This window comes from Quercus robur, chromosome 5, assembly GCF_932294415.1.
Source record: "Quercus robur chromosome 5, dhQueRobu3.1, whole genome shotgun sequence".
Lineage (NCBI taxonomy): Eukaryota > Viridiplantae > Streptophyta > Magnoliopsida > Fagales > Fagaceae > Quercus > Quercus robur.
Window position 1 is genome coordinate 84,038,453 of NC_065538.1, and position 144,179 is coordinate 84,182,631.

The 144,179-nt window shown below is 37.8% G+C and overlaps 2 protein-coding genes, 1 non-coding gene and 4 pseudogenes across 7 annotated transcripts; all 7 read right to left on the bottom strand.

Annotated features, from left to right (window-relative positions):
- Window positions 1–14,436: 14,436 nt before the first annotated feature.
- Window positions 14,437–17,734, bottom strand: LOC126728857 (cytochrome P450 76T24-like; annotated as a pseudogene).
- A 737-nt stretch (window positions 17,735–18,471) lies between these two features.
- On the bottom strand, window positions 18,472–92,656 carry LOC126727460 (cytochrome P450 76T24-like). 5 transcript variants are annotated; one of them, XM_050433139.1, is made up of 2 exons: window positions 91,705–92,656; window positions 18,472–19,197 (listed from the first exon to the last, which is right to left on the bottom strand). In XM_050433139.1, exons 1-2 carry the CDS (start codon window positions 92,590–92,592, stop codon window positions 18,589–18,591), a joined length of 1,497 nt encoding a protein of 498 aa, XP_050289096.1. In that variant the 5' UTR covers window positions 92,593–92,656; the 3' UTR covers window positions 18,472–18,588. The 5 variants fall into 5 exon arrangements, with proteins under 5 accessions (XP_050289096.1, XP_050289097.1, XP_050289095.1 ...); XM_050433140.1 differs by lacking the exon at window positions 91,705–92,656 and adding an exon at window positions 31,554–32,545; XM_050433138.1 differs by lacking the exons at window positions 18,472–19,197; window positions 91,705–92,656 and adding exons at window positions 35,009–35,750; window positions 39,440–40,380.
- On the bottom strand, window positions 83,422–84,026 carry LOC126727463 (cytochrome P450 76T24-like; annotated as a pseudogene).
- Window positions 92,657–99,293: 6,637 nt separating the features above from the next.
- LOC126732023 (small nucleolar RNA Z247) lies at window positions 99,294–99,433 on the bottom strand. Its single transcript, XR_007659214.1, has one exon. It is a non-coding gene; the product is annotated as a small nucleolar RNA Z247 (small nucleolar RNA).
- Window positions 99,434–104,348: 4,915 nt separating this feature from the next.
- LOC126728859 (cytochrome P450 76T24-like) lies at window positions 104,349–106,862 on the bottom strand. The gene is made up of 3 exons (XM_050434617.1): window positions 106,475–106,862; window positions 106,281–106,432; window positions 104,349–104,738 (listed from the first exon to the last, which is right to left on the bottom strand). Exons 1-3 carry the CDS (start codon window positions 106,860–106,862, stop codon window positions 104,349–104,351), a joined length of 930 nt encoding a protein of 309 aa, XP_050290574.1.
- Window positions 106,863–126,221: 19,359 nt separating this feature from the next.
- Window positions 126,222–128,906, bottom strand: LOC126727462 (cytochrome P450 76T24-like; annotated as a pseudogene).
- Window positions 128,907–134,474: 5,568 nt separating this feature from the next.
- LOC126727459 (cytochrome P450 76T24-like) lies at window positions 134,475–137,474 on the bottom strand (annotated as a pseudogene).
- Window positions 137,475–144,179: the final 6,705 nt, after the last annotated feature.

Below are 144,179 nucleotides of genomic sequence, written 5' to 3' on the forward strand. Positions count from 1 at the left end.
TTCAGATTTTCTCCCACATCACAGCTTCCATATCCGGAGCTCTCCTCCCTTAGCATAACATATTTAAGGCAAGAGTTGGGAAGAAAGAACTTTCTCCGCCGCAGATGCACCCTGCCTTCATGAGACTCAAAGTAGTACGGTATGGGCACAGGAAGCTTAAGTCCAGGAGAATACTTCATTTCGACCGAGGGCGAAGGGAATCTTTCCCTCTTTCAGTCAAAATCCGAAGCAGGTTCTGTCCATGCCAGAATTTTGGTGTGGCAGAAGAAAGATTTTCCGCCATCAGCGCCTCTGCTTTGCGGCAGGCGTATATTTAGAGAAAGCCCCTCAGCCTCCAACTCCCTGCACTTTTCCTTCAACGGTGTCAGGCTCAAGTTGGATCTCTTTTGCTGTTTTGAGTTGTGGGCATGTGAAAGTGAAGAACAAGGTCCTGGGGTTGTAGCCAACCTCTCCTCTGACCTACTTCCTCAGCTTCATTTTTCTCTTGTATCTTCATTTCTTTTCGGTTATGTAATGAACTTTGACGCAAACTGATTCCAGCTTTTCATTGTACGTTGTACTATTTCTTTGTTTTAATGATAATGGAAATTTCCTTACTTGTTTTGGATACTGTTCCTTTGACTACACTACTTTGTGAGTGAGTGTGCCCCATGCGTGCGTTTCTTTCAGAATATTTAGAGCACAATAGCTTGAAACGTAATCTAACTAACTCCAGTTTATCAATACTACTAGGCATTATGTCGCTAATTTATAATAAATCAAACTTAGGAAACTAACCAGGATAACAGTTGAATATTCTGTGATAAGCGTGCGAACACCGTCTAAGGCTGATAATCTCTAAATAATCCATCTGAGCAATCGACTGGGAAGTAGGGAACTCCAATGGTGCTTTGGTGTATTTGGTTTCCCCATAGGCTTGGGTCCGAGGACCATGCAAGGCCTTGGTTCTGTCCAATACTTTTAAGATGTCTTCTTTGTACTTGGTTTCCCCATAGGCTTGGGTCCGAGGACCATGCAAGGCCTTGGTTCTGTCCAATACTTGTGAGGTTTCTTGTTTGTACTTGGTTTCCCCATAGGCTTGGGTCCGAGGACCATGCAAGGCCTTGGTTCTGTCCAATACTTTTAAGATGTCTTCTTTGTACTTGGTTTCCCCATAGGCTTGGGTCCGAGGACCATGCAAGGCCTTGGTTTTGTCCAATACTTGGGAGATTTCTTCTTTGTACTTGGTTTCCCCATAGGCTTGGGTCCGAGGACCATGCAAGGCCTTGGTTCTGTCCAATACTTTTAAGATGTCTTCTTTGTACTTGGTTTCCCCATAGGCTTGGGTCCGAGGACCATGCAAGGCCTTGGTTCTGTCCAATACTTTTAAGATGTCTTCTTTGTACTTGGTTTCCCCATAGGCTTGGGTCCGAGGACCATGCAAGGCCTTGGTTCTGTCCAATACTTTTAAGATGTCTTCTTTGTACTTGGTTTCCCCATAGGCTTGGGTCCGAGGACCATGCAAGGCCTTGGTTCTGTCCAATACTTGGGAGATTTCTTCTTTGTACTTGGTTTTCCCATAGGCTTGGGTCCGAGGACCATGCAAGGCCTTGGTTCTGTCCAATACTTTTAAGATGTCTTCTTTGTACTTGGTTTCCCCATAGGCTTGGGTCCGAGGACCATGCAAGGCCTTGGTTCTGTCCAATACTTTTAAGATGTCTTCTTTGTACTTGGTTTCCCCATAGGCTTGGGTCCGAGGACCATGCAAGGCCTTGGTTCTGTCCAATACTTTTAAGATGTCTTCTTTGTACTTGGTTTCCCTATAGACTTGGGTCCGAGGACCATGCAAGGCCTTGGTTCTGTCCAATACTTGGGAGATTTCTTCTTTGTACTTGGTTTCCCCATAGGCTTGGGTTCGAGGACCATGCAAGGCCTTGGTTCTGTCCAATACTTTTAAGATGTCTTCTTTGTTAAATAGTCTTTTCTCTATACTGATTTATTTTTCGAAGGCCGGCCCCTAGGCCAGGGAGGGAGGAGTTGGCTTCGAGGCCGGAAGCCCCTGGAGCTGCCCGCTCCGTTAGCAGTGCAAGGCGTAGCCCCTAGCAGAGGCTTATGGCGGAGCAACAACTGTACGTCGCCGGAGATGGGAAAAACTCGTGAATCTCTGCTTGCTGGAGAGCTGACTCATGCGCCACCCGTGCCAACGCGCAAGCATTCCCACAGACGGCGCCAATTGTAGGGACACGAATCTCTGGCGTCCCAACAACGATGGCGTTGGGCTCGCGCGTGATGGATCCCTCACAATAAAATTTGTAGAGAGTGGGCTTGAAAGGCTAGGGTTGGGTCACGGGGCGTTAGTTCAAGCCGGGCTTCAGACGAACCAAAACCAGAAAAGGTTTTAGTTTGGATATTCAGGCCTTGCACCTTTGTAGCTTGAGAGATTTGGCTCCTCGGATAATGTCCGAGGAGCACTAATGTTTTCTCCGATTACCCGTCGATGGGTTATCCCTGGTGGAGCGTATATACTATCCGGGCATTCTCATTCCTGGAGTCTTTTTTTTATGAAGTGAGATGGGGATCCCCACTTTGTTACCTTGCGTTTTCTTTTATACTAGCCTACGTTCATTATCCCCCGTCCACGTGTAGGGTCGACTTTTCCAGGACAGAGGTTTGTCCCATCAGTCTCATCCCGAAATTATTGGAGATGGTCCATAAAGCCTAAGAATCCGGTTCTGTTAGATGTGATGTCATGTCAATGAAGGGTATTAAGGACTATTTCCCTGAGATATTTTCTGATATTTTAAGTTTGCCTGTACTCCACTTTCATCAATGGGATTCTGGGTCCTCCGAGGACTGAGCGGTCCTCGGACGTATCTTTGGGCCACATCGGGCTCACTATTTTTGGGCGTGGGCCTTGGCCTCCTTTAGTTTGGAGCCTGTGGACTCCCTATAAGCGAGCGAGTCGGGCCCATAAACTATTGGGCCCCACAATAGTAAATAACAAATTATCCAAGCTATGCTACGCAATAGAATAACATTATGTCAATATATATAATCATTGGAAAACATTTAACAATAAAATAAAATAAAATAAAAAGATAGCAAATTAAAATATAACCAAATGCATCAACCCAAAGTAGAGTTCAACAAAAAAAATTCATCAACCTAAATTAGATGTGTAACAAAGAATTAAAAATTCACCGATAGAGAGAGAGAGAGAGAGAGTATTCACCTGTTTGTGTCGGCAAAATATAGATAGTATGGAAGAGAGAAAAATAAATATTTATAGTAAAAAAAAAGGGGAGACGAAGAGTCAAAATAAAAAGAATATGAAGGGATGGAGGAATTGAAAGGTTAAAGTATAGAGTAATGAGGAGATAAAAAGGTAAAAGTGGGGGGAAATGTTGACGGAAAAGTAATTGTAAGGTGATAAATTAATAAGGAGAAAGATAATTAAAAAAGAAAGAAAAAATGTTAGAAATAAGTAGATGATGTGGCCGCTAATGTGGCTCAACAAGAACGTAACAACAATAAATATTATGCTTCAACTTTTGAATATATAAAGATATAGATATAGATATAGATATATTTTTTTTTTGAAAGAGATATAAATATAAATTATAAAAAGGCGATACTAGCCTGTTTATATTTTCGTTGGTAACAAGAATAGTATATAAAGAAGAAAATCCTAAAAGGAAAAACATGGAACATGCTTCGGTGTCCTAATTAAACTATGATAATTCTTGAAGACTTATCAGACCTATCTAGTATCTACTTGGTGCGAAGTTTGGAAGAAAACAAAATAAGGATATATGGACTTAAATGCCCTGTTAATGGAACGTACATGTGTCGTCTATCTATATAAGGTAGCTGGGGGTGTCCCTGAAATTGATTCAGAAGCAAAAGCCAAGCGGTGCGGCCGAAGATAATATCAACCATTCATTTAAAGATATTTTCGTATCAGCTTTATGAGATTTAGAGCATTCTCATCAGTTCTCTCATAAAAAATGCCATTTTGACACACCAAAAACCTACTTTATTATTTTACCACATCATTTTATAATTCACCATTTATTAGATGTTCTATTCTTTCATTCTAAACATTAAAATAATATATACAATACATTAAAATAATATATAAAACACATTAAAATAATATATTTGTAACACAAAACTCTACCAATATACCAAACACAAACAGTGGCAGTGGCCACCACCCAACGACCAACAACCACCACCACAACTAGTAGCCACCAACCAACAACCACCGCATCCTCCATGACCCAAAACACAACTCAAAACAAACCAAATAAATTCCAATCAAATACCCACAACAAATCCACAGCCACAACCACCACAAATCAGATTAAAAACAAAAAACAAATAGGTAAGAAAGGTAGAGAGATCTGGCAATGGTGGCTTTCTTTGTCGGCGGTGGTGGCTTTAGATTGGTGGTAATGGCTAAGACCGGCTTCGCGCTGTGGCTGAGATGCGCATCAGACGAGCAGTGTTGTAGCTTTAAGTAGTGGCTGAGATGGGTTCAGATCGAGGCGGCATGGCAGCTTTAGACCGAGGTGGCAATGGCGGCTTTAGATTGGCGATGATGGCGTCTTCAGATCGGCGGCGATGGAGAAGCGATGGTGGCGGCTTGATCAGTGAGGGTGGCGGCTTGATCGGTGATCGACGGCTTGATCGGTGAGGCTGCCGTACTGTTGATTTGAGGGTGAGGGAGGGTGATCTGAAGAAGAAAGAGAGAGAACATGGGTTGGAGAGAGACAAATCAGTGAGAAGAGAGAGAAAACGTTGAATTAATATTGAGAGGAGAGAGAAAAGGTTGAATAAAAAATTAATATTTTAGTTTGGCATTTGTGTCCGTACCGTCTCATATTTGAGACGATACTGTAGCATGTTTCATAATTTTAGAACCTTTAGAACACCTAATGAAGCTTGAATAGTAGTGTTTGGTGTGCCAAATGCCTAACATTTGGCATTTGGCACACTTGATGAGAATGCTCTAATATGTTTAATGCTTCGAGTGGTTCAATTATATTGTAAAATCATTTTCGTATTCGCTTCATTGATTTAGTATGTCTAATGCTCCAGTTCAGTTATATTGTAAAATCATTTTCATATTCTCTTTATTGATTTAGTATGTCTAATGCTTTGAGCGGTCCAATTATATTGTAAAATCTATCTATGGTTAAACTTATTGTCATAGGTCTCTGTATATACCTACTTAGATATCATTGTAAATACAATTGAGAATTTAAACGATGCAGTCACTTAGGACATTATCTGTGGATGCATACTATCATGCAAAATCACATAATTTTTGTGTGTTCTTTCTCTCTTTTATTGGTCAAGTGTAGGTGGGATTTGAACCTCATTTGACTACAAAGGACTTCATTAATTGACCTAATTAAAACTCACTATAAAACTACAAAATAATGGTGTATGATATATATATATATATATATATATATATATAATTGTTTTCCACTACTATACTTATGGAAAATCCTAATATTGAAGGCATCATATTAAACATAGACAAATTCACATCCACAGTGGGCCAAAAATAAACAATCAAAGTTACAAGGATTTGATCGGAATAGCTCGGAAGGGCGCTACCCTATGTAAGGTAAGCCCAAACGTCTCAGCCATATCCATGTCTTCTGGCCTTATCTCATTTGGGAGCTTCCAAGCAAAGCAGTGAATAAGAGAAGCCAACATCAAGTGCACCATTCGGTTAGCTAATGGTAATCCAGGCATATCCTTCTTCTAGCTCCAAATGGAATGAGCTGAAAATTTTGGCCTTTGTAATCAATGTTGTTAAGTTATGATTTTTCTCATTAGTGTTGGCTTATTCCATGATAAATAGTGTTGTAACTGCACAAATTTATTTTCTTGTATTTTTGTGAGATTTATTTGTAATGAGTTTTGTATTAAGTGGTGAAGATTTGACCAAGACAGCTGAAGGTCACATGAGAAGCACATGCAAAAAGGTGAATAGTCAGGCTAGGTGTCCAGCTTAGTACAGCCTGTCCAGGAGGTTAACTTGCGACTTGGATTCGCGACTTGCACCAATCGCAAGTGACTCGTAAAGTTCCCCTGTTTTACTAAAAATAGTGACTTTTCATATTCCCATCACTCATACTATATATACCCTCATTACCCACAAAAATTGTAAGGAGCCTATTGAGAGAAAAACACTAAGAGAGGTTTCTACAACACACCCACCTTGTTAGAGAGAGAGCTACTCATTCTTAGAGAGAAATCTTTGTAGTCTCTTCTCCTTCCCTCTCCCATTGTTATACCCATTGAGAGGAGATTTGTACCTGAACACAACCCACACCCATTTAGAGTGTTGAGAGTGTTTTTGGAGATTTGGGAAGCATTGGAACATGCCAAGGATGGCGGGAGTAATATGGAGCTTATTGCGGGATTCAGAAAGCTAGAGAAAACACGGTTAGGCTTAACCTTGTTGGAGTAAGAAGCTTGGAGGGCATAGGTGCATTGAGTAGATTAGACTTGGAGGGTCTATTGCTATTCATGTATCCCAACTTATTTTCTAATGAATCATTTTACTGCTTGGAGAGCGGCGGAGAGGTTTTTTGTTGAGTTATTCAGTTTCCTCTTCAATAACAGGTGCCAGTGTTATCTTGCGTTTGTTTCTCTCTATCCTTTACTCTTTGCTTTTAATTACTGCTGTGTTGTGATTAAATTATGGCTTAAAGTAGTTTGCATGTTTGGGTATAGCTTATATTTATCATTCCGCATATATATTGTTTGAATATAAGCTTATGTTAGTTATTTTGAAATTAGGGGTTTGAACATTCACTAGTGTTTTACACACTAAGTGAGCTTTCAAATGTCTTGTACTAAAAACCTTTCAAGCATAAATAAATTTGGGCTTTGCCATATGCTTGAGTCTTGTCCCATTGCCCACACATTTGTTAGTATTTGTGCATTTTTTGGCACGATATAACCACATATTTCTATATTTGTCTCAGCCTTACATGGAATTAGAAAAGGCACTGATGGGCGCAATCGTAAGGTTTCTTTCACTATAGCTTGAAGATAATTGAACTTTGAGAAGTTTGATTCTTGAATGTGCCCGTCCTTACGTAGGACTTCTTCAAGCTCATCTTAGGCTTTTGTCATTTTTTTTGGGTTGTGTAACAACTCTGCCATTGCCCATTCCTCTGTGCTTAACGTTGTGTCAGTTCCTGCAAGAAATAAGTCCTGCAATAAAGGTGTTTGAGAACTAAGTTGCTTAAGTTTACGGCCAATGTTACTTTAATAACAACAAATCATATTGACAATTATAAAAAACTAGTTGCAAACCAAACACACACAATGCATGAGAAAATGTAATATTTAAAAGTGCATTTATTATTTAAAAGTATTTTATGTAATAGAACATATAATGTATTTTACATTCACCGTACACCCTTGGTATGATGGTCACTCGACAAGTATATGTGCTTGTGGGGTGTTGGGGGTAAGAGCTGGGGTTCAAGTCTCCAAGAAGGAGCTTTACACACATATACACTTAAATTAGGCTAGAATAAAATTTTTATCTTGTATAAAAAAAAAATGTATTTTACATTCAACAATAATAATAATATATAGTGATATATATATATATATATATGTGTGTGTGTGTGTGTAAAATGTAATTAAATTAAAATATTTAAATTACATAATTATAATATTTTTTATGTAAATTGAAAAGATATTATTAAAATGACTTTTAAAATATATATATATATATATATATACACCTAATCGGTATCGGTTGACTAATTTAAACATATTAAATAATATTGAAAAAAAATGTACACTTATTCTATAGAACACATGTAAATGTTACATTAACTTTAAATTATTATATAGGTTTAGAACAACATATTTTTTTTTTCCTTTTCAAATATAAGTATATTGCCTATATTATTGAATCTTGAATTTTAAGGTAATATTTTGAATTTTTATAATATTTATAGCTTTTTTAGGGCTCATATCTCTAATTTATAATGCCTATTAAGTTTGTATTTTTTAGCCTTAAACTAAAGAGTATGACCCAAATAGAATAAAGTTTCATACTTGTAATCCCAAAATTAAGAAAAATAAATAAATTTTGAGCCAAAAACTGAAAAAGACAACTACAAAAAGAATCAATTTGAGTCCAAAAATATTTTGAGAAATCAATTTTTTGTTTTTTGTTTTAATTTAGATGCTAACGTGGCATTTTAATTATTATTTTAGTAGCCATGCCAGCATCAACTTTGCCCGTTGTCCAAGTCATTTGCCTTGTAGACATTTTCCATTAGTGAATTAACGGTAGAGATCAAATTGACCGCAAGTTGAAAATAACAAGTATCAAATTGATTGCTATCAAAATGTAGGGACCAAATTGAATGTGACACCAAAATGTATGGACCAAAATGGTGTTTTTACCATTAATTAATTGATTGTCTAATTAATTAATTTTTGCCTATTTTGTCAGGAATCAATAAATGTTTTGACCTTTATTATTAATTTTTTTGAAAAGACACATTGGATTAAATTGGATGCATGTAGCCTTACCATAAATCATATTCAGCCAATAGAATATGTTACTTCATTAATTCAAATTGGAGTAAAAATAGACCAATTAGAATCAAAAGATCATAATCACCTATGGTCGAGACAGGTTTCATGCAAGTGCACTTTACTATTAAAACTTGTTTCTTTGATATCTTTTAATCCAATGTCTGATTAATGCTTAAGAACTCTCGTTTTGATTGTTATGATCTCAATATTTGTTTTATGAAAAGTGTTTGGAGATTGAAAGGTCAAAATCATAGTCTTGCCTTGGAGACATGAGATGGTGATGATATGCAATGCAATGCAAGTAAAGTTAAACGAGAGACGCAAAATGGGGTGTCTATAGTTTCATGTGATTAAGAAAATGGTAGTGATCCCGAAATTGTTAACTCTTCAATAAAAATGCTTAACAAAAACAATGTTTTGGTTTATGTTTTTAGAATGGCCAAGGTTCCCTTTGTAGAATCAAATACAACAAATGTGAGATTGCGTCACATCTGTGGTTGTACATGTCATTCTTCACAAAAAATGAAGTCACATTTAACATAAAAATATTAACATTATTTTTTTCACTATTGTTCAATTTTTCCGTGCGTAAGCATGAGTTTCAAATTAGTTTTGTAATTATATTTTTATGATTTACTCTAAATTATATTATTGAAGTATTTTCTTTAAATTAAGATATGATTATTGTCTAAATAACGCATAATACTATTTGAAATATAATTAGAAATCATTGTTAGTGCTAGCGGCCAAGTCAAAAAATCATTAATTATTCTATACAATAAAGTATGGGTTAGACCATGTTGCTCTGTTTATTTGGATTGATATGATAAGATCTAAACTTACAATGCATATTACATGATGATTACTTTTTATCATCAAGTCAAAATACTAATTAGTTTTTGGTGTAGATAAAATTTGAACCTTATTTGACAACAAGGACTTAACCATAGATCTACGTGCTGTAAGATCCTAATATTGATGACGTTAGATTAAACACACATACAAATTCACATATATATTGGGCTGAAAACATACCATCAAAGTAAGACGTCAAATAATTTTAGATAATGCTTCTCTCTGAGAGCCCAGTCTCTCCTTTCTCTTTCGGCGTACGATAAGCTTCAGTCGCTATCGTGCGTGCGAGCTTTTTGCTGCCATTCTCATGAGTTTTGCTTCTGGAAGTGGCTGTTTCTTGCCTCTTTGTGGCTCCTTGCTGTGGTGTGGGTCAGATTGCCTCTTGTGTGCTCTCCTTTCTCTCTCGACGTACGATAAGCTTCAGTCGCTATCGTGCGCGCGAGCTTTTCTCTGCCATTCTCATGAGCTTTGCTTCGGGAATTGGCTTTTCTTGCTTCTTTGTGGTTCCTTGTTGCTGTGTGGGTTGGATTGCCTTCTGTGTGAGGTAGTTTTTTCCGGCTGTTGATGGGCTCGTTGAGACCGTGCATCAAGGACGCTGTTTGAATTTGAGAAAGGCCAATGTGTAAGTTCTATATTTGCTTCTTATCTATATATTCTGTTACTAGTAATTTGTTGGTTGAGTTAATGTTGTGAAGAATGTGGTGTGGAATAGTGCGATTTAAGTGAAGGGGGGGGGGGGGTTATTTCATCTTGTAGAGCTTCGATTTGATTGGGGTTTTATATCATCCTGGGTCTGGTATTTAGCTGAAAGCTGCTAACCATGAGAGCCCTCGCTTGGAATTGTCGGGGTGCTTGTAGAGGCCCGACTATCTGAGCTATAAGCGAGCTAATCTGTGAGTCATGCCCGGATCTAATCTTCCTATCTGAAATAAAATTAAAGTCAGCTGGTATAGATAAGATAAAATCTAAGCTGAATTTTTTTGATTCATACTGTGTGGATGCGATGGGCAAAGCAGGGGGTTTAGCCCTATTTTGGAGGATGGGAGTTGATTTAGAGGTGGTGTTCTCTGATGGTAATGTTATAGTTGCATTAATTTACTTAGACCCGGTTAGATCTCCTTGGCTATTATTTTGCATTTATGGTCCTCTTCGAAGAGGCAAAAGGAAAAGATTTTGGGTCAAACTTGAAGAGATGGTGAAAGCATTTTCAGGGCCATGGGTTGTGTTTGGAGACTTCAACAACATTAAAGAGTCAGGGGAAAAAAAAGGAGGATCCAATGTCTCTGAGAGTTCAGTAAACGGTCTTAGAAGCTTCATGAACAACATTGGGGCTATTGATCTGGGATTTTCTGGGCCAGCATTCACATGGACAAAAAGAAGAGAGGGGATAGCTAATATCAAGGATAGACTAGACCAATGTTTTTGTGATCATGAATGGCAAACAATCTTCCCAAAAGCTGGAATTAGACACTTAAGTAATTCAAATTCAGATCACAACCCTATTCTTATGGATACATACATGGAAGATACAGCTCTAGATTGACCTTTTCGATTTGAAGCAATGTGGACCAAGGAGGAATCAAGTAAAGAGGTAGTGGAGAACGCTTGGCTAACATCTGTAGAGGGTTCACAAGGTTACAGACTTGCTAGAAAGCTGGATGCCACTAGAAGGGACTTGAAAAGGTGGAATAAAAATTGCTTTGGGAATTCAAGAGAAAGAATTAAGGAGCTGGAGGCAAAAATTGCTAGGCTACAAGTCTCAAACCCTTCAAGGGAAAATCTTGAGCTAGAGGTATCACTGAATTTGGAACTTGATGATTGGCTGGAAAGAGAGGATCTAAAGTGGAAGCAGAAATCAAGAGAGTTATGGACTAAGGAGGGTGATAGTAACACAAGATTCTTCCATCTTTCCACATTGGTGTGGAGAAGAAGGAATCGTATCAATGAAATCAAGTTGGAGGATGGAACATGGATAAACATAAGGGAGGATATCCAAAACTATTTCAATGAAAATTTTAAATCCTTGTATCAATCTGAGTTCAATGAGGTTCCTGAAGATTTAGAGAATTCAATTGAGCCATGTATTTCGGTGGAAGAGAATGAGGAGTTATGCAAAGTTCCTTCTAGAGAAGAAATTCGAAAAGTAGTTTTTGAAATGAAGTCTCTTAAGGCACCCGGACCTGACGGTTTCCCGGCTTTGTTCTATAAACATTATTGGGAAACTGTGGGTGACTAGATTATTTTAGCTACACAACGTTTCTTTCGAAGTGGAAGGATTTTGAGTGAGCTAAATGAAACATTCATTGCTTTTATTCCCAAGAAAAATGGCTCGTGCAATTTCAATCAGTTTCGCCCTATCAGCCTTTGTAATGTTTGCTATAAGGTGATATCTAAAATCATTGTGAGCAGATTAAGGCCTCTCTTATCACACATGATTGACCCAGCTCAAGTGGCATTTGTCCCTAATAGATGGATCGCTGAGAATGTAGTAATCGCCCAAGAAGTTGTGCATAGCTTCAAGAAAACAAAGAAGAGGAAAGGTTTTTTGGGCATTAAAATTGACTTTCAAAAGGCTTACGACTGAATGGAATGGAAGTTCTTATCTCTTACTCTCAAAGCATTTGGGTTTAGCAACAAGTTTACTGATTTGATCCATCAATGTTTGTCCACTGTGCAATACTCGGTGCTGCTTAATGATGGTAAATGCCCAAGCTTCACCCCATCTAGGGGCCTTAGATAGGGAGATCCACTGTCACCATATTTGTTTATTTTGGGAAGCGAAGTGCTAATGAGGCTTATTAGTAGAGAAGTGGATCGTGGGCAACTTACTACAATTAAAGTGTCTAGTAATGCTCCTTCCATCTCAAAATTGTGCTATTTAGATGATGTTATTTTATTTTCCAAGGCCAAGATGTCTGAATTATCTACACTCAAGATTTACCTAGAGAAATATTGCTCATGGTCAGGGCAGAAAGTTAATGTAGAGAAATCTGGAATTTTTCCCTCTAAAGGGGTAAGTCAGCAATTCTTAAATCAAATAAAAGCTTGTTGGGGTCTCAATAGGCTTCCACCCAATTTAAAATACATAGGGGTTCCACTTTTCTTCACTTCTAGTAGATGCAAGGATCTCCAACCAGTGAAGGAAAGATTGGAAAATAAATTGAGTGGTTGGAAAAGTAAGAACCTATCATGGTCAGGAAGAGCCACCCTTATCAAGTCTGTTGCTTAGACCATTCCAGCCTATCATATGTCAACCATCCAATTCCCAAAAGCTCTGTGTGAGAAATTGGATGTGGTGATAAGACAGTTCTGGTGGAACCCAAAATCAAGAGAAGGACAATATTTGACCCCAATGGCGTGGTCGTCCTTATGTTGGCCTCAGAAGAAAGGAGGTTTGGGCTTCAGGAAGGCATGGGATTTCAACCAAGCTCTTCTCTCCAAATTGGCTTAGTGGACACTATCAGAAAAAAAAATGTCTTTGTGTTATGCTGTTAAGAGCAAAGTATAAGGTTAGATCCAACTGGTTGAACCACCAAACAGCGAGTAGCTCATCTCCCACTTGGAGAAGCATTGAAGGTACAAAACATCTTATGGCTCAAAGTGCTTGCTTTCAAGTTGGCAATGGGAATTCTATTATAATCTGGTTGGATTCGTGGATTCCTGATTTACCTTCTTTCATCCCTCGCCCAAAGGAAGGCTCTAATCCAGACAGTGCACTGATTGTATCTCAACTCATTAATCCAAGTCATAAAGGGTGGGACTGTCATAAGCTCAAAAACTTATTTGATGAACAAACTGTCAAAGCTATTCAGAGAATTCCTATTTCCTTCCACTCACAAGCAGACAAATGGATATAGACTGCCACTTCTTATGGGCAAATATCAGTGAAATCAGCTTATTGGCTTGGCCGGAGAGAGAACCTGTCTACTAGTCAAGATATGTCAAGGGGAGAAATTTGGAAAACCAAGATTCGTGAGAGACTAAAAATGCATTTATGGAGGATTGTAGCAAATTGTCTCCCTACTAAATCCTTGTTGGCTAGATATATTAATATTGGAGACACGACCTGCTCATTATATGGCATGGAAGAAGAGACTTGTCTCCATTTATTTGTTATGTGCCCATTGACTAAATCTATTTGGTTCAACAACCATTGGGGGTTCAAGTTTGAGGGTTTGGGTCTCTCTTCCTTCTCCCAATTCATTCAAACCTTAATCTCTCCTCCGGATACAGTTGGGTTGAATTCAACTAATAAGACAAAGTTTTTACTACATGGTGCTGTGATATGTGATGTGGTACGGAAGTTAAGAAACCAAGTTCAATTTGAGGGAGTTTCTCCCAATTTGGATGGGATTTTGTTAAAGATATCCAGAGCTGTTGCAGAGTTTAGGAAGGTTCTTGATATCCTGATGGGGTCATCAAGCAATAGGATCCAATCAGCTTGGTCTAAACCAGATAGGGACACTATTAAGATCAATGTCGATGCTGCTTGCAACATTGAGAGTTCATCCATTGCAGCTATAGCTAGAGATTGGAGAGGGGAAGTGGTGTTTTCTTGTTCTAAAAGAGTAAACACCACAATCCCTCTCCAAGCAGAGGTTGAAGCTATAATCTGGGCACTCAATTTGGCAGCAAACTTGTATGTTGACTTCATTTCCATCGAGAGTGACTCAAAGTCCTGCATTGATGTGCTGAGGTGTCATAACCGGGATGTTCCTTGGAGAATAAAAACCATCTGCTCTAATGTTTTAGCCTTAAAATTGAATTTCTCTAATTGTAGATTCAGTTGGGTGGCTAGAGAAGCAAATGTTGCTGCTCATGTATTAGCCAAGTGGTCTTTGTTAAACAACTACTTTGGCTCTTTTGATGTGGGGTTGGGGCCTCCTTGCTTTGTTTCTATTATTAGAGCTGAGGCTCTTTCCTTGTCTGCGTAGTTTTGTTGCTGGTTTAATAAAATTGCTGGTTCATCAAAAAAAGAAAAAAAGAAAAGAAAACATACCGTCAAAGTTAGAATGATTTGATGGGAATAGCTTGGAGGGACTTTGCCCTATGTAAGGTAAGCCCAAAAAACTCACCTATATCCATGTCTTCTGGCCTCATCTCATCAGGGAGCTTCCAAGCAAAGTAGTGAATAAGAGAAGCCAACATCAAGTGCACCATTCTGTTAGCTAATGTCAATCCTGGACATATCCTTCTTCCAGCTCCAAAGGGAATCAACTCAAAATCTCGGCCTTTAAAATCAATGTCTTGTTCTAAAAACCTTTCAGGCATAAATAAATTTGGATTTTGCCATATGCTTGAGTCTCGTCCTGTTGCCCACACATTTATTAGTATTTGTGCATTTTTGGGCACGAGGAAGCCACATATTTTTATGTTTGTCTCAGCCTTACGCTGAATTAGAAAAGGCAGTGGTGGGTGCAAACGTAAGGTTTCTTTCACTATAGCTTGAAGATAATGAAACTTTGAGATGTTTGATTCTTGAATGTGCCCACCCTTGCCTAGGACTTCTTCAAGCTCATCTCGGGCTTTTGTCATTTTTTCTGGGTTGTGTAATAACAATGTCATTGCCCATTCCACTGTGCTTGAAGTTGTGTCAATTTCGGCAAGAAATAAATCCAGCAATAAAGGAGTGTGAGAACTATGTTGCCTATGTTTATGGCTTATTCTTTTCTCACATATATTAGAACCACAAGTAAAATTTTTTACCTATTCACAAATCTATGGATTTTTACGAATAGGTTGTTCATATTATCAAAATTACAAATAATAATTTGATATTATATGAACCTATTTACAAATATACAATCCAATCTCAAGTTTATATAGGTATATTTTAAAACATGAATACATATAAATATATAATATCATATATAATTAAATTGAGTCCTCATATTCACAAGTTTGTTTATGAGCCTAAACTTGAGTTTGAGTTTGGCTTGTTTGTAAAACAAACATATTGTAAGGCTGAATTTATTCAATCATTAGTTGGTTTTATTTCGTGCCAAATTTGCTTGTAATTCAACATTTAGAAACCTTGTATTTAGGTGGGAATCATGTAAAGGTAGTGTATGAAAGAGTGTGAAGAAAAACTCAAGAGTGTGCACCCAAGAAGGGCCTCACGACTGGATCTCGCGACTAGTGAGTCACCAGAAGTGGCACACGTGTGAAGCATGTAGGGGAGTTGAAGGGTCACGTCAACTGTTGCACTACAAGACAAAACCTCTAGCTTGACCAGGCAGTTAGCTTGCGACTCAAACTCGCGACTCGTTCTAGTCGCAAGCTCGAGTCGTCAGAACACTCTGTTTGGTTGAAACTGACTCTTCACATTCCATACACATCCTACTATAAATACCCTTATACCCACGAAATGTAGAGAGCTTCTAGAGAGAATTTTGAAAGAAAAACCCTAGAGAAAAACAAGATTGACTCATCCACAATCTTCATCTTTTGATTCTCCAAATTCCTCTACTCTTACCCTCTCTATTGTTACATCCTTGATAGGTACATTAGCCAAATCCTTATCTCATCATACCCATATCTATAAGAAGGCTTTTTAGTGCTTAAGAAGTAGTTAAGAAGGGACCAATTCATTTTGGTTGATGCAATAGGCTTTTGCGGGGTTTGGTAAGTTAGAGAAGACAAGGTTCGGCGAAACCCTGTTGGAGCAAGAAGCTTGGAGGGCTTAGGTGCACTGGGTAGATTAGGTTTAGAGGGTTTTCTGCTATTCATGTATCCCTACTATATTTTCTAGTGGATTATTGACCGCTTGGAGGGCGGTGGAGAGGTTTTATGCCAAGAACTTCGATTTCTTCTTCGATAACACGTCGCTGTGTTGTCTTTGTGTTTGCATCTCTCCTCCCTTAATCTTTGCCATTTAATTACTGCTGTGGTTGTGATTATTTTTGGTTTAGATTGTTTTATCAATTCTGTGTTAGGTTGTTTTCATATTCCGCACATACATTGTTTGATAATAAGCTTAAATTGGTATTTTGTAAATTGGGGGTCTAAACGTTCATAGGTGTTTTACACACTATTTAAACATTCACATATAAATAAGTTCTTTCTCAAGTCGAGTTCAAGTTGTTCATAAACAACTTGATTTATTTACAAATCTAGAAGTTGTTGATCTATTACCATGAGTTAAAATAATATTCAACTAAGAACGAAGTTTTTATTCACAAAACCCAAAATTATTTTCCAGAAAAATAATTTTTGAGCCTACTATTAAATCTTTTATTCGTTTTTTAATTGGTAAATAATAGGGAAGAGAGAAGGGGAGGTGGGGTTAGAACAACAACCATGAGTCATTATAGAGCACTTACTTTGAACTACAGTTAAAGAGGTAGTCAATTACCAGAAGCAAGTGTTTGATATTGATGAGGCCTATCTCTGAATTATCTTCTTCAATGAGATTGAGGAGTGAATCCAGAACATTGTTGCTTTCTTTAGAATCCTTTGATGAAACTCTTAATTGTCGTCATTGATTGATGATACCATCAAGAATCCCAAATATTTTTGTGTAATAAATCCTGGTCCTTTTGCGTACACCTTGGGGGTCAAGCAAACGAAGTGCTGGAAAATACTCTGCAATATTTGGCGTTCCAGCTTCTTTGGCTATACCACACAAAAGATCCTGGAGCTCATGGGAGAGACTTGAGTCATATTGAGCCAAGTCAATAGAGAAAAAAGTGTTTGATATGGCATTAAGGACTGTTGCGAGCACTGCTAGACCAATATCAATGGGTGCACCACTTTTGCAACTTTGGTTAATACGGTCAAGTAGTTCTTGTACCTTTGTTTGTCGAAGGGCTTGTCTGGCATCAAGAGATTTTGTAGCAAATATTTGAGTGGCGGAAGCTTTCCTAAGGTTCTTCCATTTAGAATTTGTGGGGATCCAAGCCATTGAAACTTTGTGGTGGTTGAATACATGGGCCATATTTGGGATGGTTCGGCTAGAGAAAGCTTGGTCCCTTTTTTGAAGTGCTTCTTTAGCTAAGTTTGGAGGGGAAATGACTATGGTGGTTATGCTCCCAAACTTGAGAGTCATTAAGGGTCCATAAGTTTTGGAGAGCTTTGCAAGAGCTTGGTGTGGTAATTTGCCAAGCTCCAAGATGTTACCAATGATTGGAAAAGGGTGAGGCCCTGGGGAGAGAGTCTGGCTTGCTAGATTGAAGGTGAGCACACGAATTGATGCCCACACAAAGGGAAGTATCAGCAACAATACTAGGTAGTAGTCCATTAATTCTTGAAGTTGGTTAACGTTTCTTGTGAGTCATATTTTCGTTTGGTAGAAGAATAGATTATAGAGAAGACAATCAAAAAGGAAACACATGGAAAATGCTTCGGTGTCCTGTCTATTTTGTAGGATGTTAGGAAGAAAACAAAGTAAGGATATGGACAGCCGAAGATATTGTCTACTTTGTACGATGTTTAGAACATGGTTCAGATGCAAAATTCAAGTGGGGCAGCCGAGGATAATATCAACCATTCATTTAATATTTTATTTAGTGCTGGTTAGAAGTTTTTGTTGTTGATGGGATCCAAATTGTCCTGTTAAAGATTTTTTTGAATTCGCTTCATGTGACTCTGTATGTCTAATTCTCCGAGGGGTCCAATTATATTGTAAAATCCTATATCGTAAAATCCACCTCTGTTTATATTTTGCTCAGAGTTCATTGTAAACACAATTAAGAATATAAAAGATGTTGCCACCTAGGATTTTATTCTGTGGACTAAGGCTGTTTAGCTTAATCACGTAATCCCTTTGTGTTCTCTCTTCCGCTTTTACTTTTTTTAATGTTTTCTTGTAATCTTTAATTTCATCACCTACAATAAGAGTCAACCATATGAGGCAGTCTCTTGTCTATAAGTTTGGACAGACAAGAAAGACAAATACAAAGGCCAAGATAAATGCCAAACGATTATCTCTATTTTGAAAGAAAAATTACTGGGCTGTAGGTGGAATTCGAACCTTATTTGACAATAAAGTACTTTACTAATTGTGGTAACTAGAACTCATTATAGAACTACAAAATAATGATGTATGGTATATAATTGTCTTCCTCTATTATGCTTATGGAAAATCCTAATATTGAAGACATTTTATATTAAACACAAATAGAGTCACATCAATATTGGGCTAAGAACAAACAATGAAAGTTACAAGGATTTGATGGGAATAGCTCGGAGGGGCACTTCTCTGTGTAAGGTTAGCCCAAATGTCTCACCCATGTCCATGTGTTCTGGCCTCATCTCATCTGGGAGCTTCCAAGCAGAGTAGTAAACAAGAGATGCTAACATCAAGTGCACCATTCTGTTAGCTAATGGCAATCCAGGACATATTCTTCTTCCAGCTCCAAAGGGAATTAGCTCAAAATCTCTGCCTTTAAAGTCAATGTCTTGCTCTAAAAACCTTTCGGGCATAAATAAATTGGGGTTTTGCCATATGCTTGAGTCTCGTCCCATTGCCCACACATTTATTAGTGTTTGTGCATTTTTGGGCACGATGAAGCCACATATTTCTATGTTTGTTTCAGCCTTATGGGGAATTAGAAAAGGCACTGGAGGGTGCAATCGAAAAGTTTCTTTCACTATAGCTTGAAGATAATGGAACTTTGAGATGTCTGATTCTTGAACATGCCCACCCTTGCCTAGGACTTCATCAAGCTCATCTCGGGCTTTTGCCATTTTTATCGGGTTGTGTAATAACACTGCCATTGCCCATTCTACTGTGCTTGATGTTGTGTCGATACCTGCAAGAAATAAGTCCTACAATAAAGGAGATGAGAACTGATTGCCTAAATTTATGGCCTATTATAATCGGTGAATAAAAAAAAATAGTGTATCACAACAAATCATGTTGGTAATTGTTAGTCCAGTCCCTAACATTACTACTGGTGCTGAAGGTTATCACCCACAAAGTAACAAAGACCCTAAGGAAGTGAATCAGTAGTTATCTCAATGCTTCATTATAATAATTACACATATAAAATAAATAAACATATATAAGTATACGGTATACCAATATTTATCCAAAAAAAAAAAAAATAACAAATAACAATGCACTGTTATCAAAACTAAATATAATATAAAATATAGTAAAACATTAGAAGTGTATTACTGAAAAAAACAAGAAAAAAAGAAGAAGTTGTAGTTGTAGACCACGCACATTTACCCTGTTACAAACATTTACACGGTTTTGTCCACAGAATAGATAGGTAGTAGAGTAAGTTTAGTGCTACAAACTTTTTCACAACTTTGCTATATGACGACTTGTGAGTAGTGAAATTATAAACCCACATGGATCTACTATTTTATTTCCACCACTTACAACTTTGTCACGTAGTAAAGTTGTGGCAAAATTGTGAAAAAGTTTGTAGCACTAGACTCTATTACGGAACCTAAATATAAAATAATAAAATAATTCTATATGTTCAACCTGTAAACCACAAAAAATATCTGCTCAACTGTCAAAAGTCTATAGACTCTATTTTTTTTATATGAGATAGAAATCTTTTTTTTGTTTAATCAAATTTACCATTTTCCTTTGAAAGTTCAAAAACGTGTATAAAAACACTTTTGAACGTTTAGACCCCCAAAAACCAACTTAACCAACACAAGCAATATGTTAAACAACTAGTGTGCGGAAACTTAACATATGCTACAATATGAAATTGGTTAAACAACTATCTAAGCCATAACAAAATAAACCACAGCAGATAATGTAAAGGCAGAGATAGAGAGGAAGGAAGATGCAAACACAGAGATAACACCCGGATGTGTTATCGAAGAGGAAACCGAAGTCCTCGGCGAAAAACCTCTCCGCCGCCCTCCAAGCGGTAATCAATCCACTAGAAAATACAGTTGGGATACAAGGACAGCAATAGACCCTCCAAGCCTAATCTACCCAATGCACCTAAGCCCTCCAAGCTTCTTGCTCCAACGAGGTTGCGCCGAACCTTTTTCTTTTCTAGCTTTCCGGATTCCGCTACTACACCGTAGCATCAACCAATGAATATTGGCTCCTTCCTAACTGCTTCCCAGAACTCCAAACAACTGTCTCACAGAGATGATAATGGTGAGAACCAGGTTTGGTATAATGGCCTCTCAAGGATTTGACAATGGAGAGGAAGAGAGTGAGGGATTTTGATGAGATTCTAAGGTAGAGATTGTGGATAAAACAATCTGGTTTTTCTTTAGGGTTTCTCTCTCAAAATTCTCTCTGGAAGCTCTCTTTCAATCGTGGGTTAAAAGGGTATTTATACTGGAGTGAAGAGGAATGCGAAACGTCAGGTTTTTCCAAAACAGGGGTGGCTCGCGGCTTGACCTCGCGGCTTGACTAAGTCGCGAGTTCCAGTCGTGAGTTAACCGTATGGCCAGTTGTCCTGTTTTGTCCTGTAGCGCTCCAGCTAGCATGACTGTTCATCTTCCAGCATGCTTGGCACGTGTGCATCTTCTGGCGGGTTGAAGCCGCGAGTCCACCCGCGAGTCCTAGCCGCGATACTCTTTTTTCTTGCACACTCTTGAGCAATCTTCACACTATCTCACTCACTACCCTTACAACAATCCCACTTAAATACAGGGTTACTAAATGCTGAATTACAAGCAAATTTGGCACGGAATAAAGCCAATTAGATGGTTGAATAAATTCAACCTTACAATCTCCCCCTTTGGCTATTCCGTGACAAAACCCTAAAACAGACTCTAGACTTAACATGTGAGTTGGGAACAGTTGATCAAAACTCACTCACACCTAACTCTAGAAGCTGTGAAGCACTTGAATCATATGAACATAAACTCCTGAAACACAACAATACACCATGATCATTGTAAGCAGAAAATTATAAATGCATATGAAACAGGCAAAATGAGATCAAGCATAAGATGGAGTTAATAAACAAACCATGGCTTGATCAACCAAGTGAACACCACAAGGTAGTGATCACAGTGCTCATTCACACTTGGAATGAACACACGGACATACAAGTTAACAAGCACAAGGCAAGATACTTGTATGTTCAACACTCAACCAATGCATAGCACACAAGGCATATGCATCTAGGAACAATCCTACAAGGGCACAAGAGTGACAGTACAACAATTACAATGCAGAACATTTAGATTAAGGTACTGATTTCAACATCGCATAAAGGCTGCACTTAAGCATGGTACATACCATAAAGCCTACAAACAATGCATAAAGCAAAAACCCTAAAAGCTTACAAAAGCATATGGGTACAAACCAACACAAATACCTGAATAACAGTTTTACAAAACATAATATATCAATTTAAAGAAAAGAAGGAAACAAAAAATAAAGACACTTTCCCTTAGATAGTGACACTCCCCCTTAGGGTAATATCCTCCCCCTCTGATTATGCCTATCACTCCCCCTTTTTGTCATGGAATAGGCTAGTCATCCTCTTCTAGTTTTCTCTGAATTTGATCCAACTGAGTCTGAAGAGAAGTAAACTTCATATCCCATCGGTTGCTTTGATGGTGTAGAGAAGCAGTGAGTCCAGACATCTTTGTATTCAACTCGTGGACAGAGGAAACAATGCGATCAAGTTTCTCATCGAGGGAGAGACTGCTGAACTGAGAGTCACTGTGAGATGCATAAGTTTCTGGTTTGGCTCTCTTCCGACTATGTCCAACACTAGCATTGTATGTACGCATGTTGATCGGACTCGGTTTGGGGATAGGAGACTCATCATTCGTTGGATAAATTCCCTTGAGCTTCAAGATCCGTGAAATGAGACTGCAGAAAGGAATGCAGATCCGAGACTCACTGCGAAGAACCGTTTTGCGCAGAACATGAAAGATGTGAGCACAAATGTCGATTTCTTCATCAGAGATTAGATCATGAAGAAACAAAGCACGTCCGAGATTCATATACCCAGTACTTGATAAAGGGTACAAATTGTGAAACATCACAATTGTAAGCACTCGCAGTTTCGGAGAAAGGGAGGAAACACTGATGGATTTGCCATTGGGTGAGAACTCCAAGTCTTGACCAAGACTTTGTTTGAGAAGCTCCTCATCAGGACATAGATCATCATAGACCGGTGAATGACGAAAAATGGGTCTGTTGATGTGAAGAATTTCTGCCAGGTATGTAGGAGAGACAGAAAAGCTGTTTTGCCGAACCCAGCACTTAAGTTCATCTCCTTCCACAATTGCATTAGCATAAAATTCTTTAACCAACTCTTCATACACGATATCCGGATCCGAGAGAAGATAATTCGAATCCTTGTGAGCAAAACATATCGGAATGTCAGTGTTATGAAGTGAAGGCAGATCCACAGCTCTCTCTAGTAGTGGTGTGGCATGAAGAAAGAAATTCTCATATGACTGATATGCTGAATAGGATCTGAACTTATTGGGATCGAATCGCTGTGATGAAGAGCGAGTCACTTTCGGGAGAGGTGTGTCTTCATCAACATCAATTACGGGTTCCTTCCCTTTGGAAGAACCTCCTTTCACAGCAGCCTTTTTGAATGGAGACATGACCAGTCTGTATTATAAACAAGGGAAAGGACAGAACACAATCCAACAGACTATATCAGCAGTGGGTTAGTGAAAATGTAGGAACAATGAAGAAACCCTAACAGCTGGATGAGTATGGTCAGAAAGTAACAAAGAGGGACACCAAAGGCCCAAATTAGAACTACACAGTAGAGAGATCAAATATAACCACATAATCAGCTGTAAAAGGACCAAAATCAACACCACATCAACAAGATACCACACAAGATCAAAGTGAAACATGATAGCAACATCAGATCAGACAAAAATTAGCTAACCCTAGCTAAGCACATGATGAAGAACACAACCAACAAAATAAATTAGCTCAAAACCAGAAGCACAAGTTACCATAAGCTAAGAAAGGACAACGATGACAACAAAACCCATCACAAAACCCACACTCAAACGTGAAGAATCCAGAGGGCAAACCATGACAACAGGAAAAAAAAGATTGCAAGACAGAGAACCATACCTGTTAGTCGACGATTTTTAGCTGAGAAGAAGCAAACAATGGAGATCGACAATGGAGGCACAGTGTGAAAGGGAAAGTGCAGAAGAAAAAGACAATGAACAGTCACAAAAAGATCGAGGGAAAACAGAAAATTTTAAAAACTGCCCCTGTATGTCCAAAACACGCGATTTTCGCGACTGGAGTAAGTCGCCACATAGTCGCCAGATCAAGCCGCCAAAACACTCAAGAACAAAATTTTGAAAAATTTTTCTAAGTGTTTTTCGCGACTGGAAGGTCTACCCGCGAGTGAGTCGCGAGCTGAGCCGCGAAAATCTCTGAGTGAATCTCGCGACTGGACCTTCCACTCGCGAACAAGTCGCCAAAACTGACCAGCGAAGATGCGACTGAGTCTCGCGACTTGACATACCCGCGACTGAGCCGCCAAAACAGGGCAAAAACTGGATTTTTGAAATTTTCAGATTTTTCAACAAAATACTTTCCAAAAACACCTAAAATACTCAAAAATCTTTTTGTGCTTGAATTAACAAAGATTGAGCATGTGAAAACACATTTTATCAAGTACAATCACACAAATGAATATGGCATTTATTGAACATAAACTTGTGTGTTGTGTGTGGATATCAACAATGAGATAGTCCTTTGTCTAATGTGAAGCTTCAATGATCAATTCAACCAAGACATACACAATTAGCACTAGATCATGTGACCAATCTCAATTATAGAAATATGAATATATGACCTCCCACACAACTTGATAATATAACTTGGAGCTTTTTATTTGACTCCACTTTCAGCCTTAACATTTGATCTTTTGAGGCAAACATCTCTCATTGTGAGAGGGATATATAACATTTCTCTTTGAAGAACAGGCCTTTGGCCTTTTTGAATGAAATTTCACTTTTAATATAAAGTCGCTTACCCTTTTTCCTAGTCAAATACTAGAATGTGCGACAGGCTTTTGCAGCTCAATATCTCTTTTCATTTGGAGATTTACATTTGGTGAGCTCTTTTTAGCAAAAAAATAAAAAGTGGGAAGAGATATAGACACAAGTCTATGCATGTTTCAAGATCAACATAACCATTCACTAATCATTCATGACAAGTTTGAAGATCTATTTACAACAATCACATAGATTTCAAGATTTTTCCCATAGAGATATGAGTGCATGAAAACAAGCAATGCTCGAAAATGCACAAGGCCATTAGCACAAAGGTACAAGGCAAAACGAGTTTTAAGACAAAACTCAACAAAGTCAATCAAGCGTTTTGATTTTCAAATTCTTTATGTAATTTTTGGATTTTTGACTCAAGAAACAAAAAGAATGAATCAAACACAAACATAACCAGTAGCAAACATAAAGGAACAAGCAAACAAGAAACAAGTTGCAAACAGAAATGTGTGCTCCAACACAGACAGATATATAAAAAATGAAGCACACAACACACAAGAGAGTCAAGGAATTGTACCGACACCAATGGTCTTACGGAGTGATTCAAACCGTGGACCATCGAGAGGCTTGGTGAAGATATCCGCCTTTTGATTGTCGGTGTGTATGAACTCAAGACACACAACTCTTTCCTCTACCAAATCCCGAATGAAATGGTAACGTATCTCTATGTGTTTGGATTTTGAATGCTGAACAGGATTTTTGGAAAGATTGATGGCACTGGTGTTGTCACAGAAGACACACATCGTTTCTTGAGGAATTCCATAGTCATGAAGTAATTTCTTCATCCAAAGAAGCTGAGTGCAGCAACTTCCAGCAGCTATGTACTCTGCTTCTGCAGTAGATAGAGACACTGAATTCTGCTTCTTGCTCATCCACGAAACAAGATTGTTACCAAGATAAAAACAGCCGCCTGAAGTGCTTTTCCGATCGTCTACACTGCCAGCCCAGTCAGCATCCGAATACCCAGCAAGACACGCATTTGAGTCTTTTGAATACCACAGACCATAGTTTGCAGTACCATTCACATATCGAATGATTCGTTTAGCAGCAGTCAGATGTGATTCTTTCGGATTAGCTTGGTACCTGGCACAAACGCCCACACTGAAAGCAATGTCCGGTCTACTTGCTGTAAGGTAGAGCAAACTTCCAATGATGCTCCTATACAATGTAGGACTTACTTCAACTCCTGATGAATCCACATTCAGTTTAGTGGAAGAGCTCATGGGAGTGGAGGCATGTTTTTTGGAGTCTAGGCCAAACTTCTTGACAATATTTCTGGCATACTTCTCTTGAGATACAAATATACCCTCCTTCTGTTGTTTGACTTGAAGACCCAAAAAGAATGTGAGCTCCCCCACCATGCTCATCTCAAACTCCTTCTTCATCTCCTCAGAAAATTCAGTAGCACGATCTTCGATAGTTGCTCCAAACACTATGTCATCAACATAGACTTGTGCTACAAGGAGATAATCTTCATCATTTTTGACAAATAGAGTTCGATCGGCGTACCCTCTCTTGAAACCTCTATCTAGAAGATAATGTGTAAGACGATCGTACCAGGCTCTAGGCGCTTGTTTTAAACCATATAGTGCTTTCTTCAATCTTAATACATGATCTGGAAAATGAGGATCCTCAAATCCTTTTGGTTGCTCAACAAAAACCTCTTCATTCAGATATCCATTCAGAAAAGCACACTTAACATCCATTTGATAAAGTTTGAACTTCAAAGTGCACGCAATGGACATGAGGATTCGAATGGATTCGAGTCTTGCCACCGGAGCAAATGATTCATCAAAATCCACCCCTTCTACTTGTGTGTATCCTTGAGCCACCAACCGAGACTTGTTTCGAATTATCTCTCCATCTTCATCAGTTTTGTTTTTAAAAATCCACTTTGTGCCTATAACATGAACGTTCTCAGGCCGTGGAGCAAGTTCCCACACGTCATTCCTCACAAACTGATTCAGTTCTTCATGCATTGACTCAACCCAATTCTCATCTTGGAGAGCCTCTTCAACCCTTTTTGGTTCAAACTGTGCAAGATAACAGTGATATGTTACATGATTGGCTAGCAGAATATTTCCTTTCCTAAGGCGAAGACCGTCATCAAGTGATCCTATGATATTACTTTCCGGATGATTCTTGATAATTCTTGAGGATGGCCTTTTTGAAGTGGAAACTTCATCACTACGAGAGATAGGAGGATGAACTTCTGGAGGAGTAAGGGGGCTTGAAGTTCTAGACATCGATCTCGTTTCCCTTCTTGGGTCGATGGGAGTCGATTCTACTTCTGGTATAGGTTCTTCACCTTCTATATCCAAAGCTTCTATCTCAACATCAGGCTCTTCGGTGCTCGGCCCTTCTTCATCATCAATCATTTCCACCTTAGGTAAGGCATCATCAATCTTGACATTTATGGATTCCATCACAGTCTTTGTTCTCTTGTTAAACACTCTATATGCTCGACTTGTAGTAGAGTAGCCAAGAAAAATACCCTCATCACTTCTTGCATCAAACTTCCCAAGATTCTCTCGATCATTTAAGATATAACATTTACTTCCAAATACCCGGAAATACTTCACTTTCGGCTTCTTCTCATTCCATATCTCATATGCAGTCTTCTTTGTACCAGCTCGAAAGAAAATCCTATTTCCAATGTGACACGAGGTGTTGACAGCTTCTCCCCAAAATTTTTGAGGTATTTGCTTGTTAAGCAACATGACTCTTGCCATCTCCTGAATCACACGATTTTTTCTCTCTACCACTCCATTTTGTTGTGGAGTTTTGGGAGCTGAAAACTCTCTTTTAATGCCATTCTTCTCACAGAAGGACTCGAATCTTGCATTCTCAAATTCTCTCCCATGATCACTTCTAACTTTGGCTATTGGAGTCCCCTTTTCATTTTGTAATTTCTTGCACAGAATCTCCAGCCTCTCACAAGCTTCTGATTTTTCTCTAAGGAATTCAACCCAAGTGTATCTTGAGTAGTCGTCCACAATGACCATGATATATCTTTTTCCCCCTAGGCTTTCAGTTCTGGTGGGCCCCATCAGATCAACATGAAGTAGCTCCAAGCAACGAGAAGTGGCTATCACATTTACCTTGTGATGACTTGCCTTAGTTTGCTTCCCCATTTGACATGCACCACAAATGGTCTTCTCTACTTTTCCAAACTTAGGAAGTCCCTCGACTGCTTCAAGTTTGGAGACTTTTGCTACTTGTTTGAAGTTGGCATGCCCAAATCTGTGATGCCACAGCTCCAACATATCTACCCGAGCACTTCTACATGATATTGGTGCCGTGGGAACTATTCCATAACAATTATCCGTAGTCCGATTTCCTTCCAAAACCTGAATCCCCTCTTTATTGATGATCAAACATCCTTTCTTGGAGAATTGTACCAGAAAGTCGTCATCACAAATTTGAGTGATGCTCAGCAAATTTGCCTTCAGCCCTTTTATGAACAGCACATCTTTCAACAGAGGCAAACCGGGTATCTCAATGGTTCCTTTGCCTAGGACTTGAGCATGGCTTCCATCCCCAAAGGTCACATAGTCACCCACCTTTTCTTTGAGTGACTTAAACAGTGACTTATCCCCTGTCATATGGCGAGAACACCCACTATCAAGATACCACAAACAAGCATTAAACACCTTTAATGAGGTATGCACAAATAGGTTCACATGTGACAGACACTCTTGACCTTCAAACGCAAACTCATCATCAGGTTTCATGCTACTTTTAGATTGATTTTTCATTTTCAGATTCTCAATCATCTCACACAACATTCTATTCTTTCTTTTATATTTCTTAATCAATGATTTTGATTCAGATATGCTACTGTGTAAGACAAGATTCTGATTCTCAAGATATTTCAGCATGTGAACAAAAACTCTAGCATGTTTCTTAGTTATTAATAACTCTGCAAGATCATCAGTACGACACCTTTCAGTCATATGCATAGAGACATTTTCACAAACACTTGAGCTACAATTCGGCATGGTATAAACAAAAACAACAACCACAACTCAGGGGTCTAGGATCACACAAATGGTAGTGAAACCAAACAGCTGTGTACCCGCTCTGATACCAATTGAAAGTTCAAAAACGTGTATAAAAACACTTTTGAACGTTTAGACCCCCAAAAACCAACTTAACCAACACAAGCAATATGTTAAACAACTAGTGTGCGGAAACTTAACATATGCTACAATATGAAATTGGTTAAACAACTATCTAAGCCATAACAAAATAAACCACAGCAGATAATGTAAAGGCAGAGATAGAGAGGAAGGAAGATGCAAACACAGAGATAACACCCGGATGTGTTATCGAAGAGGAAATCGAAGACCTCGGCGAAAAACCTCTCCGCCGCCCTCCAAGCGGTAATCAATCCACTAGAAAATACAGTTGGGATACAAGGACAGCAATAGACCCTCCAAGCCTAATCTACCCAATGCACCTAAGCCCTCCAAGCTTCTTGCTCCAACGAGGTTGCGCCGAACCTTTTTCTTTTCTAGCTTTCCGGATTCCGCTACTACACCGTAGCATCAACCAATGAATATTGGCTCCTTCCTAACTGCTTCCCAGAACTCCAAACAACTGTCTCACAGAGATGATAATGGTGAGAACCAGGTTTGGTATAATGGCCTCTCAAGGATTTGACAATGGAGAGGAAGAGAGTGAGGGATTTTGATGAGACTCTAAGGTAGAGATTGTGGATAAAACAATCTGGTTTTTCTTTAGGGTTTCTCTCTCAAAATTCTCTCTGGAAGCTCTCTTTCAATCGTGGGTTAAAAGGGTATTTATACTGGAGTGAAGAGGAATGCGAAACGTCAGGTTTTTCCAAAACAGGGATGGCTCGCGGCTTGACCTCGCGGCTTGACTAAGTCGCGAGTTCTAGTCGCGAGTTAACCGTATGGCCAGTTGTCCTGTTTTGTCCTGTAGCGCTCCAGCTAGCATGACTGTTCATCTTCCAGCATGCTTGGCACGTGTGCATCTTCTGGCGGGTTGAAGCCGCGAGTCCACCCGCGAGTCCCAGCCGCGACACTCTGTTTTCTTGCACACTCTTGAGCAATCTTCACACTATCTCACTCACTACCCTTACAACAATCCCACCTAAATACAGGGTTACTAAATGCTGAATTACAAGCAAATTTGGCACGGAATAAAGCCAATTAGATGGTTGAATAAATTCAACCTTACATCCTTCACTTCACATAAACTTATTCCTATGGGGTGATTATTTATTACACCAACAAAGTTTAGTCTCCACAAGAACTTATATTTGTGGAATGATTAATTATTACCCAGCATCACCAACAAAGTTTAGTCTCAGTTATTACATCTCAAACATAAACAGAGGGAGTGATACCAATGCATACAGTAGACTGATGAATAGGTCTGCAGGAATCCGGCACAGGTCTTCGAGTAGGGCTGGAGTGAGGTCTGGCTATGGCTCCGGTGGCAACTAAAGTTGGGTTTTATTACTATTCAGATTTGGGTTTTTTACTAAACCGTAGATTTATAAATTTTTTTTTTTTTTTTTTGAATTTATAGGAGTCCTTATTTACAAAGGTTTTGTTTGATATGCTACTAATTTGGGTATAGTTAAAGTTATTTTGTTGTTTGTATCTATTTGGAGGGATGACCAGATATGGGTCAATGAATGGGCTCGATTTTTTTTTTTTTTTTTTTTTGGGTTTCCTATATAATTTTTTCTTTAGTTTATTTTTTTTAAACCAATTTTAAAATTCGATGGAGGCCTAAATCAATTTCCTGAGAAGATTCTAAACCAGTACTATTTTTTTTTCCCCTGATATGCCAGAGGTGCCAGTGGGTGTATTTGCAAATTTAAGATAATTTTCAAATTTAGTAGCACTGTAAGTAGAATTTATGAAAAGCTAGGATGAGTGGATGACCATTTAAACCTGCACCTGCAGGTTCTCACCTCACCCTCCCTTAATGGTCCGGTTTTACTTGACCCACATAACAAATGGGGCACGGATGAGGGTTAATATTTTCCCTCGCACCCTCTTTGTTTATATTTTAACAATTAAATTCTTTTCTTTTTAGGTTTTTTTTTTTAAGAAATACATATGTGTTTTAGTCTTTTAACTTTAAATTTATGATGTTTTCATATATTGTATTATTGAATTATACTTTTATGTTTTAATATTTACATTGTTTATATTTTTTTATTGTTTTTTTGCTATGTTTGAATTGTTTTTGTATTTATGGTGTCTTGGTCTAATGATAAAGAGTTATTATCAGGAACGGACGTCATAAATTGTGAAACTTTCAATAAAAAAAAGAAAAAAAAAAAAAGGAGTACTAGCCATCAAGTTGTTGAAGCTATTTGAGGGATGGAAACTGGTCGTACAGAGTGATTACCATTAATTCTTGCTTTAAATGTTCTATCATCTATGATTAGCACTAAACACCTTTATGGCCAGCACAAAAAAGGAGAAAGATGGTCACCCTACCTATGTTTTCTTGCTTTAAACACTTTTCTTTTTCAAGACAGTTACTTGCACTTATTAATAGTAAAAAATGGTAACCATATACATGTGCATTACAAATCAATATATGGTCTGATTGTCAAAATGGGGTTCGTAAAGTCTTTCCCTAATTGCCAAAATGATGATGATATATGTTGACTTCAAACTATCGATAACGATGATCAGCTAGTACATTGTAAGCAGCCAAGAAAATTTTTACTCATTTCCTGAAAGTAAGAAAATTCTAACTTACTAAAAAAAAAAAAAAAAAAAAAAAAAATTGATAAAGGTCTCCTATGAATTTTTTTTTTTGTATACAGGTCCCATGAAATTAGTTCCCCTTATGAAAAAACCTATTTTTCAAGTGATTCCTTTTCTCAATTTATACATCTTTTTGTATATCTCAAAATCAAGATATATATATATATATATATATATATATATATATATATATAGATATCATCTATCAAAGAAGAAGTTATTGATCAATTACCATGAATTAAAACAGTATTCGACTTAGAACATGGTTTATACATATTCACAAAAATCAACATTTTTCACCTAATATTAAACATAATTATTTGTTTTATAGATAAATAACGAGGGAGGAGGAGATGGGTTCGAACCCAAACAAACATGATATACCACAAAATATTAAAGAGGTAGCTAGTCAATTACCAGAAGTAAATGTTTGATATCGATGAGGCTTATCTCTGAATTATCTTCTTCAATAAGACTGAGGAATGAATCTAGTACATCGTTATTTGCTTTAAAACTCTCTGATGAAGCTCTTAATTGAAGTCGTTGATTGAAGATACCATCAAATATCCCAAATAATTTTGTGAAATAAATGCTTGTCCTTTTTCGTACACCTTGGGGGTCAATCAAACGAAGTGCTGGGAAATAATCAGCAATATTTGGCCTCCCAGCTTCATCGGCTAAACCACACACAAGGTCCCGGAACTCTTGGGACAAATTGGAGTCATATTGGGCTAAGTCCATAGAGAAAAAAGTGTTTGATATTGAATTAAGAACTGTTGTGAACACTAATCGACCAATATCAATGGGAGCACCACTTTTGCAACTTTTATTAACATGGTTAAGTAGTTCTTGTACCTTTGTTTGTCGAAGGGCTTGTGTGGCATCAAGACGTTGTGTAGCAAATATTTGGGTAGCACAAGCTTTCCTAAGGTTCTTCCATTTCGAATTTGTGGGCAACCACGCCATTGAAAATTTATGGTTGTCAAATACATGTGCCATATCCGGGATGCTTCGGCTAGAGAAAGCTTGGTCATGTCTTTGAAGTGCTTCTTTAGCTAAGTTTGGAGAGGAAATGACTATTGTTGCTATGCTCCCAAGCTTGAGAGTCATTAAGGGTCCATAAGTTTTGGAGAGCTTTGCAAGTGCTTGGTGGGGTAAGTTGCTAAGTTGCAGGATGTTTCCAATGATTGGAAAAGGTTTGGGGCCTGGGGGGAGAGTCTGGCTTGCTAGTTTGAAGTTCAGCACACGAATTGATGCCCACACAAAGGGAAGTATCAGCAAAAATACTAGGTAGCAGTCCATCGTTAACTCAAAGTTGGTTTGTATTTCTTGTGTTGGGCACTAGAAAGTGGTGGATGTTCATCCAGATTCCAGAAGAAGAAAGCTAGGGGTGTGCCTCAAATTGATTGGGGATTTAGGTGCTATTCCTTATGTTTTTTTTTTTTTTTTTAAGATCCTGCCATGTGGATTTTTTCTCATGGGATAAAAGTGTTTTTTTTAGTTAAATAGCCAGATGACTAAATTTTAAGAGGGGAACTTTAAGGTACTATACTTAAGTTTTGTCTATATATTTATATGAGTTGAGTTCAAGTTATACCTGGTGTAACTCTAAGCAATGTTACACCACCTAATAACTTGTTATTGAATTAATATTTTGAAAATCCAATCGTTAAATTACATGTTTTATATGTTTTTAACATGCATGCCAATTTTCATTCAATCGGATGTTATTTATCATTTGATCCATAAACTCATATTTTATGCATTATTTTAAACTACAAAAATTTGAATTTTAACAATTGATTGATGATACGGATATTAATTTTTGATCACCTTGAAATTTTGCAAGCATAAAGAATATACAAAGATAATGTAATCTAACGATGGATTTGTTAATATTCGCATCCAATTAAAAAATATTGAGTAGTTACACCAAGTGTAACGTTGCTTATAGTTACACCAGGTGTAACTTGAATTCAACCCTATATATATATATATATATATATATATAGTAGTCCATTAACTCAAAAAGATGGTTTATGCCCACGTGCTTAGGTGTCCCAAGACTTATTAGACCTATCATCCTTGTTTTATATGCCTATTCATCTTCACCCGGGTGGCTTATCAACCACCACCCTATTGATTGACGATTAGAACATGATTCAGATTTCAAATGCAAAACTCAAGTGGGGCGGCGGAAGATAATAGCAACCACTCATTTAAGAGCCTATTTTGTAATGATTAGAAATTTGGACTTTACCGATGAACTTTAGCTGCTGATGGGATCCAAATGGTCCTGTTAAAGATATATTTCCTATTAGCTTTATGTGATTAGTAGAGGTCCAATTATATTATAAACACAATTGAGAATATAAAATATGTAGTCATTTAGGACCTCATCCTTTAGATGTTGGTGTTAAGCCAAATCACGTAATTTCATAGGTGTGCTTTTTTTTTTTTTTTTTAAATGGTTTGTTTGGTTGAGGTAAAAACGAAGGAGAATATAAAATGAGTGTGAGAAAATGGTTTTTTGGATTGTTTGGTTAGGGTGGAAAATTGGAGATATTTTAGAGGGGCTCAAGTAATTTCTCTTTGGGTCCACCAAAATATTTTCTTTATAATTTGGATAGAAAACTCGGGTGAATCCATTGCTGAACATATCTCTAGTAGTTGAGTAACTTACTGTTCTGCCCCTTCTATGCCCTGTTGTAACGCTGAATGACATCTATATCTATGATTTATTTTTCCTTGTTTTATTCCTCCTTTTTGTCATTTTTTTTTTTTTTTTTGGATTAAGCTTGTGTTCAGTGTATTGGACATGTTAGGATGCGAATATGTGTTTGAATCCCAATGTGTCCAATGCATTACTGCACTGGGCACAAGCCATGTCCTTTTTTTTTTGGCCTTTTCTTTTCCTGCTCTCTCTCTCTCTCTCTCTCTCTCTCTCTCTCTCTCTCTCTCTCTCTCTCCATAAGAGGTAGATTTTTATTGGTTGAAAGAAAATATAATATAGACCACATATATAGAAAATAGAAACTAAAGGAGACCGATATATTCAACAACAAAGATCTAGAGAACACTTCACATCAACAAACAGTCCTAGAAAACTTTACAACAATAAGACACAACAAAACATTACCACAGAGTTCTTAACTTGAACAAACGACCACAGCAACACCTGACTATACAACAAAAACAACAAGCTTTTTTTTTTTCCTTATTTTTTTCTTTCTTTTTTATGCTTGTTCGGTATAATTCTCTGTGCTCTTCTTCTTCTTCTTAAAAAAAAAAAAAAAAAAAAGAAAGTGTAATAAATATAATATCAAAGAGAAAAAAATATATATGTATAATGTTCTAATTTTTGTAGAATGTTATTTTATTAATTTTAATCGATAAATAAGTAATATATCATTACGAATAATATTTCTAATATATAATGGAATAAGGACATAGAATTAAATTTATACAAATTATATTTTCTATCCTCTTATTTTTCTTCTCCACTAAACAAATGAGTTTTCAATGACTCTCATTTCCCACTCTCCCAAAAAAGTAGCATGAGAATAAATTAAAATTTCTTCTACCTCCCAACTTTTCCATCTCATCCCAATTTTATATCTCCACTTTTCTATCTTTCCAACCAAATGAACCCCTAATTTCAAGTTTTCGACTGGTGCAATAGGTGTTGTCCATATGAGGTAGTCTCTCCTCTAAAAGTTGGACAAACAAGAAAGACAAAAAATGAAGGCCAAGATAAATGCCAAACGATTACACAATTTTGAAAACGCAATATCATTGGGCACTTGTAGGTAGAATTTGAACTTCAATCAACAAAAAAAAAAACTTTACAAATTGTGCTAACTAAAACCCATTATAGAATTACAAATAATTATTTTCCTTTATTATTTTCCTTTATTATGATTATGGAAAATTCTAATGTTGACGACATTAGATTAAACACAGATAGATTCACATCTATATTGGGCCAAGAGCAGACAATCATATTTACAATGATTTGATCGGAATAGCTCGGAGGGGCACTGCCCTATGTAAGCTAAGCCCAAACATCTCAGCCATGTCCGTGTCTTCTGGCCTCATCTCAATTGGGAGCTTCCAAGCAAAGTAGTGAACAAGAGAAGCCAACATCAAGTGCACCATTCGATTAGCTAATGGTAATCCAGGGCATATCCTTCTTCCAGCTCCAAAGGGAATCAGCTCAAAATCTTGGCCTTTAAAATCAATGTCTTGTTCTAAAAACCTTTCAGGCATAAATAAATTTGGGCTTTTCCATATGCTTGGGTCATGTCCCATTGCCCACACATTTATTAGTATTTGTGCATTTTTTGGCACGATATAGCCACATATTTCTATGTTTGTCTCAGCCTTACGTGGAACTAGAAAAGGCGCTGATGGGTGTAATCGCAAGGTTTCTTTCACTATCGCTCGAAGATAATTGAACTTTGAGATGTTTGATTCTTGAATGTGCCCGCCCTTACCTAGGACTTCTTCAAGCTCGTCTCGGGCTTTTGTCATTTTTTCTGGGTTATGTAATAACTCTGCCATTGCCCATTCCACTGTGCTTGATGTTGTGTCAATTCCTGCAAGAAATAAGTCCTGCAATAAAGGTGTTTGAGAACTAAGTTGCCTAAGTTTACGGCCAATGTTACTTTAGTAACGACAAATCATATTGACAATTATAAAAAAAACTAGTCTCAAACCAAACATGTATGAGAAAATGTAATATTTAAAAGTGCATTTATTATTTAAAAGTATTTTAAGTAATAGAACATATAGTGTATTTTACATTCAACAACAACAACAACAACAACGATGATGATAATAATAATAATAATAATAATACACAGTGATATATATACATGTGTGTGTGAAAAATGTAATTAAATAAAAATATTTAAATTACATAATTATAATATATTTTTTATATAAATTGAAAAGATATTTTTAAAATGACTTTTTTTAAAATATACCAAATCGGTATTGGTTGACTAATTTAAACATATCCAAGAATATTGAAAAAAAAGGTACACCCTTATTCTATCGAACACATGTAACATGTTACATTAACTTTAAATTATTTTATAGGTTTAGAACTGCAATTTTTTTTTTCCTTTCCAAATATACGTATATTGCCTATATTATTGAAACTTGAATTTTTAGGTACTACTAATCCTAAAAATTAAGAAAAACAAAATAAAATTTGATCCAAAAACTGAAAAAGACAACCTACAAAAAAAATCAATTTGAGGTCAAATTTGTCCAAAATGGACTGAAGTGGATTAGATTGGAGCAAATGGATTGAACTATACCGACTGAAGTAGACCGAATGGACCGAAATCGAAGGAATATACCAAAGTGGACTGAGTGTACTGAAGTGGACCGAGTGGACCGAAGTTGACTGAATTGGATAGAACAACAACATAATAAACAAATTCCTAATTATTTTTTAGTGATATTGTAGTTAGTACAAATTTCACTGCATATAATTCTTACAAATATATATAATATCTGAAAGCTAAATCATATTATTTATTATTGCTACACTCTTTTTAAGCCACGTCAACATATCATTTCGGTTAAATTTAGTCAACTTTGGTCCAATTTAGTCTATTTTGATTAACTTCGGTCCATTTTGATCGACACGTTGTTTATTATGTAGTTGATGTGAAACAAACTAATCATATCACTTTGTAAACTTTTTAGTTAATAAACGATATTATTTAAATGTTTTTTTGCTTTTAAAAAATTAAATGGATATATTCATAAGATGCATTATTTGAAAGATCTTAATGATTAATTAATATTTATTTAAAAAAAGCTTAAATGTCTTATTTATTTAAGAATTGAGTTTAAATGACTTATGTACTAATGGATTTTGTACAAAATAATTAAATTAACTCATTTAATTATTTACTGATAGATTTTACAAAAGAATTTGACCGTAATGCTATATTGATGTGGTTAAAAAAGAATATAACAATAATAAATACTACGTGTCAACTTTTAGATATATTATATAGCTAATGTGTGAAGCTATATGTGAATGGAAACTGGCCATATAGAGTGATTGACCTTCATTCTTGCTTTAAATGTTCTATGAAATTCACAAATATGTGAATATTGCTTGAACACACAAATAAAACTTTGATTATTTTCAAGATAGTTAGATGCACCAATTAACGTTCTCAAATGGTGATCATATACTATGCATTACAAATCAAAATATGGTATATTTGGCAAAGCGGGGGTCATAAATGTCTCCATGTAATTGTCAAAATTACGATGATATTATGTTGACGTCAAACTATCGATAATGATGAGGTGCTACTAATTTGTCACAATCAAAAACACTAAAGCCAAGAAAATATTTACTCGTTTCCTGAAAGTATGAAAATTTATTATTAATTCTTTTAAAAAAATTCATAACTTACATAAAAAAAGAAAAGAAAAACAATAACAAAATGTTGATATAGGTCTCGTGAAATTAATCTCCCTTATGAAAACGTCTATATATATAAGCGATTCATTGTTTCAATTTATATATATTTTTTCAAATCTCAAAATCAGAATATATGCTCCTATAAAGCAAAAGTTGTGAGGGCTTCTGAACGAGTCAAGCTGAGTCGGGTATTAAAAGTTCAGACTTCTTGTTTATTTTTATTTCAAACATGAGTTGAGCATGATCTTATCACCAAACAAAATTACATGTTTAAGCTTAGTTCATTTTATTGTTGAATGCTCAGGCATCTTCACAAGCTAGTTGATTAATTTATTCTTTTCCAACGTATATTATATAAAACCATGATTAAAATGTTTTACTTCTTTACAAATCTATGAATTTTATTACAAACCGACTACCTAGATTATCAAAACTACAAATTATAATTAGATATTATATAAACCAATTTACAAACTTATACAATCTAATCTAAAGTCTATATAGGTATATTTTTAAGGGAAATTAAAGTTAGCGAATACTCTAAGGACATTGGTTTAGAAAATGTTTTTAAACATGTATACATATAAACATATATATTATATATAGTTAAACCGAACCCTCATATTCAGTAGCAAAGCTAGGAATTTTTTCTAGGGGCCGAGGGCCAAGTTATATATAGCAACAAAACAAATTTCATGATTATTAAATGTCTTTGTGGGTTTTATTTGCTCAACTAGTAAAGGCTCTTGTAGTTGAACAAGAGATTTAGAGTTTGATTTCCACCTACACAAAAAACCAATTGGTATCTTAACTTGATAATAAGAGCAATCTTCATAGAATAGACCCATATATTTGAAATACTATTCTATAAAAAAAAATTATTTCATAAATTAATTTTAACTTAATTAAAGTTGTAACCTACTTTTTTTTATAGTACTAAAATTATTTATAATAAACAAAAAAAAAAATTTAAAATGAATTCAGTACTTCAATAAATAAGAACACATGTTACTATTATCAATCTCAAATATACAAAACTAAAAACTAAACATAAATTAAAATAATGAAACATCAATAGTGAAAGTTAAAGACCCCATGTCCACAACACATAAACGTAACGGTTAGTCTCTATTGCCAAAGCAAATGATACTATTATCAATACGGGTCTATTTGGGATCCGCTTATTTTGTTGAAACTAAAATTTTTTTGCTGAAAGTACTGTAGATAAATATAAAAGTTAGCTAAAATAGTAAAGTAGGATCTATGAATAGTACCAAAAAGTGCAGTGAGACCAATGAATAGTAATAAAAATAAGTTAAATAGTAAAATAAGTTAACAAAATTAATTGTGCCAAACGGATACTGAATATAATATTTTAACATATTTAATGCAAGTTGTTGACCACAACAAAATATATAGAAAGCCAGAGACTCAAAAGTCAAAAGTCAAAAACTATTTCAAACACAAACAGTTAAACTCACAGAGATGCCCCTTCACACAGCAATTAGATGAATGATCTAGAGAGAGTGGGCACCAGTCGGCAAGCGGAGGCTAGAAGGCTAAGTAGAGTACGACTACGGGCTAATGAATGGGAATGGGCTGGATTTTGGGGGGCCATGGCACTCGGCCCTCCTAGCTCTGCCACAGTTCATGTTCACAAGTTTATTCATGAATGCAAGGTTGTTTGAGTTTGGCTCGTTTAATAGTTAAACTTTTTTTTTGAGAAGATAAGCCTAAACCTGGAACTACGTACATGAAACATTATAGAGTACTAAATTATATTTTAAGAATACTTGTTATTCAAATATTTATTTTGAACTAAAATATTAAAGAGGTAGTCAATTACCAGAAGCAAATGTTTGAAATCGAGAAGACTTATTTCTGAATTATCTTCTTCAGTGAGATTGAGGAGTAAATCTAGAACATCGTTGCTTGCTTTATAACCCTTTGATGAAACTCTTAATTGGAGTCGTTGATTGATGATTCCATCACAAATCACCAACAATTTGGAGTAATAAATCCTTGTCCTTTTGCGTACACCTTGTGGGTCAATCAAACGAAGTGCTGGAAAATAATCAGCAATATTTGGTCTTCCTGCTTCTTTGGCTAAACCACACACAAGATCCCTGAACTCTTGGGACAAATTTGATTCATATTGGGCTAAATCAATAGAGAAAAGTGCGTTTGATATGGAATTAAGGACTGTTGTGAACACTACTCGACCAATATCAATGGGTGCACCACTTTTGCAACTTTGGTTAACATGGTCAAGTAGTTCTTGTACCTTTGCTAATCGAAGGGCCTCTGTGGCATCAAGACGTTGTGGAGCAAATATTTGGGTAGCACAAGCTTTCCTAAGGTTCCTCCATTGAGAATTTATGGGAATCCAACCTACTGAAACTTTGTGATGGTCGAATACATGGGCAAAATTTGGGATGGTTCGGCTAGAGAAAGCTTGGTCATTTTTTTGAAGTGCTTCTTTAGCCATGTTTGGAGAGGAAATGACTATGGTGGTTATGCTCCCAAGCTTGAGAGTCATTAAGGGACCATAAGTTTTGGAGAGCTTGGCAACTGCTTGGTGGGGTAATTTACCAAGCTCCAAGATGTTACCAATGATTGGAAAAGGGTGTGGTCCAGGGGGGAGAGTCTGGCTTGATAGATTGGGGGAGACAACACGAATGAATGCCCACACAAAGGGTAGTATCAGCAACGACAATACTAGGTAGTAATCCATTGTTAACTCAAAGATGGTTTGTGGTTCTTGTGTTTATATTTTCGTTTGGTAGATGAATGGAGAATATATATGGACGGCCCCGCACCCCACCCCCTATTTTTTATTTATTTATTTATTTTTTAATATTGAAACTCTGACTGCATCAAAGGTTTTACAGTGTGCTGCTGATCTGAGTTTGAATGATGTCATCCTAGAGGTAGATTCAGAGATTGTTATAAACGCTTTGAATGAAGACCCTCACTCTTTGGCATCCTTTGGTTTACCGATTCAAGGTGTTAAATGTTTTGCAAATTTATTTCATTGTATTAAATTTTCACATGTTCATAGAGAAGGAAACAGTGTAGCCCACAACCTAGCTTGACATGCACGACATGTTACTGGTTTTCAAGTGTGGATGAAAGATGTTCCATTGCATACTTAAATCACACCTTGCCCTTTTAACAATATCATTGATTTTTTTAAGAGTAATGTTATAACCACAAACTTTTCTAGAACATTTTTACAAAACTATTGAGGTAGCAAATTGCCAAATTGATATTGGTTTGCATTTGAGCGCACCACTGACATCGCTTTTTTACTTATCAGTAACCACTCATCACATTAGCAATTTATAAAAAAAAAAAAAGTTTGTAGTTCTAGCATTTTCTTCCTTTTAAATATCATAAAAAAAAATCTATAAATCTAAAACTAAGGGTCTATTTGGATATCGTTTATTACTGAAAACACAATAGCAAAATAATTTTTAAATATGTGAATAGTACCATGAGACCCAGTTTTAATGAAAATTTTGTTGAATTCCTTGTGAGTTTTGTGAACAATGCACGAGATCCACTATTTAAAACGCAAACGCATTGAAAAGAAGTTTTCAACGCAATCCAAACTCTCTCTAAATATACAAGCCCAAAAAAATTAGCCCAATAACAAAAATTACCAATAATAATGCTAAAAAAATTAAGTCCAATTAACTAATTTTTTCCCAAAACAAACAACCTAAACCTTTAAAAAATTTTAAACATAATAATTTCAACTTTACCCAACAGCATGCATCAAAGTCTCACACACGCAGCCAAAATAATTTCATCTTTACCTTCTATCAAGATTTGGAGAGAAAATTCTGGTGATTTTGATGCAGCCAAAATAACTTATTTTTCTGCCACTCTAACACATCTGTAACGTTGAAAATCTCTCTCTCTCTTTGATTTTTTTTCCTTGTTTTTTCCTCCTTTTCTTTTTTTGTTGGTTCTCTCTCTCTCTGTTTGAATAAAAGGTTGAATTTTATTTAATGAAAGTATAATACAGACCACAGATTTGGAAAACAGAAACTAAAGCAGACCGACAGCTCCAACAAGAAGATCTAGAGCACTTTACATCAACAAGATACAACAAACAGTCCTAGAAAACTTTACAACAAGACACAGCAAAACATTACCACAATGTTCTTAACATGAACAGAACCAAAACCTGAACTATACATACAAAAACCACAAGCTTCTTGACGTGATTTATTTATTATTATTATTTTTTTTCTTTCCTTTTCTTTTTGTTCAGTATCAATCTCAGTGCTTAAATATAATAACAAAGAGAAAAGAATGTATAATGATAAGGATAAAAGGAGTCTAGCCTCAGACCGACGGTTTTGTGCGACCTTCCATACATAAGCAGACGGTGCTGTAGCAAACGGTCTCCAAGAGTGACGGCCTCAATAGTTGACGCCCTAAAAGCTGAAGGAAATAAATTGAGGTTGACGGACCAAGTATAAATTGACTTGCTTCCCACGCTATAAGTAAGGAGTTGACCTGTTTCCCACGCTAGAGAATATTCAAGAAACTCCTATAAGGAAAGGATCCCGAAAAATACGCCCAAAAGGACTCCTATAAGGAAAAGACTTCTACTCCAAGGGAAAGAGGGATGACCCTTGCTACTATAAAAACCTTAGCACCCTCGTGACCCAAGGTACGCATAATTTTACCCTCTCTAGCACTCTAGAGCAGCGAGAATAGTTCTAACTTGACCTTCGGAGGGTATTTGGCTGGTACCACACCGGTACTCTCTGCTAGGTTATTCCTTTTCGTTGTGCAGGTGCCATTTGCGATCGTACGAGGAACGTGTGACTCGCTGGTGGTATTGTTTTCGGTATCATCAGTTGGCGCCGTCTGTGGGAAGGCTCTAACACGTTCTCGCTTCCAAGACAAAAAGAGTTACATGGTACTCACTCGCTCAATGGCGACCACCAACGACCTTCAACAAGAAGAAACCCCTACAACTGCGCTCGAAAGACAGGTGAGGACGCTCGCCGCCGCCGTGGAGCGCCTCACAAAACAAAACCACGACCTAGAAGAGCAACTGAGACAGAAAAATGCAGCTCCCAACAACCAAGGAGCAGATCAAGAAGGGACCAGCGCCGACAGGAGAAACCAGGAAGGACTCCAGGCCAGCAACGCCCCGAGCAAACCAGAACGACAGAACACGAGCATTCCCTCCCTCGCGGAAACCACTCCGCCACTTGTTCTCGTGGAGATGCAAGCCATGAAGGAACAAATGGAGGTTATGATGAATGCTCTCAAGGGACGAGTATCAAGCGACCTTGACGACCTTGTCAACCGAACTGACTCGCCGTTCACCGCCACCGTCAACTCCTACCCTTTACCAAGTAAATTCCGCATGCCACAGATAGACAGTTATGACGGGGTCAAGGACCCACTGGACCACCTGGAGACCTTCAAAACCCTAATGCACCTTCAAGGAGTAGCGGACGCCATCATGTGTAGGGCCTTCCCTACAACGCTGAAGGGTGCAGCAAGAATTTGGTTCAGTCGACTGGCACCAAACTCCATCAGCACCTTCAAAGAACTCAGCGCTCAGTTTACCGCACACTTTATTGGAGGCCATCGCTACAAGAGGTCTACGGCTTGCTTGATGAGTATGAAGCAGCGAGAAGACGAAACTTTAAGAGCCTACATCTCCCGCTTCAACAAAGAGGCACTCTCGATCGACGAAGCTGACGACAAGATACTTGTCGTGGCATTTACAAATGGCTTGAAGAAGGGCAAGTTTTTGTTTTCCCTATACAAAAATGACCCAAAAACCATGTCAGAAGTACTTTATCGCGCCACAAAGTATATGAACGCTGAAGATGCACTGTTAGCTCGGGAAGAGAGGCCTAGGAAAAGAGAACGGCAGGAAGACAATCGGCAGGACCAAAGCCGAAAGAAGGCAAGAACCGCAGACCGAAGAGACGAAAGACGCCCTAAGCCCCTGGAAGGAAGGTTCACGAACTTCACTCCGCTAATAGCCCCGATAGATCAAGTCCTTATGCAGATCAAGGACGAGGAGTCGCTGACATTCCCAGGAAAGCTGAAGAGTGACCCCAACAAACGCTCCCGAGATAAATACTGCCGGTTCCATCGCGACCACGGCCACGACACAGCTGATTGCTATGACCTCAAGCAGCAGATTGAAGCCCTTATCAGACAAGGAAAGCTACAGAGATTCGTTAGCAAGGAGAGAGCGGATCCCCCCGCGCAAGACCAACACCCCCGACGGGATAATGAGCGACCGAGGCCCCCAATTGGGGATATAAGGATGATCGTAGGAGGAATGACCGCCGCCGGGTCATCCAAGAAGGCCCGCAAGACCTATCTTCGGATGATACAAAATGTTCAACTGACGGGAGCCGTGCCGAAGATAACAAGAAGAGAAGGTCCCGTAATCGGATTCTCGGAAGAAGACGCACGACGCCTTCACCATCCACATGACGACGCACTCGTCGTCAGCTTGCATGTAGGGGATTACAATATGCACCGGGTGCTCGTCGACAATGGCAGTTCAGCAGATATCTTATACTACACCGCGTTCCAGCAGATGAGGATCGACAGGGGGCGATTGATCCCAACAAATGCCCCGCTTGTCGGCTTTTGCGGGAGCCGAGTATTCCCACTGGGCGCGGTCACCTTATCCGTAATTGTGGGTGATTACCCCCAACAGATAGCCAGGGACGTGACATTCTTGGTTGTTGATTGCTTATCAGCCTACAACGCTATCCTCGGGCGACCCACGCTCAACTCATGGAAGGCAGTAACCTCTACCTACCACCTGATGATTAAGTTCCCAACTGACTACGGAGTAGGGGAGCTGCGCGGGAGTCAGATGGCCAAGTGCGAATGTTACATAGCCATGATGGAAATGGAGGATCAGGTTCAGACTTTAAGTATAGAAGAGCACCGGACGGTAATGGAGCCGGTTGAGAAGTTAGAAGAAATACCCCTTGACAGTTCCGATCCTGGCCGAATGACCAAAATTGGAACGCTCGCTAACCCCACAGTCCGTCAGGAGCTCATAACCTTCCTTAGACGTAATCGAGACGTATTTGCGTGGGGTCATGAAGATATGCCAGGAATAGATCCTTCAATCATGGTGCACAAATTGAATGTGTCGCCCGCCTTTTCACCCGTCAGACAAAAGAAAAGGGTGTTTGCCCCCGAGCGAGACCGGGCCATAGCAGAGGAAGTCAGAAAGCTACGGGAAGCAAGCTTCATCAGGGAAGTGTACTATCCCGACTGGTTAGCAAATGTAGTAATGGTGAAGAAAGCGAGCGGGAAATGGCGGATGTGTGTGGACTTCACCGACCTTAACAAAGCCTGCCCCAAGGATAGTTACCCCCTTCCGAGGGTTGATGTCCTAGTAGACTCTACGGCCCGACACCAGTTGCTGAGCTTCATGGACGCTTTCTCGGGATACAACCAAATCCAAATGCACGAAGCCGACCAGGAAAAAACGTCGTTCGTGACCAGCCAAGGCTTATTCTGTTACAAGGTCATGCCCTTTGGCCTGAAGAACGCGGGCGCAACGTACCAAAGGCTCATGAACAAAATGTTCGCGCAACAGATTGGGAGGAATGTCCAGGTCTATGTAGACGACATGCTAGTCAAAAGCCGAAGGGAGGAAGATCATCTAGGAGATCTCAAAGAAACATTCGACACACTTCGCTCCTACAACATGAAGCTCAATCCGGGGAAATGCGCCTTTGGAGTAACGACAGGAAAATTCTTGGGATTCATGGTGTCTCAAAGGGGAATCGAGGCAAACCCGGACAAGATCCGGGCCATTATGGATATGGCACCACCGAGAAATGTGAAGGAGGTGCAAAGCCTCAATGGAAAGATAGCGGCGCTGAATAGGTTCGTGTCAAGGGCGACGGACAAGTGCTGGCCCTTCTTCCGAACATTAAAGAAATCCTTCGAGTGGACTGACGAATGCCAACAAGCCTTCGAAGGATTGAAGGCTTACCTCTCCTCCCCGCCATTGCTGAGCCCGTCGCAGCCAGGAGAAGAACTTTTCCTCTATCTAGCCGTCTCCCCCGCAGCCGTTAGCGTGGCCTTGGTCAGAGAAGAAGAGAAGGTGCAAAAACCCGTATACTACGCAAGCCGAGCGCTTCACGGTGCCAAAGAAAGATACCCGCTCATGGAGAAACTTGCCTTCGCATTGGTTACGGCAGCCCGTAAGCTCAAGCCATACTTCCAAGCTCATACTGTAAACGTCCTGGCTGACAAGCCCTTACGACGGGCAATGAGCAGCCCTGAGGCCGCGGGACGATTGGCGCTATGGGCCATAGAGCTGAGCGAATTTGACATTCAGTATCGCCCGCGAACCGCCATCAAGGGACAGATCGTCGCCGACTTTATAGCTGAGTTCACTCATGGGGAAGACAAGGGGGCAGCGGAGTCGCCTCAATGGAGCATATATACGGACGGATCGTCCAACAGGCAGGCCGCAGGGGCCGGCATCGTGCTACTATCGCCCGAAGGAGACACCATCGAATGTATGGTCCGTCTCGACTTCCCTACCACCAACAATGAATCGGAGTATGAGGCTCTGATAGCAGGGCTTGACCTTGCCAAAGCAGCAGGAGCCGCGAGGGTAGTCATCTACTGCGATTCACAGGTCATCACCAACCAAATAAACGGAGACTACGATTGCAAGGGCGAAAAAATGAAAAGGTACCTTGACGAAGTAAGGACAAGGGTGGGAGACCTAGAAGCCAAAGTCGTCCAAATTCCCAGAGAAGAGAACGAGAGAGCCGACCGTCTCGCGAAGGCCGCTTCAACTGAACAAATGGTCATCCCTGGTAATGTACTCTCTTTCGTACAGTTTTCCCCGCTAATAGATCTCAGCAACATGCAGGAAATATGCTCCGACAGCAGCTGGACAGCACCCTTAGTTTCGTACTTAAAAAACGGGGTCTTACCAAACGGAAAGGAAGCCGCTAGGAAACTTAAAGTCCAGGCGGCGAGGTTCGTCCTGATAAAAGACGTCCTGTATAAGAGAGGTTTCTCCCGACCGTATCTGAGATGCTTGGGCACGGAAGAGGCAGAATACGTCATGAGAGAAATACATGAAGGAATCTGCGGAAACCACTCAGGGTCCAGATCGTTGGTACACAAGCTTGTGCGAGCAGGTTACTATTGGCCCACTATGCAGAAGGACGCCGAAGCCTACGTTCGGGCCTGTGACAAATGCCAAAGGTTCAGCAATATCATTAGACAACCGACCGAAGAGCTGACCCCGATGACGGCCCCGTGGCCGTTCGCACAATGGGGATTAGATATTATGGGACCATTCCCTACAGCCGTACGACAGCTGAAATTCCTGGTGGTAGGCATCGACTATTTCAAGAAATGGGTGGAAGCTGAAGCTTTAGCCACGATTACAGAGAAGAACGTGCGGAGCTTCGTCTGGAGACGCATCATATGCAGGTTTGGCATTCCTAGAGTCTTTGTCTCGGACAACGGGAGACAGTTCGACAACGACCATTTCCGGGATTTTTGCTCACAATTGGGAATAAAGAACCACTACTCCTCCCCCGCCCACCCTCAAGCTAATGGACAGGTCGAAGTCATAAACCGATCCTTGCTCAAGATCATCAAGACTCGGCTCGAGGGGGCAAAGGGTATATGGCCCGAAGAATTGCCGAGTATACTATGGGCATACAGGACGACGGCAAGAACACCCACAGGAGAGACACCGTTCCTCCTGACATACGGAAGCGAAGCAGTCATCCCGGCCGAAGTCGGACTCACAAGCTACAGGGTACACAACCATGATGAGAGCAGAAACAATGAGGCTATGCGACTACAGCTTGACCTAGTGGACGAGATCAGGGCAGCAGCAGAACAAAGGCTCGCTAGGTACCAGGATCGCATGGCCAAATACTACAACTCTCGGGTCCGACACAGAGACTTCCAAGTTGGAGACCTTGTGCTTAAAAAGGTCATGGGCGCCACTAGGGACCCTACCCAAGGGAAACTCGGCCCCAATTGGGAAGGTCCTTACCGAGTTTCGTCGTGGCAGAGAAAAGGTACTTACCACCTAGAAACGTTGGAGGGACAGAAACTACCACACCCATGGAACACCGAGCACCTACGAAAGTACTACCAATAGGAGCGGCAGCATGAAGACCAACCTCTTTTTATTTTTCAGCAAATTATAGTTTAACTCCTCAGATTTATCATTTACTTTAGTTTTTTCGCAACAATACTTTTTAGCCCAAGGGGCAGGATTTGGTTTTAATTACTTTTATTTAAATGCATGGCAATAAGAGGGGTTTTATTTAGAAATTGCTGAAGTGTATTTTTTCGACGGTCCACACACGGACTAAAGAAAAAACTGACGGACCAATGAAGATGTCAAAAGACATCAAGGCTAAAATAGCCAAGAAAACAACGTTCCGAAAAGGCTAAGCTAAAAAGACGACGGTTCAATAGATGAAGCTATCATCATACGGCCCAGGCCTTAAAAACTGACGGACCAATGAAGATGTCAAAAGACATCAAGGCTAAAATAGCCAAGAAAACAACGGTCCGAAAAGGCTAAGCTAAAAAGCCGACGGTCCAATAGATGAAGCTATCATCATACGGCCCAGGCCTTAAAAACTGACGGACCAATGAAGATGTCAAAAGACATCAAGGCTAAAATAGCCAAGAAAATAATGATCCGGGAAAGCTAAAGCCAAAAAATCGACGATCATCTAATGGGACATACCCAAAAAACTAACAAGGCCAAGGCTAAGTGCGTGACGGTCCAAAGAAGCCGACGCTGTAGAGCTGACGGTCCAATGGATGAAAATATCATCAAAGTAAAGGATTTATATGGTAGACGGTCAAATTGTTGACGGTCTTACCAAAAAAATGAGACTACTTACAAATAAGTTTCTCCAACCAACAAACCTGTAAAGATGACGAGCTAATCGAAAAAGGCTAAATAAAATAAAAAAAGGGATAACGGTCTCATTAAGATTAGTCAAAGTCAATGTGTATGTTTAAAGTGACGGACAACAGGGGGTAGATAGAATTACAAGTAAAAAGCCCAACAAACATAAGGGCACTTAAAGACATTGTTCAAAAATTACAATTAACAGCAAGGATTAGGCGGCAGGAACGTCCTTGGAGACCCCGTCAACTTTATCCTTAGCAATTTGATCTGAAGACTCAGCGGGGGTAGGGACAGCAGGCTGGGCCAAAACGACCCCAGCATCATTAAGCAAAAAATCCAAACTGAGGGGTTCGTCATCTCTGTCAGCAGCAGGAGTCATTGGCACGGAGGCATCCATGGTGATCCTAGACAGATCCAGCTCCGGATAAGCTGACGCTACTTGCTTCAGACAATCATCGAAACCTGTGCCGTAATAGTCAGCACAGGAATCAATGAAGGACTGGGTTGTCTTGAATTTTTCGACTGCGTCAGTCCCAGCCGTCAGTACTTGCGCGCGCAGAGACGCAACCTCCTCCTTAAGTTTCTTTTGCTGGCCCTCAGCTTCTCCTAATTTCTCCTTCACATCCTTCAGATCTGCGTTTAAGAGACGGACGGCCTCCTTGTATTGCGCCTGCTGATCCATCAGGCTGGAATTGTGCCTCCTCACCCAAGAAACGACGCCTTCTTTGGCCACGCATCGGTCTTGAAGTGCTTTAACACGAACCAAGGCCTAAAGGTAACACAACCGTCAGCTATTAAGCAAGGCAAAGATCAGATTGTTCAAAGTAGGAAACATACCCGTGCGATATCAAAAAAGGCTGACGCTCCAAGGTCCTCCGTACCAAGCTGAGCACAAGGATCCAGATCCGTCTGTTTAATGAGAGATTCCACCCCCTCGACAGCATAATCCTTGTGAGTCAACAAGGAACGGGGGCCTTCAATGACGGGACCAGAGGAGGTCATCACCCCTTTCCCAGCACCATGGCCAGACTTGGGGGGCGACTTCTTGGAGGGCACGTCCATGGAAGTGACGGTCGCCTTCTTGGAAGGAGGATCATCTTTTTCGTCAGCCTTCCTCTTGATCGAACCCTTCAAAGAAGAATGAGGGGTTGACGCTCCTTCTTTCCCCTTGGCTTTGTCTTCTTCCTTCTTACGGGCAGCAGCGGCCCTCACCCTCTGCTTCGCAGCTTCCATCTCTGCACAAAGTAAGCTGACGGATAAGTAATAGCAGACGGAATAAAAAAGCCGACGGATTAAATAATGCATTTACTTACGTTTTCTTGAAAATTCTTCCAACTTCCGAGCTTCGACCGTCGGCTCAGGACCACCACAATACAAATGTAGAGTGTCTAGGGTTATCAAATCCCTACACTTACGTTGCTCAAGTGGGATGGTGAGTATCCGACGGATGAATTCCCTTTGTTCGTCAGACACCTCCGGACGAGCGATGGCTGAAACAAAAGGGAATAGACGGTGTTAAAAGAGACGGTGAAAGTTCCCTGGAAAATGGAAAGCGACGGTAAAAAGAAAGAGACGGGGGCAACCTGACTCCCTAATATAAGCCCATGTGTTATCAAAATAACCCCCGGGCAACGTATCCCATTCATCCGGGCGGCACACCCAGTCCGTCCCTTTAACAAAGAAAAACCTATTCTTCCAATTCCTATTCGAATCCGGCATATCAAACACTAATCTTAAGTTCTTTTCACGAGGTGCAAAGTGATATGTCCCCTTGGCGGATACTTTATGCTGAGGTCTGTAGCAGTAAAAGAACTCGTCTAGCGAAAGTTGACGGTTCCCCCCACTCAAGCGACCCCAAAGAACCTCAGCACCAATAAAGATCCTCCAGGCATTCGGAGAGATCTGGCTGACGGACAATCCTAAGAAATCCGCCAGCTGACGATGTAAAGCCGTTAGTGGAAGTCTAAGGCCAGCTGCGAACATGGCATCGTACATCCCCACATCAGCCGTCCTCCCTGTATAACACTTCTCATTCTTTTTAGGGAGACGGAGGGGAATGTGATCTGGGATCTGGAAACGAATACGCAACTCAGAAAAAACTCTGTTGCTCATCTTTGGGAGAAATTTATTGACGGCCCACTCCTCTGGAAGGATGAAGGGACGATTACCTCCAGAACTCCCTGAAGTTCCCTCACTGGACTCTTCGTCACCCTCATCCTCATTACCGTCACTACTAACCTCGTTACCGTCATCCCTATCTTCGTCACTATCGATCTCTTCGTCACCTTCCTCCCAGTTCCCTTCATCAACAACTTCCTCGTCGATCCCCTCGACCTCAACCTCACTTAACACCTTTTCCCTAACTCCCTCAACACGGTCTTCTACGTCAATACTAAGGGATTGGGCCTACGTTTCTTTTCCTGACGACTCCGAAAAGCCGTCGGACTCTTGACCTGAGCCAAAAACTTCGTCGTAGCCCGCTCCGTCGCGGACTGACGACTGATCACTCGACGCGTCACTTGACATCTGACTACCTACAAGTGACGGATACACCCTAAGTTCCTAGACTGACGTTCTCAATGAAAGAAAAATTTTTTGGGCAAAAGTAAAAATAAAAAGGAAGCAAAAAGAAAGGAAGAGGAACTTACAGGTGAAATAGATCTTGAATAAATGAAACAACCTTTAAGAGTGACGGTATTGGTAAGAGCTGACGGAACGAATCGTGAGTAAGAGCGACGGGTTCTCTCTTAAAAAGATCTGCGAAGTTAAAATGACAAAATGAAACAAGGCGTGATATTTATATAAGGGGAAAAACGCATGGAATGCGAGGCGACGTCCGTGCCCAGAAACGAGGCCAACGACCGCTCGCCACGTGACCTTGCATTAAATAGCTCGCGGCTCGAGGAGGCATTCATAATTCGTTTTCTTTTTCAAAAATAACTCAACATGCTGACGGTTGTAAGCGTCGAACATGTAGAGTAGGGGGCGACTGATAAGGGTAAAAGGAGTCTAGCCTCAGACCGACGGTTCTGTGCGACCTTCCATACATAAGCAGACGGTGCTGTAGCAGACGGTCTCCAAGAGTGACGGTCTCAATAGTTGACGCCCTAAAAGCTGAAGGAAATAAATTGAGGCTGACGGACCAAGTATAAATTGACTTGCTTCCCACGCTATAAGTAAGGAGTTGACCTGTTTCCCACGCTAGAGAATATTCAAGAAACTCCTATAAGGAAAGGATCCCGAAAAATACGCCCAAAAGGACTCCTATAAGGAAAAGACTTCTACTCCAAGGGAAAGAGGGATGACCCTTGCTACTATAAAAACCTTAGCACCCTCGTGACCCAAGGTACGCATAATTTTACCCTCTCTAGCACTCTAGAGCAGCGAGAATAGTTCTAACTTGACCTTCGGAGGGTATTTGGCCGGTACCACACCGGTACTCTCTGCTAGGTTATTCCTTTTCATTGTGCAGGTGCCATTTGCGATCGTACGAGGAACGTGTGACTCGCTGGTGGTATTGTTTTCGGTATCATCATATAATGTTTTAATTTTTATAAAATGTTATTTTATTAATTTTAGTTGATAAATAAGTAATATTTTATTAAAAAAATTATTTCTTATATATAATGAAATAAGAACATAATTAATAGCAAATTTACACACATTACATTTTCTATCCTTTCATTTTTCTTGTTAACCAAACAAATGAATTTTTATCCCTCCCAACCAAACAACACGAAAGAAAATTAAAATTTCTTCTACCCCACCTTTCCATTCTCTTCCCATTTTCTCACCTCCACTTTTCTATCTCCATAATTAAACGACCCCTTAATTTCAAGTTTTCAACATGTACAATAGGAGTTGTCCATATGAGGTAGTCTCTCATTTAAAAGTTTGGACAAGATAAATGCCAAACAATTATCTACATTTTGAAAGCAATATTATTGGGCATGTGCAGGCAGATTTCAAACGTTATTTGACAACAAAATGTTTTATTATTTGAGCTAACTATAACTCATTATAAAATTACAAATTAATAATGTACAATATATAATTATTTCCCTCTCTATTATGATTATGTAAAATTCTAATGTTAAAGACATTAGATTAAACATACAGATACATTCACATCTATATTGGGCTAAGAACAAAGAATCAAAGTAACAAAAATTGATCGTTTGTTGAAGTTGATGGCCACACATCGAGTAACACATGCAAAGGGAAGTATAAGCAACAATATTAGGTAGCAAGGTTTTCAGACCCGGACCGTTCATTGAACCGTAAAAGGGAGAGGTTCAAGGTTTTTAAGGTCGAACCGAGGTCAAACCGGGATCGAATCATGATGACGTCATAATTAATTTAATAATTATTTTAAATATATATAAAAATATTAAATTAGTAAAAAATATAAAAATGAACTAAAATAGTCAAATTAAAACTATAAATCCATATTTTAACTATGTCTAATATATCCATCTATAGCCCAAATATGAAATATCTATCCAATAATAATAACCATTTTTTTTATAAAAAGAAAATTAAAAGCATCAGATTGTCTTTCCAAGTTTCACTTTCCAATGCTCACATGACCAGCTATCTAGCTCACATTCACAACAAAATCTTATGTGAAAAGTTGTTACTAGTTCTAATTTGAATCCACCACTGAAATTATTTTTTTACTCACCAATATTAGCTAATAACAATCTATTACTTTCTCCTCAAAAAAAAAAAAAAATCTATTACTTAAAATTTATTGTGAAAATATTGTGGTAGTATTTCTTAATTTCCATTTCTTAATATTAAATGCCACACGTTTGAATAATAATAAAAAAAAAACCACACAATTACATAAAAAAAAAAAAAAAAACTAAGGGATAAAGACCACCTCACATTTTCATACGGACCCAATTTATTACTCAACTCTCAACCTCACATTTACTTCACAATTATCATTTCACATACAGACCCAATTATTCACAAATTCACAACATCAAGAAAAGAGAAGAGAGAGAGAGGGGAATCTGAAGCGCCGGTGGAGATCGTGGTGCACAGATCGAAGGCCGGTGGAGATCGAGGTCGCCGAAAGGACAAAGTCGGTGGAGATCGGCGTTTACCATGAAGCACTACCTCGTCCGCCACCCCACCGCCGTTCGTCCTCCTCCCCACCACCAGACCAGGTCAGATCAGCTTTTTTTTTTTTTTTTTTTTTTTTTCATATTTGCTTGTTCTGATTCAACTTTATTGTAAGAATTGGATTTTGTTTTGTGTTTGGATTATGTGAGACGTTTTTTGAGAGTGAAGCAAAGAAACTGAAACAAAGATCAAACGTTTTCTCATCCCTATAGTTATGTTTCTTTTTCTTTTGGTTTTCTGTGTGTGTGTGTGTGTGTGTTTTTTTTTTTTTTTTTTTTTAGGTTCAGATTCAAAGGGAACCGTGAGAAGCGGTCTGATCATGGTTCCCAGAACCGTGTGGTTGAACCGCGATTCGAATGGTTCCCTGTTTTTTGGCATAGGCTGGTTCTTAAGTTTTAAAGAACCGTGATTGTGAGAGGTTCACGGTTTTTCTGATCGGACCGTATGGTCCGGTCCGGGTTTCAAAACCTTGTTAGGTAGTAGTCCATTAATTCTTGAAGTTGGTTTATGTTTCTTGTGTTTATATTTTCGATGGATACAAGAATGGAATATAAAGAAGACAGTCTTAAAAGGAAAACATGGAACATGCATGCTTCGGTGTCCTACAATCTTATAATGCTACATGTATCTATCTATATAAGGCAGCTGGAGGTGTCCCTGTCATCGATTGAGGATTAGAATTTAGAAGTTTAGGACATGATTCGGATGCAAAAGTCAAGCGGGGCGGCCGAAGATAATATCAACCATTCGTTTAAGAGTCTATTTTGTATTGATTAGACATGTCTATTGCTTTCTCGAAGAAGAAAATAAGAAAGGTAAGTCTATTGCTTCGAGTTGTCCAATTATAATATTGTAAAATCATTTTCCTATTCGCTTTATTGATAAAGTATGTCTGTCTAATGCTCTTTCTTCTCAAAAAAGAAAAAGAAAAAAGAAAGTATGTCTAATGCTCTGACCTTTCCAATTATACTGTAAAGCCTATTTATGATTAGCCTTATTGCTATAGTCTCTGTTTATACCTGGTTAGAGTTTATTGTAAATACAATTGAGAATAGAAAAGACTTTATCATGTGGATGCATGTTGTCAAGTAAAATCACGTAATTTCTTTATATTCTTTCTTTCTCTTTTACTTTTTGTTTCATTTTTCTCTCTATCTTTAATTTCATCATGTCCAATAACAATCGACCATATGAGGTACTCTCCCATCTAAAAGTCCAGACAGACCATATGTTGGATCACAAAACATTACCACAGAGTTCTTAACTTGAACAAACAACCAACACCTGTACTATACAACAAAAAACACAAGCTTCTGGACGACGTTTACTTTTTTTTTTTTTAATAAAAATTTAATAAATATAGTAACAAAGAGAAAAAATAATATAATAATATATTATGTACAATATTTTAACTTTTATAAAATATTATTTTATTAATTTTAATCGATAAATAAGTAATTATTTATTACAAAAAAATTATTTCTTATATATAATGAAGTAAGGACATAAGAGTAAATTTAAACAAATTACATTTTCTATTTTTTCACTTTTTTTCTAAATAAAATAAATGAGTTTTTCATCATTTCCATCCGAATAAAACAAGAGAAAAATTAAAATTTCTTCTGTCTCTCAACTCTTTCATTCCTTCCCCATTTTCTATCCACCACTTTTCAATCTCAATCACCAAACAAATGAGCCCTTAATTTCAAGTTTTCAACATGTGCAATAAGAGTTGTCTATATATATGAGCTAGTCTCTAGTCTAAAAGTTAGGACAGACAATAAAAGCAAATACAAAGACCAAGATAAATGCCAAACGATTATCTCCATTTTGAAAGCAATATTACTGGACACGTGTAGGTAGAATTCAAACTTTATTCAACAACATAATATTTTACAAACTGAATTAACTAGAACTCAGTATAGCCGTATAGGACTACAAACTAATGATGTACAATATATAATTTTTTTCCTCTATTATGATTATGCAAAATCATAATATTGATGACAATAGATTAAGCCCAGATAAATTCACATCTATATTGGGCTAAGAACAAACAATCAAAGTTACAACAAAGTGCTTGCAGCTTGCTAGCTAGATTGGATGTGAGCATACGAATTGATGCCCACACATGCAAAGGAAGTATCAACGACAATACTAGGTAGTATTCCATTAATTCTTGATGTTGGTTTATGTTTCTTGTGTTTATATTTTCGTTGAGAATATTAAAGAATACAGTCTAAAATGATAAACGTGGAACATGCTTCGGTGTCCTAAAGTACAATAATTCATGAAGATTAATCAAACCTGTCTAGTGTCTAGTACCTACTTTGTACGGAGTTAGGAAGAAAAAGAAAAAGACATTGACTTAAATGCAATGATATGGTACACGTGTCTATACTATTTGTTTAGAACATGATTCAGATGAAAAACGTTAAAGAAAAGATTCTAGAAACTGCTTCGGGCGAAAATGGCCAACTGGCCTTAAAAACGAAACTATCTAGTTAGTAGGCTCTCTTTATAAACATATTTCATTTATAGCATCTCAAGTCTTAAAGACTCGATTTTGGGCTTCAAAATCGAGTCTTTAAGGCTCGGTTTGTATGCTTGACCACGTCTGATGTGGCAAAGTTGCCATCTGGCATTGACATGGAAATCGAGTCTCTTAGACTCGATTTCCACGTGTATTCCAACCAGAAATCGAGTCTTAGAGACTCGATTTCAATCCCAAAATTTTTTTAAAAAAATTCTAAGTCTCTACATGCCAAAATACCCAAACGCAGATCAGATCAGAGGGAGAGAAAGAGAAACACACAGCTACTCAGATCAGATCAGAGGGAGAGAAACAGAGAACCTCACTGCCAAACCTCACCAGCGCGGCCAGGGGCTCGCGCCGGCCTGGGGCTCGCGCGAGACTCAGGCCGTGCGCGACCCAGGCTCGCGCGAGCCCCCGGTCGCGCGCGGCCTGACTCGCGCGAGCCCCAGGCTGCGCGCGAGCCTCAGGCAGCGCGCGACCCAAGCTCGCGCGAGCCTCAGGCCGCGCGCGACCCAGGCCGCGCGAGCCCCTGGCCGCGCTCGACGCTGGCCGGCGCGAGCCCCTGGCCGCCTGGGTCGCTGGTCAGTTTCTGGTTTCTGGGTCTCCGATCTCGATCTTCTCTTCCTTTCTGTTTCTGGTTTTCTTTTCTTTTTTTTCTTTTTTTTTTCTCTGGGTTTTTCCGCGAGCCCCTGGCCGCGCTCGACGCTGGCCGACGCGAGCCCCTGGCCGCCTGGGTCGCTGGTCAGTTTCTGGTTTCTGGTTTCTGGGTCTCCGATCTCGATCTTCTCTTCCTCTCTGTTTCTGGTTTTCTTTTCTTTTTTTTTCTTTTTTTTTTCTCTGGGTTTTTCCTCCTCTGATGCTCTGGTGTTTGGTGTGAGCGTTATAAATAGGGGTTAGAAATCGAGTCTAAGAGACTCGATTTCCATGTCAATGCCAGATGACAACTCTGCCACATCAGACGTGGTCAAGCATACAAACCGAGCCTTAAAGACTCGATTTTGAAGCGCAAAATCGAGTCTTTAAGACTCGAGATGCTATAAATGAAATATGTTTCTAAAGAGAGCCTACTAACTAGATAGTTTCGTTTTTAAGGCCAGTTGGCCATTTTCGCCAACTGCTTCGAGAGAAACTGTTTTACTTGAAAGGAGGGAAAGAAAAAAGTCTAACTAACTATTAACCAACTAACTTTCCTAAGCAATCCGGATTTGACAGCTGTACAGCACTTAAACAATCTCACGTGCCAGTCACTTAAGTAAAACACCACCGTTTGATTTTAACTTCTCTTTCTTTCTTTCCTAATAAACACTGTCGTTTTGCTCTGGCTTTACATCACTGCAATTGTGCTCTTGTTGTTTCTTCTTTACGGTGTTGCCTTCCTTCATGCCTTCTTTCTTGACTAAAGTCTCAACAAAAAATTTAAGTGATCCATTAATTAGAAGATTTTGCTATTGAAGGGATCCAAATTGTCCTGTAAAAGTGGTTTTGTATTCGCTTTATGTGATTTAGTATGTTTTATGCTTCAAGTGGTCCATTTGTATTGAAAAATCATTTTCGCATTCGCTCTATTGATTTAGTATGTCTAATGCTCCGAATGGTCCAATTATATATTGTAAAATCCATCTAGGGCCAACCTTATTGCTGTAGTCTCTATTTATACCTGCTTAGAGTTTATTGTAAATACAATTAAGAATATAAATGATGTAGCCACTTAGAACTTTATCCCGTAGATGCAAGCTTTCAAGCTGAATTATGTAATCTTTCTGTGTTCTCTCTCTCTCTCTCTTTTACTTTTTTTTTTTTTCCATTTTATCGCCATCTTTAAATTCATCACGTCCAATTCCATATGAGGCAATCTCTCGTCCAAAAGTTCAGACAGACAAATATGAAGGCCAAGATAAATGCCAACAATTTTCTCCATTTTGAAAGCAAGATTACTAGGCACGTGTAGGTGGAATTCGAACCTTATCCGACAACAAATGAGTTTATTAATTGAGTTAACTAGAATCCATAATAGAATTGCAAACTAATGGTGCATGATATATAATTGTTTTCCTTTATTATGCTTATGCAAAATCCTAACATTGGAGAAATTAGGGTAAACACACAGAAAAATTCACATTTATATTTGGCTAAGAACAGACAATCAAAGTTAAAAGGATTTTATGGGAATAGCTCAGAGGGGCCAGTATGTAAGGTAATCCCAAACGTCTCACCCATGTCCATGTCTTCTCGCCTCATCTCATCTAGGAGCTTCCAAGCAAAGTGGTGAAGAAGAGAAGCTAACATCAAGTGCACCATTCTGTTAGCTAATGGCAATCCAGGGCATATCCTTCTTCCAGCTCCAAATGGAATGAGCTCAAAATCTCGGCCTTTAAAGTCAATGTCTTGCGCTAAAAACCTTTCGGGCATAAATACATTTGGATTAATTTTGCCATACGCTTGAGTCTCGTCCCATTGCCCACACATTTATTAGTATTTTTGCATTTTTGGGCACAATGAAGCCACACATTTCTACATTTGTTTCAGCCTCATGGAGTACTAGAAAAGGCACAGGATTGTGCAATCGAAAATTTTCTTTCACTATAGCTTAAAGATAATGGAACTTTGAGATGTCTGATTCTTGAACGCGCCCATCCTTGCCTAGGACTTCTTTAAGCTCATCTCGAGCTTTTGCCATTTTTTTCCGGGTTGTGTAATAACACTGTCATTGCCCATTCCACAGTGCTTGATGTTGTTCCGATCCCTGCTAGAAACAAGTCCTACAGCTACAATAAAATAGTATGAGAATTGTTTGCCTAAGTTTATGGCCTATTGTCATCAGTGCCTAATACAAATAGTATGAGTAGTGAACCCGATAAAAATAATGTCAATCAAATCACAACAATTGTTAGTAATTCTCAGTCAATAACGTTACCAATGGTGCTAAAGGTTGAGGCCCACAAACTAACAAAGATCCCAAGGAGTACTAGCCATCAAGTTTGTTGAAGTTATTTGAGGATGAAAACTGGTCATACAGATTGATTAGCATTCATTCCTGCTTTAAATATTCTGTGAAATTCACATATTTCTGAATTGCACGTACTAATATAAATATGCATTGGAAATCAACATATGGCCTGATTGGCGAAATGGGGGTCATATAATTCAAAAAGACTTTCCTTAATTGTCAAAATGATGATGATATATGTTGACTTCAAACTATCGATGACGGTGAGGAGCTAGTACATTGTCACAATCACAAATACTAAGAAACCAAGAAAATATTTACTCATTTCTTGAAAGTAATAAATTTATGTATAAATTAAAAAAATATAGAAAAACAAAAATAAAAAGTTGATACAAGTCTCATGAAATTAATCCGTCTTATCAAAGACCTATTTTTTTTTTTTTTTTAAGTGAATCCTTGTCTCAAAATCAAAAATTATATATCTCCTGTAGGAGCAGAAGTTCTTGATCCATTATAATGAATTTAAATAATATTCTACTCAGAACAAGTTTATATTCAAAAAATTCAAAATTATTCACCTAGTGTTGAATATTAATATTTTTGTTATAGATAAATAATGAAGGAGGAAGAGATGATACTTGAATCAAATACATGATACATCACAGAGTATTTTTTTTCTTGTTGAGATAAATACATCACAGTCAAGTATTAAATAATAGTATTAGGTATAATTGTTTTTCAGATATTTTCTTTGAACCAAAGTTTTAAAGAGGTAGTCAATTACCATAAGCAAATGTTTAATATCAAGGAGGCTTATCTTTGAATTATCTTCTTCAATGAGACTGAGAAGTGAATCTAGTACATCGTTGCCTGCTTTAGAAGTTAGAACCCATTGATGAAGCTCTTAATTGTAGTCGTTGCTTGATGATACCATCAAGAATCCCAAATATTTTTGTGTAATAAATCCCTGTCGTTTTGCGTACACCTTGGGGATCAATCAAACGAAGTGCTGGAAAATAATCTACAATATTAGGCCTGAAAGTTCAATTAGTGTATAAAACATTATGAACATTTAGATCCCTAATTTACAAATTACCAATTCAAGCTTAATGTCAAACAATTAATGTGCAGAATATGAACATAAGCTTAAAGCAGAATTGATAAACAATCTAAACCAATTAAAATCACGTCCACAGTAGAAATTAAATGGAAAGATTAAGGGAAGAGAGATGCAAACACAAGGACAACACACGATGTGTTATCGAAGAGGAAACCGAAGCCCTCGGCGCAAAACCTCTCCACCGCCCGCCAAGCGGTAAGCAATCCACTAAAGAATGTAATTGGGATACATGAACAGCAGAAGACCCTCTAAGCCTAATCTACCTAATGTACCTAAGCCCTCCAAGCTCCTACTCCAACGAGGTTACGCCGAACCTATTTCTTCTTTAGCTTGCTGGATTCCGCTACTTGACCATAGCATCTACCAATATGAAATTGGTCACTTCTTAACTGCTTCCCAAAACACCAAACAGCCTTCTCACAGATATGGGTATGGTGAGAAAAGGTTTTGATAATATACCTCTCAAGGATTTGACAATGGAGAGGAAGAGAGTAGAGGAATTTAAAGAGTCTCTATGTGAAGATTGTGGATGAATCAATCAATCTTGTTTTTCTCTAGGGTTTTTCTCTCAAAATTCTATCTGGAAGCTCTCTAAATACTGTGGGTATAAGGGTATATATGAAAGTTCAAAAACGTGTACAAAACACCTTTGAACGTTTAGACCCCCAAATTACAACTTAACCAATACAAGCAATATGTCAAACAACTAGTGTGCGGAAACTTAACACATGCTATAATACGAAATTGGTTAAAGACTATCTAAGCCATAACAAAATAAAATCACAGCAGATAATAAAAAGGCAAAGATAGAGAGGAAGGAAGATGCAAACACAAAGACAACACGCGATGTGTTATCGAAGAGGAAACCGAAGTCCTCGGCGAAAAACCTCTCCGCCGCCCTCCAAGCGGTAAACAATCCACTAGAAAATGCAGTTGGGATACAAGGACAGCAATAGACCCTCCAAGCCTAATCTACCCAGTGCACCTAAGCCCTCCAAGCTTCTTGCTCCAACGAGGTTGCGCCGAACCTTTTTCTTTTCTAGCTTCCCGGATTCCGCTACTAGACCGTAGCATCAACCAATGAAGATTGGTTCCTTCCTAACTGCTTCCCAGAAATCCAAACAACTGTCTCACAATGATGATGATGGTGAGAACCAGGTTTGGTATAATGCCTCTCAAGGATTTGACAATGGAGAGGAAGAGAGCAGAGGAATTTGAAGAGACTCTAAGGTATAGATTGTGGGTGAAACAATCTTGTTTTTCTTTAGGGTTTCTCTCTCAAAATTCTCTCTGGATGCTCTCTTTCAATCGAGGGTAAAAGGGGTATTTATACTGGAGTGGGAGAGGAATGTGAAACGTCAGGTTTTACAAAACAGGGGTGGCTCGCGGCTTGACTAAGTCGCGAGATCCAGTCGCGAGTTAACCGTATGGCCAGTTGTCCTGTTTTGTCCTGTAATGCTCCAGCTAGCATGACTGTTCATCTTCCAGCATGCTTGGCACGTGTGCTGCTTCTGGCGGCTTGTAGCCGCGAGTCACCCGCGAGTCCCAGCCGCGAGTCTCTGTTTTCTTGCACACTCTTGAGCAATCTTCACTCTATCTCACTCACTACCCTTACAACAAACCCACCTAAATACAGGGTTACTAAATGCTGAATTACAAGCAAATTTGGCACGGAATAAAGCCAATTAGATGGTTGAATAAATTCAACCTTACAATCTCCCCCTTTGGCTATTCCGTGACAAAACCCTAAAACAGACTCTAGACTTAACATGTGAGTTGGGAACAGTTGAACAAAACTCACTCACACCTAACTCTAGAAGCTGTGCAGCTCTTGAATCATATGAACATGAATCTCCTGAAACACAACAATACACCATGATCATTGTAAGCAGAATATTATAAATGCATATGAAACAGGAAATATGTGATCAAGCAAAGATGGAGTTAAGAAACAAGTCATGACTTGATCAACCAAGTGAACACCACAAGGTAGTGATCACAGTGCTCATTCACACTTGGAATGAACACAAGGACATACAAGTTAACAAGCACAAGGCAAGACACTTGTATGCTCAACACTCAACCAATGCATAACACACAAGGCATATGCATCTAGGAACAATCCTACAAGGGCACAAGAGTGACAGTACATAAACCAAAATGCAGAACATTTAGATTAAAGTACTGATTTCAACATAGCATAAAGGCTGCATTAAGCAAGATACATACCATAAAACCTACAAACTATGCATAAAACATTAACCCTAAAAGCTTACAAAAGCACATGGATACAAACTCAAACCTAAAACCATAAGTTTAGAGGATAAGACTAAAAACAAAAGTATGACAAAAGTATGTGTGTACTCCCCCTATCACTATGCACACTTCCCTTTGAGAGCTGCTTATCTGCTTCTCAATCATCAATGACATTATCAACAGACAGAAACTTCTCCCCCTTTTTGACAGGAATGGCCAAAGGGTCAGTGTTCAGGCTGAATGGTGAAGCTATCTAGTTTTGCAGACAAAACATCAATCTGATCCTGCATGGCTCTCATCCTCTCAGAGTGCTCAGTCTGGACTTCTCTGATCCCATCAAGTTTTTCCAGAATGAATTGGAAAGCATCTGGAGGTGTATCTGAAGAAGTTGATGCTCTGGGTCTTTTGCCACTCCTCCTGGGTGTTGAGGTTGATGCATGCCCTGCTGCCTCTGCTTCAGTCTCCATTGGGACACCTTCTCCTTCATCACCTTCATCTTCTTCTCCTGGAAGCCTAACACTTATCCTTTTGCAGGTAAGCTTGTTAATTGCAGAAGGTGTGGACATGGGACTGATGTCTTGAGGGATTGGAACCCCCTTCCTTCTAAAGATCCTCATCAGCAAACTGGGAAAGATCAATTTTGGCCTAGAGGTTGTTCTTGTCTCATCCACAATGGTGTCATATATGTGGGAACTTATGTCTATGAAATTCTTTTCTTTGAGATCCATCAGAAAAATTGCTCTAGCACAATTGATTGTAGTCAACTTCTTAATGGGATAGAGGTTAAATATCATGATGATTGTTAGACACCTCATGTCCACTGGAAAGGCAGTGGTATTCAAACATTTTCCTTCTCTCTGCCCACCTATCCTTTGTTGAACTGTTTCAATAGAGACACTCCTATCCTTGTAGTTGATAAATTCCTCATCTTCTAATCCTTCAAGCCCTAATGCATCATCTATGACATGTGCATCCAAAATGAATTCTTTATCTCTAACCCAGCAACTTAACTCATTCTCCTTTATCACAGCATTTGAGTAAAATTCCCTAATCAGGGGTTCACACACTACAGGGAAATCACTCAGAAGCTTTTCCCATCCTCTTCCTTCAAAACAACTGGGGATAAAGGTTTGTCTCAAATCCTCCAAATCTACAAATCGTTCTTGAATAATTCCTGCTTTCATGAAGTTATCCCTGTATCTCTCAAAATGATGAACTGACCTAAATAGTTTAGAATCCATTTTCAATCTTTTGTCAGCCTTCTTTGCAGGAGTTTTCTTCTTAGAAGGTGAGGGAGCCATCTGTGAACAATCAGAAGAGGCCACAACAGTATAGAGCAATATATGTGTAGAACTAGTCAGTACCATGTAATTAACAAAGAGATTTCATCCATACAAATGAACTTGGAACATTTAAACACAAGCTACTTAGATCAAACACATGGATAAACAAGCCTAAGATAGGAAACACATATAAAAGCAACAGATATAGAAACTATCCTAAAGGCAGATATATGTCAATGAGACAGATAATGAAAAATGATATGGCTCATAAACAGCATTGTGAAGCTCACATATGCTCCTAAAAGATTTACACAATAGAGCATGCATATTTAGCACAGTAAAACTCACAGCCTCAAAAGGAACAATTTGAAACAACACAACAGCTCAAAGTTCAGATAAAATAAAAGGATCACTTAGCTAAGCACAGGATGAAGAGCAATAAGGAAACAACTAAGATCAAATCAAATTCTAGCAGCAGCATTCACAAGCTAAGCATGAACAAGGAGCAAAATCCGAAACACAAACCCATTTCTAAATCACAAACATATGCGAAAAATCAAAGGGAAAAGCACAAAATCAAGTAGAAAAGAGTGCAAAACTGAAAACCCATACCTGTGACTTGAAGATTTTGAGCTACAAGAATGCAACAATGGAGATTGGAAATGGGAGCACGGAGTGTTTGGGAGGGAGATAGTTTAGAGAGAAGATGAACAGTCACAAAAGTTCAAGGGAAAACTGAAAAGAGGTTTAAAAACTGCTCTTATTTCTGCAAAACACGCGTTTTTCGCGACTTGATTAAGTCGCCACACAGTCGCCAGCTCAAGCCGCCAAAGCACTCAAGAACAAAAATTTGAAAAATTTTTCTAAGTGTTTTTCGTGACTGGAAGGTCTACCCGCGAGTGAGTCGCGAGCTGAGCCGCGAAAATCTTTGAGTGAATCTCGCGACTGGACCTTCCACTCGCGAACAAGTCGCCAAAAATGACCAGCGAAGACGCGACTAAGGCACGCGACTTGACATACCCGCGACTGAGCCGCCAAAACAGGGCAAAACTGGATTTTTGAAATTTTCAGATTTTTCAAACAAAATACTTTCTAAAAACACCTAAAACATTCAAAAATCTTTTTGTGCTTGAATTAACAAAGTTGAGCATGTGAAAACACATTTCATCAAGTACAATCACACAAATGAATATGGCATTTATTGAACATAAACTTGTGTGTTGTGTGTGGATATCAACAATGAGATAGTCCTTCATCTAATGTGAAGCTTCAATGATCGATTCAACCAAGGCATACACAATTAGCACTGGATCATGTGACCTATCTCAATTATAGAAATATGTATATATGACCTCCCACAAAACTTGATAACATGACTTGGAGCTTTACATTTTACTCCACTTTTAATCATAACATTTGATCTTTTTGATCTTTTGAGGCAATCACCTCTCATTGAGAGAGTGATATTTGACATTTCACTTTAATGAACAAGCCTTTGGCTTTTTGAATAAACATTCACTTTAATATAAGGTCGCTTACCCTTTTTCCTAGTCGAATACTAGAATGTGCGACAGGCTTTTGCAGCTCAATATCTCTTTTCATATGGAGATTTACATTTGGTGAGCTCTTTTTAGCAAAACAAAAATAAAGAGTGGGAAGATATATAGACACAAGTCTATGCATGTCTCAAGATCAACATAACCATTCACTAATCATTCATGACAAGTTTGAAGATCTATTTACAACAATCACATAGATTTCAAGATTTTTCCCACAGTGATATAAGTGCATGAAAACAAGCAATGCTCGAAAATGTACAAAGCCATTAGCACAAAGGTACAAGACAAAACAAGATTTGAGACAAAACTCAACAAAGTCAATCAAGCTTTTTGATTTTCTAATTTTTTTTATGTGATTTTTGGATTTTTGACACAAGAAACAAAAAGATTGATAAAACAAAATTAAAAATATTCACAAGTAGACAAGCAAACAACCAACATCAAAAACAGCAAGCAAACCAAACAAACATTGTCACAAAGCATAGGAAGTATTAATGCATGGACATGCTGTAATGCTTATGCATGAGTACCCTTTTTCACCCACACGTCACTTGCGTTTGGGGTGATTTCCTTATAGGATTGGGTACGGGAGTTAGAGCTTTCAAACCTTCGTGAGAAGCTTTCCAAGCAGTTGGTGAATGCACCAATCATCTTCATCACGTTCATCATTCCGGGATCTCCATTTTGATCTCTAGATTGATCACCTGCCCAAATTCTCCTATCATTTCTGGGTCCTCCTGACCTTTGAGGAGTTGCACTGTTCTTTGCTTTCAGCTTTTGGCAATTTGGTCGAGTATGCCCTTGAAGTCCGCAATAATGGCACACATAAGTTCCTCTAGGACCTCTTTGTGGTCGTGGACGTGACTTGGCACGAGATTCAGACCTGCCCACAGACTGATTACGGGGATTCAGCATCCGTTGGTTCACCACATTCTTCTTCTCCTCCACCTCGAGCTTCTCACCAGTAAGGTCAGCTACAACTGGATCTTTGGCCTTTACAAACTTCACTTCTTTAGTGACATTTCCAGATGAACTACTTCCTCCGGTATATCCCAATCCGGATTTGTCTGAAAAGCTTTTTTGAGATGATATAACATCATCTAGCTTCTTGGTGGTGACCCTCTCTATTTTAGCATTCGCTTGCACAACCTCATTCTCAAGAAATCTCACTTTTGTATAAGCTTCGGACAACTCACCATTCAGTGTTTCTATCTTACATTTGTCCTCCCTATATCGAATTAGGAGACTTTTGTAGTCCTCCTCAGCCTTCTTCATTTTTCTCACAGCAGCCTTGGCCACCCTTGTGTACTCACCCGACTTCTCCATGAGTGAGTTATAATTCTCTTGAAGATTTGCTGTGCTTTCATCTTCTTCAGCATCTGATTCTTCAACAATTCCTAGTGATTCATCATCACTATGTTCTCCAAGGTCTCGTACAAGCAGATTCAACTCATCTGAAGACTCAACATGAGCAATAGTCATAAAAGCCGAATAGTTCCCCTCTCCATCACAGCTCTCTTCAAATTCTGAGTCAGACAAATCCGAGTCACTCAAGGTCGTGGCATACACTTTACCTTTCGATTTCAGATAATTCGGACATTCCTTCTTAAAGTGTCCATGCCCGTTACATTTGAAGCAAGTGACACCTTGTGTGGGTTGGGATTCTTTTCCATCTTTCTTTTTGAATTCCCTCTTCTCCCTTCCAGAACTTTGGAATTTTCTTTTATCATTAAATTTGCCATTATTTTTGAATTTCAAGAACTTTCTGAAATTTTTGACAAGGTATGCAACATCTTTGTCAACCACATCTTCTCCCGATGAGTCTTGATCTTCCACCTTCTCATTAATGGTCTTTAGAGCAAGAGATTTACTCTTCCGTTGATTGGGCAGCGACATCTCATAAGTCTGCAGAGAACCAACCAGCTCCTGTACTTTGATGTCATCAAGGTCCTTGCTCTCTTCAATTGCTGTCACTTTAGCACGAAAACTTTCCGGCAATGATCGAAGGATCTTCCTTACAATCTTTGAGTCCTCCGTTTTCTCCCCCAAGTTGAACTTACTGACCACCACCTCATTTAGCTTCCCATAGAAAGAGTCAAAAGACTCATCCTCACTCATTTTGAGCTCCTCAAACCGAGTGGTCAGCATTTGCAACTTGGTGTCTTTCACTTTCTTCGTGCCTTCATAGGTGGTTTCCAAAATCTCCCATGCTTCTTTGGCAAAGGTAATATGAGAAATCCTGTCAAATTCATCTGGAGACATACCACAAAAAATAGCATTGAGTGCTTTACTGTTAGCATTAGATGCAGCAAGTGCTGTCTTATCCCATGTGGATTTGGCTGCCTCAGGTTTGGTCCAACCAATCTCAACAGCATCCCAAACGGATTCATCAATAGAACACAGAAAAGCTCTCATGCGAACCTTCCAAAAAGCATAATTACTACCATCAAAATATGGAGGTGCATTTAGGGATTGAGACCTATCCATCTCAAAAGGGAGTCAAGGATCACACAATGGTAATGAAACCAATAGCGGTGTACCCGCTCTGATACCAATTGAAAGTTCAAAAACGTGTACAAAACACCTTTGAACGTTTAGACCCCCAAATTACAACTTAACCAATACAAGCAATATGTCAAACAACTAGTGTGCGGAAACTTAACACATGCTATAATACGAAATTGGTTAAAGACTATCTAAGTCATAACAAAATAAAACCACAGCAGATAATAAAAAGGCAAAGATAGAGAGGAAGGAAGATGCAAACACAAAGACAACATGCGATGTGTTATCGAAGAGGAAACCGAAGTCCTCGGCGAAAAACCTCTCCGCCGCCCTCCAAGCGGTAAACAATCCACTGGAAAATGCAGTTGGGATACAAGGACAGCAATAGACCCTCCAAGCCTAATCTACCCAGTGCACCTAAGCCCTCCAAGCTTCTTGCTCCAACGAGGTTGCGTCGAACCTTTTTCTTTTCTAGCTTCCCGGATTCCGCTACTACACCGTAGCATCAACCAATGAAGATTGGTTCCTTCCTAACTGCTTCCCAGAAATCCAAACAACTGTCTCACAGTGATGATGATGGTGAGAACCAGGTTTGGTATAATGCCTCTCAAGGATTTGACAATGGAGAGGAAGAGAGTAGAGGAATTTGAAGAGACTCTAAGGTATAGATTGTGGGTGAAACAATCTTGTTTTTCTTTAGGGTTTCTCTCTCAAAATTCTCTCTGGAAGCTCTCTTTCAATCGAGGGTAAAAGGGGTATTTATACTGGAGTGGGAGAGGAATGTGAAACGTCAAGTTTTACAAAACAGGGGTGGCTCGCGGCTTGACCTCGCGGCTTGACTAAGTCGCGAGATCCAGTCGCGAGTTAACCGTATGGCCAGTTGTCCTGTTTTGTCCTGTAATGCTCCAGCTAGCATGACTGTTCATCTTCTAGCATGCTTGGCACGTGTGTTGCTTCTGGCGGCTTGAAGCCGCGAGTCACCCACGAGTCCCAGCCGCGAGTCTCTGTTTTCTTGCACACTCTTGAGCAATCTTCACTCTATCTCACTCACTACCCTTACAACAAACCCACCTAAATACAGGGTTACTAAATGCTGAATTACAAGCAAATTTGGCACGGAATAAAGCCAATTAGATGGTTGAATAAATTCAATCAATCTTGTTTTTCTCTAGGGTTTTTCTCTCAAAATTCTATCTGGAAGCTCTCTAAATATTGTAGGTATAAGGGTATATATATAGTAGGGTGAGAAGGAATGTGAAAAGTCAGTTTTTCTCAAACAGGGTGTTTTGGCAGCTTGGCCTCACGACTGGGCTGAGTTGCAAGTTCAAGCCGCGAGCTAACGGCCTGGCCAGTTTGAGACTTTTGTCCTGTAGTGCAACAACTAGCGTGACTCTTCAGCTTCTGGCATGCTTGGCACGTGTGCAACTTCTGGCGGCTTGCAAGCCGCGAGCCACCCGCGAGATCCAGTCGGGAGTCCCTGCTTCTTTGCACAAACTTGAGCATTTCTTCACACTCTCTCACACACTACCCTTACATGATTCCCACCTAAATACAGGGTTACTAATTGCTAAAATACAAGCAAATTTGACACAGAATAAAGCCAACAAGATGGTTGATAAAATTCAACTTTACAAGGCCTTCCAACTTCTTCGGCAACACCACACACTATATATGTCCCGGAACTCTTGGGACAAATTAGAGTCATATTGGGCCAAGTCCATAGAGAAAAAAGTGGTTGATATTGAATTAAGAACTATTGTGAACACTATTCGACCAATATCAATGAGTGAACCACTTTGGCAACTTTGGTTAACATGGTCAATTAGCTCTTGTACCTTTGTTTGTCGAAGGGCTTGTGTGGCATCAAGACGTTGTGTAGCAAATACTTGGATAGCACAAGCTTTCCTAAGTTTCTTCCATTTCGAATTTGTGGGCAACCACCCGATTGAAAATTCGTGGCAGTCAAGTACACGTGCCATATCTGGGACGGTTCGGCTAGAGAAAGCTTGGTCATTTTTTTGAAGTGCTTCTTTTGCTAAGTTTGGAGAGGAAATGACTATTGTTGTTATGCTCCCAAGCTTGAGAGTCATTAATGGTCCATAAGTTTTTGAGAGCTTTGTAAGATCTCGGTGGGGTAAGTTGCTAAGTTCCAAGAAGTTTCCGATGATTGGAAAAGGCTTGGGGCCTGGGGGGAGAGTCTGGCTTGCTAGTTTGGAGGTGAGCACACAAATTGATAAGCACACAAGTGGAAGTATCAGCAAAAATACTAGGTAGTAGTCCATTCACTCAGTGGCAACACCACATTGAGGTCAGGGTGTTTCTAGGAACACCCTGACTTGAGAAAAAAAATTATATATAATAATTAAATTTTTTTAATTTGTTTACCCTTAAAATATATATATATATATATATATATATATATATATATATATATATATATATATATATATATATAGGAACACCCTCAAAATTTTTATGCCAAACAAATTTTCAACTAAAATCTAAAAAAAAAAAAAAATTGTAACAGAGAATCTGAAAAAAAAAAAAAAAATTATAACAGAGCAAGCCAAAAAAAAAGCCCAACATCAATCCTAAATGTAAGGTTGAATTTAATCAACCATCTTATTGGGTTTATTCCGTACCAAATTTGCTTGTATTTCAGCATTTAGTAACCCTGTATTTAGGTGGGTTTGTTGTAAGGGTAGTGAGTGAGATAGAGTGTTGATTGCTCAAGAGTGTGCAAGAAAACAGAGACTCGCGGCTTGATCTCACGGGTGGCTCGCGGCTGCAAGCCGCCAAACGCAGCACATGTGCCAAGCATGCCAGAAGGTGAACAGTCATGCTAGCTGGAGCACTACAGGACAAAACAGGACTGTAAGGTTGAATTTATTCAACCATCTAATTGGCTTTATTCCGTGCCAAATTTGCTTGTAATTCAGCATTTAGTAACCCTGTATTTAGGTGGGTTTGTTGTAAGGGTAGTGAGTGAGATAGAGTGAAGATTGCTCAAGAGTGTGCAAGAAAACAGAGTGTCGCGGCTGGGACTCGCGGGTGGACTCGCGGCTGCAAGCCGCCAGAAGCTGCACACGTGCCAAGCATGCTGGAAGATGAACAGTCATGCTAGCTGGAGCACTACAGGACAAAACAGGACAACTGGCCATACGGTTATCTCGCGACTGGATCTCGCGACTTGGTCAAGTCGCGAGGTCAAGCCGCGAGCCACCCCTATTTTGTAAAATCCTGACGTTTCACATTCCTCTCCGCTCTAGTATAAATACCCCTTTAACCCACGATTGAAAGGGAGCTTCCAGAGAGAATTTTGAGAGAGAAACCCTAAAGAAAAACAAGATTGTTTCACACACAATCCCTACCTTAGAGTTTTATCAAATTCCCTCACTCTCTTCCTCTCCATTGACAAAACCTTGAGAGGCATTATACCAAACCTGGTTCTCACCATTATCATCTCTGTGAGACAGTCGTTTGGAGTTCTGGGAAGCAGTTAGGAAGGAGCCAATCTTCATTGGTTGATGCTACGGTGTAGTAGCGGAATCCGGGAAGCTAGAAAAGAAAAAGGTTCGGCGCAACCTCGTTGGAGCAAGAAGCTTGGAGGGCTTAGGTGCACTGGGTAGATTAGGCTTGGAGGGTCTATTGCTGTCTTTGTATCCCAACTGTATTTTCTAGTGGATTGATTACCACTTGGAGGGCGGCGGAGAGGTTTTTCGCCGAGGACTTCGGTTTCCTCTTCGATAACACATCGCGTGTTGTCTTTGTGTTTGCATCTTCCTTCCTCTCTATCTTTGCCTTTATATTATCTGCTGTGGATTTTATTCTGTTATGGCTTAGATAGTATTTAACCTATTTCACATTATAGCATATGTTAAGTTTCCGCACACTTGTTGTTTGACATATTGCTTGTGTTGGTTAAGTTAATTTTTGGGGGTCTAAACGTTCAAAAGTGTATTGGTACACGTTTTTGAACTTTCAATTGGTATCAGAGCGGGTACACTTGTTGTGGTTTAAATACCTAAGTGTGATCCTTGACCCCTTGTGTTTATTTGCCATGGATTGTGCTTTGTATGACTCTTTGCATGATTTGGTTGGTAATGAATGTAACATGCCACGTGTTTGTGAAATTGCCTCTATGAGCGTTAATCCTCATAAGTGTGATGACATGTTATTTGAATCTATGGGTGGTGTTGACAAACTCTTAAAGAAAAATGCTAAGAAGTTTCAAAAGAATTTGAGCAAGTTATTTTGTGAAAAGGATGATTTGATTGCTAAGCTCAATGAATCCAACAAATTGGTTGAGAAATATAAAAAACTTGCTGAAATTTCTCATGAAAAGCTGAAAGAGTTTGAATGTTTGAATATGGACTTGGATGCTAAACTTGTTTTGTCTAACAAACTTGTTGATGATCTTAAATGTGAAAATGAATCTCTTAAGATGCATGCCAAGTGTTTGATTGCTGAACCTACTGTTAAAAAGGATGAAAATATGTGTTGCAATCTTGTTGTGGTACCCGATTTTGTGCCTAGTGTGTGTTCTACCGTAAAGGACAAATCGGTGTACATTCCTCCACATAAAAGAAATCAAAAGGTGGAGAGAAAGGCTGTTAAGTCAAAGCCTCTGTTTAGGTCTCAACCTAAGGCTTTGGATGGATCTAAGTTTGTTCCAACTTGCCACCATTGTGGTGTGATTGGTCACATAAGACCCCAATGCCCCAAGTTAAAAAGAGAACAAACCTTTGTTGCTAGATCTCTTCCCAAAAAGCCTAGTAGACCTAAACACATTGTGTGTCACCATTGTGGTGCCTTTGGTCATGTAAGACCTCAATACTCTAAGTTTCATGCTTTTAAAAGAATCAAAGGAAAAGAAAAACTTGAGCTTTTTGGAAGTTGTGCTAAAAAGAGTAAACCGGTTTTAAGTGAAAATAGCATGTTGTTAAAGAAAATGTTTAATGCTCTTAACTCCTTGACTATGTGCATCTCCGGTTCTCATTCTTCCAACCCTCGTCTCATTTCTCATGAGACACTCATTCCAAACAATCATTCCGTTTGGATGAGGAAGGGTTCCTATGGTTGAGCTTTTGCTCTTTTGGTCCTTGATCTAATTCTTTCGATCTTTGTAGGACCCTTCATGCATTAAATGTCATATCTTCATGCATTTTGTGCATCTTGCATTTATTTGTATGCATTGTTTTGTTTTTGATCTTACTTTTATATTTCAGTTTTGTGTGAGTAAAAAATCCAAAACCACATAAAAAGTGAAAAATTCAAAAAGTTTGATCGTATATGTTTGAGCACATATCACATGTGAGTTTGGCCTTGTACCTTTGTACAAATGGCTTTGTGCATTTACGAGCTTAGCTTGTTATTTTTGCACTTATATCTTTGTGGGAAAAATCTTGACATCTTTGTGTGATTGTTGTAAATCGATCTTCAAGCTTGTCATGAATGATTTGTCAATAGTCATGTTGGTTTTGATACATGCGTAGACTTGTGCTTATATCTCTTCCCACTCTTTTATTTTTATTGCTTAAAGAGCTCAATAAATGTAAATCTCAAAATGAAAAGAGATAATGAGCTGCAAAAGCCGTCGCACATACTAGTATTCGACTAGGAAAAAGGGAAAGCGACTTAAATGAAATTGTATGATGCCCAAAAAGCCAAAGGCTTGTTCATCAAATTGAAATATCACAAATTTCAGGCATCGATCTCAAAATGAGATGTTTTGATTCAAAATGATAAAATGTTATGAATTGTAAAGAAGCCAAATGAAAAGCTTCATCATATGTAATCATTTTCTTGTGGGAGGTCATATATGTTCATTTCTATAATTGAGATAGACCACTTGACTTAGCACTAGTTGTGTATGACTTGATTGAATTGATCATTGAAGCTTCACTCTAGACTAAGGACTATTCCACATTTGATACACACACACAACACACATGCCTAATGTTCAATGAATGTCTCATTCATTTGTTAGATTGTACTTGTCTAAATGTGATGTGTGTGTGCTCAATCATATATGGTTCAATCCAAAAAGATTTTTGATCATTTTATATGTTTTTGGAAGTGATTTTTATCACTCTTTGAGTTCATGTTTAGTGTTTACTTTGTTTTTCATTGTTTAAACATGTTTTGTTTCGAAAAACAGGTGTCAGAGTTTTTTGCGGCTCAGCTGGCGACTCGCCAGTCGCGAAACCCCAATCGCGAGCTCATCCAGAAGCTTTTGGCGACTCACTCGCGGCTTTCTCGCGGCTCACTCGCGACTCGCGAAGATTTTCGCGGCTGAAACTCGCGGCTCGCGGCTTGCTCGCGACTGAACCTCGCGACTCGCCCAGTCGCGAAACGCCTAGAAACAGCTTTTTAAAGGGCTTTTTGTGGGAAACTTGTTTTAAACCTCTCCCATCCTCTCTAAAACCCCTCTTTCAATATTTTTACATCAAAATCCAACCAATTTGAATGGTTTTTCATTCCATTAACATTTCTAAGGTAATTATAAATTCTTTTCATTATTTTTGATCCTTGGATTATGTTTTGGAGAGTTTTGTGCTCTTGGTTGGGATTTTTATCATTGGGGTTGGGAAAACTTAATTTTTATCAAATTTCTTTATGGGATTGGTTTCTTTTGTTGATATGCATTGGATGTTGGCCCCTTGTGGCAGAAAGAACATGTATTAAGGGTGGATTTCATGATGTTCATGCATTGTTTCACATTTTTGTTCATAGTGTGCATGCTAGGTGTTTGATAAAATGCCTCTTAGACATTTTCTCGCTTGTTTGGACTCCGATGAGTACCAAACGTTGGGGTTTCTCATGTTTCCTCATTAGGAACATGTTTGGTTCATTGGTTGTGTATTTTAACACATTTTGCCCCACATGTGCATTTTTCATGCATTGGTCATGCATGCACTTAGCCACCTCTTGCACACACCTTTGCTACCCTTGTCATGCATTGGTCTTGACCTTGTTGTTTCATCCTAGCTTGTCATGTTTACCTTTTGCTTTGTAGCATGTTACTTTGTCTTAGCTTTGAGTTTCATTTTCTCATTCATCTTGCACCCCTCATGCATCATTATCATTGTTCGTTCTTTCATCTCTTGCCTTCTTTTCTCCTTGACCCTTTGTCTATTCCTGACAAAAAGGGGGAGAGTATACTCTAGAGTATGTTTCGGAGTATTTTGTCATTTTTATATGACTCTTGTGCACATCCTTAGGGGGAGAAATTCTATTTCTCATGTACATTTGTAGGGGGAGAGATATTCTATTAGGGAGATGCATATACAAAGGGGGAGAAGACATTGTTTTATCTAGAAAACTTTGTTCTGTTTGTTTTCTTGTTGGCTTTATGGTGCTTTGAGTTATGCTTTGTTGTTCTCATTGCATCATGTTTGTGCTTTGGACATGCATATATCCTTATGCTATTGTGCTTCTTTGAATGCATGTTCGTATGATCATTTGCTTTGCTATGTGATCATTGTAGTCATTTCTATATGACTGTTTTGGTGTATGATCAAGTTGCTCACATGTTTACTTGATCACAATTTACTTGTTACATTATACTTGTTCTTTTATTACTTGCTTTACCTTGAGGGTCTAATGTGTTTTGTGCAAGTGTTTCAGGTTACAAGTATATATGTTCTAAGTGCATCACAGCTTCACATCATTTTGAAGGAGTATTATGTTCATATGATTCAAGTGCTTCACAGCTTCTAGAGTTAGGTGTGAGTGAGTTTTGTTCAACTGTTCCCAACTCACATGTTAAGTCTCTGTTTTAGGGTTTTGTCATGGAATAGCCAAAGGGGGAGATTGTAAGGTTGAATTTATTCAACCATCTAATTGGCTTTATTCCGTGCCAAATTTGCTTGTAATTCAGCATTTAGTAACCCTGTATTTAGGTGGGTTTGTTGTAAGGGTAGTGAGTGAGATAGAGTGAAGATTGCTCAAGAGTGTGCAAGAAAACAGAGTGTCGCGGCTGGGACTCGTGGGTGGACTCGCGGCTGCAAGCCGCCAGAAGCTGCACACGTGCCAAGCATGCTGGAAGATGAACAGTCATGCTAGCTGGAGCACTACAGGACAAAACAGGACAACTGGCCATACGGTTATCTCGCGACTGGATCTCGCGACTTGGTCAAGCCGCGAGGTCAAGCCGCGAGCCACCCCTGTTTTGTAAAATCCTGACGTTTCACATTCCTCTCCGCTCTAGTATAAATACCCCTTTAACCCACGATTGAAAGGGAGCTTCCAGAGAGAATTTTGAGAGAGAAACCCTAAAGAAAAACAAGATTGTTTCACACACAATCCCTACCTTAGAGTCTCATCAAATTCCCTCACTCTCTTCCTCTCCATTGACAAAACCTTGAGAGGCATTATACCAAACCTGGTTCTCACCATTATCATCTCTGTGAGACAGTCGTTTGGAGTTCTGGGAAGCAGTTAGGAAGGAGCCAATCTTCATTGGTTGATGCTACGGTGTAGTAGCGGAATCCGGGAAGCTAGAAAAGAAAAAGGTTCGGCGCAACCTCGTTGGAGCAAGAAGCTTGGAGGGCTTAGGTGCACTGGGTAGATTAGGCTTGGAGGGTCTATTGCTGTCCTTGTATCCCAACTGTATTTTCTAGTGGATTGATTACCGCTTGGAGGGCGGCGGAGAGGTTTTTCGCCGAGGACTTCGGTTTCCTCTTCGATAACACATCACGTGTTGTCTTTGTGTTTGCATCTTCCTTCCTCTCTATCTTTGCCTTTATATTATCTGTTGTGGATTTTATTCTGTTATGGCTTAGATAGTATTTAACCTATTTCACATTATAGCATATGTTAAGTTTCCGCACACTTGTTGTTTGACATATTGCTTGTGTTGGTTAAGTTAATTTTTGGGGGTCTAAACGTTCAAAAGTGTATTGGTACACGTTTTTGAACTTTCAAGGACAACTGGCCATACTGTTATCTCGCGACTCAGTCAAGTCGCGAGGCCAAGCCGCGAGCCACCCCTGTTTTGTAAAACCTGACGTTTCACATTCTCCTCTCACCTTAGTATAAATACCCCTTATACCCACAAATGAAAGAGAGCTTCCAGAGAGAATTTTGAGAGAGAAACCCTAAAGAAAAATAAGATTGATTCACCCACAATCTATACATTAGAGTCTCTTCAAATTCCTCAAACTCTCTTCCTTTCCATTGTCAAATCCTTGAGAGGCATTTTACCAAAACCTTGTTCTCACCATATTCATCACTGTAAGAGAGCTGTTTGGTTTTCTGGGAAGCAGTTAGGAAGGAACCAATCTACATTGGTTGATGCTATGGTCTAGTAGCGGAATCCGGGAAGCTAGAAAAGAAAAAGGTTCGGGGCAACCTCGTTGGAGTAAGAAGCTTGGAGGGCTTAGGTGCACTGGGTAGATTAGGCATGGAGGGTCTATTGCTGTCCATGTATCCCAACTACATTTTCTAGTGGATTGTTTACTGTTTGGAGGGCGGCGGAGAGGTTTTACGCCAAGGGTTTCGGTTTCCTCTTCGATAACACATCGCGTGTTGTCTTTGTGTTTGCATCTTCCTTCCCTTTTATCTTTGCCTTTTATTATCTGCTGTGGGTTGTGATTTTAATTTGGCTTAGATTGTTTTTCCAATTCTATATTATAGCTTATGTTCATTTTCCGCACACTGGTTTGACATAAAGCTTGAATTGGTTAATTTGTAAATTGGGGGTCTAAACGTTCAAGGGTGTTTATACACATATTTGAACTTTCACTAAACAAAACCAACTCCAACCAGATTTTTAAATCAAAATAATTATTAACTAAATACCCAACAGGCCTAACCCAAACGTATTCTCAAAAAAAAAAAAAAAAAAAAAACCAACCAAAACCTAATATGAATACACGTCCGCCGATTCATTAATCATCAAATGGTAAAGCTAAAGCAAAACCTAAAATCAGAAACCTTACCTAATGGTCCCAGTGCTCCAATTATATTGTAAAATTTATCTTGGGCAAGGAAACCCTATTTCTATAGTCTCTATTTGTACCATGCGAAAAAATAATTGGTAATCACAATAAGAATGTATAAGATGTAGTAACGCTGTCCATATTTTAGTGAAACTAGCGAAGCATCTGCGCGATGCACACCATTAATGTTTTAAACTGTCATGGGAAAAGATTATATAAAATGTTCAAAATATATTAAAATAATAACATAATGTAATGTGTAGTTTTTATTGAATTAAAGTAATACAAAATTAATATGATGTTTATGTATATTTCCATGAAATATACATTTTTTTGGTTCATGTATATTTTGAAATATTAAAATATTCTTATTAAAAAAAATTTAGTTCTCAACTTGGGGTTGTATTGTGAAGTATGTTGAACACATTCAACCTTTTAAAAGGCAACTTGAAATATTTTTATTTATTTATAAATTTCAATGGGTTTAGACTTTTAAGAGGGACAATTTTTCACCAAAGATAATTTAAATAAGAATAACATGACCTTAACAATTTTTTTTTTTTTTTTATAAATATATTTTGGTGAAGAGTACAAAAAATTAATGTAGCAAAGTGTCACGAGGCAGAACCCCATGGTCTCCCTAGAATTTGTGGGCATCCACCCCCATTGAAACTTTGTGATGGTCAAAAATTTGGGCCATCTTTGGGATAGTTTTGAAGTTCTTCTTTAGCAATGTTTTAAGAGGAAATGACTATGGTTGTTATGCTCCCAAGCTTGAGAATCTTAAAAGGTCTATATGTTTTATAGAGCTTGGCAATTGCTTAATGGGGGTAAATTGCCAAGCTCGAAGGTGTTTCCAATGATTGCAAATGGGTGGGGTAGTGTGGGCAAGCCATACTTTGGGCTTGCTAGGTTGGAGGTGAACACATGAATGGATGCCGACACAAATCGAAGTACCAGCAAAAGTACTATGTAGTAGTCGAACAACTTAAATTTGGCGTGTGAGTGTATTCCCTTATCTCATCCCCCTTCCCCTATATATGTGTGTGTGTGTGTTTCTCAAATAAAAAAAGATATTCAGTGTTGTCGAGTCATCCCACATCGGTATGATGTGATATTGAGAAGGGGTTTATTACTTACTCCGCGACACTAATTGTTGCATGCAGTTTTGGTGTTGGCATGTGAGTATATTCCCTTATCTCATCCCCCTTCTCCTATATATATATGTGTGTGTGTGTGTGTGTGTGTGTTTCTCAAATAAAAAAAGATACTCAATATTGTCGAGTCATCCCACATCGGTAAGGTGTGATATTGAGAAGGGGTTTATCACTTGCTCTACGACACTAACTGTTGCATACAGTTTTGGTGTTGGCGTGTGAGTGTATTCCCTTATCTTATCCCCCTTCTCCTATATATGTGTGTGTGTGTTTCTCAAATAAAAAAAGATACTCAATGTTGTCGAGTCATCCCACATCGGTAAGGTGTGATATTGAGAAGGGGTTTATCACTTGCTCCGCGACACTAACTGTTGCATGCAGTTTTGGTGTTGGCGTATGTGTATATTCCCTTATCTCATCCCCCTTCCCCTATATATGTGTGTGTGTGTTTCTCAAATATTAAAAAAAAAAAAAACTTAAATTTGGTTTGTGTTTCTTTTGTTTCTATTTTTATATTTTTGTTAGGTATAAGAAAGTGGTGGATGTTTACCAAAAATGAAGTGGGTGTGATTCAAATTGATTGAGGGTAAGATAAAGATTCAAGTTAATATCAACTATTAGTTTGAGAGTCTATTTTGTATTGATGTAGAAAGTCGAACTTTAACGGTAAAGTTTTTGTTGTCAGTGGGATCCAAATAGTCCAATAATAGTTTTCCACATCAGGTTGATTATTGTAGATTCCTATTGGGAGAAGCAAAAGCCACTCTATGTGCAGTCAAGAGAGCAATAATTGAAGGCTTTAAAAACATAATTGTGGAAGGTGATGCTTAAAACTTAAAACTAGTTGAACCAACCCAAATCTCAGACTCCACTAGAGAATTTCTGTTGTTTTTGATGATATTTTTGGTTCTTGTAAAATCTTGTAAATCTGTCTCCTTTCTTTTGTAGTTAGAGAGGGTAATTCCCTACTCACTTACTAGCCAAATGGGCGGCTTTGTACAATTGGACCAGGCCAGTTCTCATCTCTTCTCAGCCCTTCTTGGTTATTCAAGCTAAAGAAAAAGATGAATCTAACCCCTCCCCTGTTTTGTAAGATCTTTTGTGTCAGATTTAATAAAGCATTTATTCAGAAAAAGAAAAAGAAAAAGAAAAAGAAAAAGAAAAAGAATGGGAATGGCCTAAATAAATGCTCGAGATATTTAAAGGTGAAGTATTGTTTATTATACACGTGTAAATTAGTTAATTAGTGTGCAATAATTTTAACCCTTGAATATGAGTGGTGTGATTAATTAAGTTTTGAAGTCCATATGAGACATTGATGTTGATGGCAATAACGAGTGTTTAATATAAAATCATTGGACCAAAACTTATTAACTTAAATTTTTGAGACAATGTTATCATGTATGTTATATTAATTTCTCAATTGAAGTCTAGACATATAAACAAATCTACCTATGTTATTGTTTTGAACACTGGTAAAGTCTCTGACGATTGTATAAAAGATCTAGGGTTCAATCCTCGCCTACACCAAAAACTTATTGGTGTCTTGGTCTGATGATAAAGAGCTACCATTAGAAATGGACACCATAAGTTAAAACTCTCTCTCTTTCTCAAAAAAAGAAAAAGAAAAAGAAAAAAAAAGAGAGGAAAAAATACCAATTTACTTTTAATTGCACCAGGACCACTTAGCAAGGGCAGAGCCATGTTGTGTGCATAGCCCCCCAAATTTATTTTGAACCATAAGGTAAAAATAAAATCCACTCAGCTCTCTCTCTCTCCCCCCCCCCCCCCCCCCCAAAAAAAAAGAAACAAAAAAGATGTATTTTTGTAAATAAAAAAGTGTTCAATGACATTTATAAAAAAAAGGAAACTTCCAATAGAGTTTGTTAAAATCTCTACCCCTTTATAAATCAACTTTGTAATTTTGTTTTCCTTTATTTATTTTTAATAATGCCAGTACTACACATTTTTACACACACTTTTTCACAATTATCCTATGTAGCAAATTATGAATGATGAAAAAAATGATGGATTTATGTGATAGTGATAGACGGCCGATCATAATTTGCCATATAGGACAATTGTGAGAAAATGTGTGGTACAACACTAGTGTGTTTAATTTTTTGAAAATATTAATTATTATTTTTCCTTTTCTTAATTATCAATTCTCGGTACTATTTCTTCTATTGTCTCACATTACTCATCTTCTCTTCTTTTTTCTCTTTCACCATGCACTATATATTTCTAACTCTCGCGAGTCGCATGTCATCTTTCTCATCTTCTTTTTATTTTTATTTTACCTCCCTTTTCTAACCTCTTCGCCTTGCTTCTTTTTATTTTATTTTATTTATTTAGTAACTCATCATTTTTTGACTCTCTTAATCCCTTTCCTTCGTCCCCCACCATTAGATCCAACACATTTCCCTAGTACTTGCCATCAACAAAACTAACTTTTCATTTGGCTCGGAATCAATATGATATTTTTATTTCCCTCCCTCCAAACACAAATTCTTGGCTTTACCCCTGCTACTTAAGATATGGATTTTATGGTTAGGGTCATGTGAACTCACGCAAAATTAATACTCTACCTCTAATGTGCAAAAGGTGAAAGAAAGGACCAATTAAAATCACTTTCGTATTCCGAGTGGTCTAATTATATTGTAAAATCCATCTAGGGCTATCCTTATTGCTATAGTCTCTGTTTATACCTGCTTAGAGTTCATTGTACATACAACTAAGAATGTAAAAGATGTAAGCACCTAAGATTTTATCATGTGGACATAGGTTGTCAAGTTGAATTATGTAATTCCTTTGTGTGCTCTCTTTCTTTTACTTTTGCTTTAATTTTCTCACAATCTTTAATTTTATCACGTCCAACAAGAATCATACATATTTTAGTGAATTTTGGAGTTTAAATAGTGATTGTGGGGGTTCTTGAGGGTATTATGCTCTTTCTGGAGTAAATTGGGGGATAATAGGATGTTTCTATTGGCACTAGTATGCTGGCCATTTTGATGTAAAACTTTACGATCAAATTTGTATAAAAAGAAAAAGATTATAATATATTAATTAATGTAGTTTACTTTCACTGAAACACTATTACCATAAATTTGCAAAATGATAATACTATTCCCTTTGGAAACTTAATTATCATCAATTTTAATAATTTTAAAAGAAGTCTTAGAATTTATTTTGATTTAATTTCAATATATTATAATTTTTGGGTTTTAATAAAAATTTGATAGTACACGTTGAGAGTTCCAGTTAACTCAACTGGTAATGTCTTTGATAGTTTAATAAAAGATCTGAAATTCAATCAAAAACTAATTGATGACTTACTCTAATGATAAAGAACTATCATTAAGAGCGGTTACGGTAAACATACAAATGGATACTGTGGGGACATTTTTTTGCCTAGACCAAGTGTTGCACTTGTAGTCATTTTTGGCTTAGAGAGTCCCACATTGGAAGGAAAGCCTTCCTCTTCATGCCATATAAGGGATGACCAATGGTGATAGAGTACCACTAGTTAACCTAACTAGTGGTACTCTATCACCATTGGTCATCCCTTATATGGCATGAAGAGGAAGGCTTTCCTTCCAATGTGGGACTCTCTAAGCCAAAAATGACTACAAGTGCAACACTTGGTCTAGGCAAAAATTGTCCCCACAGATACGTTATATGTGTTGTATTGGCATTAAAATATGGAATTGGAAAAGTAACGTTACATGTGTCGATATTAAACGTTTCTTTTTTAAACGTTCCTCCTTTTATAGACATTTCCCCCTTCCCTCTCTCCCCAACTAGTCTGTTCCCAACTGGTTTTGGGGAATGCTTTCCACTCTTTCATCATGAAAGAGGACTTTTGGGGGTGTTTTCACGATTCAGGTCAGTCAATTAGCATTTAATGTGATAGAGATTAGGTGAAAACATCTCATTAATGCGGAGGTAACTGCTCTAGTGGTCCTTAACTCTTCATAGCATTTCTCGAGGTGAATTTGATGGAAGGTGGCATCTCGGTTTAGAGGGGAACTGGTCACCTTTGGTTCCTTGCGTATCTGTTGTAGGAAAGGCTCTACTTATCACCTCGGTAGTGGACCTTAGTGATGGAGGTCTGCTCGGTCCTCCACTAGATCCACCTCGGAGAGTTATCTTTTATTCCTTGGGCCTCTTCATTCAGTCTACATCTTTGGGCCAGACCCATCTTTTAAGAAATGATTTATTAGGCCCCTGGCTCTCGGCCTGAGCTCATGTTCATCCCCCCAATCAAGAATTTTAAAAGAAGTCTTATTATTTATTTTGAATTAATTTTAATATATTATAATTTTTGGGTTTTAATAAAAATTTTATAGTATCACATATATTGAATTAATTTTAGTATATTATAATTTTCGATTAAACACAGAAAAATTCACATATATTGCTGGACTAATAATAAACATCGAAGTTACAAGGATCTAATGGGGATAGCTCGGAGGGGATCTGCCTTATGTAAAGTAAGCCCAAACATCTCACCCAAGTCCATGTCTTCTGGCTTCATCTCATCGGGAAGCTTCCAAGCAAAGTGGTGAACAAGAGAACACAAGATCAAGGGCACCATTCGGTTAGCTAATGGCAATCCAGGGCATATCCTTCTTCCAGCTCCAAAGGGAATCAGTTCAAAATCTTGGCCCTTAAACTCAATTTCATGCTCTAAAAACCTTTCAGGCATAAATAAATTTGAGTTTGGCCATATGCTAAAGTATCTTCCCATTGCCCACACATTTATTAGTATTTGTGCATTTTTGGGCACAGTGAAGCCACATATTTCTACGTCTATCATAGCCTTATGGGGAAGTAGAAATGGCGCTGATGGGTGCAATCTTAAGGTTTCTTTCACTATAGCTTGAAGATAATTGAACTTTGATATGTCTAATTCTTGAATACGCCCAACCTTGCCTAGGACTTCTTCAAGCTCAACGCGGGCTTTTGTCATTTTTTTCTGGGTTTTGTAATAACATTGTCATTGCCCATTCCACTGTGCCTTACGTTGTGGCGATTCCTGCATGAAATAAGTCCTGCAACAAAGAAGTGTGAGAACTAAGTTGCTTAAGAATATGGCTTGGCTTATTTTAATCACAACAAATAATATCGACAATTATAAAAAAGTGTTGTGTCCTTAACGTTACTATTGGTGCTAAAGTTTAAGGCCCACAAACTAACAAAGCTCTTAACTAGGCATTAAGTTGTTGAAACTATATGAGGATGGATAACTGGTCATATAGAGTGATTAACATTCATTCTTGCTTTAAATGTTCTATGAAATTCCCAAATATGTGAATTGTTTGAACACATAAATAACAGAGTTTATCCTTTCTTAAAAAAAAAAAAAAAAAAAAACAGAGTTTATCATTCTGATGATAGTTGCACAAGTTGCACCAATTAACGTTTTAAAATTGTGATCATATACATGTGCATTACAAATCAAAATATGGTTATACTTGGCAAAATGGGCGTCATAAATGTGTTCTTGGGGCCATAAATGTCTTTATCTAATAGTCAAAATTACGATGATATATGTTGACTTCAAACAATCGATTACGATGAGGAGCTACTACTTTGTCACAATAACAAGAAGCCAAGAAATATTTTACTCATTTCCTGAATGAATGAAATTTTTTTATTATTTCTTTAAATAAAATTCATAATTTACAGAGAAAAAGAAAAGATAAAAGAAATACAAAAAGTTGAAACAGGTCTTGTGAAATTAAGTGATTCCTTGTCTCAACTCTCAATTCATATATCTTTTTACATATCTCAAAATCAAAATATATACCTCTTTAAAAGCAAAAGTTGTTAGGACTTAAAACAACATTCCGCGGAGAACAAAGTTTAAATTCACAAAACTCAAAATTATTTATCAGAAAACTTCTTTGAGCCTATTATTAAATATTATATTTTTTTAAGTGAATTTTTTTTCAGATATTTTCTTTGAAGCAAAGTTTTAAAGAGGTAGTCAATAACGAGAAGCAAATGTTTTCGTTGCTTACTTTAGAACCCTTTGATAAAGCTCTTAATTAGAGTTGTTGATTGATGATTCCATCAAAAATCCCCAACAATTTGGACTAATAAATCCTTGTCCTTTTGCGTACAGGGTCAATCATACCAAGTGCTGGGAAGTAATCAGCAATATTTGGCCTTCCTGCTTCTTTGGCTAAACCACACACAAGGTCCCTGAACTCTTGGGACAAATTTGAGTCATATTGGGCCAAGTCAATAGAGAAAAGTGTGTTTGATATGGAATTAAGGACTGTTCTGAAAACCACTTGACCAATATCAATGGGTGCACCACTTTTGTAACTTTCGTTAACATGGTCAAGTAGATCTTGTACCTTTGCTAATCGAAGGGCCTCTGTGGCATCAAGACGCTGTGGAGCAAATATTTGGGTAGCACAAGCTTTCCTAAGGTTCCTCCATTGAGAATTTGCGGGAATCCAACCAATTGAAACTTTGTGATGGTCGAATACATGGGCCATATTTGGGACGGTTCGGCTAGAGAAAGCTTGGTCATTTTTCTGAAGTACTTCTTTTGCCATGTTTGGAGAGGAAATGACTATGGTGGTTATGCTCCCAAGCTTGAGAGTCATTAAGGGACCATAAGTTTTGGAGAGCTTGGCAAATGCTTGGTGGGGTAATTTGCCAAGTTCCAAGATGTTACCAATGATTGGAAAAGGGTGAGGCCATGGAGGGAGAGTCTGGTTTGATAGATTGGAGGAGACAACACGAATGAATGCCCACGCAAAGGGAAGTATCAGCAACAATACCGGGTAGTAGTCCATTGTTGACTCAAAGATGGTATGTTTCTTGTGTTTCTATTTCCGTTTGGTACAAGAATACAGTATATATTATAAAAAGGCAATACTAGCCTGTTTATATTTTCTTTGGGTAACAAGAATAGTATATAAAGAAGTAAATCTTAAAAGGAAATACATGAGAACGGAAAAATCTCTTGTACTCTAGACGCATGAGACTAGCCTCTCACAAGCAGGTGGGCCTCATATGTGTGGAGCCCACCTGCTTGTGAGAGACAGGTCTCATGCGCCTAGCGCATGAGATACTAGCTCTACATGGAACATGCTTCAGTGTTCTAATTAAACTATGATAGGGTTTACTAATATGTGCCTTTAGGACATACATTAATAAACTATTTTAAGAAAATTTTTATGAAAAAAATGAAAAAGTTAACAACTTTTTTAACAGCTTTTCCAATTTCTCATAAAATATTTTCAAAAGTAGATGACTAACATGGGCCTTTGGGTAGGGCTGTAAATGAACCAAGCTGATCATAAACACAACTTGGGCTTGGCTCAATAAAAAGCTCGTTCATGTTTGTTTGTTTATAAATAAGCCAAGCTTGAGCCATAGTTTTAGGCTAGTTTAATTAACAAGCCGAGCCCAAGCAAAAATATTTGTTCACGAACAAGCTCGTGAGCTATTAGGCTTGATACAAAACAATTCAAATATAAACTCATTTATAAGTTTATATGTGTTGGCTAAATATACTCATTATACATATCTTAATAATACATGGACAACATGGGACTATTACCCATTACTTTAATTTTTTCCTTCCCTCTAAATTGACTAAGAACCACTTTAGACTATAATTACATTTAAAAATAACTATATTACTCAAGTGGGCCACATATGATCTTTTCCTATCAATTATTTAAAGTAATGTTATAAGAGCATCCACAGCAGCTGTGGCAAAAATTATGCCATTTTGCCACATTAAAGACCTACTTTATTATTTTACCACATCATTTTACAACATCCCATTTATCAGATGTTTTATCATTCAATTCTATACATTAAAATAATATATACTACTCATTAAAATAATATATTATCTCAGCCACCAACAACAAACAAATACCAATCACCAAGCAACAACATCCACCAACCACCACTGTCGCAACAACACTGACCAGCCACCACCGGCACAACCACCACACATGCCCAGCAAGGTAGCAACCACCACCACCACCACCACCCCACCATCACACACCCAACAAGGCAGAAACCACCAACAAAACAGGAAAAAAAAAAAAAAAAAAAAAAAACACACCAGCAAATACCAATCACCAAGCACAGCCACCACCCAAATGCCAAACCACCACCGATTCAGCACTGATTCAAACAAACAAATAGCCATCGATTCAAACAGGGAGGAAAGGGCCATCACCCCCACAGCCCACCACCACTGCCACTGTCACCGCCCATAGCTCACAGTCCACCTCCACCATCAGATCAACCCAAATTGCAGCAAAAAAAAAAAAAAAAAAAAAAAAACCCCACAACCAGAGAGAGGTAGAGTGGCTGGAGCGTGGTTGAGCGTGAGATCGATGGCGGCCTCGGGGTGAGATCGGTGAGATCGAGCGTGGGTGAGATCGAGTGGTTGGAGCGAGATCGAGCTTGGCGGAGCGCGCAGTCGTCGTCGAAGCTACGCCGTCGTCACTGACGGTAAACATCCCGGACTGGTCGAAGAGAGAGGGAACCGGTACAGGGAGAAGAGAGAGGGAACCGGAGAGTGAGAGAGGAAAAAAGAAAAAATGAAGAAGAGAGAGGGAACCGGAGAATGAGAGAGGAGGAAAGAAAGAAAATGAAGAGAGATGAGAAAGAAAAGGGAATATAAAATAATAAAATTTTTACAACATTTGTCCATACCGTTGCAAATTTGCAACGGTGTTGTTCATATGTGGTATAATTTTTGCCATTTGGAACATCTGATAAATCTCCATTTTTGTGTTTGGTGTGTTAAATGTGCCAAAAATTTGGCATTACATTTAGCACATCTGCTGTGGGTGCTCTAAAACATGTTAGTATTTTCTCATTCATAATAGTTACAAACAATGAATGATGAATGAATAAATTTAATTATATAAATTTTTAATTTGAATAGTGGCTAATCATAAGTAGAACTATATGCATGATAAAATGGGTATATTATTTTCTTTTTTTCTTAATTTTAGAGATTTAAGCATTTGATAATATAATTTTTTTAGATCTCAAGCTCAAAAGCTTGACCTGAGATCGAGTTTGAGCTTGATATTAAGCTTGAGCTTGGCTTGACTAATTAATCAAGTCAAGCCAAGCCAAGCCAAGCTCAAGCTTTTTGGCTTTCCCAAGAACTCAAGCTCAAACACTATTTTTAGGCTTGTCACGAGCTCGAGTCAAGCTTGACCTTTTGAATTTTCCTTACAAACCAAGCTTAAATATGCACTACTTGACAAAATTCAGCTTGTTTACGATCCTACCTTTGGGGCACAAAATAAAGATATATGGACTTAAATGCGGCCCGATGGCACATTTGTCGTCTATCTATATAAGGTAGCGGGGGGATTATCAAAAAAGTTAGCTGGAGGTGTCCCTAAAATTGATTTAGATGCAAAAGTCCAGTGGGGCGGCCGAAGATAATATCAACCATTCGTTTAAAGATATTTTCGTATCAGCTTTATGAGATATAGTATGTCTAATGCTTCGAGTGGTTCAATTATATCGTAAAATCATTTTCGTATTCGCTTCATTGATTTTGTATGTCTAATACTTCGGTTCAATTATATTGTAAAATCATTTTCGTATTCTCTTTATTGATTTAGTGAGCGTTGGGATAACGTTGAAAACTTAGCGTTTTTAGTGGGTTCTGTGCACTGTTCACGGGATTTATAAACCTTTTTTTTCAACAATTTTTTTTTAAAACTAGGTCCCACGGTACTATCACACATTTAAAAATTATTTTGCTATAGTATTTTCAGTTGAGCGTTTGGATAACGCTGAAAACTTAGCGTTTTGGTGGGTCCCGTGCATTGTTCATGGGACTCACAAATCTCTTTTTTCAATAATTTTTTCTATAAAACTGGGTCCCACGGTACTATTTACACATTTAAAAATTATTTTACTACAGTATTTTTAGTTTTCAGTTTTCAGCAATAAACGGTATCCAAACAGACACTTAGTATGTCTAACGCTTTGATCGGTCCAATTATATTGTAAAATCTATCTATGGTGTTAAACTTATTTCTACAATCACTGTATATGCCTACTTAGAGTTCATTGTAAATACAATGGAAAATTTAAATGATGGAGCCACTTGGGACTTTATCATGTGAACACATGTTGTCATACAAAATCACGTAATTTTTTTGTGTTCTTTTTTTTTTTTTTTAAATTTTTTTTTCTCTTTTACTTCTGTTTTAGTTTTCTTGCTATCTTTAATTTCATCATGTCCAATGTGAATCGACCATAACAAGATAGAAAAATACAAAGGCCAAGATAAATGCCTAATGATTATCTCCATTTTTAAAGCAAGCTTACTGGTCAAGTGTAGGTGGAATTCAAACCTTATCCAACAACAAAAGACTTTACTGATTGAGCTAATTAGAACTCACTATAAAACTACAAAATAATGATGTATGATCTATAATTGTTTTCCACTACTATACTTATGGAAAATTCTAATATTGAAGGCATCATATTAAACATAGACAAATTCACATCCATAGTGGGCCAAGAATAAACAATCAAAGTTACAAGGATTTGATTGGAATAGCTAGGAGGGGCACTGCCCTATGTAAGGTAAGCCCAAACATCTCAGCCATGTCCATGTCTTCTGGCCTCATCTCATTTGGGAGCTTCCAAGCAAAGTAGTGAACAAGAGAAGCCAACATCAAATGCACCATTCGGTTAGCTAATGGTAATCCAGGGCATATCCTTCTTCCAGCTCCAAAGGGAATCAGCTCAAAATCTTGGCCTTTATAATCAATGTCTTGTTCTAAAAACCTTTCAGGCATAAATAAATTTGGGCTTTGCCATAAGCTCGAGTCTTGTCCCATTGCCCACACATTTATTAGTATTTGTGCATTTTTTGGCACGATATAGCCACATATTTCTATGTTTGTCTTAGCCTTACGTGGAAGTAGAAAAGGCACTGATGGGTGCAATCGCAAGGTTTCTTTCACTATAGCTCGAAGATAATTGAACTTTGAGATGTCTGATTCTTGAACGCGCCCGCCCTTACCTAGGACTTCTTCAAGCTCATCTCGGGCTTTTGTCATTTTTTCTGGGTTGTGTAATAACTCTGCCATTGCCCATTCTACTGTGCTTGACGTTGTGTCAATTCCTGCAAGAAATAAGTCCTGCAATAAAGGTGTTTGAGAACTAAGTTGCCTAAGTTTATGGCCAACATTACTTTAATAACAACAAATCATATTGACAATTATAAAAAAATAGTCGCAAACTAAACACACGCAATGCATAAGAAAATGTAATATTTAAAAATGCATTTATTATTTTATTTTATGTAATAAAACATATAATGTATTTTACATTCAACAATAATAATAATCATACATAGTGATTTATATATATATATATATATATGTGTGTGTGTGTGAAAAATGTAATTAAATAAATATATTTAAATTACATAATTATAATATCTTTATATATAAATTGAAAAGATATTATTAAAATGACTTTTTATTTATTTATTTTAAATATACCAAATTGGTATCGGTTGATTAATTTAAACATATCCAAGAATATTGAAAACAAAATGTACACCCTTATATTATAGAACACATGTAACATGTTACATTAGCTTTAAATTATTATATAGGTTTAGAACTGCATATATTTTTTTCCTTTCCAAATGTAAGTATATTCTCTATATTATTGAAACTTGAATTTTAAGGTAATATTTTGAATATTTATAATTCTTATAGCAACAAAAAATTTCCATGATTATTAAATGTTTTTGTGGTTTTATTAACTCAACTAGTAAAGGCTTTTGTAGTTGAACAAGAGATTTGGAATTTGATTTCCATCTACATGGAAAACCAACTAATAATAAAAGAAATCATCATACAACAAATCCATATTTGAAATACTATTCTATAAAAAAATTATTTCATAAACTAATTTTAACTTAATTAAAGTTGTAACCTACTTTTTTTATATAGTACTAAAATGATTTATAATAAACAAATAAAATAAAATAAAATAAAATGAATTCAGTACTTCAATAAATAAGAGCACATGTTACTATTATCAATCTCAAATATACAAAACTAAAAACTAAATATAAATTGAAATAATAAAACATCAATAGTGAAAGATATAAACCCCATATCCACAACACATAAAAACAACGGTTAGTCTCTGTTGCCAATGCAAATGACACTATTATCAACACTAATTATAATATTATAACATATATAATGCAAGCTGTAGACCACAACAAAATATATAGAAAGCAGAGATTCAAAACTCAAAAGTCAAAAAGCTATCTCAAACATAAACAGTTAAACTCACAGTGATGCCCCTTCACACAGAAATTGGATGAATGATCTAGAGAGAGTGGCACCAGTCAGCGAGCGGAGGTTGGAAGGCTAAGTAGAGTAGGGCTACGGGCTAATGAATGGGAATGGGCTGGATTTTGGGGGGCCATGCCCCCTGGCCCTCCTGGCTCTGCCACAGCTTACGTTCATGAGCTTATTCATGAATGCAATGATATGTTTGAGATAGGCTTGTTTAATAGTCAAGCCCAAACTTTCTTTTTTTGAGAAGATAGTCAAGTCTAAACTTGGAACCACATACATGAAGCATTATAGAGTACTAAATTATATTTTAAGAATTCTTGTTATTCAAATATTTACTTCGAACCAAAGTTTTAAAGAGGTAGTTAATTACCAGAAGCAAATGTTTGATATCGACGAGGCTTATTTCTGAATTATCTTCTTCAGTGAGATTGAGGAGTGAATCTAGAACATCGTTGCTTTCTTTAAAACCCTTTGATGAAGCTCTTAATTGGAGTCGTTGATTGATGATTCCATCAAAAATCCCAAATACTTTTGAGAAATAAATCCTTGTCCTTTTGCGTACACCTTGGGGGTCAATCAAACGAAGTGCTGGGAAATAATCAGCAATATTTGGCCTTCCAGCTTCTTCGGCTACACTACACGCAAGGTCCCGGAACTCTTGGGACAAATTAGAGTCATACTGGGCCAAGTCCATAGAGAAAAAAGTGTTTGATATTGAATTAAGAACTGTTGTGAACACTAATTGACCAATATCAATGGGTGCACCACTTTTGCAACTTTGGTTAACATGGTCAAGTAGTTCTTGTAACTTTGTTTGTCGAAGGGCTTGTGTGGCATCAAGAGGTTTTGTAGCAAATATTTGAGTGGCGGAAGCTTTCCTAAGGTTCTTCCATTTAGCATTTGTGGGAATCCAAGCCATTGAAAGTTTGTGGTGGTCGAATACATGGGCCATATTTGGGATGGTTCGGCTAGAGAAAGCTTGGTCATTTTTCTGAAGTGCTTCTTTAGCTAAGGTTGGAGAGGAAATGACTATGGTGGTTATGCTCCCAAGCTTGAGAGTCATTAAGGGACCATAAGTTTTGGAGAGCTTGGCAATTTCTTGGTGGGGTAATTTGCCAAGCTCCAAGATGTTACCAATGATTGGAAAAGGGTGTGGTCCAGGGGGAAGAGTCTGGCTTGATAGATTATTGGAGGTGACAATACGAATGAATGCCCACACAAAGGGTAGCATCAGCAACAATACAAGGTAGTAGTCCATTGTTAACTCAAAGATGGTTTGTGGTTCTTGTGTTTATATTTTCGTTTGGTAGAAGAATGGAGAATATATATATATATAGGCAATACTAACCTACTAGTCATGGACGGCCACACACACCCCCCCCCCCCCTTTTTTTTTTTTTTTAATATTACTATATATGCTGGGTATTAATTTTAGTAATTTTGTTCTATAAAATTATACTTTGCCATTTTAATAATATCATTAATTTTTTTTAAGAGTAATGTTATAGTCACAAATTTTTCTAGAACATTTTTACAAAACTGTTGAGGTAGCAAATTCATATATATTAGTTTACATTTGAGCCCATCACTTACACCACTTTTTTACTTACTAATAACCATTCACCATATCAACAATTTGTAAAAAAGTGTATAGTTCTAGCGTTTTCTTCATTTTAAAAACCATAAAAAAAAAAACCTATAAATCTAAAATCTAAAACTAAATATACAAGCCCAAAAAAATTAGTCTAGTAACAAAAATTACTAATAATAAAGCTAAAAAAATTAAGTCTTATTAGCTCATTTTTCCCAAAACAAACAACCTGAACCTTTACAAAATAAAAAAAAAAAAAAAAAAAAAAAAAAAAAATTCATCTTTACCCGACAGCATGCATCAAAGTCACACACAAAATAATTTCATCTTTACCTTATGTCGAAGATTTGGAGAGAAAATTCGGTGATTTTTATGCAGCCAAATAACTTATTTTTCTGCCCCTCTAACACATCTGTATCGTTGAAAATCTCTCATTCTTTGATTTTATTTATTTATTGTTTTTTCCTCCTTTTCTTTTTTGTTGACTCTCTGTGTGTGTGTGTGAATAAAAAAGGTTGAATTTTATTGAATGAAAGTATAATACAGACCACATATATGGAAAACAGAAACTAGGGTATGTTTGGATACCGTTTATTTTGCTGAAAACTAAAAATATTGTAGCAAAATAATTTTAAAATGCGGGTCTCAGTACGTACATAACATGACATGACAAGACAAATTGCATTGAAAATAATTTGAAGTATTACTTCATGACATGGAGCTATCACTAATAGTGAATGGTTGGGTGTTGACTCAAAAAGTTACTAGAATGAATGGCTGAAATTTACTTTGATTAAAAAATTATATTTGAATGAATGGTTGGTGTTTAGTGTATTTGTGATGTGGATATATAATAATATAATATTAATTAATACTATTGAATATTCTGTCTATAATGCTACCTATGCGTTTGTCTTCATTTAAAACGTCAAATGCAAATGCAAAATGTCAGTGCAATCCAAACTATAATGCTACCTATGCGTTTGTCTTCATTTAAAACGTCAAATGCAAATGCAAAATGTCAGTGCAATCCAAACACACACTTAAAGAAGGCCGACAAATCCAACAACAAGATCTAGAGCACTTTACATCAACAAGATACAACAAACAGTCCTAGAAAACTTTACAACAACAGGACACAGCAAAACATTACCACAGTGTTCTTATCTTGAACAGAACCAAAGCCTGAACTATACAAACAAAAACCACAAGCTTCTTGACGTCGTTGATTTTTTATTATTATTTTTCTTTCCTTTTCGCTTTGTTCGGTATCAATTTCTGTGCTTAAATATAATAACAAAGAGAAAAAAAAATTATATGTATAATGTTTTAATTTTTATAAAATGTTGATTTATTAATTTTAGTTGATAAATAAGTAATATTTTACTAAAAAAAATTATTTCTTATATATAATGAAATAAGAACATAAGAGCATATTTACACATATTACATTTTTTATCCTCTCACTTTTCTTGTCAACCAAACAAATGATTTTTTTATCTCTCCCAACCAAACAACATGAAAGAAAATTAAAATTTCTTCTACTCCCACATTTCCATTTTCTTCCCATTTTCTCACCTCCACTTTTATATCTCTGTATCCAAATGGGCCCTTAATTTCAAGTTTTCAACATATACAATAGGAGTTGTCCATATGAGGTAGTCTCTCGTCTAAAAGATTGGACAAGTTAAATGCCAAACAATTATCTACATTTTGCAAGCAATATTATTGGGCAAGTGCAAGCAGATTTTGAACTTTATTTGACAACAAAAGGTTTTATTAATTGAGCTAACTAAAACTCATTATAGAATTACAAATGAATGAGGTACGATATATAATTATTTCCCTCTCTATTATGATTATGTAAAATTCTAATATTAAAGACATTATATTAAACATACAGATACATTCACATCTATATTGGGCCAAGAACAAAGAATCAAAGTTACAAAAATTGATTGTTTGTTGAAGTTGATGCCCACACATCAAGTAACACATGCAAAGGGAAGTATAAGCAACAATACTAGGTAGTACTTAGTAGTCCATTAATTAATTCTTGAAGTTGGTTTATGTTTCTTGTGTTTATATTTTCGATGGATACAAGAATGGAATACAAAGAAGACAATTTTTTTTTATAGAAAGTTTCTATGAGAGATTTTATCAGTTGAGCTAACTGAAACCCACCAAAAAAGAAAAAGAAAAAAGAAGACAATCTGAAAAGGAAAAACATGGAACATGCTTCGGTGTTCTAAACTGGATAATTCTTGAAGACTTATCCATTATTTACTTTGTAAGAAGTTAGAAAGAAAACAAAATAAGGATATATGGACTTAAATGCACTGATAATGGTACATGTACCTATCTATATAAGGCAGCTGGGAGGTGTCCCTGACATTGATTGAGGATTAGAAGTTTAGAACATGATTCTGAAGCAAAAGTCAAGCGGGGCGGCCGAAGATAATATCAACCATTCTTTTAAGAGTCTATTTTTTTTTTTTTTTTTTTTGAGAAACAAGAGTCTATTTTGTTTTGTATTGATTATACACGTTTATTGCTCTCTCAAAGAAGAAAAGGAAAAAGGTATGTCTATTGCTTCGAGTAGTCGAATTATAATATTGTAAAATCATTTTCATATTCGCTTTATTGATAAAGTATGTCTAGTGCTCTTTCTTCTCAAAAAAAAAAAAAAAAAAAAAAAAGTATGTCTAATGCTCTGACCTTTCCAATTATACTGTATAGCCTATTTATGGTTAGCCTTATTGCTATAGTCTCTGTTTAATCATACCTGGTTAGAGTTTATTGTAAATACAATTGAGAATAGAAAAGATGTAGCCACCTAAGACTTTATCATATGGATGCAATTGTCAGTCCTCAACATTACCAAAGGTGCTAAAGATCGCAAGAAAAACAAATATGAAGACCAAGATAAATGTCAAATGATTATCTCCATTTTGAAATCAATATTACTGGGCACGTGTAGGCAGAATTCGGATATTATTTGACAACAAATTTTTTTTTACAAACTGAGTTAACTAGAACTTACTACAGAACTACAAACTAATGATGCACAATATATAATTATTTTCCTCTATTATGATTATGCAAAATCATAATATTGAAGACATTAGATTAAGCAAGATACTTTCACGTCCATATTGGGCTAAGAACAAACAATCAAACTTACAACAAAGTGCTTGCGGCTTGCTAGCTAGGTTGGATCTGAGCACACGAATTGATGCCCACACATGCAAAGGGAAGTATGAGCAACAATACTAGGTAGTAGTCCATTAATTCTTGATGTTGGTTTATGTTTCTTGTGTTTATATTTTCGTTGAGAATATTAAAGAAGACAGTCTAAAACGAAAAACATGGAACATGCTTCGGTGTCCTAAAGTAGAATAATTCTTGAAGATTTATCAGACCTGTCTAGTGTCTAGTATCTACTTTGTACGAAGTTAGGAAGTAGGAAGAAAAAAAAAAGGCATGGACTTAAATGCAATGATATGGTACATGTATCTATACTATTTGTTTAGAACATGATTCAGATGAAAAATTTAAGTGATCCATTAATTAGAAGATTTTGCTATTGAAGGGATCCAAATTGTCCTGTAAAAGTGGTTTCGTATTTGCTTTATGTGATTTAGTATGTTTAATGCTTCCAGTGGTCCAATTATATATTGAAAAATCATTTTTGCATTCGCTTTATTGATTTAGTATGTCTAATGCTTCGAGTGGTCCAATTATATATTGTAAAATCCATCTAGGGTCAACCTTATTGTTGTAGTCTCTATTTATAATTTTATACCTGTTTAGAGTTTATTGTAAATACGATTAAGAATATAAAAGATGTAATCACTTAGGACTTTATCCTGTGGATGCAAGCTTTCGAGCTGAATTACATAATCTCTCTGCGTTCTCTCCCTCTCTTTTACTTTTTCTTCCATTTTATTGCCATCTTTGATTTCATCACCTCGAATTCCATATGAGGCAATCTCTCATCCAAAAGTTCGGACAGATATGAAAGACAAATACAAAGGCCAAGATAAATGCCAACGATTATCTCCATTTTGAAAGCAAGATTACCGGCCACTAGGTGGAATTCGAACCTTATCCGACAACAAATGAGTTTACTAATTGAGTTAACTAGAATCCATAATAGAACTGAAAACTAATGGTGCGTGATATATAATTGTTTTCCTTTATTATGCTTAAGCAAGATCCTAATATTGAAGAAATTAGTTTAAACATAGAAAAATTCACATTTATATCTGACTAAGAACAGACAATCAAAGTTATAAGGATTTTATGGGAATAGCTCTGAAGGGCACTGCCCTTTGTAAGGAAATCCCAAACGTCTCACTAATGTCCATGTCTTCTAGCCTCATCTCATCTAGGAGCTTCCAAGCAAAGTAGTGAAGAAGAGAAGCTAACATCAAGTGCACCATTTTGTTAGCTAATGGCAATCTAGGGCATATCCTTCTTCCAGCTCCGAATGGAATGAGCTCAAAATTTTGGCCTTTAAAGTCAATGTCTTGCGCTAAAAACCTCTCAGGCATAAATACATTTGGATTTTGCCATACGCTTGAGTCTTGTCCCATTGCCCACACATTTATTAGTGTGAAAGCTAACAACAAATTGATATTGTGCTGCCTTACCAAATACGGTGAAGGCTCTTTGCATTTATACACTGATCAATTACATAGTTTCAGATGTACATGAAGAGTTTGAATTTAAATATACAACAGCTACATGTTATCTGTGAGCTGGATTGTTGTAATCTTGGCTGTTATCCTCCAGTTGTGTGATCTTGATATTTGAATTTTGAATGGCAGAGGTAATCTTATCCTTATCACGCCCCCTCAAGCTCAAGGATAGAGGAACAACCTTGACCTTGGTCCGAAGAGAGACAAATTTAGAGGAGGACAGTGGCTTTGTAAAGATATCAGCAATCTGATCACGACTAGAGAGAAAACGAATATTAATTGACTTGCGCGCCACCATATCACGTACAAAGTGAAAATCAATTTCAACATGTTTTGTACGGGCATGGAACACAAGATTGGAGGATAAATATGTAGCACCAATGTTGTCACACCATAAAAGAGGTGATGGTGAAACAGGAAAGCCGAGTTCAAAAAGCAGAGAAGTCAGCCAAGATATTTCTGCTACAGTGTTAGCCAAAGCTTTATATTCAGCTTCAGTGCTTGAACGAGCTACAGTAGCTTGTTTCTTGCAACTCCAAGAGATGAGATTAGTGCCAAGATAAATGCAATAGCCACCAATTGATCTTCTGTCATCGCGAGAACCTGCCTAGTCAGCATCGTAGTATGCTTGAAGGAAAGAAACATTGGAACGTTGGAAGTGAAGACCAAAATTGAGTGTATGTTTGAGGTATCAGAGAAGGCGTTTAGTAGCTTGCCAATGAGTAACAATTGGGCGGTGCATGAATAGAGAGAGTTTATTAACAACAAAGGCAATGTCAGGCTATGTAATAGCCAAGTATTGCAGCCCTCCAACTGTGCTACGAAAAAGTGTGGGGTCTTCATAAGAAGTTCCATCAAAGACAGATAAACTAGTTGAAGCAGCCATAGGTGTATTGACTGGTTTAGCTTCAAGCATGTTAGTTTTCTTCAATAAATCTAGAATATATCGCCTTTCAGAAAGAAGAACTCCATTTTCATGAGGAAGAACTTCAATGCCGAGAAAGAAATTCAAAGACCCCAAATCTTTAATGCTAAAATCCACACCAAGCAGTGAAATCAACTCAGTAATGGTAGATGAGTTAGAGCATGTAATTAAGATGTCATCTACATATATAAAAATATACATAGTAAAAAGATGATTTTTGTAGATGAAAAGTGAAGTATCTGAACAACAACCCTTGAAACCAAGTGAGATAAGCTTGGAAGTAAGTCTAGAAAACCATGCTCTAGGTGCCTGCTTTAAGCCATAGAGAGCCTTTTGAAGTTTACATATATGATTAGGATAGTCTGGATGGACATATCCCAGTGGCTGGTGCATAAAAACATCCTTGGAGAGAAAACCATGTAGAAAGGCATTATGGACATCAATTTGTCGAATTTGCCAGCCCAAAGAAATAGCAATGGAGAGCACAATACGTACCGTTGTAGGTTTCACAATTGGACTGAAAGTTTCACTAAAAGTTTCACAAAAAGTGGTCGAACCACGACCATGCCCCCTGCCATGGAAGTTTATATTGCTATTGTTGTTGGAGTTATGGCCTCTACCAGATGAGAAAAATTGTTGAGACCGACCACCACGACCCCCTCGTGATGATCCTTTCTTTGCTGCAATGTTAGCACTTGCAAGAGCTAAGTCAACAGCAGGTTGGTTTTGCTCAAGCCTAAGTTCATGAGCAAGAAGATGACCATAAAGATCATCAAGAGTCATTGGATCCACTCGTGTTGTAATTGATGTTACAAAGGAATCATACTCCGAGCCAAGATCGGACAGAAAATATGAGACCAACTCATAATCATTTAAAGGATTTCTGAAAATAATCTGCAACAGAGAGATTGCCCTTTTTTAGTGTGGCAATTTGGTAATGAATTTGCATAAGACGTGCTCTAGCTTGAGAAAAGAACATGTGTTCAAGAGTTTGCCAAACATCTCGAGAGGTGAGGCATTTTACCACATGGGTGAGTATAGATTCTGACAGTGATGATGTCAATGCACTGAGGATAAGTTGATCTTGAAGGTTCCATTGAAGGAATTCAGGATTTGTAGTGATAGTGGCTGCACCATTTGAAGATTGGCTAGTGATAGTTTGTGGGGGTGCAGGTTTGGTTCCATCAAGAAAGCCAAAATGATGGAGACCTTTAATGTAAGGAACAATCTGAGCTTTCCAAAGGAGATAGTTGTCTCGGGTTAATTTGATTGTGGTATTGTGGTGAAGGTTGATGAGGTTGTGAGAGGATGGATTGGTTGTAGCAATGGTGTTGGTAGATTCAGTAGAGGAAGAGCTGGCCATAGGAATTGACGTTAGTCAAAAAACGCTCTGATACCATGTGAAAGCTAACAACAAATTGATATTGTGCTGCCTTACCAAATACGGTGAAGGCTATCAGGCAGTTAAGAAGAAAGGATCAAAGAATAAGAAGAAAGAAAAGAAGAGTTAAACGACACAACAGATAAGCTACAAGTTTATTTAGATTAGTAGCTAAACGACATGTAGTTTTAGATGTTAATTTAATTCAGATTGTATCACACGTGTGTTGTAACTAATCTTTACACGTGCTGTAACTAATTCCCTTATATTTTGGTCAGTTAGTTAGGCTCTGTTTTGGGTGTTTAGGTTCAGAGGTGTATATAAGCATAGATTGTGTACAGGTTCATTCATTTACATCAATTAGAGAAAGTTTCTCATCTTTTCTCTCAATTTCTCTCTTTGTGTTCATACATCTTTTCCTTTCCTTCGTCTCTATTTTGTTACATGGTATCAGAGCTCAAGCCTTCTTCAATGGCGTCGAATACTCAGGCTACTCAAACTGGTTCATCTTCCTCTTCTTAGCGAGAACTGACTCCGATGGAAGATCCACGAAGTCCATTTTTCTGGCATCATGGTGAAACACTAGGTGCGATTCTGGTTACTCAACCATTAATTAAGGATAACTATCCTATGTGGTCCAGAGCAATGAGAATGGCTTTGGATGCCAAAAGCAAACTTGGATTCGTTGATGGTACTGTTAATGCATCAATGGCTATCACACCATTAGAGAAGCAAGCTTGGTCCAAATGCAATTCAATGATCTCCTTTTGGATCTTGAATTCAGTTTCTCCTCACCTTACTGTTAGTGTGATTTACAGAGACACTGCATTTGAAGTGTGGAATACTCTCAAGAAACAATTCTCTCAAGCAAATGGACCAAGGATCTCTCAGCTTCAGAAACAAATCTGGTGCTGTTATGGTAACAGGTTTCTTCACTGATCTTTAAGCTGCTTGGGATCAACTGTTGAATTTCAGGCCTTCACCTTGTTGCTCATGTGGAAAGTGCACCTGTGGAGTGAATGATAAAATCACAACCTTCCAGCATCAAGATTCCTTCAAGTAGTTCTTAAATGGCTTGAATGATTCTTATTCTCAAGTTAGAACACAAATACTCATGATGGAGCCTAGTCCTTCCATTGATAAGGCATTTTCTTTAGTGATTCAAGAGGAAAGGCAAAGGTATTTAGGATTTACTGTTGCTCCTTCGGTTGAATCAACTGCTCTTGCAGTCAAGAATCAAGGATTCAATTAAGGAAATTCATATCCAGGACACAACAAGAACACCAAAGGAATCAATGCAAAAGGAAGGCCTGTGTGTAGTCACTGTGGGAAGCTTGGTCATGTTATGGAAAAGTTCTACAAATTGGTAGGATTTCCTCCAGGTTACAAGCAAAAAGGCAGAGTGGCTATGGCCAATCAAGTCTTGATTGAAGATGATCAAGGCAATTCTGGAAATTCTGGTATTCAACAGGTCAATTCCTTTCCTTTCACTTCAGAGCAATATCAACAACTAATCTCAATGCTCAGCTCTCATCATGCATCCACATCTGGTGCTGCTAATGATGCATTACACTTAGCCAATTCTGCTCTTTCAGGTAATGTATGTAACACTTGGTCAAATTTTGTTTCCTTAGATTTGCATCATTCAGTTTTTGTTGTTAATCCTGTCAATAAAACTGCTTATGGTACTGATGTATGGATCCTTGATACCTGAGCCACAGACCACATAGTTCATTCCTTATCTTTGTTTACACATATCACTAGCTCCATTTCCACATTTGTTCAATTACCTAATGGTGAAAAGGTCACTGTTACACATATAGGTACAATTCAGGTTACTTCAACCTTGAAACTTGAAAATGTACTCTGTGTTCCCTCTTTCACTTTCAACATGATTTCTGTCAGCCAATTAACCAAAACACTTTCATGTTGCTTTGTTTTTTCTATCAAATTTGTGCTTTATACAGGACCTTACTTGTTGGAAAACAATTGGAGTGGGTGAATTACATGACAATCTGTATCTACTGCACACTGCATCATCTTGCAAATCTGTTTCAGAAGATTCTTCAATTCTTGAGTCTGTTTTTCAATCTTTTGTTAACTCTGTGTCTGATTCTATGTCAATTCCTAGTGTTACCAAGCCTTATCTTTGGCACATGAGGTTAGGACATGCCTCTGATAATAAATTTCATGCTTTACATTGTTATATCCCTGATGTACAAACTTTTCATATTAATAAAAATTGTGTTCTTTGTCCAATTGCAAAACAGAAAAGACTTCCATTTCCATCTTTTAATCACATTTCAAATAATGCTTTTGATTTGATCCATTGTGATGTTTGGGGACCATTTGCCAAGCTCACTCATGATGGTTTCAAATACTTTCTTACCATTGTGGATGATGCCACAAGATCCACTTGGGTTTATCTTATGAAATCAAAGGCTGACACTAGACCTTTGCTGATTTCATTCTATAACATGATAAATACACAATTTCGTGCCAATATTAAGATCATTAGAACTGACAATGCCCCTGAATTTTTCTTAAAAGAATTTTATGCAAATAAGGGAATTATTCACCAACATTCATGTGTTGCCACTCCACAACAAAACTCAATTATGGAGAGGAAACACCAGCACATTTTAAGCATTGCAAGGGCATTGAAATTTCAATCTAATGTTCCTATTTCCTATTGGGGTGAATGTGTGTTGACTGTTGTCCATATCATCAATAGATTACCTTGCAAAATCCTGAACCAGAAAACTCCTTTTGAAAAACTCTATGGCAAACCTCCTTCCTTTGCTCATTTAAAAGTTTTTGGTTGCCTTTGTTTTGCCTCCACTTTATCCCATAACAGATCAAAATTTGATCCTAGATCATCTCCTTGTGTTTTTCTTGGTTACCCATTTGGAGTTAAAGGTTACAAATTACTTGATTTAACTACCAAAAGGTTTTTTTTTTTTATCAAGGGATGTCCATTTTCTTGAGACTGTGTTTCCTTTCATTTCACCTTCCCATTCTTTTTCTCCTCACACAAATATTCCTTTATCTCACCTTTTCCCTTCAGTATCTCAACCACCTGCCTCCTTATTTGATTTTCCCACCTCTAGTACTCCTACTTATGTCCCACAGGTTCCTAATTCTAATAACCTTTCCACTCATGATGTTCCTTCTGATCCCATTTCTCTTTTACATAGTTTACCCACTGAGAATTCTGTTTCAGCCTCTACAGATTTACTTGTTGAAAATTCTACAGATTTACTTGTTGCAAATTCTGCAGATTCTTCAACTTCTAATCCCTCTCAATCTATCCAACCTGTCATTCCATCCACTATTCCATCTTTTGTTCCCTTAAGAAAGTCTTCCATGATATCTAAACCACCTGCATACTTAACTGACTTCAAATGCAGCACGGTTGTCAATGATAATCTCCCTTCTCTTTTTGCCAACAAGTTAGGTACACCCTTTCCCTTGCCTAATTACTTCACTTCCTCCAAATTATCCTCCAATTATGCACATTTCTGCTCTCTCATATCTGCCATCCCTGAACCTACATCTTACCATGAGGCAGTCAAAGATCATAATTGGCAGGATGCTATGGCATCTGAAATTGCTGCTTTGGAAGCAAATCAGACTTGGTCCATTACACCATTACCTCTTCATAAAAGGGCCATTGGGTGTAAATGGGTTTATAGGGTTAAATATAATGCTGATGGCTCTTTGGACAGATACAAAGCTAGGCTTGTTGCCAAGGGTTTCACTCAACAAGCTGGTTTAGACTTCACTGACACTTTTTCTCCTGTTGCTAAACTCACTACTATCAAAACTTTGCTTGCAATTTCTGCTGTGAGAGGTTGGCATTTAGTTCAACTTGATGTGAACAATGCTTTTCTTAATGGTGATCTCCATGAAGAAGTATATATGCAATTACCTCAAGGATTTCACAGCAAAGGGGAGTATCAGGCAGTTAAGAAGAAAGGATCAGAGAATAAGAAGAAAGAAAAGAAGAGCTAAACGACACAATAGATAAGCTACTAGTTTATTTAGATCAGTAGCTAAACGACATGTAGTTTTAGATGTTGATTTAATTCATATTCTATCACACGTGTGTTGTAACTAATCTCTACACGTGCTGTAACTAATTCCCTTATATTTTGGTCAGTTAGTTAGGCTCTGTTTTGGGTGTTTAGGTTTAGAGGTGTATATAAGCATAGATTGTGTACAGGTTCATTCATTTTCATCAATTAGAGAAAGTTTCTCATCTTTTCTCTCAATTTCTCTCTCTGTGTTCATACATCTTTTCCTTTCCTTTGTCTCTATTTTGTTACAAAGGCTCTTTGCATTTATACACTGATCAGTTACATAGTTTCAGATGTACATGACGAGTTTGAATTTAAATATACAATAGATAATGTTATCTGTGAGCTGGATTGCTGTAATCTTGGCTGTTATCCTCCAGTTGTGTGATCTTGATATTTGAGTTTTGAATGGCAGAGGTAATCTTATCCTTAACAATTAGTATTTGTACATTTTTGGGCACAATGAAGCCACACATTTCTACATTTGTTTCAGCCTTATGGGGTACTAGAAATGGCACAGGATTGTGCAATCGAAAAGTTTCTTTCACTATACCTCGAAGATAATGGAACTTTGAGATGTCTGATTCTTGAACGTGCTCATCCTTGCCTAGGACTTCTTTAAGCTCATCTCGAGGTTTTGCCATTTTTTCCGGGTTTTGTAATAACACTGTCATTGCCCATTCCATAGTGGTTGATATTGTACCGATCTCTGCTAGAAACAAGTCCTACAATAAAGGAGTATGAGAATTGATTGCCTAAGTTTATGACCTGTTATGGTCAGAGCGTAATACAAATACTATGAGTAGTGAACCCGATAAAAATAATGTCAATCACATCACAACAATTCATATTAGTAATTGTCAGTCCATAACATCACCAATGGTGCTAAAGGTTGAGGTCCACAAACTAACAGAGATCCCAAGGAGTACTAGCCATCAAGTTTGTTGAAGCTATTTGAGGATGAAAACTGGCCATACAGATTGATTAGCATTCATTCCTGCTTTAAGTAGTATGTGAAATTCACAAATTTTTGAATTGCACCAATTAACAGTCTAAAATGGTACCCATATAAATGTGCAATGGAAATCAACATATGGCCTGATTGGCGAAATGGGGGTCATATAATTCATAAAGACTTTCCTTGATTGTCAAAATGAGTAATGACGATGAATATATTGACTTCAAACTATCGATAACGGTGAGGAACCAAGAAAATATTTACTCATTTCTTAAAAGTAAAAAAAATTCATATATAAATTAAAAACAAAAATAAAAAGTTGATACAGGTATCATGAAATTATCCGTCTTATCAAAAACCTTTTTTTTTTTTTTTTTAAGTGAATCCTTGTCTCAAAATAAAAAATTATATATCTCCTGTAGGAGCAGAAGTTCTTGATCCATTATAATGAATTAAATGATATTCTACTACTCAGAACAAGTTTATATTCAAAAAAATCAAAATTATTAACCTAGTATTAAATATTATTCTTTTTGTTATAGATAAAGTATTTTTTTTTTTTTTTTTTTTTCTTGTTGAGCGAAATTCATCACATACAAGTATTAAATCATAGTATTAGGTAGGGCTGTCCATGGGTCGGGTGGGTCGGGTTTTTGCCCAACCCGCAACCGACCCGTACAAGATCGGGTGGTCGTTTTTCAACCCGCAACCGACTCATAGCAGTAACAGATTCGTTGGTTCGGATTGTCGGCGGGTGGTCGTCGGTTTCGGGTGAACCTGATTATCACTAGAATCCTTCGAAACGCGGCGAGATCTCGCCAGATCGGGCAAGATCTTGACAGATCCATCTAAGATCCGGTGAGATGCCATCGGATTCTACGAGATTTCTGCCAAATCGTGATGAGAAATCACTGGTTCGGCCAGATCTGATGTTTATTGTGCCAAAAATCAACGGATTTAAGTGAAAAAGTTGCCGAAATCTGGAAAAAAAAAGGCCGGAATCTAGAAAAAAATTTTCCAGAATCTGGAAAAAGTGTTCGGAATCTGGAAAAAAATGGTCGGATTTTAATGGACGTCGGACGGGTCGGGTTTCACGGGTTTTAGAGGAAGAGATCCGACACCCGACCCACCGGCGTCCGGTTTTTGGCGTCGGGACCCGAGTCCTACCATCGGAGCCGTCGAATCGGATGATTCCAGGTGGTGGGGCGGGTTGGGCGGGTGGGCGGTTTATTTAGACAACCTAGTATTAGGTATAATTTTTTTTCAGATATTTTCATTGAACCAAAGTTTTAAAGAGGTAATCAATTACCATAAGCAAATGTTTGATATCGAGGAGGCTCATCTCTGAATTATCTTTTTCAATGAGACTGTGGAGTGAATTTAGTACATCATTGCCTGCTTTAGAACCCATTGATGAAGCTCTTGATTGCAGTCTTTGCTTGATGATACCATCTAAAATCCCTAAAATTTATGTTTAATAAATCCTTGTCCTTTTGTGTACACCTTGGGGGTCAAGAAATCGAAGTGCTGGGAAACAATCTGCAATATTTGGCCTTCCAATTTCTTTGGCAACACCACACACAAGGTCCCGGAACTCTTGGGACAACTGAGAGTCATATTGGGCCATATCCATAGAGAAAAAAGTGTTTGATATTGAATTAAGAACTGTTGTGAACACTAATCGATCAATATCAGTGGGTGAACCACTTTGGCAACTTTGGTTAACATGGTCAATTAGCTCTTGTACCTTTGTTTGTCGAAGGGCTTGTGTGGCATCAAGACATTGTGTAGCAAGTATTTGGGCAGTACAAGCTTTCCTAAGGTTCTTCCATTTCGAATTTGTGGGCAACCACCCGACTGAAAATTCGTGGTGGTCATATACACGTGCCATATTTGGGATGGTTCGGCTAGAGAGAGCTTGGTCATTTTTTTGAAGTGCTTCTTTAGCTAAGTTTGGAGAGGAAATGACTATTGTTGTTATGCTCCCAAGCTTGAGAGTCATGAAGGGTCCATAAGTTTTGAGAGCTTTGCAAGATCTCGATGGGGTAAGTTGCTAAGTTCCAAGAGGTTTCCGATGATTGGAAAAGTCTTGGGGCCTAAGGGGAGAGTCTGGCTTGCTAGTTTGGAGGTGAGCACATGAATTGATACCCACACAAGTGGAAGTATCAGCAAAAATACTTGGTAGTAGTCCATTCACTCAAAATTGGTTTGTATTTCTTGTGTTGGATAGAAGAAAATGGTGAGTGTTCATCCAGAATAAGAAAGTTAGGGGAAAGGTGTGACTGAAATTGATTGAGGATTTGAACTAGATTCTGATGCAATAGTCTATTGGGAAAGATTCTATATAACTGTGAATAAATTTTAGCAAGCACAGCGGAAGTACAACCACACAATAACACAAAGATTTACGTGGAAACCCTTTCTCCTTGAAGGGAAAAATCATAGGACAAACTCCGAATAATTTCACTATATCAAATAGAGATTACAACACTTAGAGATACAACTTGAGTAAAGAAAAACTCTCTTTTTCTTTTCACTCGCTGCTCTTTTTCTCACTGTGTATTTTCTCTTCCCCTCTCTATTTTTCTCTTCTCTTTTCCTTGCTCTCACTCATATAGTTCTACCAGGCTGCACTTAGTCCTCACACTTTGGGACTTCACTTCTTTTTTCCCTTGCCCAAATGGCCGAATGGCCTCTCCATTTATTTCTTCATCTTCTCCTTCTTTTCTCCCTTTCACACTCTTCACATCAAGTCACAATAAATGCAAGCCAACTTATCTTGACTTTGTTTCAACCAATTTCTTTTCTTCAGCTCTGCCTTAGCTGAAGACCCTTTCCTTTTGCTTCTTTCTTTTCTTTCTTCCTTTAGCGTGTCCAACATGCCTAAGCCAACCAACCCCAATAACTCATGCTTACTTTTGTACATAATGAAGAAAAGTTAAGAAACATGAAAGACATGCTTATTAAATGAGCATGTCTATTACGTGGGCTGGACTCATGGTGCAGTGCACCCAACAATGTCCCCCTCCAGCCCACTTATGGAGGAGATCTTCAACTTAACTCTTCAGTTAGAATTCATGCTGGCCAAGTCAATACCAGACTCAACCTTCTTCATTATCTTCATTAACATTGAGAAAATTTCATCAAAATTAATTCCTTTCATTCGTAAAGAATTTATTTCACTTTGGATATCCTTAATCCAATTTCTTGGCTCTCCTTGCTCAAGACCTTCACGATCTTTCACTTCATCATTCTTCCTATCATCATGATATTTTTCATCAAATATCACTTTCTCATTTAAATCACTTACAGGTAAAGAGAATTTTACTCTCTTGGCTGCTACACCATTAATATCAACTCTCAACTGTTGAGCTTTCTCAAAAACTTTGATTGCATTGGACTTTTTTTTACAAGCCCTCACATGAGTTCTGTACATGCCACAACAAGCATGCCCTCTAGCAATCACTAATAATCCTTTACAAAGTTTCCATCTTCCATTGCCAAGATGGTTACTATAACCTGCTCAATCCAAAGCCAATGTAGACAACACATTCATCCTTAAATCTGGAACATGCCGCACATCCTTCAATTCAACATGCAACCAACATTGGTCTTGATGCACACATCACCAATTCCCACAATTTTTGAGTAACTAGAGTTACCCATCTTCACAACACCGAAATGGCCTGCTTTGTATGTGGTGAACAACCTTTTTGTGGGGATAACATGGTGGGAAGCTACTGAATCAACAACCCACTCAACATCATTCTTAGCAACATGCTTACATTTTTGCTCTTCAAGAGAGAGCATCAAAACATCCTCATGAAACACAACTACTGTAGTATTCTTCTCATCATCATTCTTTTCATCTTTCTCTTCAGTTTGTTCTTTATTCCAATGCCAACAGTTACTTTTTATGTGACCCTTTTTCCCACAATGGAAACATCCTCTCATCTCTTTAAACTGAGATCTACCTTTTGACTGTGACCTATCATTAGATTTGGCCCGATCATCAAGCCCTCTGCTTCTATTTCTGCCCCTGCTCTCCATGACAAGAGCTTGATCTTGTGCATTGCTTATACCAGCATCTCTTCTGCGAACCTCTTCACTTAAAATCAAATCTCAAATATCATCATATTTGAGTTTGCTCTTCCCTGCAGAATTGCTCACTGCCATTCTCATGGCCTCCCAACTGTTTGGCAAAGAAGCCAAAACAATTAATGCACAGATCTCATCATCAAAATCAATCTCCACAAAAGACAATTGATTTGTGATGGTGTTAAACTCATTCAGGTGCTGAGCCACAGGAGTACCTTCCACCATCTTCAAATTAAACAACTTTTTCATCAGATGCACCTTATTGTTAGCTGAAGGCTTTTTATACATTCTAGACAAAGCCTTCATAAGATCCATTGTGGTCTTTTCCTTCATAACGTTGTGCGCAACTGATCTTGTTAGAGTTAATCTTATAACTCCTAGCACCTGTCTATCAAGAAGACTCTATTCTTCTTCTTCCATACTATCTGGTTTCCTTCCCAAAAGAGGAAGATGTAATTTCTTCCCATACAAATAATCTTTGATCTGCATCTTCCAATAGCCAAAGTTTGTGGCGTCAAACTTCTCGATTCTTGACGTCTTTACTTCTTCTCCGGCCATTGCTCCCAATCAAACCTGTCTCTGATATCACTTGTTGGGAAAAATTCTATATAACTGTGAATAAATTTTAGCAAGCATAGCGGAAGTACAACCACACAATAACACAAAGATTTACGTGTAAATTCTTTATCCTTGAAGGGAAAAACCACGGGACAAACTCCAAATAATTTTACTACATCAAATAGAGATTACAACACTTAGAGATACAACTTGAGTAAAGAAAAACTCTCTTTTTCTTTTCACTCACTGCTCTTTTTCTCACTGTGTATTTTCTCTTCCCCTCTTTATTTTTCTCTTCTCTTTTGCTTGCTCTCACTCACGCAGTTCTACCAGACTGCACTTAGTCCTCACACTCTAGGACTTCACTTCTTTTTTCCCCTGCCCAAATGGCCGAATGGCCTCTCCATTTATTTCTTCATCTTTTCCTTCTTTTCTCCCTTTCACACTCTTCACATCAAGTCACAATAAATGCAAGCCAACTTATCTTGACTTTGTTTCAACCAATTTTGTTTTCTTCAACTCTGCCTTAGCCGAAGACCCTTGCCTTTTGCTTCTTTTTTTTCTTTCTTCCTTCAGCGTGTCCAACACGCCTAAGCCAACCAACCTCAATAACTCATGCTAACTTTTGTACATAATGAAGAAAAGTTAAGAAACATGAAAGACATGCTCATTAAATGAGCATGTCTATTACGTGGGCTGGACTCATGGTGCAGTGCACCCAACATAGTCAACTCAGGTTATCGAACATAAAATCAACCATTGGTTTAAGAGCCTATTTTGTTTTCAATAGAAATTTGGACTAGCTTTTTTTTTTTTTTTTTTGAAAATGAAATTTGGATTATCTGGGGAAATTTTAACTATAGATGGAATCCAGATTGTCCTCTTAAAGATATATTTGTATGCCTCATGGTCCCAGTGCTCAAATTATATTGTAAAATTTATCTTGGGTAGGACAAACCCTATTCTGTGATCTCTATCAGGGTCGGCTCAATACATTGCAGGCCTAAGGTGAAAATGTTAGGTGGGGCCTTATCTCATATTATAAAATTTAATTAATAAATTTTTATGTCAATTTTTATTTAAATATATTTTCCTACTTTTTAAGATACAAAGTTATTGAAAGAAATTTTGTATTCAAGTTTCCTAAATATTTTCATCAATATAACTAATCCACTTATTTTTTTGTAGCATAATTGGTTAGTTATACATTTTTTTTAATTCGCATAATTACTTTTTTTAGTTAACAATTAGAATATTATAATAAGAAACCAAAAAAAAAATATAAAAATATATACATAGAAACAAAGAAGAAATTGAACATAAAATTTTATTTAAAAAATAAAAACTTTTTTGACTAAAATAATAATAAAATAAAAAAGCCTAAGAGATAAGTACGCAGTGTTGAGTGGTTGGAGATTACTATGCTACCACATATACCCAGGACCCTAGCCCAACCCAATTTGTAAATTAGTAAAATTTGACATGCCTATGCTTTCTTAGAGCACTCACAGTAGTGGTGCTATATTGCTATATTTTAGCTCCTCAAACACCAAAATGATGCTCCAGCAGTGGAGCTAAATCTTTTTTTTTTTTAGCTCCATTGCTACAATGCACATCTATAAATAGATGTACACTGTTCATGAGAGCTAAAAAAAAAAATTATTTTATTCTATCGGTGATTAAAATAATTCCACTTGCACATTTTTTTTTCATTCTTTTATCTGTGCCTTTCTCTCTCTCATTCACTCTTATCTCAATTCACTCTCTCAACTTCGGTCTCTCAATTCACTCTCTCAACTCCCACCGAAGCTCGACATCACCAACCCACCAGCTGTCCCAAGCCCCAGATCAGCCTTAGACCCATGTCGCCGATCGCCTCAGACCCACTTCTCTTTCGTTTTTTTTTTCTCTCTCTCTCTCTCTCTCTCCGTTTTTAGCTCCAATTAGGTCCCACATTACCCGACTCACCTCAAATCGGAGCATTCCGTTTCACTTTGCACTCATCATCACTGTTTATGATCACTGAACGATGATCAGCACAGGTCTCGTTGGCCAGTATTGAATCGGACAGAGTATCAGGCATGGGTTTCAGTTTGGCTGTGTTGATTTTTCGGGGTTTTTGTTTTGTTCTTCTTCACTGGTTTTGATGGGCACCGTAGGGTTGTGGTTGTGCAGTGATTTTTATGGGTTTGATGGTGGTTGTGGTGGTGTGTTGGTGGTTGAATGAAATATTATTTTATTGTAGTGTTTATATTATTTTATTGTATTAAAAGGTAAAATAGCTCCACTATTGTAGGGTATGAGAAGGTAAAATAGATAAAATGACTTTTTGTGTAGCTAAAAAGCTAAAAATTTCGATCCACTGCTGTGGATGCTCTTAGAAGGTTAAAGCTTCACAGTGAAGCAAGTATCAAACAACCAAGTAAACACTCTGAAAAAGTAAAACAAAGTTAAAAGTAGCAAGAACCAAACAATGACATAAGTAAGAAATAATAAGACATTTTAGAGTAGTGCAAAACCTGAAGGAGGGCAACGCTCATCGGAGGGGAGGGTCCAATGCACTGCTAAGAAACGTATGAAAAAATCACTTTCCAACAATTAATTAAAAATATTTGAGGTTTGAGGTTTAAGATTTGAGACTGGTTTTTATTTTTATTTTTTTGTCTTTTGATTTATGTTTTGTTTTTTGAGAGAGTGGGAGAGAATGTTTTTTCAAATTCTAGGCGTGGGAGATTAATGACTCACATAGAGAATTGAACATTTTAGTTGCACATTCAATGTTTATTTTTTTTTCTAATTTTTTTATATATAGAATTTAATAATACTTTCAATTTATTGGTTAATATTGGGGCTTAATTAATACTCTCAATGGTAAAGAAATATCTCTATTACTTAAATTTGAGGGCTTTCTTTTACTTTTATTGGTTAATATTTGATGCCTAATTAATCTCACAATGGCAAAGAGATATTTCTATTGCTTAAATTTGGGGCCTTGGGAACTTGGGGGCCTTAGGCGGTTGCCTCAATTGCATCGTGCATTGAGTCGGCCCTGGTCTCTATTTGTACCATGCAAAACGATAATTGGTAATCACAATAAGAATGTATAAGATGTAGTCACGTTGTCCATATTTTAGTGAAACTAGCTAAGCTACTGCATGATGCACACCGATAATGTTTTAAATTGTCATGTGAAAAGATTATATAGAATGTTCAAAATATATTAAAATAATAACATGAAGTAATGTGCAGTTTTTATTGACATAAAGAATATTTTATTTTAGTTTAGTTTAGTCTCAAGAGGACAAAGAATTTAGACTATTGCATAATAGTCATAGAAATTAGTTGAAGTAACGAATTCATCATTGGAAGGCGAAAATTTAAAATTGCACACATATGTCCATTACATTTTTTCACTTAAAGTGCCATTAGAGTGAAAAAGAACAACTTAGAAATATTGTAGTTTAATAATGATAAAAGCATTCTAATCTACTCCATATATTGATTTTATTATATATGCTGTCTAATAAGTTATGTGTTCGCTTAATCATAGGTTTTTGTTTCTTTAATACATTTGAGTTAGCATAAGATATTTATGATATCATATTAATGTTTAGTTGTCTATGGAAATATCATAGAATTTTTATGATATCATGTTTATGTTATTAGAGTATTATAGTGGTAGCTTAAATGAAATATCATTCTAATAAAATTTTAATATGATATTTACGTATATTTCCATGAAATATACATTTTTTTTTTTTGGTTCATGTATAAATATTAAAATATTCTTATTAAAAAAATTTAGTTCTCAACTTGGGGTTGTATTGTGAAGTATGTTGAACACATTCAACATTTGAAAAGGCAAGTTGAAATATAAATCAATTATTTATTTATTTATAAATTTTAATGGGTTTGGACTTTTAAGATGGATGATCTTTCACCAAAGATAATTTAAATAAGAATAACATGATCTTAACATTTTATTTTTTTATAAATATATTTTGGTAAAGAGTGCACAAAACTAATGTAGCAAAGTGTCACGTGACAGAACCTCGTGTTCTCCCTAGAATTTGTGGGCATCCACCCCCATTGAAACTTTGTGATGGTCAAAAATTTGGGCCATCTTAGGGATAGTTCCGCTAGTGAGGGCTTGGTCATAGTTTTGAAGTGCTTCTTTAGCAATGTTTTGAAAGGAAATGACTATGGTTGTTATGCTCCCAAGCTTGAGAGCCTTAAAAGGTCTATATGTTTTATAGAGCTTGGCAACTGCTTGATGGGGGTAATTTGCCCAGCTCGAAGGTGTTTCCAATGATTGCAAAAGGGTGGGTGAGTGTGGGCAAGCCATACTTCCGGCTTGCTAGTGTTAGTGTATAGCTTAGACTAAATTAGCCCATAGGGCTTAGCCCAGTACACTGTACTTGTAGTTTACTCATATTACTTGTACACCACACATACCTAGCCTATATAAGGCTCTCTATTGTACATTATTATTTATACAAAATATTCAGACTATTTAGTCTTTCTCTCTCACTTTATATTCTTAACATGGTATCAGAGCTTATCAAATGCGTAAAGAGACAGGTCAGTTTATTTCCAAGCAGCCTCAACAGTCTCAAGATGAGGAAGAAGATTATGAATGAAGGAAATAGAGGTATTGATAAACCAAGATAAGATCTTACTCTGAATACTCTCCCATTCCTCTAGGTGTTCTTCATAATCATCCACTGTAATAGCAGTCTTGGAGGCATCTTCAGCAATAGTGGCTTTGGACGTAGGTTTTGGTACTGACTTAGGAATTGAACCAGTCACATATCTCCACAGTTTACGACCCTTGATAAAGATAGTCATATTCTGAGACCATGCATGATAGCTAGTAGGACCATCCAACATAATGGTGACAGGACATATGATATCTCGTTCGTTTTGTTGAGCCATAATGAAGAAAATGACCAAAAAGAGATATTTAGGGACCTTGAATGAAGAAACTAAACCCAAAAAAGAAATCTACGCGAAAAACTGAGCAAGATAGGCCGCTTCGAAAATTTTTGACCTCGGTTAATGGCAGTGTCGATGGTCAAAGTTAATGGCAACGACGAAGTCAACAGATGTTGACGTCACTAAGGCTGACATGGTAATGCGGCAATGAATGGTGCGTGGGTGCATGGGGCACGTGAGAGTGCGTGAGATGGGTGGTGGCACGTGTAGGTGCGTGGGCACATGTTACTACGAGATCGAACCTTCTGTTGGTGTGTGGGAGTGCGTGCAATGCTGGATGGAGTTGATTTGGGTTGGGTTTTTCTCGGAATTGTGCGATCTATGAATTTGTGCTCTCAGTTTGGCAGGGTGATGGACATAAAGACTAGATCTGAGAGTTTTTGGTGCTATGGGTCTGACGGCGGTAACTTGCTTTTGACAGTGGGCATTGGACGAAGGCAAGGGCAGCAGAAAGATGCCGAAGAAGACCACAAGTGCTAGAAATCAAAGCTTTATTGCACTAATGATTCAAGCTTGGAGTTCCACATTGAATCAAAACTTATTCAAATGTGCCAAGAGATAGGTTAGTCTATTTTTGATTTTTATTCTCAAACTTCTACTATGTGGGAACAACTCTTTGCTGTAGATCCTCCACTAGTGTGTTCTAAGGACATTGAGCTCTTTGTCAAATATCAGGATCGCTGTAAATTTATGCACTTCATGATGGGTTTACATGAGGATTTTGAGCCTACTAGGGCTTCTTTGCTTAGCCGGTCTACTACTCCTTCTCTTGATGCTACAGTCAAGGAGCTCATTTCTGAGGAGAACCTTTGGCCTACTCATCACATGTCATCATCTGATCATGTATTGGCCACACCATCTCCACAACCTCCTATTACTGCATTCATTGCTCCTCCACGAATAAACTCTGGGTGTTCCACCTCTCAGTCTTCCAAAGGTACTCACTGCGAGTTTTGTCGTGCCAAAGGCCATGACATCTCAGTTTGTTGCAAACTGCAAAAAAATATGCAAGAGTAGAATAAAGCTTCTCTTTCTTGGGCAGTTGTTGTATGTCCTTCAGGTCCATCGATTTCTACAAGTCCATCTTTGGCTTCCTTATTTACTATGGCTAATATTGAGGCAGTAGTTCAACAGGTTTTATCTCGAACTTTCACTGCCCTTTCTGTCTCCTTAGGTAGACAACCTTGGCTTTTTGATACTGCATGTTGTAACCATATGACTTTTGATGAATACCAATTTTCTAATAAGGCACCCTTAAAACACTCCATCACCATTTACACTAATGATGGAACTCCTATGCCTGTTAGTCATAAAAGAACAATCTCTTCTCCTTGTTTATCCCTTAGTGACACTTTTCATATCCCAAAGTTATCCTTTAATTTTCTTTCTGTTGGTCACCTTTGTGAATTAGGCATAGATCTTCTATTTACTAATCATGGTGTGGATGTGCAAGATCCCCCGACGAGTCAAGTGCTTGGGACAGGCCGTATGGTTGGTCGCATGTTTGAGGTTCATGACTTGAAGATTCCTTCACAAATTGTTTCTGCAGCTGCTACCACTGCCACCCACTTACTTGATCTATGGCATGCTCGTCTTGTTTATCCATCCTTATCTTGTCTACTGTTGTTAGCTTCTTAGGGTCATTTAGGTTCAGTTCAGTTTCAAAAATTTGATTGTACTTCCTGTCATTTTGGCAAACAAACAAAATTTCCGTTTAATAATAGTGACTCCTTTGCTTCTGCACCTTTTGATCTTATACGTTATGATATTTGGGGTCCTGCATCAGTTCCCACTGAGGGAGGATCTAGATATTTTTTCATATTTGTGGATGATTTTTCTCGATATACTTGAATTTATTTGCTTCACCATAAGTTTGAACTTGTGTCTATTTACCAAACATTTCATAAAATGATTGAAATACAGTTTAATCATACCGTCAAAGCTTTTGATCAAATAATGCTCAAGAATATAACGATAAATCTTTCCTATCCTTTTTAGACAGTCATGGTACCCTTCCTCAGCGGTCTTGTCCTTACATCTCTCAACAAAATGGTCATGTAGAATGAAAACATCGTCACATTCTTGATGTTGTCCGAATCCTTCTCATTTCTGCCTCTCTTCTTGAGCGCTTTTGGGGTGAGGCAGCACTCACTGTTGTGTACACCATTAATCGTATTCCTTCACCAACTACACACAATAAATCACCATTTGAGCTTCTCTATGGTCAAACCCCTGACTACTCATCTTTTCGGGTTTTTGGCTGTGCTAACTTTGTCTCTCTTCCTCCTCATGAATGAACAAAGCTCCAGCCTTGTGCTCGTCTCTGTTGTTTCCTTGGTTATAGTGTATCTCAAAAGGGGTTTCGCTACTATGATCCATTTTCTCATCGTCTTTGTTGTTAGGACATATGTGTTTCACTTGTTAGGAACATATGTCATTATTTTATGTAATTGGCTAATCCTTTGACAAAACGCATTTTACTTGTAATTGGGTAGATCTAGGATGTGTTTAATACTTCAAGAAACATGTTGTTCAAGTCTAGTATTAAATCCATGAAGATTGGACCAAGAAAAAAGTGAAGAAAAGTTGTTCACTAAAGCTGGACAAATAACTTGACACCTGCGGACAGATAGCTCGACACCTCTCGATAGCTGGTGGATCGATTGAGAAAGCTTCTGTCTCCTCGACAGCTCGTTGATAGCTTCTCGCTAGCTGTATCTGTCAAGGTTTAAAGCTCGACACCTGCTCGACACCTGCTATCTATCGAGGTTACGGAAATCAGAATTTTGAGATCTGATTTTTGGGCCAGGCTTTTGTATTTGTGTAGGGTTTCTTTTCTCACAACCCTAGACCTATATAAGGCTTATTTTAGAGGCCATCACATAAGAGAATACAAGAAGAACATATGCAAAAAGTGACCGATGCCTTATTCTCTCTGAAAGAAGCTACTGCATCTTTGCACCTTAGGATTTTGTAACCAAGTGCTTCTTGATCTTCATTGTTGATGAAGTGAAGAACTTTGCAGCCAACATTCTTCTTCTAGTTGGTGATTAAATCGCGTACTGGGATCTGCGCAATTGGTTAGTCATGTACTGGGATTCGTGCATTAAAGGGTGGCATTCATATATTGAAGAGTTCAGAGGTTCTGAAGCGGTAGAAGGTTTCTACTGTGAGTTCATCCACGGGGATTGTAGAGTCTAGGGACAAAGGTTTTGTACTAGACCTAAAACTTCTCTTTACTATAGTGGATTGCTTTTTGGGAAGGTTTCCCCCCAGGTTTTTTACTGTGAAACTAGTTTGTTTCATCGGTTCTCCTGGGTTATCATATCTTGTCTTATTTATTTTTCTGTTGCATGAATTTGACATGATATTGATGTTTATTTGTTTTAACAAGTTTTATTGATAATAAATCTAATTTACAACTTGGATTTAAAACTTGTTAATTATAACAACCGGGGTCTAAATTTCCCAACAAGTGGTATCAGAGCGGGTACACTCTAATTGGATTAATTTCCTGAGTGTGATCCTTGACCCCCGTTGTCATGGATCGTGGACAATTTCTTTTGATTTCTCCTTTATTTGATGGAACTAATTATACGTACTGGAAAGTTCGTATGAAAGTCTTTTTGCAGGCTCTAGGTGAACAGATATGGCAAGTTGTTGAAGTTAGCTGGATTAAGCCAAAGGAAGCGCCGGTGGATTGGGATGATGCAACAATCATAGCGACAAATTTCAATAGTAGGGCCTTGAATGCTTTATTTTGTGGGGTAACCAATGAAGAATTCAAGAAAATATCATTCACAGAAGTTGCTAAGGAAGCATGGACCATTCTTGAGACCACCTATAAAGGTACCAAGGTAGTAAAGACTGTGAAGCTTCAAAGACTCACTAGTAGTTTTGAAGAAATAAGGATGGAGGAGATTGAGACCTTTGATGAGTTCTATGCTAAAATCAAGGATATTGTGAATTCTGCCTTCAACCTTGGAGAATGTATTGCAGAATTCAAAATTGTTTGGAAAATTCTTAGGTCCTTACCTGAAAGATTCCATGCCAAGATCACTGCCATTGAGGAAGCAAAGGGCATTGATCAAATTCCTTTGACTGAGCTTGTAGGGAACCTTCAAACCTATGAGATGGGATTAGGCTTAATTGGAAAAGGTGGAAAGAGTAAAAACTTGGCTCTTAAGGGTATAGAGGAAGAGATTGAGGACTCTGAAGATGAAGATGAAAGTGAAGATGAAGATGAAGATGAAGCTGAGGATGAGGATGATGATGATGGTGATGACGATGATGCTTCCGGTGATGATGATGGAGATGCTAGCTCTGCCGATGAGATATTTACTTGACACTCTTACCCTTTGTCATTCGTGACAAAATGGGGGAGTAGTTTTGGTATGAGAGTAGTCCATCTTAGGGGGAGAGTAAGTATAGGACCATTTTGTTAGGGGGAGTGTTGATACATTTTGAGGGATGTAGTGAGTATAGTATGTATCTTTTCTTTTCTTTCTTTTTAGATACATTACTCTTGTACATGAGGTCTTGTGACCATTTCTAGACATACATTGTACTTATCTCCTTATTTATATTGATGTATGTTTTCATTCACCTACCCCTTCATGTGTTGTTTCTTTTCTCTCTTTATACACATGTTTCTTATACTTGTATACAATCTATTATTTCTATTTCACACAAAGATGCCTTGATGAGTTTTGTTTAAAGTGTTTCAGAAATACAGGTTGTCAAAGTCTACTTGCCATAAACTCTCATTTTGCAAAATTTTTCAAGAGTTTGTGTTAGTATAGATTTTATTGTATTCAACAAGTGAATATGAGTTGAGTGATTTATGACTTCTCTCATATGTTCATTTGTTTGTTGTGGTTTTGTCACGGATTGCCAAAAGGGGAGATTGTCAGGACATATGTGTTTCACTTGTTAGGATTTTATGTAATTAGCTAATCCTTTGACAAAACGCACTTTACTTGTAATTGGGTAGATCTAGGATGTGTTTAATACTTCAAGAAACATGTTGTTCAAGTCTAGTATTAAAGCCATGAAGATTGGACCAAGAAACAAGTGAAGAAAAGCTGTTCATTAAAGCTGGACAGATAGCTCGACAGCTGCGGACAGATAGCTTGACAGCTGCGGACAGATAGCTCGACACCTCTAGATAGCTGGTGGATCAATCAAGAAAGCTTCTGTCTCCTCGACAGCTCCTTGATAGCTTCTTGATAGTTGTGTCTGTCAAGGTTTAAAGCTCGACACCTGCTATTTATCGAGGTTACGGAAATCAGAATTTTGAGATCTGATTTTTGGGCCAGGCTTTTGTATTTGTGTAGGGTTTCTTTTCTCACAACCCTAGACCTATATAAGGCTTATTTTAGAAGTCGTCACATAAGAGAATACAAGAAGAACATATACAAAAGGTGACCGATGCCTTATTCTCTCTGAAAGAAGCTACTGCGTCTTTGCACCTTAGGGTTTTGTAACCAAGTGCTTCTTGATCTTCATTGTTGATGAACTGAAGAACTTTACAGCCAACATTCTTCTTTTAGTTGGTGATTAAGTCACGTACTGGGATCCACGCAATTGGTTAGTCACGTACTGGGATTTGAGCATCAAAGGGTGGCGTTCATTTATTGAAGAGTTTAGAGGTTCTGAAGCGGTAGAAGGTTTCTACTGTGAGTTCATCTATGGGGATTGTAGAGTCTAGGGACAAAGGTTTTGTACTAGATCTGAAACTTCTCTTTATTATAGTGGATTGCTTTTTGGGAAGGTTTCCCCCAGGTTTTTTACTGTGAAACTAGTTTGTTTCATCGATTTTCCTGGATTATCATATTTTGTCTTATTTATTTTTCCGCTGCATGAATTTGACATGATATTGATGTTTGTTTGTTTTAACAAGTTTTATTGATAATAAATCTAATTAACAACTTGGATTTAAAACTTGTTAATTATATCAACCGGGGTCTAAATTTCCCAACATTCATGTCGCCGTCATGTTGAGTTTTAGGAACATCGTCCTTTCACGAGTCTTTAGCAGTTTCCTACGTCCTCTTCCTCAAAGTCTCCCATTTTTACTGATCTTTTCCTCCCTTTTTATCCTGAACTTATGGAGGATTCTTCGACATCAGCTGCCTCTTTAGATGACTCATCTCTAGTTCTGTCCTCGGCATATGATCCACCTGTCTTGGATCCTGTGGCACCACCCTCTCCTGAGTCTCCTAATGGTCCTGAACTTCATCGTTCCACCTGGGTAAGCATTCCTCCCCCTTATCTCATTGATTATCACTACTCTTTTGCTCTTACCGCCCTCTATGAACCTCACACCTATCGTGAGGCCAATACTGACCCTCTTTAACAGCTAGCTATGAACTAGACGCCTTTCATAAGAATCACACTTAGGATATGGTTGATTTGCCTCCTGTTCAATTTGTAGTAGGTCGTAGGCGGGTTTACAAGATCAAGATCAAGGTTGATGGATCTATTGAATGACACAAGGCTCGCCTCGTTGCTAAGGGCTTTACTCAAGAGTATGGCATTGACTATGAGGAAAAATTTGCTCCTGTTGCTCACCTTATATTTGTTAGATGTCTTATTGTTGTGGCTGCTATTCGTCGTTGGCCTCTTTATCAAATGGATGTGAAGAATTCTTTCCTCAATGGAGACCTCAAAGAAGAAATGCACATGCAACCACCCCCTGGCTATCCACACTCAGGCAGTTAAGTTTGTCGCCTTCTCCGTGCTCTTTATGGCCTTAAGTAGGTTCCTCGAGTTTGGTTTGAAAAGTTTAGCTCAGTTGTCGCTTAGCAGGGTTTCACTCATGACACTTCTCTCTTTGTCTGGAGATCTTTTGCTAGTATCAATCTTATTCTTCTTTATGTTGATGATATGATTATTACTGGAGATGATTGTGCAGGTATCCACTCTCTTCAGCACTTCCTTAGTCAGCATTTTGAGAAGAAAGATCTAGGCAATCTCGGCTATTTTCTTGGGCTTAAGGTTACCTTATCCTCTAATGGATACTATATTTCCCAAGCTAAATATGCTTCTGATCTTTTCTCCAAAGCTGATATCGCCGATAACAAGACTATTTCAACTCCCTTGGAAAACAATGTAAAGCTCACACCCTCAGATGGTGAACTTATATCTGATGCTACTCACTATCGTCAGTTGTTTGGTAGTCTGATCTATCTCACTGTTACTCGTTCGGATATTTCATATGCCGTGGGTATGGTTAGTAAGTTCATGGATGCTCTTTGTTCTGTCCATTATGCTGTCGTTCTTCGGATTCTCTGATATGTCAAGGGCACACTTTATCATGGTCTCCACTACTCCTCTCGGTCTTCTCTAGAACTTCATGCTTATTCAAATGCGGACTGGGCAGGTGATCTGACTGATCGATGCTCTATCACAAGTTTCTGTTTCCTGTTGGGTACTTCTTTTGTCTCGTGGCGTAGCAAGAAGCAGGATGTGGTTTCTCGTTCCAGTACTGGGGCTGAGTATTGTGTCCTTGCCGACACCACCTGCGAGCTTGTCTGGCTTCGCTAGCTCTTGGCTGACACAGATGCTCCACAGCCCACTACCACTCTTCTTTATTGTGACAATCGTAGTGTTATCTATATTGCTCATAATGATGTCTTCTATGAATGCCCCAAGCACATTGAGATCAATTGCCACATCACTTACTAGCATCTCAAGAAAGGCAATTTCAAGTTGTTCTCCATCTCCTCTACTGACCGGCCTGCTGATATCTTCACCAAGACTCACCTGCCTAGTCGTCTTCGAGGTCTTATATCCAAACTCTAGTTGGCTTCCTCCTTGACACATTGAGTTTGAGTGGGGATGTTAGTGTATAGTTTAGACTAGATTAGCTCATTGGGCTTAGCCCAGTATACCGTACTTGTAGTTTACTCATATTACTTGTACTGCACACATACCTAGCCTATATAAGGCTCTCTATTGTACATTATTATTTATACAGAATATACAGACTATTCAGTCTTTCTCTCTCACTTTATATTCTTAATAGCTAGGTTGGAGGTGAAGACATGAATGGATGCCCACACAAAGCGAAGTACTAGCAAAAGTACTATGTAGTAGTCGATCAACTTAAATTTGGTTTGTGTTTCTTTTGTTTCTATCTTCATATTTTTGTTGGGTATAAGAAAGTGGTGGATATATATCAAAAATGAAGTTGGTGTGATTCAAATTGATTGAGGGTAAGATAAAGATTCAAGTTAATATCAACTATTTGTTTGAGAGTCTATTTTGTATTGACATAGAAAGTCAAACTTTAACGATAATGTTTTTGTTGTCAGTGGGATCCAAATAGTCCAATAATAGTTTTCCACATCAGGTTGGTTGTTGTAGATTCCTATTGGGAGAAGCAAAAGCCGCTCTATGTGCAGTCAGGAGAGCAATATTTGAAGGCTTTAAAAACATAATTGTGGGAGGTTATGCTTAAAAGTTAAAAGTAGTTGAACCAATCCAAATCTCAGACTCCACTGGAGAATTTCTGCTATTTTTGATGATATTTTTGGTTCTTGTAAAATCTTGTAAATCTGTCTCCTTTCTTTTGTAGTTAGAGGGGGTAATTCCCCTACCCACTTACTAGCCAAATGGGTGGCTTTGTACAATTGGACCAGGCCAGTTCTCATCTCTTCTCTGCCCTTCTTGGTTATTTAAGCTAAAGAAAAAGATGGATCTAAGCCCTCTCCTGTTTTGTAAGATCTTCTGTGTTAGATTTAATAAAGCATTTATTCAGAAAAAAAAAAAGAAAAAGAAAAAGAATGAGAATGGCCTAAATAAATGATCGAGATATTTAAATGTAGAGTATTATTTATTATACATGTGTAAAATAGTTAATTAGCGTGCAATAATTTTAACCTTTGAGTATGAGTGGTGTGATTAGTTAAGTTTTGAAGTCTGTATGAGTCATTGATGTTGATGACAATATCGAGTGTTTAATATAAAATCATTGATGTTGATGACAATTCGACCTATGATATTGTTTTGAACATAGGAAAAAAAACCAATTTACTTTTAATTGCACCAAGGCCACTTAGCAAAGGCAGAGCCACGTTGTGTGCATGGCCCCCCAAATTTATTTTAAACCATCCATCAATAAGGTAAAAATAAAATCCACTCAATTTTTTAAAGGCCCCCCCCCCCCCCCCCCCCCCCCCCCCAAATTACAAAGCTTTGGTCTCCCATTCCCAACTTTGCACTTATTGTCATTTTCCATTCCTCAATATCTCAAGTTATGTATGTTTTTTCCCCAAAAAAAAAAAAAAAAAACAAAAACAAAAGATGTATTTTTGTAAATAAAAAAGTGTTCAATGACATTTATAAAAAAAAGGAAACTTCCAATAGAGTTTGCTAAAATCTCTACCCCTTTATAAATCAACTTTGTGATTTTGTTTTCCTTTATTTTATTTTTTTTTAATAATGCTAGTACTACACATTTTTACACACACTTTTTTCACAATTATCCTATGTAGCAGATTATGAATGATGAAAAAAATGATGGATTTATGTGATAGTGATTGACGACTGATCATAATCTGCCTTATAAGACAATTGTGAGAAAATGTGTGGTACAACACTAGTGTGTTTAATTTTTTTGAAAATATTAATTATTATTTTTCCTTTTCTTAATTATCAATTCTCGGTACTATTTCTTCTGTTGTCTCACATTACTCATCTTCTCTTCTTTTTTCTCTTTCACCATGCACTATATATTTCTAACTCTCGTGACTCGCATGTCATCTTTCTCATCTTCTTTTTATTTTTATTTTACATCCCTTTTCTAACCTCTTCACCTTGCTTCTTTTTTATTTTATTTATTTATTTAGTAACTCATCCTTTTCTGACTCTCTCAATCCCTTTCCTTCGTCCCCCACCATCAGATCCAATGCATTTCCCTGGTACTCGCCATCAACAAAACTAACTTTTCATTTGGCTCGGAATCAATATGATATTTTTATCTCCGTCCCTCCAAACATAACTTCCTGGCTTTACCCTTGCCACTTTAGATATGGATTTTATGGTTAGGGTCATGTGAACTTACACAAATTAATACTCTACCTCTAATGCTCAAAAGGTGAAAGAAAGGACCAATATTTAAAATCACTTTCGTATTTCGAGTGGTCTAATTATATTGTAAAATCCATCTAGGGCTAACCTTATTGCTATAATCTCTATTTATACCTGCTTAGAGTTCATTGTAAATACAACTGAGAATGTAAAAGATGAAGGCACCTAAGATTTTATCATGTGGACATAGGTTGTCAAGTTGAATTATGTAATTCCTTTGTGTGGTCTCTTTCTTTTACTTTTGCTTTAATTTTATCATGTCCAACAAGAATCATACATATTTTAGTGAAATTTGGAGTTTAAATAGTGATTGTGGGGGTTCTTGAGGGTATTATGCTCTTTCTGGAGTAAATTGGGGGATAATAGGATGTTTCTATTGGTACTAGTATGCTGGCCATTTTGATGTAAGTTTATATATATAATATAAATAAAACTTTATGATCAAATTCGTATAAAAAGAAAAAGATTATAATATATTAATTAATGTAGTTTACTTTCAGTGAAACCCTATTACCATAAATTTGTAAAATGATAATACTATTCCCTTTGGAAACTTAATTTTCATCAATTTTAATAATTTTAAAAGAAGTCTTATAATTTATTTTGATTTAATTTCAATATATTATAATTTTGGGTTTTAATAAAAATTTGTTAATACACGGTATGGGTTCCAGTTAACTCAACTGGTAATATCTTTGATAGTTTAATAAAAGATCTAGGGTTCAATCTTCGCTTCCACTGAAAACTAATTGATGACTTGCTCTAATGATAAAGAACTATCATTAGTAGCGATTACAGTAAACATACAGATGGATACGTTACATGTGTTGTACTGGCATAAAAATATGGAATTGGAAAAGTAACGTTACATGTGTCGATATTAAACATTTCTTTTTTAAACATTCCTCCTTTTATAGACATTTTCCCCTTCCCTCTCTCCCCAGCTAGTCTATTCCCAGCTAGTTTTGGGGAATGCTTTCCACTCTTTCATCATGAAATAGGACTTTTGGGAGTGTTTCCACTGTTCAGGTTAGTCAATCGGCATTTAATGTGGCAGAGATTAGGTGGAAACATCTCATTAGTGCGGAGGTAACTACTCTGGTGGTCCTTAACTCTTCATAGCATTTCTCGAAGTGAGTTTGATGGAAGGTGGCATCTCGGTTCAAAAGGGAACTGGTCACCTATGGTTCCTTGCGTATTTGCTATAGGAAAGGTTCTGCTTATCACCTCGATAGTGGACCTTAGTGATGGAAGTCTGCTTGGTCGTCGACTAGATCCACCCTAGGGAGTTATCTTTTATTCCCTGGGCCTCTTCATTCAGATCTACATCTTTGGGCCAGACCCATCTTTTAAGAAATGATCTCTTGGACCCTTGGCTCTCGGCCTAAGCTCATGTTCATCCCCCCAATAAAAAATTTTAAAAGAAGTCTTATTATTTATTTTGAATTAATTTTAATATATTATAATTTTTGGTTTTAATAAAAATTTGATAGTATCACATATATTGAATTAATTTTAGTATATTATAATTTTCGATTAAACGCAGAAAAATTCACATATATTGTTGGACTAATAATAAACATCGAAGTTACAAGGATCTAATGGGGATAGCCCGGAGGGGCTCTGCCTTATGTAAAGTAAGCCCAAACATCTCACCCAAGTCCATGTCTTCTGGCTTCATCTCATTAGGAAGCTTCCAAGCAAAGTGGTGAACAAGAGAAGCCAAGATCAAGGGCACCATTCTGTTAGCTAATGGCAATCCAGGGCATATCCTTCTTCCAGCTCCAAAGGGAATCAGTTCAAAATCTTGGCCCTTAAATTCAATTGCATGCTCTAAAAACCTTTCAGGCATAAATAAATTTGAGTTTGGCCATATGCTAAAGTCTCTTCCCATTGCCCACACATTTATTAGTATTTGTGCATTTTTGGGCACAATGAAGTCACATATTTCTACGTCTATCATAGCCTTACGGGGAAGTAGAAATGGCGCTGATGGGTGCAATCTTAAGGTTTCTTTCACTATAGCTTGAAGATAAAGGAACTTTGATATGTCTAATTCTTGAATACGCCCAGCCTTGCCTAGGACTTCTTCAAGCTCAACTCGGGCTTTTGTCATTTTTTCTGGGTTTTGTAATAACATTGTCATTGCCCATTCCACTGTGCCTGATGTTGTGGCGATTCCTGCATGAAATAAGCCCTGCAACAAAGAAGTGTGAGAGCTAATTAAGTTGCTTAAGATTATGGCTTGGGTGATTTTAATCACAACAAATAATATCGACAATTATAAAAAAGTGTTGTCCTTAACGTTACTATTGGTGCTAAAGGTTAAGACCCACAAACTAACAAAGCTCTTAACTAGGCATTAAGTTGTTGGAACTATATGAGGATGGAAATTGGTCATATAGAGTGATTAGCGTTCATTCTTGCTTGGAATGTTCTATGAAATTCCCAAATATGTGAATTGTTTGAACACATAAATAACAGTCTTTATCATTCTGAAGATATATAGTTGCACAAGTTGCACCGATTAACATTCTAAAATTGTGATCATATACATGTGCATTACAAATCAAATTATGGTTATACTTGGCAAAATGGGGGTCATAAATGTGTTCATGGGGTCATAAATGTCTTTATCTAATAGTCAAAATTACAATGATATATGTTGACTTCAAACTATCGATTACGATGAGGAGCTACTACATTGTCACAATAATAAGAAGCCAAGAAATATTTTACTCATTTCCTGAATGAATGAAATTTTTATTATTATTAATTCTTTAAATAAAATTCATAATTTACAGAGAAAAAAGAAAAGAAAAAAGAAATACAAAAAGTTGAAACAGGTCTCCTGAAATTAAGTGTTCCTTGTCTCAATTCATATATCTTTTTACATATCTCAAAATCAAAATATATACCTCTTTAAAAGCAAAAGTTGTTAGGACTTAAAACAATATTCCACTGAGAACAAAGTTTATATTCACAAAACTCAAAATTATTTATCAGAAAACTTCTTTGAGCCTTCTATTAAATATTATTATTTGTTTGTTTTTAATAGGAAAAAAAAAAAAAAAAAGAGGTGAGTTCAAACCACAATTATAGAGTAGTAAATTATATTTTTTAAAGTAATTTTTTTTTTCAGATATTTCTTTGAAGCAAAGTTTTAAAGAGGTAGTCAATTACCAGAAGCAAATGTTTGATATCGAGGAGGTTTGTCTCTGAATTATCTTCTTCAATGAGATTGAGCAGTGAATCTAGTGTATCGTTGGTTGTTTTAGAACCCTTTGATAAAGATCTTAATTGGAATCGTTGATTGATAATTCCATCAAAAATCCCCAACAATTTGGAGTAATAAATCCTTGTCCTTTTGCGTACACCTTGTGGGTCAATCAAACGAAGTACTGGGAAATAATCAGCAATATTTGGCCTTCCTGCTTCTTTGGCTAAACCACACACAAGATCCCTGAACTCTTGGGACAAATTTGAGTCATATTGGGCTAAGTCAACAGAGAAAAGTGTGTTTGATATGGAATTAAGGACTGTTGTGAATACTACTCGACCAATATCAATGGGTGCACCACTTTTGCAACTTTGGTTAACATGGTCAAGCAGTTCTTGTACCTTTGCTAATCGAAGGGCCTCTGTGGCATCAAGACGCTGTGGAGCAAATATTTGGGTAGCACAAGCTTTCCTAAGGTTCCTCCATTGAGAATTTGCGGGAATCCAACCAATTGAAACTTTGTGATGGTCGAATACATGGGCCATATTTGGGACGGTTCGGCTAGAGAAAGCTTGGTCATTTTTCTGAAGTACTTCTTTAGCCATGTTTGGAGAGGAAATGACTATGGTGGTTATGCTCCCAAGCTTGAGAGTCATTAAGGGACCATAAGTTTTGGAGAGCTTGGCAAATGCTTGGTGGGGTAATTTGCCAAGCTCCAAGATGTTACCAATGATTGGAAAGGGTGTGGTCCAGGGGGGAGAGTCTGGCTTGATAGATTGGGGGAGACAACACGAATGAATGCCCACACAAAGGGTAGTATCAGCAACAATACTAGGTAGTAATCCATTGTTAACTCAAAGATGGTTTGTGGTTCTTGTGTTTATATTTTCGTTTGGTAGAAGAATTGGAGAATATATATAAAAAGGCAATACTAACCTACTAGGTAGTCATGGACGGCCGCACCCCATCCCCCCTATTTAAAAAAAAAAATATTAGTATATACGCTGAGTATTAATTTTAGAAATTTTATTCTATAAAATTACACTTTATCCTTTTAACGATATCTTTTATTTTTGTAAGAATAATGTTATAACCACAAAATTTTCTAGAACATTTTTACCAAATTGTTGAGGTAGCAAATTCATATTGGTTTGCATTTGAGCCCAGCACTGACACCGTTTTTTTATTTACCAATAATTACTTACTACATCAGCAATTTATAAAAAAAGTTTGTAATTCTAGCATTTTCTTCCTTTTTAAAGACCATAAAAAAAAAATCTATAAATCTAAAATCTAAAACTAATTAAACAAGACCAAAAAAATTAGCCCAATAACCAAAATTACCTATAATAAAACTACAAAAATTAAGTCCAATTAACCAATTTTTTCCCAAAACAAACAAACCGAACTATTAAAAAATTTTAAACATAATAATTTAATCTTTACCCAACAGCATGCATCAAAGTCTCACACACACACACACAAAATAATGTCATCTTTACCTTCTATCGAAGATTTGGAGAGAATTTTGGTGATTTTGATGCAGCAAAAATAACTTATTTTTCTGCCCCTCTAACACATCTGTAACGTTGAAAATCTCTCTCTCTCTTTGATTTTTTTTCTTGTTTTTTTCCTTCTTTTTGTTTTTTTTTGTTGGTTCTCTCTCTCTCTGAATAAAAGGTTGAATTTTATTGAATGAAAGTATAATACAGACCACAGATATGGAAAACAGAAACTAAAGCAGACCGAGAGATCCAACAACAAGATCTAGAGCACTTTACATCAACAAGATATATACAACAAACAGTCCTAGAAAAACTTTCCAACAACAAGACACAGCAAAACATTACCAGTGTTCTTAACTTGAACAGAACCAAAACCCACAAGCTTCTTGACGTCGTTTATTTTTTATTATTATTTTTCTTTCCTTTTCTTTTTGTTCGGTAACAATCTCTATGCTTAAATATAATAACAAAGAGAAAAAAAATGTATAATGTTTTAATTTTTATAAAATGTTATTTTATTAATTTTAGTTGATAAGTAAGTGATATTTTAATAAAAAAATTATTTCTTATATATAATGAAATAAGAACATAAGAGCAAATTTACCAAGTTACATTTTCTGTTCTCTTGTTAACCAAACAAATGAAATTTTATCCCTCCCAACCAAACAACAAGAAAGAAAATTAAAATCTCTTTTGCTCCCACTCTTCCATTCTCTTCCCATTTTCTCACCTCTACTTTTCTATCTTGGTAACCAAATGGGCCCTTAATTTCAAGTTTTCAACACGTACAATAGGAGTTATCCATATGAGGTAGTCTCTCGTTTAAAAGTTTGGACAAGATAAATGCCAAACAATTATCTACATTTTGAAAGCAATATTATTGGGCAGGAGCTGGCAGATTTCAAACTTTGTTGGACAACAAAAGGTTTTATTAATTGAGTTAACTAGAACTCATTATAGAATTACAAACTAATGATGTACAATATATAATTATTTCCTTCACTATTATGATTATGTAAAATTCTAATATTAAAGATATTAGATTAAACATACAGATACATTCACATCTATATTGGGCCAAGAACAAAGAATCATAGTTACAAAAATTGATTGTTTGTTGAAGTTGATGCCGACACATCAAGTAACACATGCAAAGGGAAGTATAAGCAACAATACTAGGTAGTAGTCCGTTAATTCTTGAAGTTGGTTTAGGTTTCTTGTGTTTATATTTTCGATGGATACAAGAATGGAATATAAAGAAGACAATTTTTTTTTTTTTTTTTTTTAAGAAAGTTTCCATGAGAAACATTACCAATTAAGCTAATTAAAAAAAAAAAAATATATATATATATATATATATATATATGTAATGTTTCTAATGGAACAGGCTTCGGTGTCCTCAACTAGGATAATTCTTGAAGACTTATCCATTATCTACTTTTTCTTTTTTTTTTGTTGTTTTTTTTTTTTTTTTTTTTTTTTTTGTTTTGAAGACTTATCACTTTGTAAGAAGGTAGGAAGAAAACAAAATAAGGATATATGGACATGGACTTAAATGCACTGATAATGGTACATGTATCTATCTATATAAGGCAGCTGGTGGTGTCCCTGTCAATGAGGATTAGAAGTTTAGGACACGATTCGGATGCAAAAGTCAAGCGGGCGGCCGAAGATAATATCAACCATTCGTTTAAAAGAGTCTATTTTGTATTGATTAGACATATCAATTGCTTTCTCAAAGAAGAAAAGAAAAAAGGTTTGTCTATTGCTTCGAGTAGTCCAATTATAATATTGTAAAATTATTTTCATATTCGCTTTATTGATAAAGTATGTCTAATGCTCTTTCTTCTCATAAAAAAAAAAAAAGTATGTCTAATGCTCTGACCTTTCCAATTATACTGTAAAGCCTATTTATGGTTAGCCTTGTAGTCTCTGTTTAATTATACCTGGTTAGAGTTTATTGTAAATACAATTGAGAATAGAAAAGATATAGCCACCTGAGACTTTATCATATGGATGCAATTGTCAGTAATTGTCAGTCCTCAACATTACCAATGGTGTTAAAGATCGCAAGAAAAACAAATATGAAGACCAAGATAAATGTCAAAGGATTATCTCCATTTTGAAAGCAATATTACTGGGCACGTGTAGGCAAAATTCGGATATTATTTGACAACAAAAGAATTTTACAAACTGAGTTAACTAGAACTTACTATATATAATTATTTTCCTCTATTATGATTATGCAAAATCATAATATTGAAGACATTAGATTAAGCAAGATAATTCACATCCATATTGGGCTAAGAACAAACAATCAAAGTTACAACAAAGTGCTTGCCGCTTGCTAGCTAGGTTGGATTTTTTTTCTTTTTTGATAATTACATGAAATATTCATTTAACTGAAAATAGAGGTACAACTGAGAAAGCATACAACAACTGGGAGGAAAAGCAACAACTACACCCCACTCTCTTCGATGAACTCGAGAGCCCAACACTTAACTTGTGCTTGCATATAAAAGTTTTGAGTTTTCTTTCCTTGGGCTCCAACAACCCTTTTTAAAAGCCCTCTCTGTGGGCATAAAGGGGAATTGGTGGGCTCATTGAAAGGAGAGGGGCTATTTGTGGGAAATGGGCTGGGTGAAAATTGGGCCTTAGATGCCAACAATGGAGAGCCCAAAACCAGGGCCTTGACAATTACATTCTTACCCTTCACAGAAGACCCTTGGGAATCACGGGAGTGCACAGTTGAGGAGGGCGTTGGGCTCAAGGTGTTGTTGGAGCTTGTGTGATTTGACAGAGCTATTGAGTGCGCATGCTCCGGACACAGCCACGCTTGACTAGCAACCATCGGAATCTGAACACCGGTGACTTCCTTCAATCTTTCCTCCTCCGACCCACCACAGCTAGCAACTTTATGATTCTCAAAAACCCCCATGAAACCATTGCTTTTTCTGGTCCAGCCCCCAAAATACCTAAGACAATCGGTCTCACCAAGGCCCAGAACACCACAAATAAAACAAAGGAGAAGAAGCCGCTCCATTTGAAACCCAAACTTGAACCTAACCTGGAAAGCCATTATTCCCATATCTACAAACGTTTGATCAGCACCGGTGAAGGCTCGCGCGCACACCACATGAAGTCCGATCGCGTGGTTGAGATGGAGAAAACTTCAAACACTTCTGCAAAGAGTTGTAGATGCTTAAAACCCCCAGTGAAAGAGGGAGAGAAGACTTGTACTAGGCAAGAGGGAAAAAGCTCCTACTAAGGGAGAGAGAGAAACTTTCTCTCTCCTCCCCCCCCCCCCCCAGCTAGGTTGGATCTGAGCACACAAATTGATGCCCACACATGCATGCAAAGGGAAGTATGAGCAACAATACTAGGTAGTAGTCCATTAATTCTTGATGTTGGTTTACGTTTCATGTGTTTATATTTTCGTTGAGAATATTAAAGAAGACAGTCTAAAATGAAAAACATGGAGCATGCTTCGGTGTCCTAAAGTAGAATAATTCTAGAAGATTTATCAGACCTGTCTAGTGTCTAGTATCTACTTTGTACGAAGTTAGGAAGAAAAAAAAAGAAAAAAGACATGGACTTAAATGCAATGATATGATACATGTATCTATACTATTTGTTTAGAACATAATTCAGATGAAAAATTTAAGTGATCTATTAATTAGAAGATTTTTCTATTGAAGGGATCCAAATTGTCCAGTAAAAGTGGTTTTGTACGTATTCGCTTTATGTGATTTAGTAGGTTTAATGCTTTCAGTGGTCCAAATATATTGAAAAATCATTTTTGCATTCGCTTTATTGATTTAGTATGTCTAATGCTTCGAGTGGTCCAATTACAATAAACCCGAAGAATTTACAATAAACTCTAAGCAGGTCAACCTTATTGCTGTAGTCTCTATTTAAAATTTTATACCTGCTTAGAGTTTATTGTAAATTCATTTAAGAATATAAAAAGATGTAACCACTTAGGACTTTATCCGTGGATGGAAGCTTTCGAGCTGAATTACATAATCTCTCTGTGTTCTCTCCCTCTCTTTTACTTTTTCTTTCATTTTATTTGTAATGATCCAAGGAAAAACGTTAGTCACATCTGCGCTATACCTCAAAAGAACTAGTCATAATTGAGGCTCATTGGAGTTGTTAATAAAGTCCAGTTCAACCCAGTAAATACCCAACGTGGGACTCATCATACACCCACACACATCACACAATCAATTAAATTGGGGCATCACAATCTCCCCTACTTAAATCCCTAACGTCCTCGTTAGGGCCCACTTTGTGGGGTAGTGTCTCTGAGCCCACATGAGATTACCGAGCCGACTCTGATACCATATGTAACGACCCAAAGAAAAGCGTTAGTCACATCTGTGTTATACCTCAAAAGGACTAGTCACAACTGAGGCTCCTTTCAGTTGTTAATAAAGCCCAATTCAACCCAGTAAATACCCGATGTGGGACTCATCATACACCCACACATATCACACAATCAATCAAGTTGAGGCATCACAATATCCCCCACTTAAATCTCTAACGTCCTCGTTAGGGCCCACTTTGTGGGGTAGTGTCTTTGAGCCCACATGGGATTGCCGAGCCGGCTCTGATACCATATGTAACGACCCAATGAAAAGCGCTAGTCACATCTGCGCTATACCTCAAAAGGACTAGTCACAATTGAGGCTCCTTCCAGTTGTTAATAAAGCCCAGTTCAACTTAGTAAATACCCGATGTGAGACTCATCACACACCCACACACATCACACAATCAATCAAATTAGGGCATCACATTATTGCCATCTTTGATTTCATCACCTCCAATTCCATATGAGGCAATCTCTCATCCAAAAGTTTGGACAGACATGAAAGACAAATACGAAGGCCAAGATAAATGCCAACGATTATCTCCATTTTGAAAACAAGATTACCGGGCACTAGGTGGAATTCGAACCTTATCTGACAACAAATGAGTTTACTAATTGAGTTAACTAGAATCCACAATAGAACTAAAAACTAATGGTGCGTGATATATAATTGTTTTCCTTTATTATGCTTATGCAAAATCCTAATATTGAAGAAATTAGTTTAAACATAGAAAAATTCACATTTATATCTGACTAAGAACAGACAATCAAAGTTATAAGGATTTTATGGGAATAGCTTGGAGGGGCACTGCCCTCTGTAAGGAAATCCCAAACGTCTCACCAATGTCCATGTCTTCTGGCCTCATCTCATCTGGGAGCTTCCAAGCAAAGTAGTGAAGAAGAGAAGCTAACATCAAGTGCAACATTCTGTTAGCTAATGGCAATCCAGGGCATATCCTTCTTCCAGCTCCAAATGGAATGAGCTCAAAATTTCGGCCTTTAAAGTCAATGTCTTGCACTAAAAACCTTTCAGGCATAAATACATTTGGATTTTGCCATACGCTTGAGTCTCGTCCCATTGCCCACACATTTATTAGTATTTGTGCATTTTTGGGCACAATGAAGCCACACATTTCTACATTTGTTTCAGCCTTATGGGGTACTAGAAAAGGCACAGGATTGTGCAATCGAAAAGTTTCTTTCACTATAGCTTGAAGATAATGGAACTTTGAGATGTTTGATTCTTGAACATGCCCATCCTTGCCTAGGACTTCTTTAAGCTCATCTCGAGCTTTTGCCATTTTTTCCGGGTTTTGTAATAACACTGTCATTGCCCATTCCACAGCGCTTGATGTTGTGCCGATCCCTGCTAGAAACAAGTCCTACAATAAATGAGTATGAGAATTGATTGCCTAAGTTTATGGCCTATTGTGGTCAGTGCATAATACAAATAGTATGGAGTAGTGAACCCCATAAAAATAATGTCAATCAAATCACAACAATTCATATTAGTAATTATCAGTCCATAACATTACCAATGGTGCTAAAGGTTAAGGCCCACAAACTAACAAAGATCCCAAGGAGTACTAGCCATCAAGTTTGTTGAAGCTATTTGATGATGAAAACTGGTCATATAGATTGATTAGCATTCATTCCTGCTTTAAATATTATGTGAAATTCACAAATTTCTGAATTGCACCAATTAACAGTCTAAAATGGTACCCATATAAATGTGCATTGGAAATCAACATATGGCCTGATTGGCGAAATGGGGGTCATCTAATTCATAAAGACTTTCCTTAATTGTCAAAATGAGTAATGATGATGAATATGCTGACTTCAAACTATCGATAATGGTGAGGAGCTAGTACGTGTGCGTTTGGCTCCACATTAGAAAATCAGTTTATTTTACTATTCAACTTATTTTTGCTATTATTCATGGGCTCTACTGCATTTTTGCTATTATTCATGAGTTTCACTGAACTATTTCAGCTAACTTTTACCTTTATCTACAATATTTTCAGCAAAAAGTCTTTAATTTCAACAAAATAAGTAGATCTTAAACAAACTCTACATTGTAACAATCACAAATACTATTTACTCATTGAAACCAAGAAAATATTTACTCATTTCCTGAAAGTAAAAAAATTCATATATAAAAAAAATAAATAAATAAGGAAAAACTAAAATAAAAAGCTGATACAGGTCTCATGAAATTAATCTGTCTTATCAAAAACCTTCTTTTTTTTTTTTTTTTAAGTGAATCCTTGTCTCAAAATCAACAATTATATATCTCCTGTTGGAGCAGAAGTTCTTGATCCATTATAATGAATTTAAATAATATTCTACTACTCAGAACAAGTTTATATACAAAAAGTTCAAAATTATTCACCTACTATTAAATATTATTATTTTTGTTATAGATAAATAACAAAGGAGGAAGAGATGAGATTTGAATCAAATACATGATACATCACAAAGTATTTTTTTTTTCTTGTTGAGCGAAATACATCACATGCAAGTATTAAATAATAGTATTAAGTATAATTGTTTTTCAGATATTTTCTTAGAACCATAGTTTTAAAGAGGTAGTCAATTACCAGAAGCAAATGTTTGATATCAAGGAGACTTATCTCTGAATTTTCTTCTTCAATGAGACTGAGGAGTGAATCTAGTGCATCGTTATCTGCTTTAGAACCATTTGATGGAGCTCTTAATTGTTGTCGTTGCTTGATGATATCATCAGGAATCCCAAATGTTTTTGTGTAATAAATCCTTGTCCTTTTGCGTACACCTTGGGGATCAATCAAACGAAGTGCTGGAAAATAATCTGCAATATTTGGCCTTCCAGTTTCTTCGGCAACACCACACACTATGTCCTGGAACTCTTGGGACAAATTAGAGTCATATTGGGCCAAGTCCATAGAGAAAAAAGTGCTTGATATTGAATTAAGAACGTAACTGTTGTGAACACTACTCGACCAATATCAATGGGTGAACCACTTTGGCAACTTTGGCTAACATGGTCAATTAGCTCTTGTACCTTCGTTTGTCGAAGGGCTTGTGTGGCATCAAGACGTTGTGTAGCAAATATTTGGGTAGCACAAGCTTTTCTAAGGTTCTTCCATTTCGAATTTGTGGGCAACCACCCAATTGAAAATTCGTGGTGGTCAAATACACTTGCCATATCTGGGATGGTTCGGCTAGAGAAAGCTTGGCCATTTTTTTGAAGTGCTTCTTTAGCTAAGTTTGGAGAGGAAATGACTATTGTTGTTATGCTCCCAAGCTTGAGAGTCATTAAGGGTCCATAAGTTTTTGAGAGCTTTGCAAGATCTCGGTGGGGTAAGTTGCTAAGTTCAAAGAGGTTTCCGATGATTGGAAAAGGCTTGGGGCCTGGGGGAAGAGTCTGGCTTGCTAGTTTGGAGGTGAGCACACGAATTGATAACCACAGAAGTGGAAGTATCAGCAAAAATACTAGGTAGTAGTCCATTCACTCAAAATTGGTTTGTATTTCTTGTGTTGGATAGAAGAAAATGGTGAGTGTTCTTCCAGAATAAGAAAGTTAGGGGTAAGGTGTGACTGAAATTGATTGAGGATTTGAACTAGATTCTGATGCAATAGTCAACTCAGGTTATCGAATATAAAATCAACCATTGGTTTAAGAGCCTATTTTGTTTTCAATAGAAATTTGGACCAGCTTTTTTTTTTTTTTTTTTTGAAAATTAAATTTGGACTATCTGGTGAAGTTTTAGCTGTAGATGGAATCCAAATTGTCCAATTAAAGATATATTTGTATGTCTAATGGTCCCAGTGCTCCAATTATATTGTAAAATTTATCTTCAGCAGGGCAAACCCTATTTCTATAGCCTCTACCAGCGCCAGCTCAATACATTGTAGTGCCTAAGGCGAAAATGTTCGGTAGGGCCTTATCTCATGTTATAATATTTAAATAATAGATTTTTATTTAACTTTTTATGTTAATTTTTATTTAAATATATTTTTCCTACTTTTTAAGATACAAAGTTATTGAAAAACAATAATGCACAAGTTTCCTTAATATTTTCTTCAATATAACTAATCCACTTTCTTCTTCTTCTTCTTCTTTTTTTTTTTTTTTTTTTTTTTTTTTGTGGCATAATTGATTAGTTATACATTTTTTTTTTTTTTGCAGAATTAATTTTTTTAGTTAACAGTTAGAATATTATAATAAGAAACCGAAAAAATATATATAAATATATACATAGAGACAAAGAAGAAATTGAACGTAAAATTTTATTTAAAAAATAAAAACTTTTTTTACTAAAATAATAATAAAATAAAAAAGCCTAAGAGAAAAGTACATAGTGCTGAGTGGTTGGAGATTACTATGCTACCACATGTCCCCAGGACCCTAGCCCAACCCAATTTGTAAATCACTAAAATTTGACACGTCTATACTTTGTCAGAAGGTTAAAGCTTCACAGTGTAGCAAGTACCAAACAACCAAGTAAACACTGAGAAGTTAAAACAAAGTAGCAAGAACCAAACAATGACAAAAGTAAGCTAGAATAAGATATTTTAGAGTAGTGCAAAACCTGAAGGAGGGCAACGCTCAACGGAGAGGAGGGTCCAATGCGCTGCTAAGAAACGTATGAAAAGTCACTTTCCAACAATTGATTAAGAATATTTGAGGTTCGAGATTGATTTTTTTTTTTTTTTGTCTGTCTTTTGATTTTTTTTTTTTTTTTTTTTGAGAGAGAGAGTATGATTTTTCAGATTCTGGGTTTGGGAGATTAATGACTCACATAGAGAATTGAACACTTTATTGCATGTTCAATGTTTTTTATTTTTATTATTATTATTTTTTATATAAAACTTAATAATACTTTCGATTTATTGGTTAATGTTTGGGGCTTAATTAATACTCTTAATGGTAAAGAAATATCTCTATTACTTAAATTTGAGGGCTTTCTTTTACTTTTATTGGTTAATATTCGAGGCCTAATTAATCTCACAGTGGCAAAGAGATATTTCTATTGCTTAAATTTAGAGCCTTAGGCGGTTGCCTCAATTGCATCATGCATTAAGCATGCCTTGGTCTCTATTTGTATCGTGCGAAATGATAATTGGTAATCACAATAAGAATGTATAAGATGTAGTCACGTTGTCCATATTTTAGTGAAACTAGCAAAAGGACTCGCATGATGCACACCAATAATGTTTTAAACTGTCATGTGAAAAGATTATATAGAATGTTCAAAATATATTAAAATAATAACATGAAGTAATGTGCAGTTTTTATTGAATTAAAGTTGTGGAGGTAAAATTCGTCAGTCAACGTTGGGCCATGGTACTCGTACGAAGCCCAACCATAATAGGAAGCGAAGACACGGGTAGAGGAGCCCCCAGCCCAATCATGTTGGGCCAGGCTTGCTTAAGGGGCGTCCGAGGAGGAGTACCTCCTCGGACGCACCAAACGGGAGTCCGATTCACACCCTTTACATGGTGAAAGGTCATCCAAAATCAAGGGAAAATGCAGGATGTTCAAGGGGCAACCACAACTACCGCATTAAATGCAAGGAAACTACTTTTCCAGCCGCATTAATGTGGAAAGGACAGGAGAACAGTATTATCTTGGCCAGTGCAACTCACAGAAAAGAAGGAGGATGTCCTATGGGACAGGTACTCAAGTAGAGGCCCAGATGATTAACAAGTGTAGGGTCATTATCATTCGAAGGATGCTATATAAGAGAAGAAAATCCCCATGACCAGGAGATCGGAGGGTGGAGAGAGGAAAGGAAGAAAAAGAGAAAAAGAGAGAGGAGTTTTGTAAACAAAGCATAAGATACAGTCCCACGAACTGTTATCCTAGGAAGCTTAATAGAATATCCCCACGTTCAAATGGTTGCATGGCTTACTTATAACTACGTTTACTCTGTCAAGACCTAGTTCTGTGACCCACTTTCTATAAATTCATTGTTGAGGGTCTTTTGGGCCAGAATCGCTTGCCTGCTAGGCCTGGGCCCCAAAAACAGCCCTTACAATTGGCGCCGTCTGTGAGGAGAACTTGTGTCTCGACAAGTGAAACAATAAGGGATGGAAGGATCAGGTCCGCGCCAAACCAGACGTGTAGAATCTCAACGACATGACAACTTTCTAAATCTCGAATGAGCGAAAGACCAAGATAATCAACGAGAGGGCAGTGTAAACACCTCTCACACGAATAGAAGCCGCTCAAAAGGGAAGGATCACGCGTCCCACAAGCACAACGAGCGAAAGGCTCTACAGCAAGAGATTGATGATTTGAAGAAGAAGCTGCGTCGAGCCCAGCGAAAACATCCTTCATCTGGCTCGGACACTAGCAGTGGTGAGGATGGCGAATACAGATGAAGGTCAAGAACCCCTCTGAGCGAGACGTTTTCCTATGAGGAAGAACGGCCTCGCAAACGCGGCCACAAAAGCCCGTCTTACCAAAGCCTGGCCAATGACGCCATGAGCAAGGCCCTGGATTGCATCTCCCAGTCGCCATTCACACGTAGAATAGAGAGGGCAGTGCTTCCTTGGCGGTTCAATCAGCCAACGTTTGCCATATACAATGGTCGAACTGACCCAATGGAGCACGTGAGCCAATTCAACCAGAGGATGGCCGTCCACTCCAGGGACGAGGTGTTAATGTGTAAGGTGTTTCCATCCAGCTTAGGACCCCTAGCAATAAGATGGTTCTATGCCCTCCTGCCGAATTCCATAGATTCCTTTAAACAGCTGACGCAGGCTTTTGGTTCCCGCTTCATCACTAGCACTAGAGTCCCTCGGCCCCTCGACTCTCTCTTATCCTTATCCATGCGGGAAGGAGAAACGCTGAAGGCCTACTCGGACAGATATTGGGAAACATACAACGAGATAGAAGGAAACTACGATGACGTCGCCATTAGTACATTCAAAAGGGGCCTGTCGACAGAGCATGGCTTAAGAAAGTCTCTCACTGGGAAGCCAGTCACCAACGTGCGACAACTCATGGACAGAATAGACAAGTACAAAAGGGTCGAGGAGGACCAGCAGATTGGGAAGGGAAAGGTGAAGGTTGTCCCTCAGGAGAGGAGGGACTTCAGGTCGGACCGCTTTAGCAGCAATAACAAGCCGAGAAGAGATTATATGGAACAGTCCGGACCTACTGGGGCTCAGGTAGTCCACGCTATGTTCCGAGAACCATTGCACGAGATCCTGGAGAAAGTGAAGTGCGAACCTTTCTTTTAGTGGCCGAACAGGATGGCAGGCGACCCCTCAAAACGCAATCAGAATCTATATTGCGCGTACCATCAAGAGCCCGGTCACACCACCGACGATTGCAGGAACCTGAAAAACTATTTGGATCGGCTTGTCCGAAAAGGAAAGCTAAGGCATCTATTGCACCGCCCTGAGCAGTCGAATGTCGAAACCAGACAAGGCGCATTGAGGCCACCCATAGGCATGATAAATGTCATTCTTGCCGCACCTGGGAGAACCGGTTCCGGTCCGTTCAGAGTAATGTCAGTGGGTAGGTTCCCGACGGAGCCAGGCGAAAGGGAATCCAAGAGAGCCAGAGTGAGTGCCCCGCCATTAATCGGGTTCACGGAGGAGGATAAGTAAGGAACTATTCAACCTCATGAAGATGCCCTAGTCGTGACGCTCAGAATAGGAGGTTATGACGTGAAAATGGTATTAGTTGATCAAGGTAGCGCCGTGGAGATAATGTACCCAGATTTGTATAAGGGGCTGAACTTGAAGCAGGAAGACTTGTCGCCATACGATTCACCCCTGCTTAGCTTTGAAGGAAAAATCGTCATCCCGAAAGGCATGATTAGGCTGCCTGTGCAAACAGACTCAAACGTAGTGGAAGTGGACTTCATCGTCGTAGATGCATACTCCCCCTACACAGCTATTGTGGCCCGGCCATGGCTTCATGCACTAGGGGCTGTGTCGTCAACCTTGCACCAAAAAGTGAAGTATCCATCAGAAGGTCGAATCAAAGAGATAGTAGGGAACCAAGGAATGGCCAGACAATGCATGGTGTCGGCAATTTCATGACGATCAAGCAGCGAACCTTCCACTTCAGCCGGGAATAGCTTATAACAATCAATGACCCCGGTCCCAACTACGGGTAATGGAGGATCGGCCATGGAGGTGAGCTGTGAGGAGTTGGAGAAAGTGCTCGTCGGATCAGACCCTGAGAGGTTTTTTCAGATCGGTTCGGAATTACCAGCACAGGAAAAGTCAGTGCTAATTAATTTTCTTCGACGGAATGAGGACGTATTCGCCTGGGATCCTTATGAAGCCCCCGGGGTTGACTCAGACCTCATACGCCATCACCTTAATGTTAATCCGGCTATAACACCGAAGAAGCAACCTCCTCGGCACCCGTCAAAGGAATATGCAGACGCTGTGAGAGAGGAGGTCGCAAAATTGAAAAGAGCTAGGGCTATCAAGGAAGTATTCTACCTCGAATGGTTGGCAAACACAGTCGTGGTAAAGAAGAAGAGCGGGAAATGGCGGGTCTGCGTGGACTTCACGGACTTAAACAAGGCCTGCCCGAAGGATCCTTTCCCAATGCTGCGGATAGACTGACTGGTAGATGCGACTGTCGGACATCCCCGAATGAGTTTTTTGGACGCTTTCCAGGGCTACCATCAGATATCCCTGGCTGCCGAAGACCAAGAAAAAACTGCTTTCGTCAACCCAGTTGGCAACTATCATTATAAGGTGATGCCCTTTGGCATGAAGAATGCCGGGTCGACCTATCAAAGGATGATGACTAGGATGTTGAACAGCAGATGGGCAAAACCGTTGAAGTGTATATAGACGACATGGTAGTAAAGAGCAAATTGGTGGCCGACCACATCAGAGACCTCGGCGAAGTGTTTCAAATCCTGAGAAGGTACAAGCTGCGACTGAACGCATCCAAATGTTCATTTGGGGTGGGATCAGGAAAATTCTTGGGCTATATGGTAACCCACCGAGGAATCGAGGTTAACCCTGACCAAATAAGAGCCATTCATAGCATGCAGCCTCCTCGGAATCCCAAAGAGGTCCAGAAGCTTACCGGCATGATATCTGCTTTAAACCGTTTCATCTCTCGCTCAGCGGACAGATGCAGGCCTTTTTTCCTCCTATTGCACAAGTGGAAGGGTTTCGAGTGGACTGAAGAGTGTGCTTTAGCCTTCCAACAGCTCAAGGAATACCTTGCCCAACCACCGATCATGTCCAGTCCCGACGCCGACGAGGTGTTGTTCGCATACATCGCAATCACCCCTCATGCAGTGAGTCTAGTGCTAATCAGAGAGGATAATGGCACGTAGCGGCTCGTGTATTACGTAAGCAAATAGCTGCAGGAGGCAGAGACCCGGTACCTCCCCCTCGAAAAGGCTATATTGGCCGTCGTACAAGCCACGCGGAAGCTCCCCCACTATTTTTAGGCACATACAGTAGTTGTGCTAACCCAACTTCCACTGAAATCAGTCCTCCGTAGCGCCGACTACACAGGAAGAATAGCTAAATGGGGAACAATCCTGGGCGCCTTCGACATTAGATACATGCCTCACACCACCATAAAGGGTCAGGTCCTCGCCGATCTGGTAGCTGAATTTGCGGAACCCACCCTAGAAGGGGTGGAAGTGTCGGGATCACCAAGTGCCGATGGGAAACTGGTCGGCACGGTCTCTCAGCAAGAGCATGATAGGTGGAGAGCACACATCAATGGTGCAGCAAACCAAAGGGGCTCCGGGGTGGGACTCGTTCTAGTCTCTCCCGAAGGGATAACCGTAGAAAAGTCGTTGAGGCTCGGATTCTCAGCAATGAATAACGAAGCCGAGTATGAGGCACTGTTGGAGGGGATGTCTATGATCCGAAAATTGGGTGGGAAATGCGCGAGCATATTCTCGGATTCGAGACTCGTAGTGGGGCAAGTAAATGGGGAATTGGAGGCGAAGGATGAAAGAATGCGAGGGTACCTTGCCCGGGCTAAACACCTGCAGACCTATTTCGACGACTTCCGTTTAACGCATATACCAAGAAGTGGGAACACCCATGCTGATTCTCTCGCAACACTGGCCACCTCCTCGGCTCAGCCCCTTCCGCGGGTTATTTTAGTTGAAGACCTCTACCGCCCAACGGAAGAGGAGCCCAATGGTATTCGGGTACACAACGTCGGGGCAGGACCTAGCTGGATGGACCCTCTGGCGCTGTTCTTAAAGCACGACTCCTTACTGGACGATAAGGTTGAGGCTGACAAAATCAGGAGGAGAGCTTCTAGATTCTGGCTGTCCGAGGACTCTAAACTCTACAGACACTCGTTCTTAGGGCCATACTTGCTGTGTGTGCACCCAGGGGCTACGGAACGTATCTTGGAGGAGT

Coding starts and splice junctions, on each gene's coding strand:
- LOC126728859 (XM_050434617.1), bottom strand. CDS start 106,862: ATGGCACGTGTATATGACCACCACGAATTTTCAGTCGGGTGGTTGCCC. Junction 106,433..106,474: donor TCGATTTCTTGACCCCCAAG/GTGTACACAAAA, acceptor CATAAATTTTAG/GGATTTTAGATGGTATCATC. Junction 104,739..106,280: donor ATATCAAACATTTGCTTATG/GTAATTGATTAC, acceptor CCTTTATTGTAG/GACTTGTTTCTAGCAGAGAT.
- LOC126727460 (XM_050433139.1), bottom strand. CDS start 92,592: ATGGACTACTACCTTGTATTGTTGCTGATGCTACCCTTTGTGTGGGCA. Junction 19,198..91,704: donor ATATCAAACATTTGCTTCTG/GTAATTAACTAC, acceptor CCTTTATTGTAG/GACTTATTTCTTGCAGGTAT.